At 41.0% G+C, this 117622-nt stretch overlaps 5 protein-coding genes across 13 annotated transcripts; 4 read left to right on the forward strand and 1 right to left on the reverse strand.

Moving 5' to 3' along the window:
* Window positions 1–5722: 5722 nt before the first annotated feature.
* Window positions 5723–21907, forward strand: SEC62 (SEC62 homolog, preprotein translocation factor). Its single transcript, XM_030227220.2, has 8 exons — window positions 5723–5832; window positions 13295–13403; window positions 13781–13886; window positions 14884–15094; window positions 16738–16830; window positions 18852–18912; window positions 19212–19331; window positions 19942–21907. Exons 1-8 carry the CDS (start codon window positions 5797–5799, stop codon window positions 20406–20408), a joined length of 1203 nt encoding a protein of 400 aa, XP_030083080.1. The 5' UTR covers window positions 5723–5796; the 3' UTR covers window positions 20409–21907.
* Window positions 21908–29650: 7743 nt separating this feature from the next.
* GPR160 (G protein-coupled receptor 160) lies at window positions 29651–36536 on the forward strand. The gene is made up of 3 exons (XM_018912753.3): window positions 29651–29915; window positions 30006–30141; window positions 31130–36536. The coding sequence occupies exon 3, from the start codon at window positions 31184–31186 to the stop codon at window positions 32198–32200; it is 1017 nt and encodes a 338-aa protein (XP_018768298.1). The 5' UTR covers window positions 29651–29915; window positions 30006–30141; window positions 31130–31183; the 3' UTR covers window positions 32201–36536.
* Window positions 33050–62183, reverse strand: PHC3 (polyhomeotic homolog 3). 7 transcript variants are annotated; one of them, XM_030226996.2, is made up of 15 exons: window positions 62088–62183; window positions 59145–59292; window positions 58249–58407; window positions 56786–56863; window positions 55121–55246; window positions 54565–54663; window positions 53221–53455; window positions 50999–51873; window positions 49443–49593; window positions 48874–49127; window positions 48002–48158; window positions 46593–46707; window positions 45720–45870; window positions 45404–45635; window positions 33050–41494 (listed from the first exon to the last, which is right to left on the reverse strand). In XM_030226996.2, exons 2-15 carry the CDS (start codon window positions 59268–59270, stop codon window positions 41340–41342), a joined length of 2913 nt encoding a protein of 970 aa, XP_030082856.2. In that variant the 5' UTR covers window positions 59271–59292; window positions 62088–62183; the 3' UTR covers window positions 33050–41339. The 7 variants fall into 7 exon arrangements, with proteins under 7 accessions (XP_030082856.2, XP_030082855.2, XP_050834162.1 ...); XM_030226995.2 differs by having other exon boundaries at window positions 55121–55279; XM_050978204.1 differs by lacking the exon at window positions 33050–41494 and adding an exon at window positions 42388–45195 and having other exon boundaries at window positions 55121–55279.
* A 2959-nt stretch (window positions 62184–65142) lies between these two features.
* On the forward strand, window positions 65143–91968 carry PRKCI (protein kinase C iota). Of its 2 annotated transcripts, XM_018912754.3 has the most exons (19): window positions 65206–65310; window positions 66328–66413; window positions 72419–72540; window positions 76954–77043; window positions 78418–78468; window positions 79679–79764; window positions 80783–80923; window positions 81751–81805; window positions 82354–82412; window positions 82898–83074; window positions 83801–83898; window positions 84662–84748; window positions 85346–85481; window positions 85946–86033; window positions 86978–87103; window positions 87207–87286; window positions 88237–88326; window positions 88635–88750; window positions 89468–91968. In XM_018912754.3, exons 3-19 carry the CDS (start codon window positions 72426–72428, stop codon window positions 89553–89555), a joined length of 1683 nt encoding a protein of 560 aa, XP_018768299.1. In that variant the 5' UTR covers window positions 65206–65310; window positions 66328–66413; window positions 72419–72425; the 3' UTR covers window positions 89556–91968. The 2 variants fall into 2 exon arrangements, with proteins under 2 accessions (XP_009087262.1, XP_018768299.1); XM_009089014.4 differs by lacking the exon at window positions 66328–66413 and having other exon boundaries at window positions 65143–65310.
* A 3761-nt stretch (window positions 91969–95729) lies between these two features.
* On the forward strand, window positions 95730–114840 carry SKIL (SKI like proto-oncogene). Of its 2 annotated transcripts, none has more exons than XM_050978059.1 (7): window positions 95730–95877; window positions 96803–98729; window positions 103446–103543; window positions 104922–105163; window positions 105373–105614; window positions 106623–106847; window positions 109631–114840. In XM_050978059.1, the coding sequence occupies exons 2-7, from the start codon at window positions 97623–97625 to the stop codon at window positions 109790–109792; spliced, it is 2076 nt and encodes a 691-aa protein (XP_050834016.1). In that variant the 5' UTR covers window positions 95730–95877; window positions 96803–97622; the 3' UTR covers window positions 109793–114840. The 2 variants fall into 2 exon arrangements, with proteins under 2 accessions (XP_050834016.1, XP_050834017.1); XM_050978060.1 differs by lacking the exon at window positions 95730–95877 and adding an exon at window positions 96044–96071.
* The last annotated feature ends 2782 nt before the right edge of the window (window positions 114841–117622 follow it).

Raw genomic sequence — 117622 nt, forward strand, 5'->3', positions numbered from 1 at the left:
GTATCATAAATACCAGATTTAGGAAAGTCCTGAAGAGGAAGAAATGGCTTGTCTTTCCTACAACAACCTGGGTTTCTGGCCTCATGTAGGTTGCAGATGATGATGATGATGTGGAATACGAACTCACATGGACCTAAATAGATAATTCTCTGATCAATTTCCCAGGTGAAGAATCTCTAAAAAATTCTATAATATTACAAAAGTCATGCAGAATTCTCACCAGGTCCAAGTCAGGCAGTCACTTTAATCCAGCACACAAACAAAAGAACAGGCACATAGGTTCACAAAGTGATGGTATTTCAAACTGACCCATACCCATGCGAGCAGCTAATTTATAAAACTTTATATTCCAAGACTTTATACAATTGTGATTCTGCCACAGAACAGTTTTCAGAATGTTAAATTATCCTTTGAGTGTGAAACAGAAAAAATAACCCACTCTGGTTCTTAAAATCAACTCTAGTTTTTAAACTCTCTAGAAATTTCTTGTATTTTCAACTTTCCAATTACTCTCTTACAACGTTGATTGGTTGTGCAGTGTTTTGAGTCACCTTCAACATCAGAAATTTTACAAGAAATCATCCAAAACTAGACACAGCTCTTGTTTTGTACCTTGCCATGGTAATCTTCTACCTAAGCCCTTTATTATTCACTGGAAAATAACAAGTCTACTTTATGAGGCTGAGTGTTCATAGAATTACAGAATGGTTTGAGTTGAAAGGGACCTTAAAGATCATCCAGTTCCAAACCCCTGTGTTCATCAGGGTTCAGCTGCCTCTGATGGTTGGTTTTGATTAGCTCTTCATGCTATAATAAATAGCTGTAGCTTTATTGCTATGGCAATTTCAGTACAATAATATATGCTATATTGAGAGAAAAGCTCACCTCTCCTTTCTCATTTGTTTAGGCTTTGGGGGGTTATTGCAGTTGCCAGGCTCCCTTCTTTCTTTGGGAAGGCTTTGTTCCTCCTATCACCTGTACTGAGGCCACAAGAACTACTCTGTTGAATTGGCCCTTATGTTGTCCTTTCCTTTGTCCATTCCCAAGTTTACCCAAGTCTGTTTTTTTCCAGACAGACATTAGTTCTGCTACTATCCCCAGACTCTTCTGGAACCACTAATTTCCCTGTGGGTAAGGATGCAAATGTTTAATTCAGCCCAGAGTAAAGAAGAACCTCTTGTCTATGTTGTATGGAGAATCATGCAGTATTTTTCCCAATAGCACATCAAAGGCAAGAATAGACATTTTGATTTATCAAAATTTAAAACCACATATAGCATCTGTGTGTGTGAATTACTGACATACAGATCAACCAACCAAAAAGGCAAAACAGAAAAAGCACCACTGTCCATGGCAAAAAAGAAAGTACCAAACCAACCTGGTTCTTTGCTGCAGCCTTGGCTCATCAGCCAATCTTTGCTGATTATCTTTCTGTTCCAAGGTTCAGACAGCTTTGCTGGAGGAGCACTGGGCAGCTGGGATTTGTGGGTCTCCAGCAGTCCCTGAACACTCTGAAGTGGAAGATAGTGTGTAAATCACTCCCTGGCTTCTAGTTCAACCTGTTAAATGGAGGGATGTAAACTCAAGACTTGCATCCTTACATAAAAAAATATTTTAAACTCAAACATTTGTAGTCATAACAACAAATTTATGATTTTATAAAACAATAACAGGTAGGTTTTTTTAAGGCTATACCTTAAATATTGTAATTCTTATCCTCTCCTCCTGCCACTGGCAAAAACAGAGATATAAGCAAAACCTCAGCTGGTTCTTCCAGAAGATGTATTGATGTATTTTTCATTTATGTGTCCATGTGCATCCTCACTGACTCCAGCATGGTCTTTAGAAAGAGCTGATGTGCCAGCCCATATCAGGAAAGACATATCCAGTTACTCACCAGTTACTGTTTAGAAGAAATTATATTCTTACAGTGAACAAAGCTGATATTAGAAATAGGTGCAAATTACAGAAGAACCAGAGAAATCAGTTTTTAGTTCAATTAAAATTTCTGTCAGATATATGTACCTAATAATTCTGGGTTGTTTAGAAAGGAAAATGAACTTGCAAGAGCAGAAGTATTTAGGAACTTTCTTAGTGAAGGATAATTATGGAGATTTGTCTAATAAAACCTTTGTTGTTCTGCTAAATTAAAACTAAGTGGCTAACTAAATATTTATAAGTTTTTGAGATGGAAGTGACTCAGGATATGTCTACATTGGAATATGTTTCTGAGTTATGACTCATGTATTTGTGGGTGGATTTTATCTGAACCTTTCTTGACAGTATATGATGCTGTGCAGCACAAGGCCCATATTCTTTATATCCTGAGCCCATTCAGTATTGAAGCTGACTGGATGAAAGAGGGAGGTGCACTTTGAGGAAATGGCTCCTAACATTGCTGGGGAATTTCCTTCCTTCCTTCCTTCCTTCCTTCCTTCCTTCCTTCCTTCCTTCCTTCCTTCCTTCCTTCCTTCCTTCCTTCCTTCCTTCCTTCCTTCCTTCCTTCCTTCCTTCCTTCCTTCCTTCCTTCCTTCCTTCCTTCCTTCCTTCCTTCCTTCCTTCCTTCCTTCCTTTCCTTCCTTCCTTCCTTCCTTCCTTCCTTCCTTCCTCCCTTCCTTCCTCCCTCCCTCCCTCCCTCCCTCCCTCCCTCCCTCCCTCCCTCCCTTCCCTCCCTTCCCTCCCTTCCCTTTCCTTCCAATGTGCATTCTCCACTCCCTCCCCCAAATCGTTAAGGGTTATCTGTGTGTCCAGAGGAGAAGCTCCTTGCAAGTTTGTTTGTTCAGAACTGACACTTGCTTTGACTTTGAATGTCTCTCCAGTCTGTTTTGCAGAAGGCCCTGTAATTAGTGACATGCTTACCAGGAATTCCATTGCCAGCTCACGGCCTTGTCTTTCTGGTGCAGCTGTAGCTGTGATTACCCCACATAATTTTCTAGATCCAGGATGATTGAACCAAAGCAATCAAACATAGCACAAAGGCCAAAAAATTGACAGAAGTGAATATAAGGGTATAAGAAAATATGTACCACAAAGATTAAAACACCACCTAACTCAGTGTCCTGCCCCAGGGGCCAAGAGAAGATACCTAAATGAGAGCAGAGGAACAAAGCAATAATGAATTCAGAATAATTCCTGTGTTTCCAGGGTTCTGTCTCTCAGACAAACAGAGGTGATGTCTATATTTAATGGTAGCTCATTAACTATTTTTGTTCCATCAATGTATCCAGCTGGTTTTTGAGCCAAGCTTCCAGCATCCATACTGCTGTATTAGATCACACAGCTGGGGTAAAGAAGAGGGAAAAAAAGTTAATGAAATGCTGTTGGTTTGGCTTCAGTTGAAAGAGGAAACCACTCCACTTGTATGCAACATCCTTCTCAACAGTACTTCTGAATCTACAATCATCACAATGGCAGTTGGCCCTTTATGGGCTGTGTCTTCACTGCCTAGTTCTGCAATGCTTCTTTTTGCAGCCTGCCCCACAGCTGACGGACACACTAACCTTAAACACAAGCTGTATGAACCTTCACTTCCACTCCATGGCTTTCTTGGAATTCAGCCACTTGCTTCTCTCCTGCTCTGCCACTCTGATGACTGAGAATAAACTTGTTCTATGTGGGACTCAGTCATGATCTGCTCTGTACTCCAGAGTGGTAAGAATTCACCATCCACAGCCTTACACATTCCCTTGTCCATTTTCCGTCCCTCAGTCCTTTCTTAGAGATCTGCTTGAAGTGATGGGTTTGTTCCCTGTGCTGCTCCATGCCCAGCTCTCCTGGGAAGAGCTCCTGCAATTTAGTGTTTTACAAAGATGAATTAAAATTTCTATAGGGAAAAAAAAAAAAAAAAAAAAAAAAAGAGACATTAACCAGATATCCAAGGTGCTTTTCTGGCAGCAAATATCTTGATGTACTGCAGGTAACATACAATGCCAGAAAAAAACCTGCAAAATGAAGAGCTGAGCATTAAAGGTGTGTATCAGCAATAGATTCAAAGAGACAGAGGGCATAGAGGAGTAAGATCTAAGCCTTAAAAGAGCCCAAGAGTAGAAGTATGAGGGATGATGACCCATCAGGTGATTGCACCCTTCAGGAGGAGGCCAGAGTGCATCTGCCACAGAGCAGGGAGAGTTTCACAGCTGAGGCTCTGCATGTGCCTGTGCAGGGAGAGCAGAGGGCTCAGAGCTGCACCATGCCAAAGCCTTTACTGCAGCCATTGTGTATTATTAGCATCTGTAAGTTACAGATGGCTGAAACTACTTCTGCAAGAAAGCCTCCATGTCAGATGTGCTTTTATATTACTGTAAGTCAAGCACATGAAATCACTGTTAAAATTATTGCCAACTTAAAGCATGTATTTTTTAATAAATGCAGTCTGCCTGCTTTTTATGAGGCATTGTTTTATTGTAACCATAAAAACTTCAATTCCCTCTACCTAGAAGTTCATCTTTTGAATTACACTTTTCTAGTTCACTTACTCTGCAGTCAGTCAGCTTAATTTGTAACTTGTATAGATTTTCTGCCCAGCAACAGCAAAAGGAAAACATTCAACAGAAAAAGATGTCATACCAGAAAGAGCACAAAACCTGGCACTGAAACTGAGGGGGAAATATGCTGCTGGAAGCTTTTTTAGGTTCTTAGTTGCCCAGTTTTCAATCTGAGAGTTCCAAATCATAGGAACAGAAAGGGGCAACAAGATTTGAGGGGACTGGACAAGACAATGCAGCACTGCACATACTTTTCCATCTCAAAGTGCCAGGGTGTGGTTTGGAAACACAGAGATTGAATAAATGATTATACACTTTGCTAACTCCAGTGACCTCATAGCACAAGTATGTGGGACAACCTCTGGCAAAAGGCCCCTCTGCTTTATATAGGTTGCTTTCTGAATCTAATTCTGTAAGTATATGGGGTCTGTGTAATGACTGTGTTTAAATAAGTTTCAGTTAACAAAGGTGCTGTATTGAGCATCTTTAAAGACTTACATCCTATTCTAGTGTATCAAAACTTAGACTTTTACAGCCAGAGCTGGAGCAAGGTCAGGAGCTGAGGGGGGAGAGGGGCTGAGGGGCTCTCAGTGGTGCCCTGTGACAAGACAAGGAGCAATGGCCATGAAGTAAAACACAAGATGTTCCACCTCAACATGAGAATTAATTTCTTAACATTGAGGGTGGCAAAGCATTCGAACAGGCTGTCCGGGCAGTTTGTGGAGTCTCCCTTTGTAGAGACTTTCCTGCGTCACCTGCTCAGGGTGACCGTGCCTTGGCAGGGGAGTTGGTCTGGATGATCTCCAGAGACCCTTTCGGCTCTAACAGTCCTGTGATTCTGTGAAGGGAGGGCGCTGAGGGGGGGTCGGTGAAGGCCTGAGGAACCGAGGCCAGGTGGTGAGGGGCTGAGGGGCTGTGGTGGGCTGAGGGAGGTGGTGGGGGCTCAGGCGGGATTAGGGCTTGGCAAGGCGCTGAGGCGGCATGAAGAGAATGAGGGACCGAGGCGGGATGGAGGGTGCTGAGGGACTGAGTCGGGGCGCTGAGGCGTGATGAGGCGCTGAGGGACCGGGGTGGAACAAGGCTTTGAGGGGACAGAGGGAAACCAAGCGGTCGCTGAGGGACCGAAGCGGGTCGCTGAGGAGCTGAGGGACGGAGAAGGCACTGCGAGAGACCGAGGCGGGTCGCCGAGGGGCGGTGATGGGCGGAGACGCTGCGGGCGCGCCCCCTTCCCGCCCCACCGCTCGCTCCCGCCGCCTCTCGCGAGGCCACCGCCCCCCCCGCGCGCGTCACCGGCAGAGCGGACGGGGACAACATGGCGGAGCGGCGGAGGCACAGGAAGCGCGTCCAGGTACCCGAGACTCCCCCTCCTCTCTATCTCTCCCTCCCCACCCGGTGGCTCCCCCTCTCCGTGCTTAGAGCGGCTTCCCCCGCGGCCTTCCCGCCCGACGCTGTTGCGAGGTGGCGGCTGCGGGCGGCCCGCGGTGAGTGCGCCCCAGTCTCGGGGCACCGGGAGCCCCTCAGGCCGGACCCGGACCCCAGGCTGGCAGGTTCTCCTCAGAATTTTCTAGCAAATTGGTAAACACTGTGAAAACAGAATGGTGGAGCTCAAGTAGGAGCGTTTCGGAGCTGAGGGGCAGCCAGCGGGGCCCCCCGGCACATCAGAGGCGCCCCTGCTTCATCCCCATGGGCTCTGCGCCCTCAGAAGTTCTTCGTCCCTCCATGACCAATAAATGACATTAGGAACTGTTCCCCATTTTTAATCGCCGTGTTATACTCAGGATCTCCCCGGTTATCGGTGTCGAACAATAGCTTAGTGCGGGTAACACCAAAACACCCGGGAGCTGCACCTTCACCCAGCGTGTCCGGCCCAGGGATCGTAAGCAGGAGACGTGGGACAGATGGTAAAAGCATCTTAAAAGCAAACGTGCCCCAAGCAGGAAATGATGCGGGAAGAAAAGGAAATTTGTGTCTGGAAAACATAAACAAACAGGCACGCCTATAAATAGACCTAATCAGCTTTGAGATCGTGTTAAAATGTAGTGATAATTGTGTGGTGGCACTGAGAGACAAACTGAGGGCTGCTTTGGTGTTTTCACTTACCTGGGAGCCTGGTATGTCGGGGTGTAATTTTTACATGGAGTTTTACAGAGTTTTTAGGGCATGTTTTGGGCGTACTTACAGTATCGGTGACCATAACACTCGTTACTGTTATGTGTTATCAACACTCGGCCTAAATAGTGTTTGTTTGGGTTTATTGCTCTGCTGTAAGAGCAGATAATATTCACAGGAGAGATCACAGAGCCATTCAACAATGTATGCTTCATATATCACCCTTCTGCTTGGCTGCCCTCTCTCCTTTCTCAGCCTTCCCTTTCCCAGCCCACTTTCCCTTCCCCCAGGAAGATGGAGATCTGCCTGTACCTGTAAAGGTTCCTTTTTTCCCTTTAATTCCAATTAGCGAGGCAGGGGGAGAAATGCAAGGAGTCATTAATCAAAATCTTGTTAAACGAGCCCTATCCATCACAGCATTCAATGAAATATTGCAAAACATCACAGAATTATTCTCCTTTTAAGATTTTTATAGGTTGTCCCTTTCCAATGACAAAGCACCCATCAAACCAAATTTAAACGTAATTTAATGTTTGTATAACACCCAAGGCTGTGGTCTTGCAGGCAGTTAAGCACACTTAATTTACAGCCTGTTAGTAGTAAAAGTATTTACCAGATTGTTAGTAATTAAATCGATGGGTTTAGTAATTAAATCGTCTGGGTTTTAAAACTTAAGGTCATGGCCTAAATTTCCAATATAATTATGCAAATAAATGTGTATCATCATAGGTTCCTAGTGTAGGTCAACAACAATGGGAAGACAAGACAGTGGACAAAGAATACCTGGTGAATGCTCAAGGGGTGTTCTTAATTGGTCACTGAATAAAACAACTCATATTTTTCTTGGTAGTGGGTTTTAGATTTTATTTTTCTTGAGCATTTTGAACTTTACTGTCATATTTTCAGTATGATTATCACGTTTTTCCTGCTCATGCTGCAACTGTCTTCTTTTAAAATCAAGTGTGGGATTTTTAGTCGTAGGTGCTTCAAGTGTTGTAGCAGTGTGTACTTAATTTAAGGTGATGTTGCTCCCCTAAAGAGATTATATATTGTACTGCACACAAGTCTGACATCAGAATACCCTGTATTTCTTGACAGGAGAGACGTTCTTGGGAAAAGTTGGTGTTTTTAGCTGTGGATGAGACTGATGTAATGGAGTTCAATAAGAAAAACCATGGGCACAGAACCTGGGTTTGGAATGAATTTTTGTAGGATTTTATGCCTGCCATCAAGATTAGAATCATGGTAGTTATGTCAGATAGCTAGACATGAAAAAAGGTTCAAGAATAGTTCAAAGTTCTGTCAAGCCTGCTCCACGTTTCCCATCGGAAGCAGTCACAGGAAGGATGTGTTTTATGGAATGCACTTTCATCAAAAGACACATTGCCCAATGTGTGTTGCATAGCTTAGACTCTTCCTCTGAAAGTTACAAAAGTTGCAAAAATTTTAACTTCAGAAGTTTGAGCAAAGATATTGCAGAGGTAAAATTCTCCAAGTGTCGTTCCTGATGGCAGTTAACTGTAATCAACAGGGAGATTAATTCAGACATGCAGTAATGAAGGGAGGCTGGTCTGTAGGTTGCAGATTGCTTACCCAGTGGCTCCCACATGATTCAAATGTCTGAAATCAAGAATGCTTGCTGTGTATAAAGGACTTACTGACAGAAAAACAACATATGTTGTCTAATGGCTAGTTTAATCTTTTTATTTTAGACAAAATACATCTCAAAAGATGGGAGATGCCTTTGAATGCCTGCTACTCCAGCAACCTGATCAAAGCTACTTCATGTCTTGGAACTATATTTTTTTTTCCATATGTGTCCTGAAATATTCACTTAACCACAAAACTTTCAGTGTTGTTTCCTTTGGGCCGGGTAACACGTGGCACTGTGCTGGCAGCTCTGCAGTTTGACTGTTAAATAGGCATTAAGTTTTCATTACCTTGGCTGCATTCCACATGCACAGTTTTAGTCTGCCCGTGTCAGGTTTTGGGCTGATCTTTGCCTTGGGATTAACAGCGCTTGGCGTCGCACCTTGTTGCTATGTCCTGCACTCCAGAAATGTTAATGCATGTAAATACTGCTCCTGAAAAGAGAGAAAACAGCTCCTGGGCAGTTTGGGGTCAATATCTCACTGCAAATTGATGGCTGAGGTGGCATCGGTGCCATTAATGACAGGTACTTTCCTTGTTGACTTTTTTCCTTTGATTCAAGTTCTGAGATTCTCCTGATGAAGGACATCTACTAATCATTAACTCTTGCAGCCTATAGCTGGGTCCTGTTATGATTTGGGTTCTGCTGGAAGGAAAATGCACAGCTGCAGAGCTACACTGCTGCTCCTGTGCTGCAGTTTTGTGTGAATGACTCTGAAAAGGATCTGCAGAAAGGACAATGCAATAGTTTTCCAGTAATGCATATTTTACTCCTGCTTGGTCATTTGGCTTTATTTTCTTCATAAATTCTAGAAAAGATGAATGGGATGATAACAAAGGAGAATGGTTAAATATGTCTTTGAAATCTGAGTGGTATCAGGTGATAGAGGAGGAAGAAACAAAGATCAAGGGGGCAAAAAAAAGTTGAAAAATGGGAATGAAAAGTAGCAACCTGAGTTGTCATTAAAACAAGAATCAGTCTCTTGGAAATCTTGAGTTACATTTTTGGAGGTGGGAAGGGAAGAAGTCAGAACAGCTGGCCTGGGGTTGGAAGGGGACTGAAGCTGGTGTGTTTTGGCTTCAAAATACTGTACATTGCTCCTTGGATCTGTTTTAGAACTCTGTATGTTTACAGAGTTCTGTATGGTTTTGCTCAAAAAAATTAGCAGTGGTTAAAAAGAAAGAGGGAAGAAAACAGATACTTCTGTTTTCATAGGATATGGACTGCAAAACATCTGCTAATCTTTTTCTGTAAAGAAAAGTTAATGTTTTGTGGCCAGCACATGGCCATGGTAATCCAGAATAACTGGTTTCTCCACATGGCTCTGCCACAGTTTCTTTTAAGAGACCTGGGGCAGTCCTTGTACTGGTCATCAGTGCAGGAGTCAGACAAGTTTGTGTTTGTTAGTCACTGAAGAAAACTGGGATGTCCTAAGAACAAGCCCTAACACCGGGGTGTATTTGTTTCCCCCTCCGCATTCCAGTCCTGCCAAATTCTGTGCTTTTAATTTGTCTATGGCACGTTGGTTTATTTTAGGCAAAGTACAAATATCTCAGCAGCACCCAGTACCCTGCCACAGAGCATCCACTCTGAGATCGTGACAGTCAACAGGGAAGGGAAAAAGATAGTCCTGCAGTTCAGCCCAAGCTGTGATGTGCTCAGCACTTTCAGAGAAGAGTAGTAGGCTGATGCATTTGTAGAGTCTTTATAATGAGGTGTGTGGAATGGAACCTGGCCTGACGCAGTGTCATTTTTGATATAGCCTCTCAGCTTGAAAAACAGGCACCACATGATAAATGTGCTTAAATTTCTTCTTTTCCTTATCTGAAAACTGTATCAACTATTAGGCTTCAGAAGTCTGCTCTGAGGGATGGTGTTCTGAAAATCTAAGAGCAAAAAAATCAACTAGATATTGTTTCATTGAAATAAAAGAATTTTGATGACCCTTTTGAAAGAGAGGAACATAAATCCCTGTAATGCATTTGGCTGCACATGGAATAACTTGTCTTGCTAGTGACACTCATCATTTACCCCCTTCTGATTTTCCAGAAACCCTGTTTATGTTACCGGGTTGTGGAAGGAAATTGCCCTGTCTTGGGTCATACCCGTCTTCTTGCAACTGTGATGCAAAGAGGGAATAAAATGAGTGCAGTTTTCAAACCAGGAATGTGCTCTGCCCTTTTGTCATCCACTGAGTGTTCCAGGAGTAGGAAAACCTGAATAAGTCATGCTTGGGTAGAGCTGAGGGGGTGAATTCAATGGCTCAGTTCAGATGTTATTTTGATGTGTTCAGGCCTCTCTGGTACTGCAGTCCCAGCTGGGGGTTGAATTAACTGGGAACTGCATCCATGCATTGAAGTCCAGCAGGGACTGTGCTGTTCTTTGATTTGGGAGATAATGGTAAGTTTGATTAGGACTTTCCCTTCACTTCAGTGAGTCTGGAAGGTCCCTGGGTTTGATTGTCCTTCTATGAATTCATATAGGGCAGAATTGTGATTGAGAATTATTCTTAAAAATTTAAAATGCCTTTACATTTCTAGCAAGTCACTAGGCTGAGCACTGCTTTTTCTGTCAGTCGGTGGAGTTCTGTCTAGACAAGTGAGAAATTTGGTTTGTTTTTATTTTTAATGGCCAGAGTTTGTAAGTCACCGGGGATTGTAAATCTTACATGCTGTCTAGTGACAACATGGGCTACTTTTAAAAATGAACACAAAATTTGGTTGAACTTTTAGAAGTTGTGCCTAGGGTAATGAACTTACCATTGCTTTGATTCATTTCATTTATTGATGGAATATATTATTTTCTGTCAGTCATTTATTTTCATATTTTAATGGAAGCCTGGCTCTACAAACAAAGGGATGAAAATAGGATGAAAAATGGGGATTAAATTGCAGGGAACACTTTCTCAGAATGAGCTCAGTTAAACTGTGGCAGTCTCTCTCACTGGGAAGCTTTTTTTGTTTGGGGTGTTATGAAACTATCCCTCACAAAGCAATAGAGAGAAAGGAGCAATAAAAAAAAATCTCCTGGTGCCAGCCCATGCCTGTGTAGTGCATCACATGACCCAGCAGGATTATAAATATTTTAGGAAGAAGGAGAAAATCCACCTTAGCAAAAGAATTAACACTGATGAGAATATCTGCAGTTTCTCTGTCTTACAGTCTGTGCTGTGAAGAACATTTGCCCTGTGAATTGTTCCAAATTTCATTTGCTGACAGGAATTACTAGAAAAGCAGCGTTTCACACAGTGTTGCTGCCTGCAGTCCTCAGTCTCCTGGTGCTTTATCCCACTGGCAATAATGGGACACAGTCAGTTGTTTTATTTCAGTGCATTGGAGCCCCTTTTGTTGCTGTTCAATTACTGTGGTACCAAGTTTGGTGGCTTGGTTTGATTTACAGTTACTGGTATAGCTGTACCATGTAAGAGGACCTGAAACCACAGAACATATATTATGTGCATACATGGCACTGTCAGGGAATAGTTTTCTTTAAATTAAAAATTAGGAAAATGGACAACATGCAGCAGGAGGTAATGTCCATTTGAGGACTGTTAGGATAATCTGGCCTAATTTGGGCACATTTTTGAAACCACCTGGTGAGTGAGCATATTTCTTCATCATATGGAGGATTTTTTAAAAAGTCTCAGAACTAAGGGCTGTGGAGTCTTTTGGTCATTTGGATACCTTCTGTCTGTATTATTCTCTTCAAAATTCTCCTCAGACAGGAAAAGCAACAGTCTCCTCTAGAAGGATACTCATTAACCAGTTGGTTTTGAAAGTTAGCAGTTGAAAATTAACAACTCTTACCATCTGAAGCTTTTATTCGGGTGTAAACACAGCTATTTCACCTTGCATTTCCATTTAACGTGCTGCTTGCGATATTATGATTTTACATCTTAAAAGCAGTAATAGAGGCTATATATGTTTATTGGCCTTTAGGAATATTAGGTCTTTAAATAGACTCTGAAACTTTTATTCCTGTAAATGATGAATCTGATTTGTGGTTGATACAATCTGTTTCTTCAGGCAACACAAGAGGAACGGGTACAGAAAAGGCACTGCAGTGTGGAAAGCTGCCCTATGTTTCTGTGCTACTGATCCACAAGTAGCAGGATGGGTTGGAGAATTAAACCTTATGGATTAAAAGAATTTACAGAAAAGTATTTTGAGGAAGTTAGTATAAGTCAGTTTAATATCCCAACCTATGGGTTTTTTCACGTATGTTTTTGTGAAGCAGGAACATTAGAAAGTTCTTCCATTCCCTGCTTGCAAATATTAGATCTTAATTTTATGTAAGGGAAAATGCCCATCTCCATCCTTCTGCCTTATACATCTCAAAGTTCTGTTACCTCTCTGCAAGGTGCTAAAAGCACAGAATTTGTGAATGTGTGCAGACTAAGAGTTCTCTTCTCATAAAACATTGGGTTTGACGTTTAAATTTCATCCTGCTGTGCTTTCCCTGATGTAGAACATCATCCTGATGTTCTACTGTGCAGATTGGAAGAAATCTCCTCAAGGGTACTCTAAAGTCTCATGTTTTAGTCAAAGTGGGCAAAGAAATTTTCTAGCCAAATCTTTCAGCTTCTTTTCAACATGGTTTTCTCCTTCTGACATGAAATCTGAGCTGCTCTGTCAGAGTGCCTACATTGCTGTCATTTCATACACACTCATTCCTCACTCTGCTTTTTCTTTGTTCTCAGCTTCACAACTGTTTCCATCCCAGCTGTGTACCTTAAGCAGCTTCCCATGTGCTGCTTTCCTCTTAGGCCTTCCTTTAGTTTGCTCTTTCTACAGATCTGCTGAAGGAGTTTGTCCTCCTTACCTTCAGTTCATCTAACTTGAGATTTGCTGCTTTTTTGCTTCCTGTAGACAGAAAGTTCTCAGGAAAAATGACTTGACCTATTTTCACATCCTTTATATTTTATTTGTTTAATGTGCCATTAAATAATGAAGACAAGACTTTGCAATATCTGATTTTTTTTAAGCCCAAATGGGTGATTTTCTTATGTGTTTAAAACTGTATTAATAACTTTTGACTTTTCCCACTGTAGGAAGTTGGTGAGCCATTCAAGGAGGAGAAGGCTGTTGCTAAATACATGCGCTTCAACTGTCCAACAAAATCCACCAACATGATGGGCCACCGAGTTGATTATTTTATTGGTAGGGTTGCTTTTAACCAGAGAATTCAGACTTCTTCTAACATTGCACTTGGAGGGTGGGAGAGGCTGTTTTATTTTTATTAATAGTACTTTATCTAATAAGTACTGATCCTACAGTTTGGTTTTGAAAACTTATCTAGGTATTAGGAAACCATAAAATGAATCTCACTATCCTGGAGTAAATGCGTAAACTTTTCACTCTGTGCTTTAAAGGTGTGTGATGTCAAGAGGAATATATTTCAGAATAGTGTCTAGTCTTACTTGAAAGATTAAAAATATGTGGAACATCAGAACAGACTGTGGTTCAAGGAATGTAGACAAAATGTTAAAAATAATGTTAATTTGAATGCATTTTTAATTCATTTTTTTCCCCTCTAGCTTCGAAAGCCGTGGATTGCCTCCTGGATTCTAAATGGGCAAAGGCAAAGAAAGGAGAGGAGGCTCTCTTTACAACCCGAGAGTCTGTAGTTGATTACTGTAACAGGTATGACCCAGGCTACTTCTTCATTGTCATTAATGGTGGTAGATGTCAGAGTTATTTAGGAACCAATGTAACTTGGGCTTTGTGCATCCTAAAACTTCAGGATGTATGCAAAAATAATGATTGTAATGATTTATATTGCTGTGTTTGAGGGTGGAAATGGTTTCATGATTTTTGTTCCCAGAACTCTCCCAGGCTTTCACTGCACTGCTTGGGGCAGCAAGGTGAACCAGAGGAGTTTCCTGAATTTTGCCAATATTTGAAGTCAGTAGGGTCAGAGCTCTCAAATCTCTCTGTCCCCGCTGTCTAAAGAGCAGGGTTCCCTGCTGCTCTTCCTGTTGGGAATTCGGCTGTGCTCCTTTCAAGGATGTTTCTAGTTGGTGACCACCTTAAGAATACCAAATACTACATCCTGGTGCCCTGCTTGCCATGTATTTATGTCTTTATGTCTCCATACATAAATAGATAATATATGCACTTGCAATAAGGTCTGTTTGTCGCTGACAAGAAGGGAAGGCTTGGCATAGGTACCACAGTTTCAACAGAGCAGTTCTGTTCATTGTGCATCACTTACCAGAGATCTTGATGATCTGTATGTCCACTTATTTTTGCTATGAAATACACTGACGTGAACTTGAAAATAAATAGTGCAAGAATTGCATTAATGGGAAAGATAATTAAATGGATCTGGTGGGTTGCTGTATCCTACATCTTGTGTGTTCATCTAAATCTGCAAAATGCTGCTTCAGAAAAGAACAGTTTTTACCCAGTTTTGAACAGATGAACCAAAAAAAGCAAAGCAACAGGCAAGACATGGGATAAGTAGGTCTGGTATGTGTAGCTGTAAATAGAGCAGATGATTGTGACCTTGCCTTTCAGTCATGCTGGTCATGATTATGTTAGAGAGATAATCTAGAATGGTGTCTGATAACATAATTGAGTGTAAATGTTGTTCTCCCAGCTGCACTTAAATGAATCATTTAACTTATTTCATTTTAAGACTCCTGAAAAAACAGTTCTTTCATCGAGCGTTGAAAGTGATGAAAATGAAACCTGACAAGGATACCAAGAAAGAAAAGGAAAAAGGAAAGGCTGAGAGTGGGAAAGAAGAGGAGAAAAAGAGCAAGAAGGAAAGTGGCAAAGATGAAAAAACGAAGAAGGAGAAAGAAAAGGAAAAGAAGAAGGATGGTGAAAAAGATGAGTGTAAGAAGGTAAGTACTGTGTGCAAGAGAAGAGACAAACTTGTAACAAAAACATCAACAGATTGTTAACATTGCACTGGCTCAGAAGTTGATTATTCTAAAATATGCCATACTTTATTTTCCTGTTTTCGTCTCTAAATGATGCTTTTTTTTTTTTGGTTTTTTTTTTTTTTTTTTTTTTTTTGTTTTGTTTTGTTTTGTTTTGTTACCTTTCGAATTTGTCTTGTTTTGGTCTAGATCTAAAAAGAGGCTTCAGTTGGCCTTTGTGTACCTGGTCATCTTTTAATGTGGGCTGAGTTAATCAAAACCCGTTTCTCTCCAGTGGCAGCAGGCAGGGAGGCTGTGTACATCAGTTACCATAGAATGACACATGTGCATGTGACCAAACATCCAAACCAGTGCAGCTGCACCAGTGAAACAAAACAGTTTTGCAGTGTTTGGTAACTGGAATGTTTGGAATGTCACAATTGGTATGTGGGGCCTGTAACAGGCTGTGTAACAGCTTCCATGACTGCCTGCATCCTGCTTCCTTGCACTTGAGCTTCCAAGCTTAAACTGCAACTGTGGTGCAGGTTTTAATGTGGTTTGGGTTTGTTTTCACTCCTGGCTGGTTTTATTACTTATTTATTATTAGCAGAGCAGAATTTCTAAAATGTTGGAAAGCTGAGGAGAAACTTGATGAGTGAATAGGGTGTTTCTTCTACATTCAGTGCTCTGAGTCAGTGAGAGTTAGTAGGATAGTGGGCCAAAGTTATTCCCATTCATACATTCCTAAGTGAAATAATGGCACATCTACTGAGAATTACAGTCTGTCTACAAAGGTTTGGCTGTCCAGAGAAACCTAAATGGTGAATACAAGAATTATAAACAGGACAATCCTACTGCAGTCCCAGCCCAGTGTAAGATTACCCAACCCCTGAGGTACTGCAAAATGCTGAACATGAAAGTAACAAACTCCTCCATTCCACTGTCATCAGGGGAAGTACATTATTAAATTTATCATAATTTTTAAACTAATCATTTATTGAATAGATATTTAGAGGATTGTATAAGCCAGTGGGTAGGAACTTGAATGAAACACGTGACCAAAACCACAAAGTTAATTTCTCACAACGAAGTAAGCAAAGAGAAACAAACAGGAGAAAGAGAAGAGGAAGCACAAGATCCAAAAAGAGGGGAGGAGGACAAAGAATAAATGGGCAGAAACTGATTCTGCCAGGATATCCGTTTGGTAAATATGGCACTAAAATAGCAAATAATTCTAACAAAGTCAGTGATGGTGAAATGTTGTTCACTGTTCTTGATCCCTCTACAGACTTCCTGTTAATATCAGCCCAGCTTTGCTAGGCATTTGCTGCCACAGCGTAATCCTGAAGTCATGGTCTAGTCCTTAGACACTAAAAATGAGATTTCTCTTTACTTACAATTTTCCTTGATTTTTGAGGTACCCAGTTGATAATAAATAAGAACAGAAAGAAATAAAGTATCTTTACTTAAAAAAAAAACCAAAAAAGTGTGAACATGATCTTAAGTTTGTGAAAAGTTACCAGATTAAATATATTATAAAACAAATAATTTTTGTAATTTTTTTATATATAATGGTTTGTTATATATATATAAGATATAGATAAAATATTTATGTTTGTCCTCAGGATGACACCCCAGGAACACCCAAGAAAAAGGAAACTAAGAGGAAATTTAAACTGGAGCCACATGAAGATCAAGTTTTCTTGGATGGAAATGAGGTAAGATTTATGGTGCTTTTCAACTTTGGGTGTCACCATGCCGTTGTCAGACAATACTGTAATTTACTGGATTTCTACAAACTCCTTCTTGACATGTTGAAAGAAAAATTAATGGCAATGTGGTGGCTGATCTTGAAAGCAGATTTTCAGATACTTCGAGGAGGTTAAAGACAGGTAAACAGAGAGCAGTAACTTTAAAAAAATCCCAAAGAAAACTTCCTTACCAGTACCTGAGGTGTTGGTGGCCATGAGGTGATGTATTTGTCCTCAGGGTGGATTCAGGGGTGGTGGAGCTGACCCTGCCTGGGACAGGAGGGTGGGACAAAGACTCCTGAAGTCCCTCCAGCCCAGCTTATCCCACAGCCACTGCCATGCCAAAGTTGTTCTAAGCCAAACCAGTCTTCTAGGACACCATGCTCAGTCACAGGAGGGGAAATAAAAAATACCTGCCTGGCTTTGTGATCTGAGCAGACAGTGACCCTTTGGCATTCCTGAATGCTCATCCTGGCTTTACCACTGAAATTGTGGCCTTAAATACTTCTGTGTTCTGGAAGACAAAGAATTTAATTATTTACCAGCTCTGTAATGTACAGAGTCACATTTGTACTTCTCAGGTTTGGGATAAGTGGTAAGTTTTCTGTGCGGTGTTGATGCTGTGTGTGGCTGTACTGGAATCTCCCCCAGGATTCTTGTGTTCCTTTGGTTATAAAACATACATGGCAGCAAATTCTGTAAATAAATCACTGGTGCAGAAAATGTGTTTCCCCTTTGTGTCTTGATTTTACTTTCTCAGTTCTTCTACACTTGCTTTGTTCTGTTTCATCCCATCTCGTGTGGACTCACACCCAGCTCTGATCCTCCCTGTTGTCTTCACATGAGGTGCCCATTCCAAATGAGGCTGCTATACCACAGTATTTACTGTTTGTCCTAACATCAGTTACTTCTCTTTTTATTAATGAGCTGAAAGTTTTAAAAACTATAATTCACAAAAGCTGTTTTTTAAGTAGTAGCTAATTTAGAGCCAATTCTTGTGTATTTGCATTAGAGCTGGGTTTTTTCCTTTCCCTCATTATTTTGCACTTACAAACACTGGATATCACACACTTATTGCCAGTCACCATCTTCAGCTTGCTTGGGCTCCCAGAACAGCTCACTTGCAGCAGCTGCACCTGAATACAGTTAACTTTGGCACCCTGTGGGAAGCAGAATGTCAAATATTTATTGCACCACACAGACTCACTGCTGCCTCCCAGGTGCCTTTCTGGTAGTTGGTATTGACACATCTGCAATGAGGGTTGCTGGTTTCTAGTAACCAGCAGCTGCTTTTCATAGTTAGAAGCTCGGATTCAAACTCTTTAGTTTGCTAAGAAAAAAACCCACAGATTTTTATCGTTCTGAAAATCCTGCACTTTACCAAGAAGTTTTTCATTTATGGTTGAGCAGCTGAGATTCAAATGGATCCACAGTTCTCACACAAATATTTGGCTCTGAGAGTTGCAACTGTAGACATAGAGCTAAAAGTGCTGTGGGACAGAGGGTACAGGGCCGCTGATTTGAGCCCAGCACAGGGCCTGCAGTGAGCATTCCAGTTGCCTCCTTTGTTCCAGGTGTGCAGTCTCAGTGTTTTCTTTCCAAAGCTCACAGGACGTTTTGTTTCCACTTAGTGGTCTTGGGAAACTTGTTTTTTTTTTTTTTGGTTGCTTTTTTTTTTTTTTTTTTTCTTCATGCTGAACAACATTAATGAATAAAGAAAGATACAACCAAACTTTGATTCAGTGATGTTTCAGAATCTTTCATTTTCCCATCAGTTCTGCTGTCTGATTGTTTTCCTCAGGATTACATCACCTGTCAGTTACCCTTCCTAGGAATCACGACCCCTTGCCCTGCCTGGGTGCTGACCAGAAGCCCTTTTGCTCAGCACCAAGCATTGCAGCCTGGCAGTGAGTGTTTGGGTGAGGGAATACACGAGATGTTTATTAGAGAGCTTGTTCTGAGTGCAAACCATGTCATTTCTGTTGTAGGTCTACGTGTGGATCTATGACCCTGTTCACTTTAAAACTTTTGCCATGGGACTTGTACTTGGTAAGTCAGAGTACACACAAATTTATTTCTGTTGCCTTAAGCTAGCCCCGAGTTGTCCAGTGGGCAAATGTGGGTTATGTAAAAATATGACATATGTTATGAGTGATACATTTTGGACCCTAGAACTTGTGTAGAAAAAGACAAATCAGCTAATTTTATTTTTTGAAATCTAAAACAGTATAGATGTTAACTGAATCTAATGCACTACTTTGAATGAGCAGTAAGCCTGGAACCTCTGTACATGTACCAGGAAAAACTCACGATGCTTCTCGTGCTTCTGTTCTGCCCTCTCTGCTCAGTGATTGCCGTTATAGCCGCGACCCTGTTCCCGCTCTGGCCAGCCGAGATGCGTGTCGGTGTTTATTACCTCAGTGTGGGCGCCGGCTGCTTTGTCGCCAGTATTCTGCTCCTGGCCGTCGGTGAGTGTGGGCAGGCGGGGTCTGAGAGGCCGGAGGCACAGCCCAGCTCTTCCCCGGGCTCGGGCTGGGCGGTGCCGCTTCCCTGGGCGCTGTTCGGCCGCGGGCGGGCGGGTCCTGTGTGCGCTTCCCAGCGGCCAGCGGGTGTCACGGTTGTGCCACGGAAAGAGAGAGAGCTCAGGCTCTTGTCACCTGTCGGTGTTCCCTGTGTAGTGCAGGTTCGTTTACTTGTGCAGAAAATGTGTTTCCCCTTTGTGTCTTAGTTTTACTTTCTCAGTTCTTCTACACTTGCTTTGTTCTGTTTCACACTTTTTTGTGTCTGAACAAAAAAGTGCAGAACAAACCCAGAACTGCACACAGAAACTTATTAAGAGGCGAGAATGGTGTCCACCAGGATTTTAAAGCTTTCTGTGGCAGAGAGGTTAAAAGTTAAATGAGAGATAAGACCCATGGTTAGTGGGGTGGAGGAGACATGGCAAGAACAAACTACTTCCCCCCAGCATCCCCCAGTCCCTGGCTGGGGGTGGGCATTAGCAGTGAACATCTCTTACAGCATGGTTGTACACTCTGTGTGTCTGTGACAAAATCCAAACTTTCCCTTGTTTTCACACAGCTCGCTGCATCCTTTTCCTTATCATCTGGCTCATCACTGGAGGAAGGCATCACTTCTGGTTCCTGCCAAACCTTACAGCAGATGTGGGATTCATTGACTCCTTCAGGCCCCTGTACACACACGAATACAAAGGACCAAAAGCAGACTTAAAGAAAGAGGAAAAAGCAGAATCCAAAAAGCAGCAAAAATACGACAGCGAGGAGAAATCAGACAGTGAGAAGAAGGAAGAGGAGGATGGAAAGACAGAAGGCACAAGGAACTCGGGAACAGACGGCTCAGGAGGAGAGCGACATTCAGACACTGACAGTGACAGGCGCGAAGATGACAGGTCCCAGCACAGTAGTGGCAATGGAAACGACTTTGAAATGATCACAAAAGAGGAACTGGAACAGCAAACAGATGAAGGGGATTGTGAGGAGGAAGAGGAGGAAGATACCGAAAGTGGGCCTTCACATGGAAAATCATAACTCACTGTGGTTTGGGACTAAGTATGTGCAAATGGTTGGATTTTCTTTGTTGGCTGATCACCAAAACATAGACCATACAGTAGCATCTTTGTTTGCTGAAATATCTGTGTTACCAAACAGTTTTATATCTAGTTCCTTCATTTTTTTTAACCATTAACTTGATTACTCGGTACTATGTTAATCATTAATATCCATTTACGGAAGTTTTATCAATTTGACAGGTTTTTTATTGATTGATAGGTTGCCCAGATTGTCCTCAAACATACTGAAAAACATCATTTTCTGGTACTTGCATAACTGGTCAATTAGTTTAGCTTCTCAAACTTGCTTTTGTAAACCAGGTAAAAGTTGAATGACCAAATCTCAGATTATTCCTAGTTATCCTCATCTGATAGTTAGGTAAAGCCCTTCTTAGCCCATAGCCTTCTTGATATTTTTCTTGATTTTGTTTTCAAAAGATTGTGAGAACTTTCCTGAGAAAACTAGTTTTAGCAGAAGTATTTTGCTGACAGTAGAGGAGCTGGTAGTGCTGAATTTGGCTGCAGTGTTCTCTGTTTCTCCAGCCTGTGTGCCAGCAACTGAGGAAATCCAAACTGGTTTTGTGCATCCAGAGAGAGATGTCATCTCCAGCAGGTGAAGGAAGCAGCATGGTTTGGAAATGATGGCTGTTTTCTTTCTCCTGCTCCATCATAATTTAAAAACAAATGTATTCTGTACATAATTTACAAATAAAGCAAACCATTTACTTTAACTGCTACTTATTATTTAGAGATTTGATCCAGCATTCAGTTTGTATTATTGAAGCCATGTTGTGGTGTATCTATCAGAGAAATGCAAGTCGAGAGGACCTCACGGAGTTTTTGTGTATGATTGGTAGCTGTTCCACAGAAGCTTTAGTTTTGTGCCAACATTCCATGTATTTGAGTAAATTGATCTTTATTAAATGAAAGCAAACACCAGAGCTGTATGGATGCCTTAATGTTAAACCTCTCTGTACTCTGGAACTGGAGTAGTTTTAAGCAGAAGAGGCAGGAGAGTGTTGGTCTGCTCGCAGAGCTGCTGTGAAATGACCATTAATATTGTTTGTAAATCCCTCGGAGGAGCCGCTGCTGTGTCTCCCTTCCCGCTGCCCCTGGGCAGGATGGACTGGAGGTCTTGGCTGACTGAGCATGGAAGAAGTTACAACTCAGCCTCTTTCCTCTCAAGGACTTTATAGATTTGATTGTCTTCCCAGCCACTCAGAGAAGATGAGGGTAAGAGAATTTTTTTTTCCTATCCTAAATTGCTTCCCATCCTTCCAGCGTCGGCATTTTGGATGAAGATACCAATTTTTCAGATTGTGCAAATATATACATCATCATGGTTGCGTTGATAAACAATTCATGGATATGGTGTATTTGCTTCTTAAATCCTGAATAGTTACTCCATAAGGAAACAGATAAATTGGATCACTTTTTTATTAATATAGCAAAAAAATTAAAGGACCCATTAACTAAACAGATTGACTCCTGGCCACTTGTGTGTTATCACTGATTAAAGAGCTAACAAAGTCCTGTTGTACCTAAGTGGGGTGTGCACAATGTGATGGGGAGAGGAAAGCCTGTACTGGGGCATCACAGGGCAGCCAAGCCCTCAGCAGGATTTTAAGAAGTTAATGCAGTGGTTTTCAGTTATTTCAAGTACATTTCCTCCTCCAAGTGAAATAATAGGGCCATGCTGAGCAAATCAAGTGGAAACGGTCAAATAAGAACTCTAATGTTGCCATTTGCTCCCTGTTCATGGGGTGTGTGCCATGTGCCAGCACTGCCCACCTGGAGAAAGGTGTCTGGGTCTCAGAATTAACCATCAGACGCTTGTGCCGTCACCTTGACAGAGTTCCAGGCTCCTGCAGCCTAGAAATTGAATTGGCCTTAACTCCTCACTTGATCTGCTGTGAACAGCTCTGATCTCTGAGGTGGTAAGAAAGATCTGCTCAGTGGTTAAGGAAAGAACTTCATGACTCATTACTGTACTTGTTTTCCTAGAAATATCCCCCAAGTACTTCTGAAGCATTTTGGAATAACAATGAAAGACTATTATGACAGAACAACATGCCAGTAATAGTAAAATTATGAGTGGACTCAAGGTATCATGACAAACACTTCCAGTCCAAAGAGGAAATCACAAAAGAACTTGGCCATCTTTAGATTTTTGTATCAGGCATTTCAAAGTTTTTCTTAATAATTTTGATTTTTAACTTTGAGAGTCTATGGTGACCTCATGAGAACGAATTAACATATATTTAGTGAAAAATTACTCAAATAACTACACTACTAAAATGTTCTTCCTGCAATAAATTTTATAGTGGTCTTACTGATATTTCTCCCAGTGTAATTTTCTGGGTTTTTTTCTTTGCAAGAGGATATGATTACTCCTATATAGTCTTTTAAACTAAATAATTACTGGTAAAACCCAAATGAGTATTAATGCAGATCAGTATTTAGTAGAGATGTTACACTCAAGTGTGCTCTGCTCTGGTACAGATACAGCAACCTCAGCTCACCTGCTGGGTTCTGGTGCTTAAACAGCAGATCTTTCTCTAGCAATTAAGAAACAAGCAAAAATTACTATTTGATGAACTTGCTTATTTTTCTATCAGTGGAAAAGTTACAGTAGTGGGGAGATGATAAACAATTCTCAAACAGTAAAGTTTGTTCATAGCAGCAGATCAGGGGAAGCATTTCTGTTCCCCTACTGTGGATCATGCAGCAGATTTTTCTGGTGTTTTATATAAAAAATAGATAGAGAGATAGATAGATAGATAGATAGATAGATAGATAGATAGATAGATAGATAGATAGATAGATAGATAGATAGATAGATAGATAGATAGATAGATAGATAGATAGAGTTCATTTAGGCCTTCTTCTGTTTGGAATAACACTGGCTGAAGCTTTCTGAGAATCATACTGCAGGAAGAAGGGCAGATAAAGAGAACTGGAGAATGTCTCAGTTCCTCAGTTTGCTCTCATTACACTCTCCCAGGACTCAGGAGAGGTGGCAGAAGCATCTGCCCCATGTAAACGCTAAATGAAGACAATGTAAAATGAACTGGAGAAATGGAAAACACCTGCCAGGCTTAGCTTTTATGTTCCTTCCTGCAATCCCTAGCAGTTCTCACTGTGGCACTGAGTCCTCAAGGCCTTGCCAGGGCTCTCTGCAGCTCCTCTGAGGATATAATTCTCTACTAACAGGGTAACAGGAACAGCAAAGCAATGTTGCAGCCTCACAGCTGGCATAAAAAGCCCTGGGCAACAGGAAAACATCCTCTTCCAGCTGCAGGTGATTGACTGGTAGAAGTTGGAAGCCCTGCCAGAATCCCTCCTGGACCTGTTGGCAGAATCAGTTCAAGTCAGCTCAGTTTAAAGAACAATCCCACTTCCTCTCCTGTGCCTCCCTCAGGCAGCTGCTGAGCTGGCCACCTCCTTGCCAAAATTTCTATATCCCACTCCAAACACAAGCAATTTGCAAAATAAAATACACCTGGAAAAAATAGAGCTGTGGAAAAAGTGTCACTATGTTCATACCTGTTTCCCTCCCTGGAGAGACAATGGTGAGGACAAAGACGCCTTTTAGGTTCTGGGACACCTCAGTGAGCTCTTGGTCCTGATAGGCCAGACTGTAGATGACACAGCCCAGGTGTTTGAAACAGGGACCAATCCTTCCCCTCCCTCACATCCCCAAAATTTGCCTTATCCTGACTTAGCTCAAATCTTCCAACAGGGAAGTTCTAGATGTATGATTTTCTTGAGTTCTAGAAAGGTTGTGTTTGCCTTATATTCGAGTCTAGAATCTTCAAGGAGTTGTACTGGGATAAATTCAGAGTAGATCCACAAATCTGAGCCACCACAAAACCAGAGCAGGAGACAGATTCTGGAGATAATTTCCTAATTTCCTGCTCACACTCAGTGCTCAGGACCTGCATGTCCTCCCTCTGCTCCCTCTACCCTTTCCCAGCTATTCCTTTCCCAGCTGCAGTGGGAAGGGAGGGCTGTATCCCTTACTCCCTGGCTGACATTTCATCCAGCTACTTCTGAAACATTTTTAAAACCAAACCTTGAATCGTGCATGTTTGAACACCATTCTTTGTTACACTCTCTGTATAAGTCGTATCAAAGATTTCCCAAGATCCAAAGCAGATGAGATGCAACTTTGCAGTGGTTTTCATGCAAGGCTTAGCACAGACAATAGTGCTGGACTCACCTTTTAGCTCTTGTTAGGAATTACAGTCTGTCCTGGGAAAGAGTCTCCACCTACTCACCAGCACTGCTGTGATAGATGTGTTGACTTTTAAATACAGCAGAAACAGATCAATCCTCTTGGAGACCTTTAGTGAAGGAGTTGGTGACATTTAACTCTGCAGCCAGGCTGACCCCCAGCCCACTCCAGGGCGTTCCTCAGGCTGCTGAGGTATTTTGTCTAATGAGAAGGACTCACTGATTTGATTCTCAACCTTTCTGATCAACCCCTCCCTATAGAATCAGAACCAGAGGAGATTTTTAGCTGTTTAATTACTTTCAGGACAAGGTGATGTTTGCAAAACACTCAGATGCTGGTTTCTAACAAACTTCTACAAGTCCAAGGTACTTAATTATTGAGCATCGTTTATTACTGACTCTGACCAAATCCTCCCCAGGGAGAGAGAGCAGGGTGGTGTGAGGTGGTCCAAGGCACTGTGCCCTTCTCACTCAGAGCCCTTCTCACACAAGGGAAAGGGGAAACAATCCTGTCAGTGTAAGTGAACTGAGACTGAAGCAGCTGCTGAATGTTTTCAATACACTTCCTGGTAATGGCTGGTACAATTTCATTAGGGCTTCTCATTTTATTTAATAAAGCATTGGATTATTTTATTTGTAATTCAGCAACAGGTGCGGGAAAACAAAAGGCACATTTCCTGATAGTGTCCACAAAGAGTCCATTACTGCCTGGCTGACACAGAGACATTTGCTTTGCCATGGTTTTTTTTGGGTTTTTTTGGGGTTTGTTTTTTTTTTTGTTTGTTTGTTTTTTGTTTTTGTGGGTTTTTTTTGTATGGGAAAATAATGATCACAGAAAAAAAAATGTTTTGTAATAAAAGACTTCTGAGAGATGAATTACTTTAGAGTTAGCAACAGCACTGTGCAAACGGTTTCAGTGCAAGTTGAAGTAAGGAGGGAACAGTCCTGGGTAAACACTGATCCTGCTTTAGATAAAGATCAAAGATTTTCTGCAGGTGGTAACAACCATTAATCCTCATCATGTACAACAGGCAAACACAGAAAAGGCTCAGCTTGTGATCCCTGGAAGTCCCCTGGAGCCTGGATCTAGTGAGGGATGGAAGTGCTTAGGAGGGAGAAACTGACAGTTTATCTTTGCTAATCAATAAAAACACAGAGCAGAGCCCCAGGTGACTCTCACTGGCCTTCACAGTAAATTCTTATTTTCTCTTTCTCATCTGTGAGCGTTCAAGCAGTAATTAGGCTGTTTGTAGGGAGTCAGAAGATGGAGTTTTGAATTCTTCACACTAAAGGTGAGATTGAAATTACATCTCCCCTCCTTTTAGCTGCTTTTTAAATGAAAGTGCCACAACAGAATTTGCTTTAAATTGAAGTCTACCAAGAAGTACTACTAATATACTAAAAGGTTACAAAAGATTTTTAGCTCTGCTTTGGTGTTTGTGAGCAACACTAAGAGAGTTTGATCACACCCTGCAATCCACATTTGCTTCAGTCTTAATTTTAGTTTTGTGTTACAGTGACCAGTAAACCACAAATTGGGTTTTTTAAATTACTGGTCCATGCAATGGAGTTTTTGGGGCCTTGCTTTTACCATCTTTTTTCCAGTTCCTTGAAAAAACATTTGTGTCAAAGACAAAAACCCACCAACACTGCAGTGACATCGTGAGCAGCAGGAAAGGTGACACTTGTGCAGTGACAGCACACAGCAGGGACACAAACCAAGGAAACACCACTCCTGAAAATCCAGCAGGGCTGACACCAGCTCTGCACAGCATTTTCTGGATTTTCTCTGAATAAGCAGAATTAGAATTCTATTTTTAAAAATACTTCAAATTAAAATTACTATGGAAATGTGTTTCTTGTTCCTCAACAAGATCTTCCTAAGAACAAACTTGTTACTTTTAAAATGAGCACTTCAAGTGATCCAATGAAGATCCACTACATACTGTCTGTTCTTTTAAAAGGTTCTTGAAAAATAAAACATCTTGCAAATGGGACATCAGTAAAGCATTTTTTCTTTAAAAGTAAAGTTTGTTAAAAATAAAGTTGGTAAAATAGTTTACTGGTTACATATTCTATTAGTTAAATATTCTATTAAAATTATAAAATCTTCATAAACTCTGTCTCTGAGCCCCATAGCCACTGGCCATTGCAAAACTCGGCTTGCTAATCCAGTGCTGACAAGGCACAAACCCTACCAGGGCATTAAACAGGCTCAGCTGGGCTACACCCAGTTAAAGGCACAGCCAGGGAAAAGGGGAGCATGCAGGCAAGGCTGGCAGGCTGGCACTCACCCCACAGACAAATGTGCTCCAGAGAGCATTCCATAGGGACATCCCAGTGGTCCACTGCCCCTGGCTGTGGGGCCATCCTCCTGGGATGGGAGTGAGAATGTTCATCATCATCATCTCTGCAGGAGTTCACAGGGTGCAGCTTTCCCCACACGTGACACCAAAATGCATAAAGATGCATTTATCTCCCTGTCTTTGCCCACAGGGCTTGAGGTGTCCAAGATGCCAACATAAATTGCTTGAAATGCACAGAGGTGAGGTTTAAATTTACTCCTCTGCTCAACACAATAAAGGGACTGGTGGCAATGAACTTCTAAAGCCCAGCACATCTCAAACAGGAAGAGCAGGGGGAATGTAAAGACTGAGCTCTAACTGCACAGGAAGCACAGCCCACACCTCCTTGTAAAGGAGTTGTATTCATTACTTGCACCTGCCCCTGTCTGAAGGAAACCTCCTGGCCTGATTCAGGCAGCAGCAACATGCAGGGACTCTGCTGGTCCCTACTGCTCTTCCTCAGACACTTCAGAGGCTGCAGTGACCCATGGGGCTGCAGTGCTGAGCTCCAGCCCAGCAGGGAGGACAGGACAGAGCCCAACATCTGCTCAGTGAGGACAGTTTGTTCAGTCACTGCTTCTATCTGAAAGTTATTGTTAGATTTGAAATTAGATATTATCTCTTTTCTTGTTCCCTTCCCCTAAGGAAAGGACCAGCAGGAAACAGGAAAGTTCCTTTCCATTGAGTTGAACAAAAGAACCCAAAATATGAGCAACCAGCAGCAGGAAACTGCCCTGAAGAAAGAAGACTCTATGCAAATATCTTAGACAACACGGAACCACAGCATGAGCTTTTAACACGCAAACACCTTTCAGAAGAGATTCTCTGTATTATTTCATGTACCCCTCTCCTCAAGGAGGAACTTTCTGTCTTGTTTTACACACAGCTGCCTCCATGCAAATATAATTTCTTAAAGCTTTCTATTGCTGCTCATAGAGATAAATGCAGCCTCTTTAACCAAGCAGGATGGGCTCAAGACATTACTTAGCACATGGTTCTTGTCACGTACCTGCATGTTTTCCTGTGAAGGAAGAGGCAGCCCTTATCCAGCACGGAGTGAGCAGCTCCTGACTTAGCAGGGACCTGCCAGCACCAAGCCCTGTATTTGATTTCCAGGATATCCCATCTCGTACCATCATTTCTCTGGGATGGAAGATGTGATACAGCACTCAGGAGCAGGAAACAAGACTCACAATCAGTGAGTTAAAAGCAAACTTTCTAACAAGCACAAGGTGATGGAGGGAAAAAGGGAAGCTAAGAAGTAGACAACAGAAAAAGGGGATGAAATGTGGGCAGAACTGTGCTCTGTGGGCCCCACTGAGGAACTCCCCCAGAAGGTTCACTGAGCACAGAGCTGACACAATCTTGAGGTCACACACTCATTAGAATTTTTATCAGCAAAAAAATTTCTAAACTGTCCCTGTCCCCTCCTGGCTCCTTCTTCCCCACACCCAGGCATCTCCTCACACAGGCCTGTGCAGCAGTTTCTGCAGTCAGAAAGAGAGACATGAACAGAAACAAACCCAGACATCCAAACAGTTCATTTGCTCCCGCTGGGAAAATCACTTTCATTGCTTTGCCCTGGGTTAGAACTAAGAAGAAAACAACTATGAAAGCATCAGTATTCAGATACTTGTGGGTGGACTGGGTGCTCAGAAGTTGCAATATCTCTGTCAGGTGTAAACATTTTCTTATTGTACTCCAATTTGTGCAACAGTCCTAATAAACACTGTGTGGATAAATAACTATGGTCAGCATGAATGCTGCTGAAGATTACTTTAAGCCATCAGGTTTTACAGAGTACTGATCATCTTGTTTTTCCATAAAAAGCCCCAAACCTAACAAACTGCAGAACTTTTTTCCCCCTCAAGTTCTTTAAACCTTAAGATGAAACATGGAAGGGGAGAGGAGAAGGGCAAGAAAAAATATAGGGGGAAAAAAAATCACAGCTTACATCTGAATTTAATTCTAGAGAGTTAGTTGCTTTCAGAAGTCCTGCCAGCCACTTGATTCTTTTATACACACAGCTACATCAAACAATACCCACCATGTGGGCACAGGGCTTCCCAGAGGGAGCATCCTGTGTTCCCTGCCTTGCTGGGGTACCCAAGGGCTCCTGCTGAAGCATCTTCATGCCCCACCATCACCTTTTCTCCCCACACACATCGCATATTTAGAAGCCAAAATATTTATTTGCCACTTTTATAAGGATCTGGGCATCCCACTGTGCTGCTCTCAGCACTGGGGCACCATGAGGCTGCTTCACCTCCCATGGCTAGGGGATCAAACAACTCACAGAATCTGCTCCCCAGGGCAGTTATTTTGTGTTATATGTACTGTGTGTTATATGTGTTATTTATGTGTGCTAAATGCTATGTGTTACACGTGCTGTGTGTTATATGTGTTTATGTGTGCTATACGTTATGTGTCATATGTGTTATATGTTATGTGTCGTGTGTGTTATATGTTTTCTTAATAGCTGTTACACGTTATATATGCTCTGTTACGTGTGCTATATGTGTCATATATGCTATATGTTACCTGTGTTGTGCCCTGTTCCCCTCGATACGAGCTCGCACCGCCGCTCCCCGCCCGCCAGGTCCCGCCCGGTCCCGCCCGGTCCCCGCGCTGGGGCGGGCGGAGGTGGCGGCCCCGGCGGGCGGGAGCGCAGAGCGGCGGCCGCAGGTGGGTGCCGGGGCCGGGCGGGGACAGCCGGGGCGTCCCCTCGGAGCCCCCCGGGCCGCCTCCCTCCCTCCGGCTCTGGAGAGGAGCAGGAACCCGGCGGGAGGGCCGGGGGCAGCGGCGGAGCCCCGCCGAGAGCGATCGGGACGAGGAGCGGGAGGCACCGGCAGCCACGGGGTCCCCTGCGCGCAGGATGGGGGCTGTGCCCGCACGGCCCAGGACAGGTGATTCCGCCTTAAATTATTATTATTATTATTAGTAGTAGTAGTAGTATTAATTATTATCTTACTGAACGGGACTCTGTTTGCATGCAGGCTCCCTTCTCTCTGCGTGCCCGAGTGCAGCATCCAGCACATGAAGATAAAACACCGGAATTAGGCCGAACTGTAAAGACAGATCAGGTTCCAGGGGATGCACTTGTGCAGATGAAGAGTGAAGCGGCCAGCCCAGGTAGGCTTGTAAACAAACTCCATGGATGCTTCTCAGGTCGTGCTGCCAAGGACTTGTAGTTGCTCTAACTGCTCTCAGGACACACGAACTCAAACGTTCACTAACACAAGGTGTCTGCTTAAATGGAAACGATTCACTGTTAACACAGAGCCTAAGAGTCAGTTCCTTTTTACAGCTGCCTTGGCTCCTCAACTCTTCTTTGCTTTCACTGGGATCACAGACACCACCCTGCTCCTTTAAGGAAGGAGATAAGAAATCAGATAATTCTGTCCATGCTGTCTTCCTGACATACACAGAGCCACCCTATGTTCATTTTCCTTAGAATTAATATTTGGAAAAGAGTTATCATAAAGAAACTTGTGCAAGTCTGAAGGGAAAACCAGCTGTTCTGAGGTCTCTGTCATTGTAGTACTTTGAGATGAACAAAAAAGTCCAATTCACTACTGAAGCCCTTGTGCTTTGGACTGCCTCCGTGTTCCAGGATTTTTCCACCAAAAAAGGAGGTGATGCTTGATGCTTTTTCTGCTTTCAAGATATTTCTGCAGTCTTGATTTCCTACAGATTCTATGGGCATAATGAACTGTGAGGCTGTGCTGCAGCATCTCCAGCAGAGTCTTGTACGATTTCTGTCCTGTAATTTTTTCAGAATATGCAGGAGTTCTGAAACCTCCATCCCTCTGGCCGGCTGGACAGAAAGACCTCTCCATGCCTTTTAAAGGAAAGGAACATAGTCAGCCTTTTTTCCTAAACCTTTCCTTGGGTCATTAGCTAGAAAAGTAAATTATGTTGACCTTTTAACTCTCAAGAATCTAATTCAAAGAAACAAAATTTAGGCAGTTGTTGATAATTTAATGCTGAGTTAGTGAAGCTCTTTACTCTTCATTAAGGGGCCTGAAAAATTCAGACAAACTGGGTAGTTGCTATGATGGAACTAATTGGTAGAGCTACACAGAAATAAATTTCTAGAATTTTTTTTTTTCCTTTTCAGAGATGAAGCACTGTGCCCTGTGACATTTATTTTTGCTGTTTTCACCTCTGGAAGATGGCTGCCAGACCCTGTGAAAATGGTTCTGGTCAGTACCACTGCACCCACACCAGCCAACGTCTTGAAATCAGCTACATGCTGGTCCTGATTATGCTTGGAAAAGTCTTCCTTGATTTCTTCATGTTGCAAATGAGGGCAAGACCTGCGAAAGTCAGTTTTATGGGATACTTCTGCGTTTCAGTGGCACTTCTCGATTTCACACTGCTGCTGAGCATGTGTTTCATTTTCTGTTTTGAGGACTTTGCGCTCTGGGGCGTGCGATTCACGGAGTACCACATCTGCCTCTTCACCCAGATCGCCTCTCTGACCTACGGCATTGTGCCTTTCCCAGTGTACCTGGTGGCTGCTCTGGATTATTACACCACTGTCTCCCAAACATCCCAGTTCCCTACAAGAGGTCGGAAGTTACTTTATGCATTTGCCGTTGTGGTTATATGGATTTCTGGGTTTTTTTGCACTCTCCAAGTTCCTGCTGTCTCTGAAGAGCTGCAGATGCAGAACAGTGTTTCCCCTTCCCAGTGCCCTCTCTCTGGCAGCCAGCAGAGCTCCTCGGTGTCGTGGGCCATGGTGCTGCTGCTGGGCACAGCGCTCCTGGCTCGCTGGAAGGAGGTGACAACCATGCTGCTGTCTGCCAGGCTCCTCTCCTTTTCCAGCCAGCCTGTGCTGATGTTCCCCTACGTGCCTAACAACAACGCTTGCTTTAAGTGGCAGCTCCTGAGCAGGCTCCTCCTGTGTTTCCTTGGCACTTGGGCACCGCTTGTTGTTCTCCAGGTGGTGGTTCTGCTCCTGGGTGTGCAGATCCCAGCCTATGTGGCGATGAACGTGCCCTGGCTGTGCTTTATCAACAGCTTTCTCCTGGCAGCAGCCTACTGGTGCCGGTGCCATGATGTGGAGCTGACAGAGGAGGGGTGGTGCACAGACCCCTTTGTCAGCTGGAAATTCTGCTTTATGCCGTTCAACAATGAAAGCACAAAGCCAGCTGATAAGCCAGGCACAGTAATTGTCATCTGTTAATGAGCTGCCGACTGAAAGGGCTGCAAAGAAGCAGAACTCTGATGTTGGGTGGCCAGGTCCTTACAAACACAAGGCAACATCTCCAGAGCTTCACTCCATAGAAACAAGTCCAGTGTCCAGCAGTACTTCAGTGAATATTGCACTGCAAGCACTGCCAGGCCAGGGAATTCAACTTAAAATTACATGTTTAAAAAAACATTGCTTATATAGGACAAGTTTTCAGTCATTTTTCTGACTAAAATTCTACACTTCCTATAAGGGGAATTATCTCAGGTTTTACAGTACAAAATGCAATAATGTCTGGAAGGCTGGAGTTACATACAGATACTCACCTAAGGTTCAAATGACTTTTTGAAGTGTATTTTGTTGTTAAAATGTGGATTTTTGTCAGCTTGATGGAAGGTAAGGGTTGCTGTCTGTTTAACAAGAAATAACTTGTTTTATTTAAAGTTACAACTCCTACAGGAATAGAAATTTTTATAGTACAAAACCAGTGCAAGATGTGCAACTTCCACAGCCACAGGAGAGGTGCTGCTTCATTGTTTCTTTCCTGCTGCTCCTCTAAGGTACAAGAACATATTAATAATTAAATAATTAAAACAACAAACATCAAGGTTAGCTGGTATACATAAATGCATGCCCAAGGTTAAAAAATGTTTCAAATTTAAAAATAGCTTATTTTGAAGCCAAAATTACTTTAAAATAGTTAAATATGAAGTGGGACTACTTCAGCAGGGAAGAATTAGTCAGGCTTCTAGCAAAAATACTCTCAATTTTCAAATTCTTAAGAGTTTTACCAGACTTGATTTGCTTTTGTATAAGATAAATAAATTATACACAACCAAAGCAGACAAATGAAATTAGCATTTATTTCTGAAGCACTAAACTCACAATACAATGTTGTATTGAAAGAGAAACTAAGTAAATGATGCTGTAGGTTGCTTACCTGTCCCCCAGACCCACAGGGAACAATGATTTCACACAAGAATACTCATTAAGAAAACTCTGAAGATAACAAAAGGTGCAATTACAAGCAAGTTTAAGCAGCATAGTATAAGGTGCTTTGTTTCAGCATTTGTAGGATGGATTCACCCATTAACAGATTGAAGAAATGTCACTTTTACAGATCATAAATGAGAGAATCTAAAATTCATTCACATGCTAGTTGGTAATAGGAAAGTGCTTCTTAAAAAATGATTCACAAAGTGAAGATCATACTTTTACATAGCTCATTGTGTGCTCTTCAACTGTAAAATTTAAATTTTGGATAATAATTTATTTAATTATATATCAATTATAGAGATAGATTTCATTGCAGAATTTAATACTACATGGGTTAGATTTTCTTATAAAAGAATATTCCAGTATTTCACTCCATAAGAATACACAATAACATCTTGATCATAAATTAATCTTTGATTTCTGAAACATACCAAATCTGCTTATTTTGATTTATTACTTCACCCCACATAGTGCTTCTTTCACCCACAATCTGTGGTAAATTTCTTTGAGGTTTCTGTGATGTAATCAAAAGGGGACAAGCATTTTTCAGCAGTAGAAAATGGTTTTGGGGGAAAACCTGGTTAAAAGGCCATCAAAAGGACAGTAAATGATTGAAAACTGAATTTTAAAACTAGTGCAATAAGAGGAGGCAATGCTTAGCAATATAGTTTGAAGTGTTTGGCACCACAAATTATTTCTTTTTTTATGCTGGAAAATGTACTCGGAGTAAATTCTATTTCCATTTTAAAAGTAGGAAAAGACATGCAATGTTAACTGGAAAAATAACCCTAAGCAATCTCTCCCTGCTCCCTCAAACTGTAATTGCTGTTAGTTAGTGCTGGAGATGCTATAGGATAAACCATGGCTAAACACAAGGGTTTGACACAGCATTTCTTCAGGTTTTATAGAAACTGGACACCCACTGAAATGGGGCTGAAAAAATATTTACAAAACCTAATTCCATTTAAAAATCAGCAAATACATCAACTATAGGAATGCACCAGGCATTTCAGAATCATGAAATAACTAATTCCTACAGACTCAGCAGGCAGGGGGAAATTCCTCTTTTAAAGTTCATCCAACACCAGATAAAGGAAAAGCTATTTTCAAGTTCATTTCAGGTGTGTTTTGCATGGTAAGTCTCACCCTTCTGAATCACTAACATGCACAGAACTGGAACTGCAACCAGTTGGGTGAGGCTGCTGACATGTTTTATTTATCAGTCTGGTTCAGCTTCCCAAGGCCTAATTAAAGTTTACACAACCCCATCTGCCCTAACGTGCCAGAATTCCTGTAGCTGCTGCAGTGCTCCTAAAGCCACTTGAAGTTTTTAACATTTTTTACATGGAACACACAACATGCAGCCAAAGCAAATATTAATGGATTGATGTTACTAACTGTATTACTTGTCAAATTTATTCTTTCTTGCTTTTTGTGGAAATGTGCCAAAGAGCATCAACTTTTAGGCTGTCACCTCCATTGAGGAGGCAACAGTGGCATGGCAGGTCTCCAGCAACATCCAACCATGGTGCCAGAGCCTGCCATGGGACTGTTTTAAATTAATGGGGTTATATATTAATGGCAACCCTCTCTGCAAGCCCAATTTTATCCTTGGCATTCATGGAGGGATTCACCAGCTGTGCAGTGATCTCCATCCTACTGCCTTCCTAGCAATTTGTCTTTTCCTCTGCATTTTTTTTTAACCTGGTGCTTCTGGGCAGTCCCAACACTGGTGCCTGGACCATCCCTCTCTAGAACAGGGTGACAGTTTCACTACCAGAGAGGACAGCTGTGCCAGGAAGGTGGAAATATCTTAAATTAAAGATAACCACTGCTACATCTCCTCTGTACATCACCTGTGCTGTGCCAGCAACTAATGGCTTTACACCATTCAAATACCTTACAGTATTGATATTAATGCTAACAGCAGCTAGAGTGTTAAACATTTATGGGAGACTTCTGTACTTTTTCCATTTAAAGAACCTCTTACAAACCAACACTGATTTTAATGAGATATTCTATGTGTTTTCAACTCCGAACAGAGTATTTGGCACTCAGTGATAAAACCCTTCATCTTTACACACATCTTTCCTGGTTAGTACTGACTTGTTTATTCTATAACACAAGGACTACTTGGAAAGGAAGTTGGGTGTGCAGAATCCCTCATTGTTCTTTCCAAAACTGAATTTGCAAAAAGCAAATTTGCTTTTGGATGGAAGCATCCTGGCTGGGTAGTGGAGGACACCACAAGCCTTCCACAGGGTGCCCAGGCTTCACTCACGAAGCAGATCTACCTCATGAATCAAAGACTTTTGTGCTTCAAGCCTAATCCCATAATCAGCACAGATACCCTGATTATTACCTAGCAACAACACCACAAGCCTGTCAACAACCCCATGTACCCAAGCAGTGCTTCATAAACACAATTAGAATGCTCCTTCAGTGTTATGTATTGCACTTAAACAGTGTTTATGATCAGAATTCTATGAATGCACAATTGTGCTCAAGTTACAATTACTTCTAGATGGAAAAAAATCTTTTAAAATCTTGTTTTTCTAGCTCTACAGAGTCATTTGAATAATTTAACAGGAATACCTGCTGGAAATGTAAAAAATTTTAACTTGAAATCTGTTCATTACACTGGCTCCCAGAACTGTGCGTCAGAAAAGTTAAATCCATGGCTACAAAAGCTGGACTATGAGCTTACTCCATACCTGCAATTACCAGCATATTCATATCTCTGAACTTTGCCTTTTCAATTCCACTTTGCTGTAAAGAGATTAGAAAATACTATGCAACTTTCAAGTGAATGAGCAGGTGTGTGCTTTAATGCAGGGGTTACACAAACCTACACAGCAGCTTAGGATGGGGCCTGGAGCACATGTGGAAGTAATGACCTTGAGAGACAGGGGATAAGGCAGGACCCAAAACTCCCCAGCCTCCAGAGCTGACATCCAAGAGAGCAAAATGCCCCTTTCAGAAGTGGGGAAGGAAATATCAGATTTCCCAAGAGATGAAGATGGTAAAAACAAACCAGGCTGATGCTCATGGATTAGGGTACTGTGTGCTCACTGCCTTGGTGCTCAGTCTATGTCCCGGACTCCATCAGCTCAGACCAGGGACAGCTTCCTGAAAAGCCCACACTGGGCTGGCACTGGAGCATCACTACTGTCTCTTTTTCAAATGTCACTATTTGCAAAGCCATCCAGGTATGTAACTACATAGAACCTTTCAGGTCTAAATAACCTCTCATGACTGAAGGCAAATTCTTTTAAAATTAATTTATTTTAGGCTCATCTTAAATGAACTAAGCATTAAATGAATTTAAAATTTCTTTCTTCTTACAGCATTTCCTGTCTGAAACTACAGCTCACTATGCAAGAGTGACTTGAAAATTAATTCACTATGAGCAATTAACACTTTACACTGAAATTATTCATTGATAGCTCTGCTCATACCTGTTCAACTCAGCATTGAATAGGAACAGGGTATTTAAAACAAAATACTCTAAAATATCAGCTTCTCTCCATCTCTAATAAACTAATTCAGGTGCATATTTAAAAACTACCCTACATTGATTGTTTTGCACAGTCATTATCTGCAGCCTAGAACAATCAACGAGGAAATACCTGGTTAATGATGACAAATATATTTCTAAGTATATGCTAACAGGATATCTCTATACAAAACTGGTGATAAAATAACCCTGCAAGCTTTTATACATGCTGAGTTTTAATATGAGCAGTCTCAGTCTAGAACAATCAGAACTACTCATGTCATAAATTATGGGGATGTCTAATTAATTGCAAAACCAGGACTCAACACAACTGTCACTGCATTCTCTGATCACTCAGAGCTGTAGATTTGTCACTGTGCAAGAAATCTGTCGAGCTCTTGAGGTGGAAGTTTCTGCATGGATATTGTGATGTTAGAATGACAATATCCATCTGAAACTGGCATTAGTTGTAGCTGCCATGCCAGGCAGTGACACACCACACCCAGCCCAGTCTCACAGTGAACTTCCATTCAGATTACACCTCAGTGGTTTTGTACCTGAATATTTCCTTCCACTTCAAGAAATAATGCAAAAACTATCGCAGATCTGCCCAAACAGTTGGTTTTACCCTTTAATCCTTTCCTCTTCCTGCCATATCTGCAGTTACAAATGAATTCAATCTGTTCTATCCAAAAGGCTGGATTGCTTTTTGGACAAAGCACAGGTGGAAGTCAGGGGGTAAATACCTGCTTTCACAGGAAAAAAATGGGGAAATGGATGCTTGCAGGACTTAAATCTTGTATTTGAAATGTCTCATTGACAAAAATCTAGCAAAGGCTTTACCCTCCATCAAGAACTTCATTTCTGGAAAAAAGATGATGGGTTAATGGGTAAAGAATGGATTTACAATGCAGCCTGTTTAAGACCCTCTTCAGACACTCCATGGTTAGCCAAAACAACTGGCACTTTAAGTCAGTGGAGGCAGCCAAGCTTCCTCAGGGGAGTGCCCTGCTCCTGCTGCAAAGCAGGGATGCTGATACAAGCCAGATGGATCAGGGAAGGCTGCACACCCCTTTTGATCATTCATGTGCAATTCTTTAAAACCCCAAACAAGCCCTGAAGCTGAGACAAGTTCTATTCTATTGGATGAAATCTTGACAGATACCTTCAGCCCAGTGCTCTGCAAAAGGGCCTTGCCCTGAACTAATGCTGCAGTTTGCATTAAGGAGTAGGTAGGATGGAGAGTGGTGGACAAAAAGGAAGGGAAAAAGCCATGGAATGTATCTCCCTTCTGACCTATTCCTACAGAAGCTGAAATACTGCAAACATTACTGTGAGGGGTAGCCTGCAACACCAGAAGTCTGAATATAAAAAGCAAAATCCCAGGAAATAAAGAGAATAAAAAAGATTTCTTGTAGAATATCCAGTGGGAACAAGTGTTAAAATACAATTCAAATCTTTAATACTTCTTCTTTTGCAAGAGGGTACAGGGTACTAACACGTGGGAAAGCCATGGGAAATGGTAGTATAAGCCTGGGAAAGCCTCACCTATCTGAACAGCAAGTGGACAGTACATAAAACAGTTCTGGAGGACTATTACTCTAAGTATTATATTGCTTTTTGGAGAAAATTCATAAGCTTCCCAAGCAGACTTCAGTTGCACTTGGAAATTTTCCAGCCTACTTTCACATACAAGTGTGATTTTTTTACAAAAAGTGATTTTATTGACACAGCTACACTGGCACACACTCCTGTACAAGTGCACTTCTATCAGTAGAGGATGGTATAGCTATGTCTGCTTTTAAGTTCCAGTTAATTGCCAAAATCACTGAAGGGGAAAAAAAACTTTCAATATGCATAAGGCCCACATTCTAAGCTGTTGCACTTATGAATATTTAAAGCATAACTTATTATCTGTGGCTCTCCCAAACCCACAGGGAATGTTACATACCAGATGTGCCTGACTGGGGTCTGCTCTGAGCTCCTGGCACCTGGCAGTGATTCTGGCTGAGCTGGACACAAACACTAGCTGGAGAAGCTCTCCTGAAAGCTGTCTAACAAAGCAAAATTAAAGCAGCCATGAAATTCTCATGCATGTAACACTGATTAACTACAGGTCTAAACAAGACCCCTAACTCCACATTTTCTAGTACACCTTAAGCCATTATCAAACCACATTTATGTATCCCTACTTTTTACATTGCCTAAGAACAGTACAATCAGAAGACAGATTAAAAATTAGCCAGTGAGATTTCTGTAGAAAAATAATAAAACTTTAAGACAAAAGCCAAAGGATAAATATCTAAGATATCTTTAGTTTTCAGTTAGCTCATCAAAACAGAACATATCCTTTAGAACATATGTTACAGATATGCTACACTGTGTATCTTACAGAAATGCTACAAATGGGAACCCACTGTCTCCATCATTTGAATGTCTTTCAAATGAACATTAGCAAACATTGGAACTTCAACTAAGAAGTTTATTTTACAACAGTAACCAAAAATAGAAAAAAAAAATAATTAGAAAGTGCTTAGCAACTTCCCTCCAAAATAAACCCAGGCATCAATTCATCCTCTAAAGCTTTGGTGCCATTTGGGTAAGGGCTCTCACCACATACCAGCGCGCAACTGCAATGTGTTGTCCTAACTTGCAGCTTCAGTGGTTAATAAAAACATTAATAACATCTGCTATTAGCAAGCTCAAACAGTTGTAATTAAGAACAATGATTCTAATGTTGATCTCCAGAAGGCAATGGCAGAAAGACTGTTAGTGGAAACAAAGCAATAGTCTAATTAAAGGAAAATGAAGCACAGATTTTTCTGTAATTAAAATTTACTCTTTAAGGTCATGAGTTAAATAATATACATATTAATCTGTCTGTCACAAACCTGCCTTTTAGCCAGTGTATGTGCATTGACTCCTTTTGATCTAGGGCAGCAGTTCTCAAACTTTAGGTCAGTTCCTCTTCTCTTCAGGAATACTGTACAGCCCCCTGAATACCTCCCTACACAATCATATATTATGCATTAATTTGCATAAAATACAAAAAAATACATTATTTGCAGACACATACACATATTTAATTCAAATATACACAATGACTATCAGCACACGTACCCTTCTTTCCCTAAAAAAGAGCTTAAGGATCCAGGTCTGTATATAAGGGGAGTGGAGCTGCAAAAGGGAGGGAACAGAAGGACAAAATACATCCATGAACAACCGTGCACAGGTGGTGGGGAAGCAAAGGCCAAGAAGGTGCTGCTGCCTCAGAGCCCAGGCAGCTTCTAAGAGCATCAGTAACTGAGGAAATGTATTTGTTCCACAGAGTGTGAGAGAGGGAAGGTGGAGAGGGACACTAAAATCCCACCACCTGGGTCTGCAGCATCGAAGGCAAAATCTCCTGCCAGAGGGAGAAAGCAGGGCCCCTGGGTATTTCTCCCAAATTTGCCCTAAACCAGGACATTCTCCCAGAGTTGCCAGCGTTGGCATTCCTCCCGCTGACCTGCAGCTCCAGGCACCCTCGTGGCAGCAGCAGCTGCTCCTGAACAAGATCTGAGGGGGCCTCACTGCTCCTTCCTCAGAGTACTGCAAGGACAGCTCACACTGGCCACTGGACAAGGAAAAGGTGCTAGGAAGCTTCCAGTGAGGCAATGGGAATGCACTACAGGGAAAGACATGTTAGAAGAGGTATCAAGAAAAAGAACATCTGAATTATGTTATCCCTTCTCTACCCCCAGTCTCTAAAGCAACTTGTCTCAATATGAGCTGGTCCTGGCTGCAGTTTTCAGCCCCTCATACCCAGGCATTTGGGAACCTGAACCCTGAGAGCTCACACTCTTCCTCAGGGTCCACTCTGAACCCCCATTTGAGAACTGCTGGTCTAGCTTAACTAGCAGCATGTGAAACTACAAATCTAACACTTAATGCCCCCATAGTGCATAGCAGCATTCAAAGAGTAAAGTAACATGTGCTTCAGTTACCTCTGGCAGGAGTGTCAGTAGCCTGATCATGAGGATTCTGATGAGACATCTACATGGTTTATAGTATTTTACAGACTTCAAGAAAATACTATAGTGGCAGAGATGAGGGTAAGCCTACATGAGGAAAACCAGCTGCCAACCTACCCCTTACAAACAATTTGCTCAAGACTAAAACAAACTCAGAGAGCACAACTAAATGCATAGCATTTTACTGGTACTAGTGCTTCCACAGGGCCTGTGGACACTTCTGTTAGTTCAGTCCAAACACTGCTGTATGTGGAAAAATCTTTCAGAATACAGCAACACAATTTAAATGGTGTCTAGACTGGGGTGGGGACTGGGGTGTTAATCATAACTCGTAAGATGGAAGTACATGTTGGGGAATATCTAACCTATCACAGCATATTTCACTTCATGTTTTTCCATGAAAAATTTCAACTCAAAGCATTACTCAGGCTTTACTATAAACTTATTAGTTGTTGAAAACTACAGAGGACTCCTGGTGTAATCAAAGGAACATTTTAAAGTCTTTATGTGGGGAGAGTCCCACCTACTTAACAAAACATCACAGTAACACTCATGCCACAGTGAAGATGTTGGCATATTACTGTTGGTTCTGTCTCTGAGAAACTGTTGTTTAAACCTTCACGTTCACCTCCTAGGATTCTTTCAAGGAATTGATACGTGCACAGATTTTCAATGCAGGTCCAAGCTTAATATTCATTGCACTCATAAGGTGATCCTCCTTCAACAAAAGGAGAGCTTGTCCATCAATTTCTTGTGCTCTAAATTCATCTGCAATATCTTGACAACCTAAAGGCAATAAAAAATATGATTACTGGTTTAGAAATGTCCATTCTTAGATTCAATGTCCACACCAGATTTTGTCCACACCAGCGCTTTTCAGCAACACATTTTCCAGTGCTCATCCCTTTAGCTTGTTGAACCTAAATTACATGCAAGAGTTCAGTATTATGATGGGAATTCTGAAATAATATGAAAATAATTTTTACAGCCTCTAATTACACTGTATTTACTGGAGAATTACTCATTGGGAATTTCAAGTCCCAGCAAAGACAGAATTTTCATTTCATTAAGAGGAACAACCTCTCATCACTGGAAGAGATTGGGAAAACAGCACTGAAATAGCAATCAGGAACATAATTCAAGTGGGTTCTTTCCAGCAATAAAAAGATACTATTATCTAATTCTATAAATAATAACTATATTATACTGCTCTGTGCAGTGAGAACATCCAAATAGCTACAATTTCCAAAAGGAGTTAATTCCATCTGTGTGTTACACCGCTGAGCTAAGGAAAAAAAGTTTTGATGTATGGGATTTGGCACAACCATCTCGTGAAGATATTTATCATTAGTTATCAGAGTGAATATTCTACACACAGCAGTAACTCACTTCACAAGTGCAACTTTAAACTGGATCTTTTTTCCTGAGTTAAACTCCTTTTCTCAACATGAAGTACCAGTCTCAGGTTACTGAAGATCACAGCATTAAAAAAAAGACTCTACATAGGTTGGACTGTCCCAAGTAACTGAGGGCCCCTTTCCACTGAAAAACACTGTGGAAATAAAGGGTCCTCCAAAGATGTTCTGGATTTGTGCTGAGCAGGATCAGCCAGTTATGCCTGGCTCTATGGTAGTTCTGTTAGATGGATAAACGTCTTCTAACAACGTCCAAGAGAGCACTCATTGTCAGTTGTTTATTTGAAACTTCTTTCCCCCAGCCATGTTTTTAATGGAGTTTTTTTAATACATTTGTGTTCTCAACCCAGCAGTCTCTCCATCTCTCTCAGAGCCTTTCAGACACACTTGAATTTGGGCTCCACCTTCCATTCCTGATGTCAATTATTCCTCAAGTAAGGTTATTTTTGGCATTTTTACATTTTCCCTTTTTAAAAGTACACTATTATAGAGATATGAAATTACTGTGGAGAACTTTTCTATCTAGATGACAGCAACTAATTGCTCTTGTGTGTTCAGATTTAAATTCCATAAAGAAGAGATAGCCTAATTTCCTGATGGATTTACAAATCTGTACAAGGCAAATGGAAAGGAAATGAGGAAGGAAGTATCAACATCCAAAAATGAATTAATTTGGATTATTACTGTGTAAAGGTTGTAACATTCAAGATTGGAGAAAGTAGCTTTTCACAAAGAATAAAGCACATTTTTTTTCTTAATGATTTGTTAAACAGACCTCATGCAACAATCAGCTCTGGCATCATCATAAAGGTTTTCTAATTGAAGTGCTGACAACAGATAAAACATCTGTAAGTCAAGTATTGAGTACTTCTGGCAAAGGTATCATGGCACATCTGATTTGAGACCTGAATATTGTGATTGTCAGACCACACCATTTACAAAGAGTCTGAGAGATCATGAGAAGTTCTTACATTTAGGAACAAAACTGGTCCTACTGAAAGAGGAAACTGGATGTTGTTGTTGCCAGCTTTTTTCCTTTAAGCAATTTCCGTGCAACTTCTTAAATACTTTTTATCAAAGTAATTTTTGGAAAAGTAGAGCATGGAAGTTGAAGGTATTGCAGTTCCCACATCCAAGCACATCTGGGTATATTCTTAAGGACTTTTGCAATTGCTTGTTGTGCAATAACTTGGCCAAAAGAAAAGGGTGGAGAGCAGGTGAAAGGTCATTTATCTTGCAGCTGAAGACAGAAAGGAAAACAATTCTGCTCAGCTTAAGTTGTTCTGTCTCTTCACCCAGAAGAAGAAGCTAAACAGTGCAAGTGTCCGGGACACTGACTTCCCCAAAAGGCTCCAGAGGAACTCAGGAAAAGCCTGACAATGACACAAGTTCATTTCAGCTACAGACTGTGCAGAAAGCTGTAAATGAAAACAGATGTTCCTAATGTTTATGGAAAAGTGACAAATCACCATCTCCTACAGCATGGCAGATGGTCTGCACAGACTGCACCAAGTAGATATATAATATAAAATGCCATAATGGAAATCATCTGTATTATTTCCTGCATTAATCAGTCTTGGAAGTATATGATAAAATATTTTTTCAAGACAGTCACTTAAGAATATACTGAAAAGAATAAACCCCAAAATTACCCAAAAACCCAAATGCAGCAATGTAGCAACAAAAATTCTGGCAGGTTGTGAATATAACTTTAAATATCTATTGAACTTCTTTTTTAAAAAAGTATTTGAGACACTAGGCCTTCATATGGAGAGGAACGAGTAATTATAATAAACTTTCATTACATACAAATAAAATATAAGTTTGTTTAAAATCAAAGATCACCTTGTTTATAGAATACAAAAAACTAAACCAGATCCAGCAGCTGGTGAAATATTGTAAAAGTAATGGTTTCAAAACAGAAACCACATTTTAAGAATAAAATTTTTGGTTTCATACTTGCAAGTGAATTGTGTTTATGTGGCACTTCAGTTATTCTAGCACAGGAACTACCATTTATTGAGAGCCTAGGATTAGTTATTGAATTACCTAGAGTCTTGAATCCATAAAAACAGTAACTGAAAACAGCAGTGACAGAGCTACACTCCATAACACAGCTCAAGTAAAGAAACAGGAATGACCACATCCCAAACCTAAGGAGCTTTGCTTGTTTCTACATCCATCACTGCAGGTTCCCAGAAGCAGTGTTACTGAATTGCAATCAACTATCAGAAGGAAAGTACTTCAAGGATGACTTTGGTCAATTTTAAACATCTCTTTCACAATTGCCTGATCTACTACAAAAGACTGTCATAATGCATGTGTATATGACTTAGCAGTGAAGATATATTCCTTACATATTAATAGTCTAATGGGATTCACAAAAAATAGTAGAGCATTCCAGAAAAAGTAGAAAACTAGAAACAAACCTAGCCTGGGTTTAAATGGGTAAGCAACAAAAATTCTGGTATGACTGCTACTGTGGAGATCTGCCTTGTTATCTGTAGGGGTTACAGGATCTGATCAGATAAAATGGCATCCTTGGGAAAAGGTGGGGAGTGAAGCTTTAAAGGTTATGATAGTTAGGAAATGATAAACGTCACATAACGTGAAGATAACATAAAGGTAACGGTGAATATTGATCTAAAGGAAAGGTTTGTGAACAAGGAAAAAACCATATTATTTTTTCTGAGAACAAACTGAACTAGCAGTATGCTGAGTTTCTAGGCAGAAGACCTCTGAGCAAAGCTGCAAAACAAATTTTAACTTTATAGCAGAAATTTGCTTATTCTTTTTTAATGACTTGTATCATGACGGGTGTTTCAAACTTTTCAGTTGCATCAAGGGAAGGAACACTGCTCTTGCTTTTTCTACTGAATAAGCAGCAAGGAAGGAAGAAAGAGAAGAAGGAAGTGAGAAAGGAAGAGAAGAAAGCAGTGTAACAGGGAGGAAGCATGTCTGATCTCTCTACTGACCTCTTGAGAGAAGTCAGACTGAAGGAACAGCTCTAATCTCCATCAGCTGGGATGCAACAGCAGAAGTGGGACTAGTTCTATCAACATGGGATTTGTGCTGAAGGAACAAGCAAGAGGAAACAAATCACATTCCAGTCTCTATCACCAGCTAACACTGCTGCTGTTACCACACCACATCATGTTCCAGTCTCTATCACCAGCTAATACTGCTGCTGTTACCACACCACCTCCTCATCACTGCGATGCTATAAAGCAAGGAACTTCATTGTTAAAACCAACAGAACAAGTTATTGCCCCTTCCATACCAGGCAGAGAATGTATAAAGGCCCAAACTTCATCGACAGTCCATACTGAGGGGTCAGTTTGCACCACTGGTAAGAGGTCGATGCTCTCTGGCATTTTCCTTATCCTCAGCTCCCGAAGCTCCCGTTCCCTCTCCCTCTCACTCTGCCTCCGCAGGCGCGTGGTCATGGCCGTTGGAACAGCGTCTTCATGAGGAGCCAGATCTTCTTCTGCAGATGGATAAGTAATTGGAAGCTGGAAAACGTAGTAACTCCAGTATTAGGCTTTATTTGCAATTCCCAAAGCAGTGCCATAGTTTTAATCAAATATTCCACAGACCTGTCTAAGAAAATGATCTCGCGATGCCCCCTCAGGGCCGCTCGGCCGACGCCCGCGTCGCCCAAGACTTTGGCTATCTGACTTCCGATTCCAACGACTGGTCTTGTCTGATGGAAACAGCCCAAATTTCTTAGTGCAACTAAGGCTGTGCCTAAAGAAGTAAGATATATTCAATAATGCACTAGTAGTTTTTTGGACTGAATTCAATCAAATAACCATAAAATCACAGTGTTGTAAAGATGCTGCTTAATTACAACAACAGCTGTCACAGAAATACAAGAGAAAGGTATCTCAAAGGCCATTTCATCAAAACCCTCATCTTGTTATGGGATCAAGTACATCCAGAAGATCCCTGGAAGATGTCTGTCCTCCCCATTCCTAGAAATACCTTTGCATTTTATTGCAAAGTACAGTTCTGCTCTGAAATGTCCACTAAAAACCTAAAATCACATAGTATTTTTGGGTTCCATTTTCTCTACCTAGCTGATGCCCAGTCAAAGGAGGATAGAGGCAAAAATCCCATGTTAAGATTAAAGGACTAAATCTCTTTAAGGTTATTTTGCTGGTGGTGTCCCAAGAAGTACCAAATCAAACATATATATATTCCCACTATCTAAATGGGAACATAGCAGACATAAGAGAAAGGGGTAATGTCCAGACACACTGATGCCAAAAAAGAGCTGAGTGATGACTAGAAATGGGAAACTATTCCCCATTTCTAAAGCTTATAGTATTAAACATCAACTTTCCAGTTGTTATAATTAAGATTTTGCATTCAGATGTTGACTGTGAATTCTTGCCCTCTTAACCAGGAGAGATTATTCCATTAGCCAGATAATGATAAACAATAACTACACAAATTTATAAATTTACCTTTTGGCACAGGACGTGGAGCAGAATCTTTTTGACCGCAGAAACTTATTGGGATATCCCATTTTTCCACAAAATTCACACTTTAGAAGATCATTTTCAATTTCATCCAGTCCCTCTAAAGAAGGAATGAGGAATAAAGTCAGTTTCAATGACACAAAATTATGTTCATATCTCTCACCTCAAGCAGGCAAAAGATCTTCAAATATTTAATACATTCAATTAAATACTTTGATTAACAGATAATTATGCAAAGCTAAGCAAGTCATAGATTACATTCTGTCTAGAAAAGATCTTGAGCGAACCAAACCTTAATGAACCTTCAATTAAGTTATTCAATGAACTTAATCAGTTTTTTGTTGAATTTCAAACCACCCATGAGCAGGTCTGCCTTCAAACATAGCAAGCAATTAAAAAAAGAAGGGTAACATTCCTCATGAATTGCTTCATAAAGAGCTCATTATGAGAATCAGGCCTTCCACAGTATAAATGCAAACTCTCTGTAACAGCATAATGAATTAACCTTTTAAAGTACTTTCTTTGAAGAAGCAGCTGCTAACAACCAAAGGGACTTGTGAAAGCAAAGAAAACATTGAATCTTGTATATATGTAACATTCAATCTATGAAAAAGATAATCTGCATGCAACAAAGAAAAGGATTATTGCATCTGCAAATTTACAGTTTATTGTTACAGAGTATTTTTCTCTTATTGATGAGATGACATGGCCCTTTTCTTACTCTACAAAAAGCACTAGTGCAGCAAAGGGCTGGAAATACTGAGAAGGGTATTTGAAGGGTGTTTCTATCACACACACAATCATACCCTGATTTACCATCAGAAAATCTCCTCTGTTCACGTGATATGTACGTGGATGTGTCTCGATGTTGGATGTTACCTACCAGCTTATCCAATGAGTAGTCACAAATTCCCTACATAAACTTAACACCAGCTGTCAGGAACAATAACTAAACCCAAAACTATGAGTGTTTGGATAATTCCACAAAATAGAGAAGCTGTCTGAAATCTGAGACTCAGCATAGTGTTCATACTGAAAAGAAAATTGAATTAACAACTAATGAAACAAATTATGGATAAAACGACTGCTGCAAAGAGTTTTGATATGGAAGAAGGAATAGAAATCTTTTAAGAGAATGAAAGAAAGACTTGCATTGAGATTAAATTTTAGCAGATCACCAAAAATAGCTCTGGTGCTATAAGGATTTAAGTTGTGGGAAAGAAAACCCAGGGGTGGCTAAAAAATTCTGAACTTTCAAATCTTAGATGAATTTATACAAAAATGTGTGTTCACAGAATAACTTGGCTTTTCTGGGCCAGGCCACAGTTTGATTCTCATTTCATAGCACACAGAACTGGAGGGAGGAAATGGGCATTTAAACAAAAACTACCAACCTTCTGCAATCATATCCTCTATCTCTGTGTCTGATGAGTTGTCTGCATGTTTTGTGTTCTGCAAATCTGATTCAACACACACCACACTCATGATCTGACCCTCCACCAGCAATCTCTTCTCTGCAGGCTGTTCCACCAGCAAAGATGAACGACTGACCTAGTGCAATAAAAGCAAAGCAACAGTGAGTAATTAACATTATTCACAAGAGTGAATTATTAAAAACAATATTTGTTTTCAATCTTCTCGGTAGAAGATGATCAGTTTCTACCTCATATCAATAAAGTGTAATTATGTCGTGACAAAGCTCATTTCTCAAACAAATTAACTCACTCCTGCTCTGCAGTTAGCAATTATATTTAACAAAGGGAGAAACACATTATATCTACAGAAATGAAGGAATGGGAAAATGAGACACACATTAAATTAGAAAGACAGGCTTTAAATTGTCAGTTTGTGATTTAAAATTTTCAACAGTACTTCTTACCAGACACCGCACTAATTACACCTAGCCCAGTTACGAGCTTGCCAGTGCTTGAAACAACAAATTGTAGCATTTTAAAATTTCAACAGACTCAGCTCTGAGGTTCAAATTAAGGTATCACTTAAATAGAGGGATCTAGGAGGCATAAAAATGTAAAAAAGTTATTCCAAATGGTAGCCTAAATCCACTCTCTGTGGCTATATCTCCAGATATAGCCTATTACCCAAGTCACCAATCAGTGAAGAAAAGGTCAAAACCAACATCTGAAACATAATTCCTGATCTAAATATCAACTAGCCACAAATAACATCATTCTTACAAAGAATGATGTTATTTGAGAGTTAATTTCAAAGATTAGTAGTACAAAATTCCTAGCAAATTTAGACTTACAGGGAATGGCTCTAACCCCTCCTGAATCACAAAGCCTTCGATGACATGGGTCAGGATCTGGGGTTTAACAATAGCCTGTGGAGGTTTGTTTTCTAGGCTGGGAATGCTATTGGGCATGGATGTGCTGTTGCTCCTTGTTGTTGCTGCTGGAAGCAAAAGAGGGGGTGGTGGAATAGAGGCATGGGAAGGATCAGATGGAGATTTAATTACTGAGGCACTGACTGATGATGTCACTGAAGGCAGTCCCCCATGTTCTGCAAAAAATAACAAAATATGTTATGTTTTATCACTTATGCCCAACCATTGGCTCAGAATCAGGAAGTAAGGGGTGATGAATCCCCAAGACCCATCTCTGCACCCATCAACCCCTAACACAGGCTCTTCCCTAGGCTTTATAAATTCCACTTTTAAAACAAGATGGTTTATCTCAACAGACTATTCCACAAACACACCCTCCTCATGCAAACATTTTCCTTTACTCAGTACCTGCTAGCTACAAACATAATTGGCCATTAATTACTCACACAAATCACAAAACCAAGCTATCTTAGTTTGGCATTTGTCCTCACCTGACATAGGATCTTCTGAATTAAGAGCCTCTCCATTGCCCAAGGTTATGGCTGGTGGGGACAAGGTGGGTGGTGTAGGTGTTCTTGCCATGTGGACACAATCTGAGTCCTCGGGCATCTCCTCTTCACACACATTCTCCACTTGGTAAATCTGCATCCAACAAACTATTGCTTTAGAGAGATTTCCATTCTATCTTAACACCTTAAAAGAGTTGCATAAATACAGTTTTAAAAATAAAATACCAAGTCAAATATGTTAATCTTCTAATAAAATACTACTTCCCAAAATGCATACCAAACAATGAACTCTGAGGACATCACAATATCTATGACAGTAAAACTAAAGTATTTTGTTACAAACAGCAATACATAAAGAAGCACAGTTCTCCAATCAAACAGAGCAGAGAACTTGACTGTTTCAATATCTTATGTGTAGAGTTTGTTGTTCTTTTTATTTACACATAGATTTGATGTTATTTAAATACAACTGCAAAATGCAAGTTTAATGACAAGTCTGCAAACTGTTCTATCTTATACAGCAGTGTAATCAAGCTGAGTATTTCAGAAGAGTACACCAAGACTATCAAGCATTAGTGGTTATAAGAGGTTTTAAGGTCTTTCCCTCAAAAGTATTGAAATAAATTTACATAAATTCCTGACAGCAGATTAAAATGTAAAACACCACCCTGTCAAAAGCAAACCTGGCTCCTACTCTTTTGTCCAATTTCTCCATTAAATACCAGAGATGAGATTATTACCCTTAAAATAAATTGAAAAATAAATTGAAAATGAACAGCACACCTCCTTCCTTAACCTGTTGATAGCCTCAAAAAAGCCTACAAGAGCTGCTGATTCTTTTGCTCATCTTAATCTCATTAGCATTTTACCACTAAAGCCCAGCAACACCATCTTAAATGTCAGGCTTACTTGCACAATATTTTATTTTCCTGTACATCATTTTATTCTAGTGATTGAAGGCAAAACCTTCAATTACAAACTGCAGACATCTGAGAAAAACACTGGACCAAATTAAATGGCTGTGATGGGAATTGCCAAAACAGCATCAAAATTCCCCTATTATTTTATGAATAGGATATTTTTAATGTTAGTACAAAGTAAATAATCCAGAAACCTATCATCTTAACCCAATATGCACCTTCCACAAAGTATAGATTGTTCACCTAATCAAAATCTATTTGTATTGAGGTAAAAGTTTACAGTCCTCATGCCACATTTACCAAATCACTTTACGTAAGCATTGTCATATAGTTTACTCACTTTTTTAAACTTCAAATACATTGTAATTTCATTAAGAAACAAGATTTTAGATCTTAAAATGTACATTTTCATGATTCCTGATTGATATTCTTGACTGATGATCCATTACAAAAAAGCCCCAAACCAAAACATGAAACAGAAGGAATACGTCTATTGCTTAAAACTCACTTCTGTAATCAATAGGTTTCTTGTCCCCTGTCCAGCACCTGATTTAGGTCGCTTTGAAGTCAATGGGCCGGACTCAGGGAAAGAATAAAGGATGCAATATTATCACTCACCACTGGAGTTTCAATCGGAACTGAAGGCTGCACCTGCAGATTTACTGCGACGGTCTGTGGTGGTGGAAGAGTTTGAAATGGCAGCTGGACCAATGCCTCTGCAGCAGGAAGTTCCTCCTCAGAAACCAAAGTGTTTTGAACCAAAACCTGGCCCTGGGACAGAATTTCAGGCTGCACCTGTAAAGACTGCACAGACTGCAGGGGCAGGGGTTGAATCTGGGTTGAGGATGCAGAGAGCTGAGGCGGAGCTGCCAGAGGGATGGGAGCGGATTGCAGGGCTGGGTACTGCTGGTGTGGCGTGGAGGACACGAGCTGCTGGCCCGGGGAAACCAAGCTGGGCGGCTCCACGGCCCCGATGTGCACGGCAGGCGAGGGCGGGAGGGGAAGGTGCTGCGGGAGGCTGAGCGGCTGCGATGGCCGCACGGGGTTGGCAGCAGCCGCCTGCGGAGCGGCCGGCTCGGGCTGCAGAGCCGCCGGCACCAGGGAACTGGCCTGGGACTGGATAAGGGCTTGAGGGTGAATAATTATGGTGGGTGACTGACTTGGGGAGTGGGATGGCGGAGGGGACACCACCACTGATTGCTGAGCTGACTGGGACGGGGTAGGAGAGAGCGTGAGAGGCGGAGGATGGATGTGGATAGGGGAGCAGTGGGACTGGACACTGCTGGGGGCCGGAGGCAGCGCATGGCTGGGGAGGGGCAGACAGTGCTGGGATGGAGGCGGCTCCTGGCCCGGAGGAGTCTGAAGTGCAATCGGCTGGACTTGCTGCTGCTGCTGCAGGATCAGCTGATGATGGGAAATCTTTGGAGGTGGTGAATGAAGTGGGATCTGCTGATGTTTTACTAGAGAATGAGGTTGCAATGGAGAATATGAAGCTGTGAGGGAAGGGGAAAAAAGAAGTATTTATTAAAATTAGTATTTATTTCTTCGAGTTCAGAAAATATTGTAAAATACCTCAAAATTCTCACTTTAAATATCAGTACAATATTTTTAAGACTTTCAATATTTGTTTAAAAGTATCTTCTTTGACAGCACACAGAACACAAAACAATTTATTAGGGTAGTATATCAATTTCCAAAGCAAAATGAACAAATGAATATGGCCATGCTTTTTATGTATAGAAAGATACTTTCTATAAAGAAGTATCTGAATTTTACACAACTTTAAATGGATGTAACCTTTGCTTTGAAACAGACTGGAAGAGAAATTTTAAGCACAATAGGATTTGCTGATAACAGTTAAGTTAAACCTCAGATAATACTATTCTAAGAGACTAAATAAAATTCCAAGAGTTTAGTATAAATTTAAACCATTGAAAGCATTTGCCTGAACTTGAACACAGCAACTGAGAGGCACAAACCTAAAAATAGTGCAGCTTCCAGAGAAATCATCACCTTTAAGTGAAACAGTGACTCACCAGCCATTTCTTACAGCACACACACATTTTCTTCCACATGCAAACCTCTTCTTGCTTTGTTTTGCCCACTTGAGAAACAACTCATTTATGTAGGTTTTTTGATTTGTTCTGCTATTAAGTGTGGGGTTTTTTCTCACCAGTGTAAGTTCTGAGAGCATTAGAGCTCAATACCTCCAGAATGTCTGCCTCCAAGTCCCACTCTTTTTCTAAAGGCTGTCATTAAGCCAAGCTACATTCCACAGAATTCAGACCAATTGTCTAGACTACCATCACTTTTTCACTGCTGCATGCAGTATAGTGCCTCCCTAACCAAGTACAGGTTATTTTGATTTATCTTGATACAAAATACTGAAATTTTAGCATTGTTACCTATGGGTTTATAAAAATACTTGGTATAAGAACATTCTCATGACACAGACAACACAGAAAAAAGAAACAGACCACTAATAAAAGGGATTTAGATGGGACCAAGAGGCTTCAGGAGGTTTCAGCCCACATTTTGCTGCCCAGAGATGGGATGGCATGTTCTGACAATGAACATACAGAGAGAGACCAGGAATGAGAATCATGTTTGTGCTGTGACTCAACAGGGTATTGCAGTTGCTGTATTGTGCTTGTACTGTGATTTAAGAACATTCCTGCTTCTGCTTAATCAAAGTCCTGTGCAACATCCAATACCAACAAATAAGTGAATTTGCTAATAAAATTTGAACTCTGTTCATGTGGAATATGTATAATAACATGGTCAGAGAACACTGAACTCTGACAGAACTATAGTTTCCCACAGCTCCACATTGATCCCACCTGGTGTAATTAAGTGGTGGATGCTGGACGTCCGTGTGACCGGCGTGCTGCGGCTCTCTGGAGCGGGGCTCTCTCCTTTCCTATTGCTTTCTGAGGGATCTGGCTGGCTGCCCTTGGAGCTGCTGGCAGCCTTACTGGGGCACAGCGACTGAGTTTGACTGCTGCTCTTTGGTGGGCCATTCTGTGAACTTGACAACACACCCAGCTTCTGACTGCGCAACGTCAAGTTCTGAACCTGGGAAACGAGCAAAACATGAAAAGACCCAAACTCTATAAATAGCTATGATAAATATCAGGCAAAAACAGAAAAAAAAAATTACATTTTGTAATGCTTCTCATCCCATGTGATCACAAGAAGTTAAAAATCTGCATATCAAAGTATCTTTAAAGCCATAAAATTTAAAGGATAGGGACCTTTATTACTTTAGTGATAAATACTGAAGTCTTTTTTCCCTTATTGGATTTTTAAAAGAAATGGAAATCATTAATTACTTTGAATTAAAACTTTCATTTTTCTCTTTTATTGTGCCTTCAAAGTAAATGACACAAGGCATCTTAAGCAAAGGTAATTTTATTTCTACAGACACTGCAGAAGTGCAGTGGTTTGTGAGTGAGCTTCCAGACACCACCATAAACCAGAGCCTTGGTGGTCAGTGGGACCAGAGTCTTTTCTGCTATCTGTATGCTAACAAAACTGAGACCTTTGTTTCTATATTAACCTCCAAATCAAATTCTATATTAACCTCCCTTCTCATATGAAACAAAAGGTTTGCTTTCTAAAATGCACATCAGTCAGGGATCGTTTTCACTGAAGGCTGTTACCACACCCAGATTCTGCACATAATCACCCCAGATCTCCAATCCTAATGTGCTGAGCTAAAATTTCATTTTCGAGGGTAATGCCAGCCCTTGTACCACTAATTTACATCATTTTTTACATGAAAAAGAGGACTAATTATTATCAGCATTCCCCATTTTGATTACATAATACCTTCTGCACTCAACAGCTAGTACCTGTGTAATGAACATCCAGTTTACGTTTCACTTCTCACTGCTCTGTGTGTCACCACATGGCACATTCAAACCCTAGACAACCATGCTTGCTTCCTCACTGGCATGCAGGAGGCATTTACTGCCATCCTGCCCCAGTGAGGACAAATCCTTCAGCACACGTTCACAGGTAAGGTCACTCAGCTGGAGTTTGACAGAGCTACCCGAGCAGCTCATCTGTTCTCTGGTCTGGGGTGAAAATAAAGCAAGAAAAACTAAAGCACAACATTTCCTTACTTTTTAGTTTTGTCCCACTCAACAGGGCAGACCTTTAATAAGTTTAGACAAACTCACCTGAGTAGCTGCAGACTGACAGGAAGATGAGGAGGATGAGGAGACAACAGGAATGTCAGACTGGACAGCAGCCACAGTGGTCGCAGGAGTAAAAATAAGCTGTTAAGCAAGAAAAAAATACACAGTAACAGACTGAAATTTTAAAAATCTGTGAAAGAAATGCTGTATCTTAAAGAGATAAACACTTCCCCATACTGATGTACAGCTTCTAAGATTTACTTTTTTACTTTTAGATTAACTTATTTAAAGAACTATTTGTCATGGTAATTTTAGTAAACCAAGAAAAATAACAGAAAATAGAAACAAAGAAAACAAAAGAGACCAAATATAATAATATATTTGTTCTGCATGTTGAGAAAAATCTTTGAGGTAGATAAACACAGCTGTGTTCATACAAGCACATAAGAGGACTTTCCCTTTAATACTACAAATTAGTGGGGGGAAAAAAAGACAAAAGAGCAGCCCAATATCTACTATACTTAAGAAAGAGAGCTTAGACCTTCCAGTAGGGACAGACCAAAGGCAAGCTGTGCAAGAACTGTTAATCAAAACTTACCATCTGAGCTCGTAGATACATTTGAGCCTGGCTGGCACTCAGGGTAGGAGAGGTGCTGCCCAGCAACATCGTCTGCTGGGTGATGCTGCTGCTGGTGGTGTTGGAGGTCTGAGAACGGCTTATTATCTGTGCAGGTGTAGGAGAGGTGGAGAGGTTAATCTAAGGAAACAAAAATATTGCTTCTGTCATGGAAATTCCATCACCCTAGAGTCTAAAGCCAGAAAACCCTTGACAAAAATGGCAGGGGCAGTTGGAGTCTCTGAACTGTGAAGACATCAAAAATATATTGAGCTAATCATCACAAAATTGGATTCTGGCAAAACTGTATGTTTTTATTCTTAAACTGCAAGCAACCACTTTGAAGTAACTAATAATAAGCAGTTACGAGTATAAACAATGATAGGAAGTCCAAAAATATGTCTCATAGAAATACACATTTACTGAATATGTAGAATGAGATTTCAATATTTTAAGAAAAACACCTGAACTTTAATATTTAAGATCTTTAAATGTTTATATTAAGTGCCTGGACTGGTATCTTCTATTATGCAACCTGATCAGGACACTTCTTTGTGCCACCACTTATGGACTTTCAATCCTCATTTCACATATGCACACTGAAAAATGACTGAAGACTAAAACCTTCTCCAATTTCATATTAAATGCTCAAGAACCACTCATTAGCATCTTCTTAAAAAAAGAAGCTGTTGTGTCTTTGTTTTTTCTTTTTTTCTCTAACCAGTCTAACAGAGTTAAGTGCCCAGCTCTTTTTTATCACTTACTTAAAAGATTTCCTTGAAAAACCCCAGCCCAATTATTTTGTTAGTTTAACATCAGACATCTTAATAGAATTTACCTCCGAAATTTAATGAATAAATGGTTTTACTTTTAACAACTGTAAGCCAAGCCAAGCTATGAGAGCTTAAAAAAACACACAGTTAAATCACTGAAGCTATGCACTGGAGTCATGAACAGCTTGAGGGTGTGATTAATAAGCAGGATGTCTGCAGGACTAACAAATCCTGCTTCAGACAGCTGTAAAACTGTACAGAAGATACTGTGCATGTCTGACAATGCAACTTAAAGAAATACAGCATGACCTGAACACAGAGCTGCTCACAACTGAAACCTGAGCACATGCCTAGAATATGGGAAGTGAAACTGCAAAAAAGATGAATGATAAAAGATGATAATCAATAAAAGAATGAATACTATAAACACTTAATCATTGTCATAAATATATGTGAGCATTGACTTGGATTCTTTAGATTTAGTGCTATTTAATCCCTGATACATAGTTATGATTTTTACCTACAGTAGTGCCCTGGATAAAGACACTAATGTAGAAAATCCAGTAAGAAATCATGTAAGAGATGAGAGCTCAGGGAGTGATTTCTGCAGGAGTTTGAACAGCCACTGATACTTGTGGAGTGAGCAGCTGCCCCTCAGAGCACAAAGAGGGGTCTGGGACTTGGGAAGCCAACACTGGCCTCCAACAATCACACCCAGCACTTACTACAGAGTCATCATTATGCTCACTGTGACTGTAGTATTAATTTTAACAATACAAACTGAAATGCTATTAATATTTTCTGGCTTTCCCTGTAGCCATATAACAACCAAGCAGGGTTGGGAATGGAGGGAGGGCTTGGTGCAGTTACGTACCGAGGTCTGCGACATGCTTGACTGCTGAGTGACACTCCCAGTGGGGGAAGTACATTGCCTCCCACCTGACAGGCTTGCCTAAATAGCAAGAATATGTGTCAAATAATGAAATCAGAAAGTGCTTAAGTGATGTTCATTTTATTGCATAAACCATCAGAAACAGCCCTCTCTACCTTTACCTTTCTCTGAGTTAACAGAAAGATGCTTTACTCAGTGGAAATAGAGTGCACTCTGCACTATGGAATGCTACCTGCAAGGTGCTAAGTTCCTGGAAGTCCTACCAAATTTCAGACATATAATTCTTTCAGATCAAGACCTGAAGAAAAATTATCAGAGGTAAAGTCTGCCAAACTGCTAATGATGGAGCTAAGTGATCACCACCTATGGTTCTCAGAACTTAAAATGCAGTATCATAAAAAACTGTCATTATTAAAAGTCACGTCATAATTTTATTGTGATCAGTGTCTTCTAAAAATATATAAATGCAGTACAGAACAGCCTCATATTCTGGAATGGAATCTTATGTATGCACATCAAGCGTCTGCCACAGGATGCTATCCCAGCCCTTCAGATGAGTAACAGGGACAGTGATTTAAGTTTCTGTAAGAACAGAACCAAAACTTCTCAGCCTCTCCTGATCTGATTTTCTTGGCTCTGTCTCAGTAACTGTATATCCACATGGAAATCCATCACAACAAAAAAAGACAAATCAACACATTACCACAATCGAATGAAAAAGGTATAGAAGAAAAAGCCAGGAGCAAAAATGAGTCAATCCAGCTCTGACACCAAACAGCCATATCCCTGAGGTCCATAACTCCATTTACCATTTCCCTGTGTAAAATCATTAACAACCAACTCTCTCTGCAAGATCATATTCTCAATCCAAGGTAAACTGAAGTCAAAGGAAATTTTGCCACTGCTTTAATTCAAAATGGGTCTCCTCCAGTGATCACTGATGTTAAAAGCAATGTTTCAGATATGTAATTTACCTCCTACATTTTCACACTCAAGGTTAAAATTTAATTTTTCCATTACTTATAATGCAGCCAGATGTGAGGCAAAACACACTAAGATGCCAGATGTTCATTATTTTTTATTTCACTAAGATACAATGCCATTCATTGCTTCCCCCACCAACTTTTAGAGAAAATCATGGGATGAAAATTGAAGTAGTCTATTTTTAATATTTATTTTATTACTGCTTGATGATTTACATGATGCATTATAATGTATGCAATAAAGCATGGAATGGTTGCCTACTGGAGCATCTATACCACTGGACAAACTCCTCCAAACAGTTTGGAGGATGATACAATTTAAAATAACAACATCATTAAAATATAAGAGTGAATTATCATGAGGCATTAAGCTCAGGCACTTAAGCTGTTATAACGTTTGACAATGACTGTAGCCCTGCTCTAAACAATTCAGGATTCTTTTTCAGCAATCTTCACTCTCACCTGTGGAACAGTTGCCAGACTCTGAAATTGGGTACTGCTTAAGTGCTGCTGCTGCAGAGCAGCAGTCTGCAGCATTAGATGCTGCTGCTGGGCTGCATACATCTGCTGGAGGTACTGAGCAGCTGAGCTAGGAGGACGATGCAAGGCCTGCTGAATAACCTGTGATGAATCAGTAGGTAATTAATTACAATTACAAAGCACTCACCATGCTGACATGATATTTAAGTTTATCCTTACAAGGAAATAAAGCCAAATAATTTTTTTCACACCAATTATGTCATACTGAACTTGCTCCCTCACTGTTCTTGACCAAGTCACAGAGTACTGTCAACATCAACATATTCACATTCTCAAGGACAGCCTGACAATACAGCATCATCCCCAACACATCATCCCAGCCTCTCAGCTGCTTGTCAACACATCCTACATCATGTTCTGCTTTTTGAGAGATCAGAGTAGTGTGTGAGAAACCCAATTATCAAACACAACAGAATGGACAGAGTTCAAGGAGACCTAATTTAAAGAACAGCAAGAGGCGGGCTGGATCCCAAGCAGGACTGGATCCCAAGCAGGACTTACCCACACAAATACCTTGGATCCCTCTAATTCAAGTTGGTCAAACAAAAAGCTTTATTTTGCAAAGGTTTACGTTAGTAATCTGCACCCTCAGCAAATGGTGAACCGACCGAACTTTCTATCATATTCCTTATTTGGGAGACAGGCCTACCCTGAACTATCCCTAAGTGGTCTGAGACCCTCCAGTAAACATCTCCTGAAAACCAGCAAGCCAGCTATGGAGAAGGACAACAGCAATAAAGAATGACAAGTTAATCCTGTGAGGTGCCTGTGCTCAGAGCTCTGTGCAGGACAGGAAGGAAGCCCCCAGGGCCCAGTACCTGGACAGCATGTCTGTCAGAGCCGCTGTAAACGGAGATCTGCGGCAGCGGCGTGCGGGAAGTGGAGGTGGTGGTGACGGTCGTGGTGGGTGCAGAACATGTCGTTGTGTTGGGTTCATTCTCCATAGCTGTGCAGCGTTTGTCCAGCCTGCCAGGAGTGACACAAAAGTGGTTCACAAGCAAGGCCAGAACGTGCTGATTTTAATGCAAAAAATGTTTTGCTGAGAAAGAAAAACGGACTACTTTCAAAAGGTAAGTTTCACAGAATCACAAAATGGTTTGGGTTGGAGGGAACTTAAAGACCATCTCGTTCCACCCCCTGCCATGGCAGGGTCACCTTTCAATACACCAGGTTGCTTCAAGCCCCATCCAACCTGGCCTTGAAGACTTGCAGAGATGGGGCAGCCACAACATCTACGGAAAACCCCCACAGGGCCTCACCAACCCTATAGTAAAGAATTTCTTCTTAATAACTAATCTTAGTTTGAAAAATTTGCTATTACTTGATGCAATCTCGAGAGATGTAGTTTTAATCTTCTAAGATCCATCAAAAGTAGCAATAAAGAACCAATTTAGGAATACATCCAAGATTTCCAGCCAGCTGCACAGGACCAGTAGCACCTCCCTCACCCCCACAGCCCAGAAATGAATATGCTGGCTGACCCTCGACACTGAGCAAAGTCTGCTCTCGGCAAAAATCTCCAGTGAAATGCTCTGTTTGGGGAGAGAGGGAAAGGATACAGAAAAAAAACCTTTTAACAGCAATACCTCACACAATACAGCAAGAACCAAGGAAGAAACTACCTATTTAAACACCTCAAATGATCCTCTCAGTCTTATGCAGTTTCCCTCTGTTGCAGAGCACAAAATGTCATCTTTATAACTGAAATGAATCACAAACCTCAATATATGTTATGGGGGTGTTTACTGCAGTTTCTTTTTCAGTCTTTGTATTACGATTAACAGGAAATCACATAGTAGCTGTTTATTGCTTTCCAAAGGATGCCAAAAAAAGGGAAACTTGAGAAGATGTTTCCTTCTTACCATAAAGAGGGGCTCAGAGAAATAATCAGAGAAAGCTGCAACATACTAGAAAAAAAGCAGCTTTGCCAAGTTCTTAACAAACCGCCCATTGGACACTGCATCAAATGGGAATATAATCAGGAGTTTCAACTCATACAGCTGGAAGCAGAACAGGGCACTGCCAGGCTGCCACCCTCACCTCCCAAAACACAACTGCTCTGCAAGCAGAGGGCTGCATGATGCTGCAGTTCCTAGAGACCTGCAACAACTGAACTGCAACACACATGTGGTCACCTAAAGACCTCTTGCCTACCCTTGTACTAGACACTTGCATGGACTTTGCCATGAAAAAAAAATTGTGGCAATCAAAGATGCTTTAAACACAAAGATCCCTGATATTAGAACTGAAGAAAAAAACACGATTTATTGTTAAAAATGCAGGTCTGTTGTGCATTACTGATGCCACTTGTGCACCTACATTAGGGCACAAGTTAACACACTTGGGTTCCCACTCCAACTGCAATAAACCCAGCATCATTTCTAAAACCACTTTACATTAATTTCACATAATGAAAAGTATCTTAAAAAAAAAATCCTGTCTCCTTCAGCGGACATTAAAAGTGCCTCAAAATACTTACACCTACACCTTGTCTAGCTAGCTTCTGCAGAGTTATAGAACCAGTTAAATTAGCTTAAAACAACATTAGGTGTCTAATTTCCTTCATTCTCAGCCACATTTTTGGTGTCTTATAAGTGAGATGTATAACATGTCCCACTTAGTAACTATTACATCACAAGTTTACTCCATGAGAGCTGTTAATCCTTCCACTCAAAATTATTTCAAAAATAGTATTGTCATTGCTCAGGTTGTTCTCACAAAGGATGTACAATGAAAAAAGAATGTATGGTAAGTAGCTCTAAAGTTTTGCTCAGCATCTCTGTCTCTCCTCTGACACCTCACTTCATGCAGGCATCAGATGCTGACTTGTAAGAAAATTAATTTTATTTAATGATGAAGACCTTGCAATGATGCTCCCTGAGCAACGTTAACTCAAAACATCCTCCATAACACAAAGTAAGTTTAAAAAAAAAAATTACTTGAAATAACCACTACACATTTAAGTGAGCCCAAAATACAAAGCACAACAGAAAACTATTGAAAAGATGTATTTATTCAAGCAGTAACAGTACAAGACACCACATAACTTCAAGTTACATCGTGCATAAGGTACATATTCTAAAGTTTTGTTTCTTTATATTCTTGTGGGTCAAAGCAACCACCTGAAGTTAAAAAAAAAACAAAAAACCTGCTGTTCTATACCAATTAGCAAACTACCCTCACAGTGGACACACGAATGTCATTACTCATGTTTTGGAAAGTTTTGGTAAATGCCATGGTAATAACAAACCCTGCTGACAACCCACATCCACAACCACATGGTTTATTCTTCTTTTTTTTTTTTTTTTTTTTTCAATTCACAACCTCTCCCTGCAACTCCAAGAGAACAAACCACAAAAAACCCAAATTAAATAAAAATTTCCACCAAGCCTAACCCCTACAGGTATTCCGGTATTTGACAGAGAGCTCCGAAATAATAATAAAATAATTATAATAACGAAGGTATGCTCTGAGGAAATACACCCCTGGGCATGCGGAGCACCGGCCCCGCGCCGAGGAGCCCCAGTGCCCCCTGGCCGGCCGCACCCCACCCAGGCCGGCCTGACCCACCCTCAGCCCCCGCCTCGCCCAGCCCGGCCCCGCCACCGCCCCCTCAGGAGACCAAATGCAGGCGGGCGGGAGGGGCCAGCCCGGCCCGGCGCCGGGGCGCGGTCAGGGCGCAGGTTCCCCGCCCCCGCGGCCCGGCCGCGGCCCCGCGGCTGCCGCTGCCCGCGCTCCGCGCGCCCCGCCGGGACACTCGCCTGGGACGCGCCGCTCAAGGCGCTGCCGCTGCCGCCATTTTCTCGCCTCCCTCACGGGGGAGGTGCCGCGCGCGCGCGGGGCGCGGCCGCCGCCGCGCACGTGACGGGATCCGCCGCCATGATGGCGGCGACCGCGAGGGGCCGGACTGAGGGAGACCCGCGGCGAGGCCAGGGAATTGAAATGTGCGATGTTTTCAGCCCAAATAACCTATCGACTTCCCTGTGTAACAAAGCACGGAACCTCTTTCAAGTGCCTCCTACACTTAGCAGCTGTTGCTCTGACACTGTTAGCAGGCATCCATCCTAATCGCGGTGTGAGCATCTCTTTCCTTTCTGAGACTTTGCTTGCTTCCTTCCATCCTTCCTGCCACTCTCTAACTCAAGGCATGTGTGAGTATGAGTTAATTACCTCTGGTCTCTCTTACATCATGCCTTGTTGTTTTAGCACCTGATACATGCACACCTGCAAGTCTACTGTAAGTACAGAAAACCTGTATTTGGATGACTGGGAGGTGCCTTCAGGCTAAATGCTCTGTGGCTGCCATGCCTGAGAGAATTGAAGAAGTGTCTGATCAATGCACTCAGGCACGCGGTGTGGCTCTTGGAGAGGTTCTGTGGAGGGCTAGAAGTTGGACTTGATGATCCTGATATTTCTTAAGCTATCACCACAGAAGCCAGGCTGAGGGATCGCCATGGAAGTGTTAGGGATGTGGGGGCTGCATTGCAGAATCCCAGAATGGACTTTAGGAATTTGATTTGGAATGGAAGTCCATTTGATGGAGACTACACCAAGAGATGGTGTAGTCCCTGGAGGTGTTCAGGGAACAACTGGATATGACATTCAGGGCTCTGTTCTGGTTGACAAGGTGGGGATTAATCAAAAGTTGGAACTCAGTGATCTTGGAGGTCTTTTGCAGCCTAAATGATTCTTTGGTTCTACAAAGGTGAGGGTGGGGAGGGAAATTGCCAGATAGCTACCATCAAGTTGGGGTAGCTAAGTTCTTTGCAAAGAAAAGAGACTCAGCAAATGTCTAACAAAACTCAAATACCTGCCAAGGCATTTGAGATGAGCTTAAACTATTGAGAGGTGAAACACTTGCACTGAGCACAGGTGAGATGCCCGTGACAAGCAGTGACAACTCCACAGGTCTGATGAGGATGCCTTCTTTCTATAAAGTATATTTCAGCAGGAGAAAATGGGAATTTTCATAGGTTAAAAATAAAGGTGTAGGGAAAATGATGACCCATTTTGAAGTACTCTTGGAAATCCTCTAGGATTGCTTGCAGTGATAAGGTGGCTTATGATTTGCAGCTTTTAATAAAATACCTTTTGTTAACCATCCTGCTTTACCCCTAGTTGAAACACATCCTTCATGTTACTTTCTTTAAAAAATCTCAGCCAATTGATAAAAGGGAATTAAAGTTTTGCCTGAAATTAACACATTGCTTTGCAGGCACTGCACATTGCAGGAGTCTCCAGAATTCCCATGGAAAACATTTTCGTCAACAGTCTTTGTAAGGAAAGCATTGCCATTGCCTCTGAACAGCTCCTCTTGCCCCTCAGCTCTGTGCTGGCTGCTAAAGGGCAGTGTGCTGCTTTTGCCATGGATTTGTGTTGGAATCCTGAATTTTCTGTCACCTCCCAAATTGGGTTGGCAGTGACCACAATAGTGGAGGAGTCATGGTGTGAACAGACTGCCAAGGTGCATAGTTAGATCTGTCTGGTGCTGTTTTTCCTAATGCTGGGATGGGTTCAGTTTTATGTAACAGCTCAGATGCAGAGCCTGGTCTATGGGTGGTCAGCACCTGCTTCCTAAGAACGACCACTAGGGGCATCACTGGTTCTTTCGGCCTTAGAGCAAGGGCAGTTGGAGAACGGTTGGGATTGGAAGGGCCCCAGATGCCATCCGCTTCCCTACCGTAGGCAGGGGCACCTTCCACTCCCCAAGCCCTGTCTAACCTGGTGAGTCTGGGTGCTTCCACGGATGGGGTAGCCAAAGCTTCTCAGGGTAATGTGTGTCAGGGCCTCATCATCATCACAGGAAAGAATTTCTTCCTAATATCTAATCCCACCATTCTCTTTTTAAATTTAAAGCCATTCTTTCTTGTTCTGTCACTCCATGTCCATGTTCAAGTCCCTCGCCGGCTCTCTTGGAGACAACTTTAGGCACTGGAGGGGGCTCTACGGTTTCCCTGGAGCCTTGCTCTCTGGGCTGAACAACCTCTCAGCCTGTCTCCAGAGCAGAGAAGCTCCGATTCTTGGACCTTCTCCTTTGCCTCCTCTGGACTCGCTCCAGCAGCAACACAATCTTCTTCTGTGGATGGACCAGACCGCAGAGCAGGACCACAGCACTGCAAGTGCTCAGTATGAGGTGGAGAATCCCCTGCTGCCCACGCTGCTGGGGATCAGCCCCATCGGTACTTGGGTAGAACAAGTTTTCCTCCTTCGCTGCTTATCACGGCAGCCACCCGCGGCTCAGGCACCCCACAGCCCGCATCCCGCTCCTCTCCCGCCGCGCCGGCGCCACGGCCGCCCAGCCGCCCGTAGCCCCGCCATGCTTCGCGCTGGGCCGTACCAACTGTGGGTGAGAGAGTGACACAAACCGCGGCGTCGCCTTGATTCCGGATGCGGCGGCGGGAGCGGAGGGACCTGCGTGCGCTCTCGCACCCGCCTGACCGGGAGCGGCCGCTGCGGCGGCTCCGCTACGGGGCTGCCGGTTACCTAGGAGCCGCCGCCGTCGCTGTCCCCCCTCCGTTGCGGCGTGGAGCATCCCGCTCCACAGGTGTGGAGTCCCGTAGGAGAGAGCCCATGTAGAACGCAGGGGGATACGCACGGGACTGACACCCGCATCCCCGGGCGTCGGAGCTGCCGCCCGGCCGCTCTCGGGGCGGTTGCTCCGCCCCGCCGGGAGAAATCCTGCGCTGCCCTCTCGCACCGCCTCGCATCGCTCCGCTCTCCCTCTCGCCACCGCTTCTGCGCGGTCTCCTCCCGCCCCCTCGCGTGGTGCCGCCCGGCGCGGGCGGGGCGCGCTGGAGGCGCGGGGGTCGCGCAGCCGCCGCCCCGGCCCGCTCCGACCCTGCGGCTCCCCCGGCCCGCCTGCGGGGCGATGCCGACACAGCGAGACGGTGGCGCCGGGAGCACCATGTCGGCTCCGGGCGGCCTCGGGGGCAGCCTCGGCGGGGACAGCGCCCACCAGGTCCGGGTGAAAGCCTACTACAAGGGGTGAGTGCGGGCGCCGAGCCCCCGGGGACGGCCGGGCGGAGAGCAACGTCCGAAGCGGCGCCGCGGGTGTTCGGGGTACCCGGCACGGGCTCCCGGGAATACTCCTGGCTCAAGCCCTGGGTATGCCCTGACTTGTAGGGGAGGAGGGAAAGAGCGGAGGAAAAACAGTCCACGAACAACCGGCCGTGTTGAAATGGCTGTCAAGTGCAGGACTGGTGTCAGGGTTCTGGGGGAAGTGGGATCCTCCCTTCTCCTGGGGTGGCCGTCCGGTAAGCAAGGATGTGCCTGAGCAGCCTCTGCCCTGCTCACCCTGCTTCCCTTCACCCTCAGGCCTTGGCTGCCAGTAATAAGTACATATCCCTTCATAACACACACCAGAATGTTTGGGATCCAGCTTTAGTCCTGGTCTTTCTATGTTAGGTGATGTTCAGGACTAAAGGAAGAGGATGTTTGTATGAAAATTTGCCTCATGGGTTTTTAGGCTTTTTGCCAGGGACCGAGCGATTTCCAGGGGAGTCTGTGAATGGTAACTCAGATGCATCTACTGTCAATTATACTTCTACTCTTAAAAAAAACCCCAAAATACTAGGTGTCTGCAGAAATGGAAATCTGAATTTTCTGGGCCTAATTCAGTGGCTCTCCAGCAATAACACACAGAGAGCAAAAGAAACGTTCTGGCTTGGATTCACAGCCAGCTATTAAATAGTAACAGTTACAGGACTTCATAAGTTTCAGTGCAAGGGTTGGCAGTAGTTCATTGGGCCATTAAGTTTGAGGGGAGTGATCTAAGCAGAAAACAATGTGGGTTGCATTTTTGGATTTAGTGTGAACACGATGCTCTTGATAGCTTCCTTCCAGTTATATGTGTTAAGGACAAGAAGAGGTGTGTTACATTTTCAGTATTTACTCTCTGCTATCTCTAGCTGTGTAAGTTTAAGGAGAGGTATAGAAACTATGCTGAGTGTTTGGTATTTGCTGCTGGTATTTGGTATTTGGTTTCTGGTTTGTGTCTTCTAGGGCTTTTCTTGACTGAGGTCTGTAGAAGTTACTCTAGAGACTGGCACCGTCTGTGGCTTTAAAGGACATGTGAGACACTTGTCAAAGTATGTGAAATTCTGAGCTCTTTGTTTCACAGTCTCTTTAATGCACTTTTTCTTAAGGAAGCAAAGATGCTCCTGGCTATCAGCTGGTAGAGGTGTTCATTTGGTCAGACAGTGAACTAAAACAGGAACTGGGTGAAAACCCTTTATTTTTCTTCTGCTGGGTCAGGTTTAATCTTGATCATTTCCACAAGCAATCACATGGATTCTTGCTTTAGCACAGGGAGGAAGCAGCCCAGTGGGAGTGAGGAAGAAAATCTGCTACATTGGGCAGGAATGCTGGCTCATGACACTGGTAATAATTTCACAGGCACTGGAATGTTTCTTTTGAGTCATGTCCATTGACTTTTTATCTGTTAATGCAGTTTAATAATGGCATTGAGTCATAGAGGGTGTTGGTTAACCATTGTGAATACCAACAAACTAACAAGCTGAATGCCTTAGTCATGATTTATTTTGAGATGTAGGCAAATTATTCTCTCCACTTTCTTTCAACAGAAAGTCTCAAGCCACTTCTCAGGCTTGTACTATCAAGTGGATATCAAAGCCAAACATTTAACTTGCACTTACCCTGAAATAACTCGGAGACTGAGACCTGAATGCTGATACCAAAGGCAGCTTTTTCCCTGCTCTGCAAATAAACTGTCTCAGAGCTGGATCGAGGAATTAATGGGAAACAGTGTTAAACAGGAAGCGTTAATCTCTCCTAATTTCCTTTTAATGGAAGCATTTAAGTGGGTTGTAGAAGTTATTGGGAAAGTCTGGCTGTGAAGGTCTTTTCATCTTCCAAAAAGAGTTTCTGGTTAAAAATAAAAAGAAACAAAAAGAACCACCAAGCCTACCCAACCCAACCACTTAGAAGCACAGATTTGTTCTTGAAACGTTTGGGAATCTGATAGTCGGGATACTTGCCTGTGGCAAAGAGCCGAGCCTGAATCCCCAAAACTCGGCTGGGTCTGGCCAGGAGCCCAATTGCTTTTCTCAGCCAAGACAAAGACTTCAGACAGGACCCTTTGAAGAGTCTTTGTTTCATTGAACCTTGCAGTGGTAATTCTTTATCCTAAATTAACGAAATATGTTAAAACAGGATGGGAAATTTTCCTAAAAATGAACACAGATCATGAGAATTAAGGGGATGGGGAATTCCCAGAGACTTGGGAATTAGGACATTAAGTGAGCTTTTCCAGGTATTTCCTTCTCTCAGTTAAACTGTGCTTATCTTCCACATAGGATTGGTTGTTTAAAATTCCTAAAATAGTGTTACATATTTTAGAGAGTTACTGTGATCTGTGCAGTGTGTAACAGAGATTCCTGAGGGGGTTTTTAGGAATTCACTTTGTTTCTCCAAAGGTGGATTTTTGTTGATATAATAACAAAGTATAGCAGCTCCGAGTGTATGGCACTAATCAGCATCTGTAATTACAACCATTTCAGCTCTCTGATGATATTCAAAGTTTGCCTTTTGTCTTACCTCATTTGCTAGAGATGCTTTTAGTCAGGTCAGTACAAGAAGTTGACACATCATTCATACATATGTTTTAGGAGTAGGGAACAGGTAGAAATAATTCACTGCTCGTGCTCAAGGAATCCTGTAGAATTTATGCTGATTTAAAAAACCAAGCAGTTATGATAACCATTTTTCTGTCATGATTAGATCTGCTAGCATGTATTCTTTCAGTGCCTGACATACATTTTATGCTGGTTCTAGCTGTGTAGGCTGTGTAATGTAGGTTAGATTTTTAATAAAAAGGGGTAGATACCAATGCTTTGCTCACCTTTAGTTTGATTTGGGTCAGATGAAGAACACACCTGACAGTCTTCTCATGTTACATGGTAAACCTGCTTCTTTTCTTAATTTTAATTACTGAATTACTTTTGTTATAAAGTGGAAAAAGTGTGAGGAGAAAATACATTTTAATTGTAAAACCTCCATGAAGATTTCCAGGGTATTAATTTCTTACGGATTCTTGAATTCTTGCATAATTTCTTTTTATTTTTCTTGGGCACTTTTTTTGATCAGTTCTTCAGTACAGCATCTTCTGTTGTCTGTTGACAATCAAGTTCTTTGTAGGAGAGAATTCATTTTAAGAAAATTTTGAATTACGCCTGTGAATACATTTTCCCCTCTTGCTGTTTCAATATTTATTTAGCTTTCTGACAATATATTTTTTCCAGAAAAGCAGACTTGAACAGGGGAAAGCAATACTTAAAATGGTTGTGAATGGCAGTGGCTGCACCTCACGGTACAGAAATTACCCTGACACTGCAGATTTCTCCAGGAGTCCTGTGGGGTTTCATTGTGGGGAGCTCTAATTAGACCTTTTCAATAGCCTTAATGACTGGCCCAGGTGTGTGATGCATGTGTGGATATGTAGGTAACATGTATAATGTGTCTGTACATTTCCCCATACATAATATGGGATATATGAGGCTGCAGGTGGAAGAGTCTAAAGCAGTAGTGTCTGTTCTTACAGGGTTCTTCTCTCAGGGGAGTTTAAGATCAGAATGAAAAATGAGGTACAGATATTGAATTGTGTTTAATTGTTGCCACTGGTTTTGGGGTTTTTGTTGGTTCTGGTTTTGGAATTTTTTTTTTTTTTTTTTTTTTTTTTTGTTAAAGAATGTTACAGCTCTTGGATGATTTGTAAAAGAAAGTGAGGAAAGCTGTTTGATCTCAGGAAAGGTGGACAATATGGTCTTCTATATGTATTTAAAATATATTCTCTATTGTGTTTAGGTTTAATATTTGCCTTTTCTCAGTCTTCCTAAGATTTCTGTTTTACTGATTCTGATATTTGCAGGATATTGACTCAGACAGGCCTTCTAGTAGGATGAATAAACGATCTTTATTAATATTTATGAAAGATAGAAGTGTTAGCATATTCAGTGAAAGTAATTCAGGACAAGTTCTGTCTTGTATATTTCCATGTTTCCTACTCACAGGTCCCTGATTAAGAACAACTACAATAGTGCTAAAACAAATTGTAAAAAGTCTGCTGTTTCCATAGTAAGAGTTAATTGGCACCTCCAGATGTGGTGGTGCAAAAGGTGTGCTTGAATCAGATTTTCTTCTAATTCCCTACGTGTGCCAGGAGGGGACAAACAAAGATATTCATTTCACCTTGGGACAGCTTTGTGACAAACATGCTTATTCCAAGCAGTGTATGACCTTACCTTCATCACAAGGAAAGACCTATTATCAAGAACATTTTCCCCACATCTCAGTAAAAGAAAACATTTTGTATCTTTAATGCAAGTCAGCAGGCTAGGGTTCATATTCACTTTCCTTTGTCCCTTCATTTGGGCAACTAACTTAAATTTAAAATGCAAAATTTTTTCTCAGTACAGTTTAGCTTTCACTTGGCTTGAGTGAATGCAGCTTTTTCCTAACAAAGGCATCGTCAGTGCTGTGGTGGGGGCAAGAAGTGTGGAGACACAGAGGTATGACTGCAGAACCATTGTGGAAGTGAGACCTGTGTCAGCAGAAGTGTCAGGGTCATCAGGGGAGTTCAAATGACAAAATAAAGTAGTAGGGAGACCTGTAACCTTTCAGTTCCTCTGTTATGTAGATATTGCTTGTGGAACCTTGTTTATACTTGACATCATCTTTCTCTTTTAGTATTGCTGTTGGCTAGAGTTCTCCGAAAGACTGATTGCTGTCTGCTATAGCAGAAGAGATATTCCAAATTATTTGGTAACTGATACATATCCTGCTAGAGATATTAGAGTAGTAATTTAAAGAACATGCTTAAATTCTGAAATAATTAAACTCTTCTTTTTTTCTGAAGGAAAACTGGTGTGCTACTTAAAGGTATCAACAAGGAGTAAGAGTTTTGGGTTTTTTTTTCATTTGGTACTGGCTTTTACTTTAGAGATATGAAGAGATTCCAAGGCTGTTCAGTACATCTTAACATTGTGATTTTTCTTTTTTGCTGCAGTACAGATAAGTCTATTTTAAGTGAGCTTGAATCATCACATTTGAAAATGTGCTGAACAGATTTTCCTAATATATATATATAATTTAATCTTCACTTTTTGCTGAAGCATCAGTGATTAATCTCTAAGAGTGTTGTCTGTAACTTTCTGCTTTTCTGGCAGCAGTAATCATTTAACAAACTCTACTGGCTAGTTCAATCCCAGAAAGCCCTGCAATGTAAATATATAAAAATATAAATACTTTGGCTTCTCAGCAGTCTTCAGAACTATTTTTTTTTGTTTAAGAACATATACCACAGTGAATATATCTGTGCTAAAATATGAATCAAGGAAGGGATGGTAAACTTAGTGGAGCTGCTAACTAAGCAGTGCCTGATTTCCTTCCCAGAAAAACAGGAAATACAGGTTAAGGCTTTGCAGGCTAATCCAGGCTTGCTGTGTGGTGGCTGCTGTGTGTCTGTGACAGTGTCATACTGTCAGATCCACCTTGTTGTCATTGGGCTCCCAGCTGGTGTTTTGGTAAAAGATGCAAAGGGAGACCTTTGGGTCTGAGAGAAGAGTGTGCTGGGTTGAATGGATGTGACTGGTGCTTTCAAATAAAGCCTCATTTGCTGTAAGTGACTGTGTCTAAATACCAGGGTCCAGTTGTTGTTTGTTTTGCATTTTGTCTCACGTGGAAAGAACAGGAGCGATTCCTCTCCCAAATCACGTAGCAGCTTTTTGACTGCTTTATTCAGATTATTGAAGAGATGTTGTGTTTATCCTGGGCACACATCTGCTGTATTTCCTGGAGTCTGTCCCCTAAGTAAACCTAACCCAACTGATGATGCTCATAAATCCAGAAGCTGGCTCTCTGTTCTTCCAGAGTGCTTAGAAATTGCCAGTTGATTTTATTCCTGCTGCTGCTCTCAGAGAAGCCTCAGGCAAGCAGTTTGGTTTTTGTGTGCTCTCTGCCCCTCCTGAACACTGTTCCGGTTCCATAACCACAGCATTTTATGTTAAGTCACCTTCTTGATCTCAATCTGCCCATGCACATGATGATTTAGAGATATTTAACTTGCTGCATACGTACACTTCAGTCTGGTAGGAACCTTGATGGGATTTCTGACCAGGTAAAAACTCTGTTGTTTCAATTATTCTTTTAGCTCCCCCAAGCAGTCCTGGGCACTAGCATCCACCAGAGCAAATCCAGCTGGGAGAGGTTTTCATGGGAAGATTAATCTGGTCACTCTAACATGGAGCTTTTATGCTATGTTTGAGGAGTGTGTTGTAAACAGCCTTCCTCCTTCCTCTAAATGTGTTTCCCAACTCCTTTGGTTAAGAGTCTGAGCCCTGTCACCTGTGCCCCTTTAAGGCCCAGCCAATACAGTGGGCCAGCATTTTTTGCTAACATATTAAAACCAGGTTAACTCACTTTTAATTATCACAGAAATACCCATTCTGCATAACAGTAAAGCAGTACATTTCAATTCTAAGTATATGGCTCTCTGTCAGCCTTCCCTTTCATTGTGTGAAGCACCACTCTTTTTTTAAAGGCACTTTGAATATTTGCACCTGCCCCCAAATCTGCTAGGAAATCTGTTTAGTATTTGTCATTAATTTTTCCTAACATCTACACAATCAAAATTTAGTTGGAGTAGATGTATGTGTTTTTACATTTTGATACTAATAACTAAATAAGTGTTAAAGAGGAAGTAAAACCAGAAATATGTTTTGAACATTATTCAAACAGTTGCAGCATTTAATTCTTGAGTTTCCACAGGTGAAAGAGATCTAATTTCTCAATGTGTTCTTAATGTCTGCTGCAACTCACTTCGTAGTTACTTATGGGCATAAAATCTGAGTTTTTCTGAACCAGATACCTGGAGGATTAAATGTCAAGTAATACAAATCTCTTGAGCCTGACTTTGCTATAAGAAGGGAACTAAGTGCTTTATTTTACTTTAGCATTTTGGATGGAGCTGCATCAGGGGTGAGGTTAATATATTAGTGGTGTATGGAAGGTGTTAGAGATGATGATCAGTGTTATGTTTTGTGGAGTAGTTTCTGAAGCTGATTTTTCTCTTTCCCAGGGACATTATGATAACTTATTTTGAGCCTTCCATCTCCTTCGAGGGACTGTGCAGTGAAGTTCGAGACATGTGCTCCTTTGACAACGAGCAGCTTTTCACCATGAAGTGGATTGATGAGGAAGGTAAATCAGTGCTCATCAATACGTTGCTCACCTTCCCAGCTTTTCTGTCCTTTTCATCTTTTCCTTTCCCTCTGCCGTCGTAAGATAAGTTTATAAATCTTAAAATCTCACTCCGAAAATAAGTTATCCAATGCCTTCTTAAGTAGAGCTTAATGAAGAGCTATTTGTTTCACACTGCTTAGTGTGTAGCTTGCTTTCTGTCTTTATAAACCAAACTAGACCTCAATGACTATGAAAATTTTAATTCAATGTTAGGATTTCTTATGAAAGCATCAGAAAGTACTCATTTATAATGATGAAGATTCCCTTTATATCTTATATTTTTTAAAAAGTTAAACAGACATTAAGTTATACAAATTGCAGTCTTTATCTAAAATATTAATATAATTTAATGTATAGTTGAGTTGTATGTGTAACCAAAAACATATCTCAAGTGTAATTATCAGCTGTTACTTTAGCAACCTAAAGTCTATTAACTTATGGCTAATAATAAAACTTCTTCCAAATACTAATGATGTGTGGTTAACTTTGCATCAAAGTGCAGTAACAACCCTGACTGAGAACTCATCTTTAGGCTCACATAATCCATCTTAAAGTTTACCTTGGATGAAAAAAGTCCAGAGTCTGTTCTCCCTGTTAGCAGATATCATCCACTGAGCTGTCTGTGTACAGTAGTAATTTTTTTTGAAGGTTATTTGTAGGTTCTGTTTTCTCAGTGGAATTAGTTCATCCCACACATAGGTTTTGAGCTACAGCTATAAGGAAGAGCCCTCTGAATTATGAGATTGCTGTGGAGTTATTTTAGCTGATGCAGTACATAAAAGGCTGCAGTATGCAGTGATTTGTTGGCTGTGGTTGGTGTTTGCATGCAGCCATCAGCATAAATGGTGCTTATGGAACTGTTTCCTCCCATTTCAAATTGGGCTACTGCCAGTTTATTCAGCCTAAAGCTAAACATGGAGCAAAGTTGATTTTTGGAAGTGCCATATAGGCAGGTGTGTTGAAAATTATGTGGTCTTGGGAGTCTGAGCAGGTGGGGTTTTTTCTTCTCCTCATCATTCCAAAGTTATTTATACCAGGCAGATGCAGTACAGTAAAATGAACGGTGATTATGACTGAACTGTACAGCAGAGCTACTGGGAGTTGAACATTTACTTTATTATATTCTGGCTGTGTTTTTTTATCATCAGGAAGATAATGGAGTGGAGGAGTCTGCAGTGTCAGTCATAGGAGGAAATATATATATATTTTAATAAACATTTCATACTGATTTAGTAATTTACTTGAAGCCACAGTTTGTTCTGTCTCAATTTCGACTCTTTAATAGAGATAGGTTTACTTAAAAAAGGAAGGTTTGCCTGAATTATTTTCATGTGTTGGATTTGATTTTCACAAGCAATCCGTGTTTGCTTTAATCATTAACTTACAGTTTAATGTCAGTGGAGAAAAAGTTAATCTACCAATGAGGAGTGTGTTTAAAGCAAATCCTCATGTCTTTATTGTGAATAATTCCTGCATGTATAATACATGGCTTCTTGCCAGGCTCCCAGCCTCTTCTCTCAGCACCACTCTGTAGTGTTTTCTGTTGATATTCTTTCTAGAAACCTGTTTTGCTTTACTGGAAAATGCCTCTATCACATCCTCTCCACCAACCTGGGGTTCACTGTTTAACAGCAGCATGAGGAAATGTGTGTGCTGTGGGCTGGTACTTGTTACACTGTTACTCATGGTTTTTATAGTCTGAGAGAAGATAAGGGGTCTGGGACATCACTACTTCCTGACTAACTGGATTTCCCTGGACACTAAGGTTTTGATTTGTCATATAGGAAATGCCTTTGCAAGATGAGGGCTTCATGTGTAGCTACTCTGATTTAATAGAGGTCATGGCACACGATATAATTTAATTGAGTGGGGTAATTTCCAAAATCTTCAGATAGAATTGGAAAATAGACTGAACTTGATTTGATTTTAGACAAATTTCTATTTTTTCCGTATATGGTCAGTTCAGCTTTACTCTGCCTTCTGAAACATCCTGTGGGTTGGACACTGGCCTTGTGTGTGCCTTCAGTCTGTTGTTTCTCGCTATATTACTCAAAAGTAAATATTTTCCTATGTATCCCAGCTGTCTTTAGCTGCAAAATTTGTACTACTCAAGCCTGTTGAGAGAGATGTCTGTAAACCTTCTGTTCTGAGTTTGCTTATTCTTGAGACCCTCTTTTGCTTCTACCAAAAGGAAACACAGAACTGTTTGCACAGGTGTCAGAAACAAATGAAGAAAAACTGGTTTGTTGATTCTCATAGTGAGTCTGAGTAAATACAATTGTTCCTTCTCCTCTCACCCTGCTCTGCACAGTGTAAGTTTGTGCTGTGGGTGGGCACTGTGGTGTCCAGCTGTAGGGGAAAGTGGTTTGGTGGAAAATTACTGGTGGCTTCAAAGACTCATCTGGAGGATTTTGATATGCAGGAAACAATAAAGACAGAACTCTGAAAACGGACCATTTACATTTATTATTTATATTTTTTGCAGTAGCATAGAATGCATAGAACCACAGAATGGTTTGGGTTGGGAGGACCTTAAAGATCATCTCATTCTACCCCCTGCCATGAGCAGGGACACCTTCCACAATCCCAGGTTGCCCAGAGCCCCATCCTGTCTGGCCTTGGACACTTCAGAGATGGGAGGCCAGAGCTTCTGTGGGCACCCTGTGCCAGGGCCTCACCACCCTCACAGGGAAGAATTTGTTCCCAATATCTGATCTAAACCCACTCTCTGTCAGTATGAAGCCGTTCCCCCTGTCCTGTCGCTCCATCCCTTGTAGACAGTCTCTTTCTCTTCACATTCCTTGTTGGCTCCTTCAGGTCCTGGAAGGCCACAATTAGGTCACCCCAAAGCTGCTCCAGGCTGAACAGTCCCAGCTGTCCCAGCCTTTCCTCATAGCTGAGTCCTCCATCCCTGTAATCAACTCCGTGACCTCCTCTGGGCTGGCTCCAACAGGTCCATGTCCTTCCTGTTCTGGGGGAAGATACATTGGAACGAATGCATTGTAATACATTAGAAACAAAACAAATTCTCTGGAAAAACTTCTGTGGGGTGAGTTGAAATACCTCCTGCTGCTGGGTGTGTGGTGTGTGGTTGCACTGAAAATCTTTAGCAGTGGCTGTATTAATTTAGATGCCTTGCAGTATAAAACACAAAGAGAATAGTTAATGGTCTGTTGCTTGTGAACTTTCTGACTGTGGTATTGACTGAGGACTCAAAGCAGTGAAACTTCCAGACTGGATCCAGTTTAGCTGGGATGGAAATGATTCTGCCTTCCTCAAGTTTGGTTACCCATAACCAAACCAGTTTGCCACTTAAAGACATGGAAAGTAGTATTTCTGTTAAAAATTGGGAATATGGAAAGGCAGACTTGCTGTATGGGATTTGGGCTAAAAATAAATTTCTGCTCATGCTGGAGGACAAGCAGAGATAAATCCCTTGTTCTTGCACAGAACGTCTTGTGTAGATGAAGGGCGGGGGGAAAAGTTGAGCTAATAACTAGAGGTATTTTCTTTCTTTGGGGCAGTGATGATTGAGACTCAACATTGTTTTAAAAATGTTTCAGTTACAGTATTATTTTGAAAAAGGCTAATTCTTTTATGGGGCTAATTTTTTAATAATGTTACTAATCTGCATCTGGCACCAAAGAAAACAGAAAAGCTTGAGAAACTTAATCATCAAGGATTTGGTATGTAATTTAGTCTGCACCATCACAAATGGTCAACAAAACTGCAGTTGTTTTATCAAAAAAAGTAAGAAACAAAACCAGCCAACTCCCACCTTTCTTTTGCCTTGGTGTCCTTTCTTTAAGGAATTATATTTCAAATAGTTGTGTGAGTGTGAAAGTCGTAGTTACAAATCAGAAAAACAGGGTGTTGCACTTAGATTATGTTATTTGTCAAAAGTTTCTATTGAGTTTTGATGAGAGACTTGAGCTCTAACTGCTTTTGCAGCTCCTGGTGCAAGTCTTGGCAGTGCTGAAGCAGTCGTGGAAGTAGAATTGACTCAGTTTTAATTAAATAATCCATGAAATAAAAGGTAATCTTAGAAGGCTTTTAGGTGCTGGAATACAGCCTGCACCTCCTGTACTGAAATAATGTGTAACCATGCTTGTAGCAATGATGTTTTGTTGTTAAGATCTGCTTGCCTCTTGGGAATATCCCATATTTTTTTTTCCCTGAAAAAACTCAATATGACTCTATTTTCATATGTACTCTTTGAACAGTGTTAAGAATAAATACTACCACATTTGAGAATATTGGATTTTTTCTCCAGTAATTATCCTGGAACCAACTGTGATCTACTGTGAACTGGGAGCTACTGAGTGGTATGGAACTGACTGGGTTGAGTTTTGTGCTATTTTCTTTCCACAGGAGACCCATGTACCGTTTCCTCTCAGCTGGAGTTGGAAGAGGCCTTTCGGTTGTATGAACTAAACAAGGATTCAGAGCTTCTGATCCATGGTAGCTGAAATTTACTGAAATTTCCTGCTGCTCATGTTTGTACCTGTGAATGAGTGGAATTCTTACCTTCCATTCCTGTGCGTTTCACACCCTTCTCCCCTCAGGCCTGTGGCCATCCTGTCAAGGGATGCTGATAACCATTCACTCCATTCACTGTGCTTTTAGCTCTTCTTTTTTAAATCAAGGGAGGAAAAAAATATTTTTCTGTTAGTTTATTCATGAAATCCAGCCTCTGTTTCTTCATTAATTCAGCCCAAGTCCCTTCAGACACTTGCTGGCAGCTAATGGTAGAAGCGATAAAGTACAATTTATTTATTTTTTAGATTTATACATTATCCTGAAGTTGATTATGAATAAGTGCTTTAGAGAGCATCTCTATTAGAGAAAAAAGTTAATGAGCTCCATTTGTGATGGCAAATTAATGAAAAGTTTCACTTTTCTAAAATTAAGTACTTCAGTTTTAAACTTAATAGTATCATGCCCGTGTTTAATGTGTAGTTGCTCAGTTTTTATTATTCAGGGTTATATGCCTATTTTGGCAGCTTCTCCAGAATATTTTTCTAGCTATTTGTAATTTTTTATCAGTAGAAGGTCAATTTTGGTTTAATCAGAGATTAGAGCAGAAAAGTCATCATTATGAAGTGTTGGTGGGTTACACTAGAGTCTCAACAGGCTCCTTCTCTTAAAAAGATGCAAAATATCTAGCTTATCATCAGCCCATTTGAAAGGAAAAGACAGCTTTCCAGCTTCCCACAGAGTTTTAAAAAGTGGAAGAATACAATCCATTTGTAGATAGATTTCACTGCTTCTGTGCAGATCAAATTTTTCATCTGCCCTTTCTCCACTAATTTTTGTATTTGATAAGCTTCTGATTAAACTGACACCAGGGCTGTCTGTCCACATTTATACTTCTCTCTGATTACTGACGCCAAATGAATTGTAAAAGATGGGTAGTATTACTGAAGCTAAATAAATTGTGAAAAGAAACCCAAAACAAACATACATAGTCAGCATCCTCTGTAACAGTTAGGACACTGTCATATAAGACATTTTTAGTATTTAGAAATCTTGACTAACTGGGAAGATTGGCCTCATGAAAAACCAAAATCATTACTTTTTCTAGTTACTATCTTTAAGAAACAGTTTCATTTATTCTGCTTTTTGAGTGTATTTCTCATGTATGTCACTCCTATGCTGAGTAAAAGGGGTTTGTGGTGGTTTGCAGCTCACCTGTTTTTAAAGAAGGTTTTGTTGAAGTGTAGTCAGTGCTGTTCTCTAGATGGTTGAATGCCTTTCAGGAGTGTTGTATTTAACCCAAAGGTTTATTTTCTGTCTGAAATGAAAGCTAATCAGAAGTTAATGTCTTTCTTGCAGTGTTTCCTTGTGTCCCAGAGCGGCCTGGCATGCCTTGTCCAGGAGAAGATAGTAAGTAGACATTTCAACTAAGAAATACAGAAGATCAGTTCAGATTTCCTATCTTAGCAGATTTTGATGTTGGCATTCTGCACGTATAAATAATGTAAATTTGTAAAAATCAAATATTTAAAAGGAATAGGAAATCTTGCTAAACTTAATGTTTTTCACTTCTGAATCATTGTTAATAAGCATTTCACATTCCTGTTAACTACCCATGTCACTCTGCTTTCCTTGCTTTTGCCTTTTCATTCATGACAGTTTTTTATCCTTTTCCTGCCTTTTGGGGATTTGCCAGATTGCTGGCTGACAATTGTGAGCAGAGGCTTGTAACCAATGATAATGTCTTATGTCACTATTTACAGATCTGTGGTTAATTCATTTGAAATTGATGTTTAGGTGCTATCAGGAGAATTCTCCAAAAACCTCTGGTGTGTTAACTGTTCTAGACATCAAAGAGGTTATTTCCCTCTAGCCTTAAAGTTTTGTAAAAAAAGATGTGTCTGTTACGCACACAAGCATCTGTCAGCATGGTGTCCAAATCTCTGACCAATCCAATCAACATGTGCTTGTTTAAAAGTTAACTTGGGGAGAATGGGCAATGGTTATCTGAAAAATGAGGTTGCAGACTAAATCAGAAGGAGATTTATAGCTCAGTGTAGTTTTTCATATCTCAGTTTTCAGTTTTGGTTTCTGACATGCCTCAAGTAATGAAAAATAAAGTAATAGCTAAAAAAAAGAAAAAAATTAATAGTGGCAGCTGTGGATTTAAAACACTGGAGGATTTGTCAAGCAATCTTATAAATCAGGACATGCTCCCAATTCACCTCCCTTCCTCCTTTCCCTTCCCCACAGCTTCTCCCCAAGTTGAGCTGAGGTATGTGTATACTTTGCACACAAGTGCAAGTCCAATTGCACTTGGACAAAAGTCCAATTGTTTGGACAATTTACCTTCTCTTGACTCACTCTTCCTTTTAACTTCAGAAAAATCAGAATTCATTTTGAGTTGATCAGGATATTCTACTTCAAATGTTCTTCAAATCTTAAAAAAAAAAAAAAAAAAGGAAAAAGGAAAAAGATACTTGCAGCATTCCTCTGTTTCTGTAAGGAGCAGGAGGGAAACTTTATTCTGTGAGTTACTCTGCACAAAAACCTCCAGGAGAAGATGATGTAGCTCTGTGTTTGTATTTGTCTGGATATAATCCTGTGTTTTTCCTCTTAGAGTCCATTTATCGCCGAGGCGCCCGCCGGTGGCGAAAGCTCTATTGTGCAAATGGTCACACTTTCCAAGCCAAACGATTTAACAGGGTGAGACTCTTGTTGGGTACTTAAAGCCATGATACAGGGATGTCTTATTTTTGTAATGATGATGCCACTGCCTTGAAAAGTTATCAGGTAGTTTTATTTTCATTTTTGTTGTTTGTCTATACACATCTGGTAATCCTGTATCTTCAGGAAACTTAAGCAATATAAAATCATCAGGAACTTGAAATAGAAAAAAACCGAAATGAATTGCTTGCAATTTACTTTACATACACTCTGAAAGCATAATGGCAAAGCTCCTGTGTTCCCTTAAAATCTTCCCAGAGGGCAAACTGGAATGTATTAGATGGCTAAAAGTAGATACTCAGTTTTTCAACTTCTGGGAGTAAAATGGTCTGAACTTGCTTATAATGCACAGACTTTTCTTTCATGACTTTTAAAGGAGAAAGCTGAGATGTTTCTCCAGGCAGCATGTTTCTGGTGCCATGTAATCAACTGAAAATAACAAACCATTCAGAATGTTTTTAGGAAGCAAGGGTCAAATATAATTAGCTAAGGACGAAGAAGACTGCTGTGTTTAAAAACATCAACAGCAAAAACCAACCCCAAAATATTTGAGTAAGTCAGGTCCCTTGACAGCTTCAATAATCTTTCTTTCTTCTCTAAGCTTAGTGTATTGTGTGCTTAATGCTTGAGATCGTCTCCACTAAACTTCATCTTGAGCATCCTCATGTCTAACTTCAGCTTTTTTGTTGTTTTTTGACCACATCTGGGTTAAAGGCTGTCAAGGCACCACAGTTAAATCAGTTAAATCCACTCTTGCCTCCATAGGCACCCTGTTTTCATGGATCTTTGGAGTTTTGTGAATGTCCTTCAGCGAGTGGTAACCTTCCCATTCACATTCTGGTTGTTTAAGGTGTTGAAGCTTCTGCTCTCCTGCCTTCCTCTGTAAGGACTCACCTACAGAGAAAAGAGGAGATGAGCTTGGTTAATGCATGTCTGGCTGGATAGTTTTATTCTTCAGTTTTGCTCTTTATTGAGTTTGGTTGGGTTCTGGTTGCAGAGAGCTCACTGTGCCATCTGCACTGACCGGATATGGGGCCTGGGGCGCCAGGGCTACAAGTGCATCAACTGCAAACTCCTCGTCCACAAGAAGTGTCACAAACTTGTCAACATTGAATGTGGCCGACACACACTACAGCCAGTAAGTAAAACTGACCTGATAAATTGTCTCAAAAAAGAAGCAACCAACCAATCAAACAAATAACACCCTCCTTCCCCCCATTTGGTTTTCAAACTGCAGTCTGCAGTTTGAAATAATCACAGTAGTTGAAACATAATTTTTATGGTTACCATGGCTTTTGCAAGAAAGTTTGGGGTTCACTGAGCAAAATTGCAACTTCTAGCAAGACAGGAGCCTAATCTGCACATCTGACATTATTCCCCTGGTCACATTTATCCCATCCTTCACAGGGACATTCCATAGCATGTATATATGTACGCACTATTTTACGTCTTCAAAATGGATAGGTGGAGTAAATTCTTTAAATATATGATAGATTATTGGATTATTTCCCATTTACAACAAAAGAATAGGAAGAGCAGAAATTTTGACTTTTCTCTCAAGAAATTAAATCATCTTCAATTCTTAAGTTCTGAGAAAAATTGAGATTATTACTACTCCTGGTTTAATAAAGCAGACAGCTTTAAGTCTGTATTTTGGGAATTCTTTTGACTAATATATATACTGCTGAAGGACTTGAGTTTTTCTATCTCACTTCTCATGTGCTGTGTTTCTTTCTTTTTTGTCACTTCTGCAGCTTCTGGAAACATATGACTTCTAGAAAAGAGGGAAAATAAAGAGTGTGGTTGTTTATTTCATTGTCTATGTTTTAGTAGCTATGTTGACTAATCAAGTTAAAAAGTAGCTAGATTATATTCCTCAGGGCTCCTTAATTTCATTTATTGATTCTAAAATAATGTGTCTGACACTTGGACAGTTTGTTACAAAAATTCTGGTTTTGTTTGCAGGAACCAATAATGCCTATGGATCCATCATCAGTGCATTCAGATAATGTAGAAACAGGTAAGATCAGTAATGTTTTTCTTTAAATTACTATAAGTTGCTGAAAAGTAAACTTAGAAGTAAAATTATTTTAAAAACCCTTCTTTACTTTTTAATAGAGTAAGAAAAATAAGGCAGTTTCTTAATGCTAAGGGGGATATAAATATAAAAATTCCAATTTTCCAAACTGGAAAGTTTTCTGTAATTTTTCCACATCTTACCAGTTTCAGAAATCTGACTAAACAAAAAAGAATTTATGCTGTCAGTTACATTTAGTAAGCTGAGTACTTCAAATGCTGTGATCAAGCAAGAAAACCCAGAACCAAACCCTCAACAGCATTAGCAGAGCTTCTGCTGGAGTGGTAGCCAAGCATGTTTATTCTTGTGGCAGTCAGTGTGGTGGTCCTAATGCCAACCTATCTGTTTTGAATACTTGCAATAGAAGCATTTAAACTATGTTTCTCTGACTGATAGAAGCATTTAACTGTTTCTCTGACTGTGGAAATTCTAAGGCAGAAGAAAATCCTGTTGTGTTGCATCACTCTAATAAATTTTTCCTGCACCTCCAGTGATACCATACAATCCCTCAAGTCATGAGAGCCTGGACCATGTTGGTGAAGAAAAAGAGGTAAAATATCTTATCCAAGCTAACTCTGTACATAGAATCACAGAGTATCTGAAGTTGGAAGGAACCCATGAGGATCTTCAGAGATCTTAAAAGCCTGTGTGTCTCAATTTCAAGATTTTAGTAGTTTAATTTGCCACAAACTGAAAATTAGCATAGAGAGCACATTTGGGTTGCTCCTGAGATGTGTGCATGTGTGGCTTACATGCTGCTTTATTTTGAAATAAAATAAGGTTGATTTGAGATGTGCTTTGATTGAGAAAGTGTTCTAAATTCTCCCAGTTTGGTTTGTTTCTTATCTGCCAAGACTCCTTGGCCTCCTTTGTTTCCCAGCACATTCCTTTCCCGGACAGTACAGTCTTAAGATAACAAGTCTTAATTGAATTACTTGTTTATTTTAATTTTGAAATGTTGTTTGAAATGCTGACTTTTGCAGTTGCTGACACTGGCAAGGCTGCTTCCTCATTTCAATGCATCTTTATCCACAGGCAATGAGCATTAGGGAAAGTGGCAAAGCTTCCTCCAGTCTGGGCCTGCAGGATTTTGATTTGCTCCGGGTCATTGGAAGGGGCAGCTATGCCAAAGTGCTGCTGGTTCGGCTGAAGAAAACTGATCGCATTTATGCCATGAAGGTGGTGAAGAAAGAGCTTGTCAACGATGATGAGGTGGGCAAGGTGTTCTCAGTCAATTGGGCAACTCTTCCATACAGCTCCAGTGTCCCCCAGGAGGTGGGAGCCAGGTCTGGGCTGCAGCACTCAGTGAGAATTCTACATGTGGCTTCTTGTACTGCTCTATAGGAGGTTCACAAGGCAGGTAGCCAGGTGGAGTCTGATTTTCATATGTTCAAGTCTGGGTTTTTGTCACAAAGAAATCTCACCATGCTGATTTAATTGCTTATTAAATCAGACCCCCATCTTAGCAATTTTTGCACAGTGATTAGTGAAAACATGTCAGAAAGCGCACTGTTAAACTGCTAAAAACTTCTTGTTACTGAGGATTTCCCTTAGGTTTCTTTAGGCTACTCTGAAAATACTGAGTGACTGTGGCTTGCTGTCCAAGAGCTTCTGCATTTATTTCTCAGTCTACCATTGATTCCTTCTGCATTTCTTGGTACTACTTTACATTTCCCTGCACCAGTTTATCTTTTATAGATCAGTGTGTTTTCATTCCCAAGATGCTTACACAGTGAGGCTAAGAGTAGAGGACATCCAGGAAATAAAAAGTATGCTATCAGCTATTGCTTCACATTTCAGCACTATAGAATATTTCATTTCTTGCAAGTAAAACAAGGACAGCAAAGCCCTTGAATGTCTTTCTGCTAATTGTCATTAATACTTGACCTAAGAAGTGCAACAATTCTTTTCTGAATGTCACTTTTCTTCAAAAAATAGGATATTGATTGGGTTCAGACAGAGAAACACGTCTTCGAACAGGCCTCAAATCATCCCTTTCTGGTCGGACTGCACTCTTGCTTCCAGACAGAAAGCAGGTAAAGGTCATAAATTAATAATAAAATAGTCTTAGTAAAAAGGTTTCATCCTATCAGGCACCTCAAAGGCCTAAATTTACAGCATAAAGTGTTAGGTAGCAAAGTCAATGTTTTGTAAATCTTTGTAGTATTTTGTGACCCAAGTGCCATGTGCATCTGAGGTTTTCAGATGGGGAAAATGTAACGTACTGGTAGATGTGCTGGGAAGGATTCTAGAGAGGAAGAGAAATGCATCTAGTAAGAAATAAGGGATTCAGAATATGTGATAGAGGAAAATGTAAAATTGAATGAAAAAAAGGCTTGAGGAGATGAAAATCAAAAGTATGAAAACCAAGGAATAATTGTCTCAAACTTGCCTGGATTCTTTGAAGACAAATCTGTGAGCAAGACTCAGAAAATAGACTGTGAGTTTTCAAAAAGAAAACCAAGTAATAGAGATGAAAATTATTATTTTTCTATTCTGTACAGTAATAGAAACTGTGGCTCCATACAGTCACATGTGTAGTAATGACAAGCAGTACCTGTATGGGATGAGGAAAATGGGAACATTACATTCCTTTAGCAATGAAGAAATTATCTAGAGAAATATTGTATACTTGATTTTTAATTTTGAGAATTTATTCAAAGGAGAGGAAAATGGTAAAACCAGCTGTGGTGCCAGAGATGGGTGGAGTGGAATGGGCATTGTTCTATAGCAGACCTGTAACATCTCACACCTTTTAGCTGTGCACACAATCATTGGTAACAATCCTGTGTGTTCCAGGTTATTCTTTGTTATAGAGTATGTCAATGGAGGAGATCTGATGTTCCATATGCAGAGGCAGAGGAAGCTGCCAGAGGAACATGCCAGGTGTGTCTCATTCCAGATTTCTTGCATCAAAACAGTGGTTTTCTGACACAGTGCAGCAGTGGAGAGATTATAAGGGATGAGCCAGCAAATCCTCTCCAGATGTTAAGGATTTAAGAAATGTGAAACTGCATCCTCCTTTTGCTGCTGCAAGCCACCATGTTTTTGTTTCAAGAAGGAACTGTAATAGGAAGCATTTAGATGCTGTTTGTATTGGCATTGTTCTGTATGACTTCAGTCTGCTATTTTTTTTCTAGAAGAACAGTTTTGTGGTATTTTTTTTTTCATATCTAATGATACCAATGTGTTTCTTGTACAACAACCACTACCAGCTGTCCAGGCAAATGCTGAGTTCTTGGTGCATATGCTTAATCTCAGATGGTGAGATAAAAGAGATGATTGCAGGAGACATTACTATTAACTAAAGACAACTTTTGAAGTGCATAGAAACATTTGTATGCACATATAAACAATTTGCCACTTCTCTGTGTAAAAAGAATAGAATACTTGAGATTATGTATAGAAAATATCATACAACCAAGACCGTGTTATTGTGCTTTTGGGTTTTGATTACTTAATCAGTACTTCTTTCTACACTAGGTTTTATTCTGCTGAAATCAGTCTAGCACTGAACTACTTACATGAGCGAGGGATAATCTACAGGGATTTAAAACTGGATAATGTGCTCCTAGATTCTGAAGGGCATATTAAACTCACAGATTATGGCATGTGTAAGGTAAGATGTAGTTTCTTGCTAACCAGAAAAATAAACAATTAAGAAATTTTTCTAAATTAAAAGATGCAGAGCCTTTAAAAGTGAAATTTCAAGATCTCTCTTTGTACATAGTGCACACAGGCTTTATATTCATTTCACTTCCACATGTGGAGAAAAGTCAAATGCCAGAGTGTACAGACTACACTTACATAAAGCACCTGGATCAACTCGTCTGGGAGGGGTTGGCTGAAATAGTCAGGATAAGGTGATTTCAAAAGAGGTTGAAATTATCAGTCACTTGTTCCTCTTTGGATTCTGTGGCACTGCCCATTTCCCCTGGGAAAATTTTTGTCATTACAGAGACACTGGAGCAGGCTTTGACTTAGCCATTGTTATTTAAGACTTAATTCAAAGTGATGCTCTTAGCAGAGAGTGGGGCATCTTCAGTTAACTGTAAAGTATTTTCTCCCCATCTTTTCCTAAAGGAGGGTCTGAGGCCTGGTGACACAACCAGCACGTTCTGTGGGACTCCAAACTATATTGCACCTGAAATTCTCCGGGGAGAGGATTACGGTAAATGGAATTTCTTGTTGCTACTTTCTAACTTTCACCTTATCTCTTCTTATTTGAGTTGTTTAAGCAGTAGAAAGTAAAAATCTCCACTGGACACATGATCAGTCTTGATTCCACATCCTGTCTGAAAAAGTAAATAAAACCTGCAAAGGAAGAGCAGAAAACACCACACAAAGCAAATGAGAGATTCTGCACTGCACGTTTTAAATTCTTTTGAACAGTCTTGAAGAATAGCTTGAGTCTTCCAAATTTATTATTGTTTATAACTATTTTAGATTCTACTAATGATATACTTACAGGCTGGAATTGTGTTTGGTTTTGGAGCTTTACATTTGGCAGCAATGATAGATGAGATACAAATTCATTGCAAAAAGGCCTAGATAGTAGATGTCCCTTTATGTATTTTTTTAATTTACCATCTTACTTCAATCAAATATTTCTTTCATGCTGGCTTCAGATACTCCTGCTTATCACAAGCTTTCTAGGCCAGCCAGACTGTATCAGCCCCAGCCTGGCTACTGGGATTTCCTTTAGCAGTGAATAGTAGGGCAGATATGCTTTACTCCATGAATGACTGACTTGCTGCTATTAAGACTTGCACAATCCTTCCTTGGCTTATCTCCCACCCTGGATAATGCACTGTTGGTTAGTAATGATCAGGCTTAAATATTATCGAAACCTTGGTTAAGGGCTTAACACCAACCTTCAACCTCTTTGCATTTCCTCTACACAGCATCTCCTCCTGTTGTGTACATAATGATCCACATGTCTGCTATAGTCCTTATCTCCTTTATTCAGCTAATTGGAAAAACTGGCACTACTTACATTTTTGAACTTCTCACTTTTTGAACATTTTTGTTCTTCTCTGACTGTTTCAGGCCCCAGAGGTGTTAGTATTTTTGTTATGCAATGTCTCCAGGGGTGTTTTCTCTCTTGAATTCCAGGCTTCAGCGTGGACTGGTGGGCCCTTGGTGTGCTGATGTTTGAGATGATGGCAGGCCGGTCGCCGTTTGACATCGTCGGGAGTTCTGACAACCCTGATCAGAACACAGAGGATTATCTCTTCCAAGGTAAGTACCATGAGTGGTCCTACACTTCAGTGCTTTGCTTCTACTTAGCCATTAAACTAACTTCAGAGATGCAAAGGCTGATATGAGCCTTGTTTTCTTGCAGTAATTTTGGAAAAACAGATCCGAATTCCCCGATCCCTCTCTGTGAAAGCAGCAGGTGTTCTGAAGAGTTTCCTTAACAAGGTAAGAGCTGATGTACTTTATCTGCCATTTACAGAAACAGGGTAGAAAAGGGGAGAGCCTAAAGCAGAATTTCAGTGGGGCTGGGGGCCCTATTCTAGATACTTCTCATAAAATCTGAAGCTCCTGGTTCTCAGGCTGGGATTATGAGTAAATTCCAAATTTAAAGGCATAGAAATGCTCCAAGTGATTTCTTTAACTTGGAGAATTGAACAAATTTACCAGATTTAGTTTGGTTCTGAGAGAAGCAGCGTAGCAAATCATTTGGACAGCTTCTGATGACTTCCTGAAGAGAGATGCAGAGGCAGGAAGTGCTCACTTCTTGCTGGGGGCTCTCTGAGAGCCAGAAGGTGCACGTGTGGTAGTGGATGATGAGTCCAAGCACTTGCTGGCTTTTAGTGAGTGTTATGTGAGTGGGAAGAAAGAGATACAGGAGAAACCAGTTTTGGATAAATTATTCTAAGGAAGTCACACCATTCACTGCACACTGTTAGAGCTCCCTGGTAGTGTGTGAATGCTTGGACCTGGAGATGGAATTGTCTTGTTAAAATAAACTTCTTTCCACAATATTTACCAGGAGCTGTAGTTACTGCCCCAGTGTGATTTTCTGCCGTAATCTGTTCAGGGAAAAGCAAGGGAAGGTGGGGGGAAAGATTGAAATTCGTTAGTAATTCTAACCAAGCCTGCTCTAAAACCCATGGAATGTTTAACAGGCCTGAATGAAAATTAGGATCAGAATAGTCATTTATATAAAATTTAGTTAAAGGCTTCCATATATTCCTCCCTGTTTCAAAGGGTAAATTGGAGCTGTTTCCAAAATAAATAATGCTAATTTAGTTCTTCAGCGTTCCTTGTAACTCTGGTATTTCATTTCTCATGGGATTTGTAACATTGGCATTTTATTCATGTGTAGGCTGTGGCATTCATTTAGAAATATTTTCTTCCGTGCACAGGATCCAAAGGAACGCTTGGGCTGCCATCCTCAGACAGGGTTTGCAGATATCCAGGGCCATCCCTTCTTCCGCAACGTTGACTGGGATCTGGTATGTGAATGCCCCTGCCCTGGCTGAGGATCTTTGCATACACTGACAAAGTTGTTTTGAGATTGCCCATGTTGTTTTGAGCCTAAGAGAGGACCTTAAGCTCAAAAACATTAAGCTCTTCATTGATACTGTACCAAAATTATAACACACAATCTTTTTTCCCTTTTACACACAGTAAATGCAGTAGATTATTAGAATGATTGTAGAAAGTATAAAAAATAAACTTAATAGTAATTTCCAGCCTTGTTTAAAAATAATTCAATAGGTTTTAACTCATTCTCAGTGTAACTAAGTGCATTTATTCTTAGATGGAGCAAAAGCAAGTGGTGCCTCCATTTAAACCAAATATATCTGGAGAATTTGGTCTGGATAACTTTGATTCCCAATTCACCAATGAACCTGTGCAGCTCACTCCAGATGATGAGTAAGTAATGTAGAATTTAAGAAGTTCAGAGAAGAGAAGAAGCTTTTTTTAAACTTGTTTGGGTGTGATATATTGTTAGTAGTCAGGTGAGATTATCCTGGCTGAAAAGCCTTTATAAAATCCATGATAATGTGCTTGATTTTGGTAGTGTATTTGTGGTTCCTTACTCTTGAGAGGCCCTGATTTGGGATGAGGAAGGAAGGACCTTTCTAGTTTGATTGAACTGCTCCTGTTCAGATTTTAGGAATTTTTATAGGGTTTTATATAACATTCACATAGTATGTAAACATAAACAGTATATATTAAATGTTACCTATGCAATCCAACTTCCTTCCTCATCCCTTTCTAAATGCAGACTGTACAAATTATGTTTAGAAAAGTTGCTGATGCAGCTGCAGTATCAATCACAACCTAATGTTTTCAGATCCTTACAAAACTGACTGTTTAGGGCAAGTTTAGAAACTGCAAACCTTGCAGGCTGCTTTGTGAGTTAGTGAGTGAAGCCCAGTCACTGCTTTTGAGGGGTTTTGTGTTTTGGTACCATTATTGGGGTTAAAAGAACCCAGTGACAACTGTAAAGGTAGAAGGGGACACAAGAGGGAAAGGAAATTTTCTCAACTGGAGTCTACTGAACAGTTTAAATTTTAAGTCAAACTGTCAGTTAACATTATCTTTCTAATTTTGCTCAACTAATGACTATTTTTTTAATCCTAATAGTGATATTGTGAAGAAGATTGACCAGTCTGAATTTGAAGGCTTTGAATACATAAATCCTCTGTTGATGTCAGCTGAGGAATGTGTCTGAATTCTCCATTTCTGAACTGTGCCAATTGTTACTCCATTTTTTCTGCATGGATAAACATCTCTCCATTTGGATGCACTTGCATAAAATGAGTAACTCAACATCCTGCCCTTGCCACCACCTAGTGTGAATTTTCTTTTTGTATTGAACGTTGTCCAGGACAGCTTGTTATGCTGAACCTTCAGCTGCCAGATTTAAAATATTAGAACTTTCTAACATTTTTGCCAAATTTGAATTTTAATACAGGAGTTGGTCTCTGGGGCTCCTGACTGAACAAAGGGTCTGACTGTATAGTTTGCCAGTACAGTGTTCTGAGCAGGGAAAGGTTTTCAGTGCTTAATGAAAACAAATTGCATCAGGTGATGTAAGAAATTATCCTTCAAGGATTTCAGATTTTTCAGCCAGATGAGTTAGAACTTATCACTTCTGTAGTTCCAAATCTCTTCTCTCTGAACATCTGATTTTCCTGTTCTAGACATAGAAATTAGAGCTTTATTTGTGCCCTTCAGACTGAAATGACAGCAAGGAGAGCAGATATTTACACTGAATAGGTCAAGACTGGCTGCTTTCATGGGGAATATTGATCCTACCCTGAAGGAGACAATTAACTCCATATCAGAATTGGTGGACTTTGCTCCAGCACTCTAGGAATTGGACACTGATACAGAGAGTGCCTTCCTAGCCTGGCCCTTTCAGCAAGGGTTGGACATGGCATCAAGTGTCAGTTTAATGAAAGAATTCAGTTTGAGAAGTTAAAATCAGTACAGAATAATTCAGCAGTAATAGGCAGCTAATACTGAACCTCATCCTATTTATTGCTTTTATACTTGCTGTCTTAACTGCATCAGAAGTGCACACGGTACAGCCACAGCCTGGAAAAGGGCATTGGTTCCTTTTTTGTCTTACTGCCACACTGCTGAGAATGACTTCCACTTTGACAGTGGAAAAAGCATATCTAGAATAAAATAGGTGCTGTCCACAATGACTCCCTTAACTTCTGTCCTTAGAGTGGTGATCTGTACTCACAATCAAACCTGAAATGTTGGTAGCAGGCTCAAGGAAAGCAATTGAAAGAATGGTTGGAACTAGGACTAAGAAGTGTGTTTCTTACATTTCATGTTAGTAAGCAGTGTAATATACAGCACAGATAATTCTTATTTTTAATGCTAAAGCAATAGTTATGAATGTGTTGGGCTGAAGAAATGCCAAATGTACCACTTTTTTTTAATTATTATTATTTTGGGGAAAAGGGATTAAGAGACACTGAGGAAAGGAATCTGTGTTATGTAAGAGCTGTAAGAGAAGATAAGCATCACTGAAAGCAGATCTGAGAATCTGTAAGCACAAGTTGGCAAACATTACCTGAAGCTTTTAGTAGACTTTTGCTTGGCCAGTGTCTTTCTCTGAAAATCCTTGTATGGCAACACTAATTTCATAGCACAAGTTTTCTGGTGTATGTCTGTTCACTTCCATGTCAGCTGCAAGCAGAGAGATTGCACAAATCCACACTGGTGTCATAGTATGAGATTTAGTTAATCTTTTTCTTTGCAATGTGAATAGGAAACTCTTTAGTATTGGACTGAGTTTCCAAAACTGAGAAGTGATTTGAGGGGCTTCAGTTTCAGGGAAGCATTGAACTTCCCCACTGTTAAAAATCACGTTTCCTTAAATTCAAGTTATATCTTTTCAAATGTAAAATACCAGAGTGAACCTTCCTTTAAAGAGCAGCTAATTGGGGTCAAGTGAACTTCTCTACATGCAGTTTGGAAATGGTGGTTGTTTAGCCTCTGACTCCTGTACCCACATGATCAGTTTGGACATCAGAGCATAACTGATATTAAACCTGGGAATCATTTAAGGCAAACAAGAAAAGCCTTGTCTCTACAGTGGCATAATTTCCTACAAGGTATTAAGGCTTTATATAAGGAAGGACATTTCTGCCATTCATCACAGAAGAGTAAAGCAAAAGTTAACTTTTTTTATAATGTCACAGAAAAAATACTTTTTCTATTTACATATCTAACCATTAAGAATGTTGCAAAGTGACAAATATCTTAAATTACAGTAAATCCATTTTTACACTTTAATTTTCTCCAAAGTGCCATGATATTAACTGTTATTTTTTATTCTTAAGCATACAGCAACTGTCATAAATATTCAGAAGGGACATTGGGTGTAAACAGTCCAGTGCAGTAGGTTTTGTTTTTTGGAGAACATGTCTGCATCAGAAGCATGATGTATTTACATGGAGTAAGCTCTTTTTTGTACATGAGTTGGATTCCTATGGGTGCTCTGCTAGTTCCTATTGTCACTACTTTTTTCCTGTTTCATGTGGATTATGGTCTTGAACGTTGTTGTGTAATCATTCCTTTTATTTGTGCACACTTTTTACTTTAAATAAACATTTATATTAGAACTCTGTGTGTTAAAATATCAGAGAAATACTGTGAAATGCTGGTCTTTCCTTGGGATCATCAGGTGGCCCTTTTAAACTATCCATATCCCATGGGAGCCTTGTTCTAATCTTTTAATTTCTTGTAGAAAATTGCACTGGGATAGGCCACAGCGACCCAAGAAATGCCTTTCTCACCCTGCATTTACCAAACGTGTCTGAGAATGCAGGTTCTGCTCCAGCATCATTCCCCAGCCTCATGCTCATCTTGTCCTTTGGAAAAAGCCATCTTTGTAGGTTTTGGCTTTCCTTCCAACACCAGTGATGAGACAAAAGCAGTGAGGCATCAGTCCTCTGCACAGAGACAGAAATCTTAATGGAAAATACAAAATCTACTTTAGCCTGCTCATCCAAGGGCTCTTTCAGCTGGAACTCGAATAACGTCATCTCAGCTGCCAGAGCTGGGATTTGGAGTTCAGAGCAACACTCTCGTCTGCTGCACTTACTTCTGCATGATTTATTTCTTTGTTTCAACTCCTCCCCTGCATTCTCGGATTTCTGACACAGAGGGTGACGGCACTTAGCTCACACCCTGCCACAGATGCAGTGGTTTAATTTCTGTATTTCAACATCTTTTAAAAGAGATTTTGTCTTGCCTGTTAGCACGGCTGTGCGTCGGCAGTCCTGGCGAGTGCTGCAGATGGCTGCATATCTTACATGCTTAACCTCCCCCCACGCACGCTCCCTGTTTCTGTTCAGTTGGGTACCCAGCTGCTCTTGCCTCAGTCTGAGCAATTGTTTATGCTGAGGCACTCTATGGAGGAAGCTAATAGCTTGGATTATCTATACATACACTTGGTGAGTGCTAAGCAAGCATCCTCACTTCAGCATGGATGGTGTAAGGTGTTGAAGCAACAGAGGCATCTGCAATTGCCCACAGAATAATGATGTTTTCCTGAGAAGAAAGAAGTTTGGCATTGGAGCTCCTTTGAGAAAAAACAGATTTTACCATATCTTGCATTTTTCTACAGAAACATCCCCTGTGGTTTATTTTATTTTTTTTTTCTGCTTATAATAAAGGGATCTGGACTGAATACTTGAAAGGTGGACTCTTACCATTTAATCACCAATAAATCAAGGCAGAGCAGTATTTACATCCCAGGTCTGTGCAGCTTTTGTGGGAGGTAGCTTTTTCAGGCATAAATGGAACCAGGAATCTCTTGTGTCCACATTGGACTTCTAAGGATGAGTAAAGTGTCTGGGCTTATACTCCTCTTACACCAGAGGAATAATTCAAGTCCTTCAGGAGCTGAAGTGTTTTGTGCACTGTCCCCACGGTGATTTGTCCTGCAGGATGTGGTGTCTGCCAAAATCTATCAACTTGTGTGCTTAAAACACAACCTGTAATAGGATATCTATTTTACAAGAGTGAGACCTCCTATGACAGTTTAGTGAAGAGCTGGACTATTACAACTTACTATTAAATATGACTTCCAAAGTGATTTTTTTTTTCTTTAAAAAGCACAATATAATCTCATCAGAGAAGAAAATGCACATCTTTGTTCACAGTTAAATTGAGCTCTCCAGGACATAGTTTATAGTTAAATTGTGTATCTTCAGGGACTGTGTATCAGCGAAGTTTGTGAGCTTCCCCAGAGCCTCAGCACTTCCTGAAAATTCAGACACTTTATTAATCAAAGCAAGATTCCTCCTGTGCTATTAGTGCATTTTATTGCTACTTGCAAAGGTCTGTAACTCAGGTTTTAGTTGTGCAGTGTCTTCAGAACTGCTTTTCACAGTCCACAGTAGAAGTAGGCAGAGCTAACACCTTTTTTTAGACAATTCTCTACCTACAAACTTTGTCTTCCATCGCCTGATTATTGTAGCTCTATAGCAACACTATCATTACAGTACAATAGTTACCAAGATCTGTAACCTGAAATGGAACATTTCTGCAGCAGAACCTGAAAAAAAAAAAAATCAACAAATTAGACAATGCCACTGAATCCTAAGCTTCCATGACATCAGGAGGTCTAATAAAAGATGGAATATCTGCCTACATATGTTGCCTTCCTCGCAGACATTGATCAGTCCAGCTCCAATGTTAGACATTACATTCTCTTCAGTAAATTTGAAAGGGATTATGACATAGTGCATTTCACTGATTGGTATTTGAAGAGACTATTTTTTTTTTTAAATCAGGTCATAAAGTCCAAGAGGGTGTAGCAGACAGGAATGTCTATAATGCTAAGACAATTCCCTCATAGGTTCATATCTTTTAGAATCAGCTCTAAAAGCTGGTGGATTCAGAAATCTTATTTAATTCTGCCATATTGTTGTGGCTTTTAAGCAGCCCTTATATCTGCTAAATAAATAAGCAGTGGGTGATAGCATTCTTTGCAAAAATGTTTCATTTTCTATAAAACCCTGATGGTTTGGGTTGGAAGAGGCCTTAAAGATCACTCAGATCCAAAGAAATTGAGGATATTGTTGCAGATACCGCAACTGATGTGGCGAGTTAAGAGGTGACTCGCAAGGGCCTCTCCATCAGCGAGCCAGCCTGGAGGAAACCTGAGCATGTCAAAGGTGCGAAGTCAAGGATTACAAAGCACCAAACGCCTCTCTCAGCAGATGAGCAGCGAGGCAGGTTCTGTGGCTGTGCCATAATCCTCCTGGGACGGCTTTAGGGATCTCGGCGGCCGCGGGCGGCGCTGGCCGGTGCTAAGCGGTGCCTGGTGGTTGTACAACTGCCCCATTTTCATGTGCTGTGCTTTTGTACTCGCATCAAAATATGTAACTGTGTGGGATGAAAGGAAACGGCAAATTGGATTGCGCCGTAATCCCAGTTGAAGCGCTGTCTTCACAAAGATGTAAACTGAAAAGCTTTGGGCTTCTTGCAGGCAGAAGAAACTTGTAATACATGAACGAGTTGTACAGCGACTAAGCTGTCCCTGAAGAGCATCTTCCCCGCCTCTCCGCGGTTTGATAATTTTTCTTCCCAAAACATCCCCTGCTCTTCAGCATCTCCTGCGAGCCCGTGGCTGGAGGGAGCGACACTCCTTCGGGGACAGGCACCGTCGCACTGTCCCGCCTTCCCCGCGTCTCCCTGTCCCCAGCAGTGGGGTGCCAGAGCACAGCCCACCCTCGTGGGGTCCCTCGCTGGGGGACAGTCTCCGTGAGACCCTTGCCGAGGGACGCTCTTTGGGGGACAGTCACTCAAGGGCTCTCACTGAGGGACCTTCTTTGAGGGACAGTCAGTAAGGGACCCTCTTTGCAGAAGCCTCGCTGCGGGACAGTCACAGAGGGACAGTCACGGACAGCCCCTGGCTGGCGGCCTCTGCCCGCTGCCGCCGTCGCGCCTCAGGCGAGCGACACGCCCGACAACTCCCCGACAGCGGCTGGCCCTCCTCCAGCCCGGCTTTTCCCCTTCTGCCATGGCCGCTCTACCCCCTCCCCAACTGCCGCTCCGTCCCCGTCCCTCAGCCGGCCCCTCTCGGCCGCCGACGGGGGAACGGCGACAGGGCGGCGCGGAGCAGGCTCTGACCGGGCGGGCTGAGGGGAAGCCGGGCAGAAACAACACTTTTCCATGTATATTCACTTTTTAATGTATATTACATACATATATTCTTTTTAATTTTTAATTTATCTTCCTGCGCTTTCCCCGCGGGCGGCAGGGGGGGGGGGAGGCCGGGCCGGGTTTCCCGGCGCTGAGGCGGCGGCGGCGGCGGCGGGCGGGGGAGGGGCGGGCGGGCGCTCCCGCCGCTGCCCCAGACAGTGGGCGGGGCCGGCGCGCGCCGCCGGCGGGTTCGTGCCCGCGCGCCGCCGCCGCCGCCGCCGTCGCCGTCTCGGTCTCCGCAGTGAGGTCACGGGTGGGCGGCGCGAGCGCGGCGCCTGTTCCGCTCCCCGCGGCCGCCGGAGCCCCCGCGGCGCCGGGTGAGCAGCCGGGGAACTTACTGCGAACGGCGGGGAGCGGGGCGGCGGAGCCGTGGGGGAAGGGCGGGAGCGCCCGCCGGGGGATGGGAGGGAGCGGCGGCTGCGGAGAGGCGGCGCGGGGGCGGAGGGGAGAGGGGGAGCGGGGTACCGGGGATGGGAGGGGGGCAGGGACACGGGGGCGGCGGAGCAGCACGGTACGGCTGGGGACAGCGGGGAGCCGGGCAGGGCGAAGGGGCGAGCCCGGCGGCGGGAGGGGGAAGGGCTGAGCCGTGCCCGGAGCGGTGCCGGCGGGGCCGGGGTGAGTCACGGCGCGGGAGGGAGCGGCGGCATGCGGCGTCCCGGGAGGGGCTGCGGGGCGAGGGGTCGGTGCCCGGGATGGGGGGGGTCGGTGCCCGGCCCGCGGCTCGCCGGAGCGCCCGTCCTTTCAGACGTGCACGCCGGGAGAGCCGCTCCGGACCGCCCCCTCCCCCGCCGGTGTCGCCCGTCGGTCGGGGGCTTGTCCCGGTGTTCTGCGAGTTACTGGGGAACGCACCCGGCCTCTGGCAGGGAATCCCCGATGGTTTGGTTTGCAGGGCGTCTTTAAAGCTCATCTTCTTCCGACCTCCCTCGCCATGGGAAGGGACGCCTTCCACTATCCCAAGGTGCTCCAAGCCCTGTCCAACCTGGCCTTGGACACTTCCAGGGATGGGGCAGCCACAGCTTCTCTGGGCAACCTGTGCCAGTACCTCACTGCTATCACAGAGAATAATTTCTTCCTTGTATCAAATCAAAACCTTCCCTCTCTGTTTAAAGCCATTCCCTCTTGTCCTTTGACTCCTGTCACACTTTTGCCCTTGTCAAAAGTCCCTCTCCGGCTCTGTTGAAGCCCCTTTAGGTACAGAGCAGACTCTGAGATTGCTTGTGATGGCCTCTCTCTCTTTCACAGGTTATCAGGAAGGACAGGCAGAACTCTGTGCTAGCACACGGCATGCATTCAGCCCATGGCCTGGATCTCACCTCTGTTACTAATAACTTGGGCTGGGAAAATTCTGACACACACCAGTGACATCTGGGCAAAAGGTGACTCTCCAGGGACGTTTAGTTTTTGCCGTCGCTCTGGATCAGCCTTTAATTTCAGGATTTATTTGTGAACTGCCATAGTAGCTGTCACGGTGTTGGTGGTGAAATCATGAAGCTGGCAGCACAATAAAGCAAGCCCTTAAGATTGTGTTTGATCTCTGGGAGCTGAAAGTGCTGAATAAAATTTTCACACAACTTAAACTACGTTTTGGATCAGTTTCGTTAAGATTGACATTCTTCTAACTGAGCCCATTTTTCTATTTTAATATTTAAATAGAGACTTATTTGAAAAGACAGTATATTTTTTAAAGAAAAAAACGATTGAGGATGAACATGCATCAGTGCATCGTTTTTTACTAAATTACTGGACAAGACTACTGTGTAAAGTAGTGGCTAGGCTATGAAGAAAACCTTTTGTATACATATTGCATTGGGGTTTTTATATTATAAAATTGAACAAATAACTAAGAAAATAGTGTAACCTCTCCATTAGTAATTTTATGGTATTACATCCAAAATGGGTTACAGTTTTTACTGTTGGATGCTGAAGAAGTAATGTTTAAAAGAAAGAAGTGTGCAGCTTGGTGTACCTGAGGTAATCCAAGATCACATGAAACTATTTTTTATATGAAAAAGCAAGAAAATGCACATTCAGGACTGGCTTAATTAAAGCTCAGTGTTTAGCAATGGAAAGCCCACAGATAAACTTCCCTCTAGGTCTGGTTTCAGACCAAAAAAGGAGCAGGATCCAAGAGGATGGGAGTCCTCCACTGAAAAAAGCAATGACAGAAATGCATGTAAATAACAAAGTGCAGGTAGTAATAAATAAATTGCCAACAATAAAGAAGGAAAACCTGGATGACTATGATGAAACTCCGGTGGAGGCTGATGGGGAAACCAGCAAGCCAAACAGTGCTTCGCTATCTGAGCCTCTGAGTTTAAATCCAGGTTTGAAACACACGTTGGCACAATTCCACCTAAGCAGCCAGAGTTCGCTGGGTGGACCTGCAGCTTTTTCAGCTCGGTATTCCCAGGAAAGTATGTCACCCACTGTCTTCCTGCCTCTCCCATCACCACAAATCCTCTCTGGTCCACTGCTCATCCCTCCAGACAGCTCCACGGAACTCACACAGACCCTGCTGGAGGGGGAATCCATCTCTTGTTTTAAAGTCGGAGGAGAAAAAAGACTTTGCCTGCCTCAAGTGTTGAATTCAGTTCTGCGAGACTTCTCCTTGCAGCAGATCAACACGGTGTGTGATGAGCTCTATATCTACTGCTCAAGGTGCACTTCTGACCAGCTTCACATTCTGAAGGTTTTGGGAATTCTTCCGTTCAACGCTCCGTCCTGTGGGCTCATCACGCTGACGGACGCTCAGAGACTATGCAATGCTTTACTGCGCCCTCGCACTTTTCCCCAAAGTGGCAGTTTCCTCCCTGGTAAGAACACCTTGGCCCAGCTGAAAGAGACTGGCAGTGCCTTCGAAGTGGAGCATGAATGTCTGGGCAAGTGCCAGGGGTTGTTTGCACCTCAGTTCTACCTTGCCCCGGATGACCCATGTATCCAGTGCTTGGAATGCTACGGGATGTTCTCACCCCAGACCTTCGTGATGCATTCACACAGATCCCCAGACAAGAGGACCTGCCACTGGGGGTTTGAGTCGGCCAAGTGGCACTGCTATCTGCACATTAACCAAAAATACCTAGGCACATCAGAGGAGAGAGAGCTGAAGCATCTCTTGGAGGAAATGAAGGAGAAATTCAGCGAGAAAAATCAGAAAAGAACTCGGTCCAAAGTAAGTTCACCTGGTGTAAAACTCACAGATCTCTTTCTGCTCACACGTAAATACTTGTTTTAGAAGCGCATTACTTGGCTTTTCTAAGTGGGAATACTTGTCACATCAAGCCTAAGTTAAATTTGAGAGAGCTTCACCATGGAAATAACATTTCTCGTTAAGAGGGGTGGTAATTTCTTTCCTCTTTGGGCTGCGAGTAACCATTTGAGCTGGCTTGGCTTTGTTGGTTCTTGTTCTGTCCTAAGGTATACAGACTCTGGAAAATTCAGGCTATTGTGAAAATTTTTGTTCTCCTATTTGACCTTTGAGTAGGTTTTATGCAGTGTGTGCTGCAGCAGCTGGGCAAAGCAGAAAGGAGCTTGAAAATCAAGTATTACAAATGAATTCTTCATTTGTTATTTGTACTCCAGCGTGCACACGTGGGCTGGATGGCAACCTGGCTTGCTGGCCACTCATCTCATGGCTTGTGTGCAGGGTATTGGTGCTTTGCTAAATGGCTGTTCAGAATCCCAAAGTCTGCTTGTTCAGCAAGAGCTTTCTGTTTAAACCACTTGTGCAGTGAAATATGCCAAAAAGAGGGGGTTTTAAGCAGCCCAAGTAATGAGCTGTGGGCCGGTATCTTGACAATAGTTAATAATAGACATCTTATTTTTTCCTAAAATACTGCTGTAAGTCTGTGCTGTGGTTCCAAAATACAGAGCTTATTTGTCCCTTGGTGAGCTTCTACTTTAAATAATAGGACAAGCAGCAGAGAAACGTTAATATCATAGTTGTTCCCATTCATGGAAAACACAATTTTGGGGTATAAACTTTAATAGGCTTTTAATGGTTTCTGCCCCATGACAGTTTCTTTTCAGTGTATTCAGTGTTTCTATGTCTGTTTGATGGCTGCTGGTTTGATGATAAATCCATGTTGCCTGTTGGATGTTTTGTGGTGGATTTCAAAATAGCAGCAAGAGCAGCACAGATGGTTGAGCCCTAAAAGGGGTGCTATGAGCTGACACCTTTCAGCACAAATATCTGAAAAGTTGGTGTTGCAGGAAGGCTGACTGTAGTAACAGGTATTGTTACAGTGGTGCCAGTCTGCAGGAAGAGATTTTACCAGCAGATTCCCATGGAAGTCTGCAGTATGGCATGCTTCCACACTGAATTATTTGAAGATGCAGTCTCCTAGCAAAGAGACTTTGCTTTTCAACTGATAAAGACATGTCAGTCTTTATTCTTGCAAGGCCAGTGTAAGAAAGGAACTACAGCATGGTGGATGCATCAGTGGAAATATTCTTCCATGTTCACACCTATAAATGCTGCTTTTCTTCCCACAGCAGCAGATTTCAGACAATGAGATCTTTCAGTTTCATCTGCAAAGATGAAAACCCCCCAGCTGAAATGAGCAGTGGCAGTAATTTGGACTGGACTGGTGCAAATGAAATTGTAAAACTTTCTCCAGTCTTGTGTTGCAGACCTGTGTTCTTTCTTACAAAGCAATGTGTGAAAACAGAGTCAGAAGCTGTGAAAACCTGAGCAAAGTACAGTGGTGAGGGAGGTTTTGGGGTTTTTTTCATCCTGTGGATATTATCTGGGAAGTAGAAAAGAGTAAAAAAGCTTAAGAGAGCAGTGCTGAAGTACAGTTTCCCTTTTCTTGTCCTGGGGGAGCTTAGGCTGCTTCAGAGAATCACAGAATGGTTTAGTTTACAAGGGAGCTTAAAGATCATCTAATTTGACCCCCCTGGCCAGGACAGGGACACCTTCCACTAGACCACATTGCTCACAGCTCCATCCAGCCTGAACTTGAAAAGCTCCAGGGGTGGAGCAGCCACAACTTCTTTTTCTCATTTCAGGTATCAGGTACAACACGTAGACATTCCCTTTCCTTGCACTCCTAGGGGAATTTATTGCAGGATGTTCTGATTGCTGTTCTGTCTCCTCCTCACCACCTTTGCTGAGTCAGTCCTCAGAAGTGCTGACACATCCTTTGTGCTTGTCTTGGAGGACCCAGGAAGAACAGTTGCCCTTGGCTAGGTCTTTCCCCGTCTAGGAATAATGAATCAATTAAATCCCATAGTCTTTGGAGCATCCTGGATTCCATCCTTTGCCTTTCTCCTTAGCATTTCACTCTGAATTTATTCACCTCACAGTGCAAATACACTTTTGTTTCAATATTTTAAGAGCAAAGTACTCTTGAGATTAATTCCTTTCTGTTCTTTGTGCTAACAAGAAAGCTGTAAGCTGTGTTGATTGTCACAATTTTCTGTGGAGTTCTAGGCTGCAGTGCAACATCCACCTGCTCTTCATGGAACAGCTGTCACCGAGTCTCTGCTGATTCCTGCACTGACAGATCCTTGTTCCCTTTGACTTTGCGACAGTTTCTCATCATCTCTGCACTAAAACTTTGCCTTGCTTCTTAGGCTGATTCCTTGAGCTGGTCACAGTGAGGGGGGCTTATAAATCCAATCTCTGCTAAAACTACTGGCTTAATGATTACACTGAAACCAGTACTTACTTATATATTTTTTTTCCTTAAAGAACAGCTTTGTCCAACTAACCTTTAAGAAAAATAAGTAATTTTTCATGTAACCCTTTTTAAAAGTTAGAATAGAAGTAATTCAACTTACTTTATTTATAGAATTATTTAAGAGCACCTAGAATAAACAATTTATTTGGTAATTTTATATATATATATATATATATATATATATATATATGAATGGTGAGGGAAGAATCCTGTTAGAAGAAGACTTCATTTATTTATGGTAACATTTCATTTTCTTTCCTAAGTAAAAATTTGATTGCATGCTGTAAAATTCATTTGCAAGATTCACACTAACGGGTAGATGGTAAATTCAGTTTCCATTTGAAATAGGTAAAAAAAAAAAGAAAGCAAAAATCTGACCTAGTGATTTGAAAACAGAGATGAACTGATAATTTCATGTGTAAATATATAAGCATGTTAAAATATGAGTCCTGAAATATGGACAAATGTGATCTGAAGCTAAAATCAGATCACTTCATACTAGCTGCAGTATAAGTAGATTATATGTGATTATTTAAATTATTAGAATGATCTGAGTAAGTAGAAAAAACTTGGCAAGTGTCAGGATGAGGCTGTTTTTCGAGAGATTATTCAAATCTTTTTTTATTTAAAGCCTTTTTATGACTTTACAACTCCAGAGCTTCTCTTCCTTGTGTCCTCCCTCCCTTTCTGTCTGTGTTAGAAATGATTTGAGGAGCTGTGGGAGTGGAGTTGAATTTCAGTTTCATTGTGAGAGCTGAGTTTCCTGGGGTGGGAGTTCTGGTCAGGATGGGACAGGTGGGGTTTGGTCCCTGCCAGGGTTGGGGGTGTTGGATTGTGCAGACCATGGCTCAGCTCACATCAGTGTCACTGCCAGGGATGAAGTTCTCTAAAGGTCTAGTCCAGTGTGTGAAAATACAAACTTTTCTGATTATACAGAACATAAGAAGTTGTGAATATACTAGAACACTACATAAAGGTTTCAATACAGGATTATTTAACTTTTTTAGCTTTATGGGCTGTTTTTAAATTGAGCAGCTTCTGGAAGGTACTGGGTCTGGCTGGAATGGTGTTGACTTTTTAGCAGCCCCTGTGGTGCTGGGCTTTGGATTTGTGGCTAAAAGTGTGGCTAACATGCCAATGTTCTGGCTACTAAAACCTAGGATAGAAGGAGAAGAAAGAGGGTTTGGCATCCAAGGTGGAGGTTTTTTGAGGGTGGCTGGGCAGTTGTCTGAGGAGGGAATGAGCCATGCCCTTTCCTTCACTTGTGTTTTTCTCTTTCCTTCACCTCTTAAACCAGCTTTATCTTCATCCAAGAGCTTTCTTGCCCTTTTCCCTTCCATGTCCTGGGGATAGTGCTGAGGGAGCAGCTCTGTGGCTGCCTGGCAGCTGCCTGGGGTCAGCCAACCACACCCTACCCAAAACCCCATGTCCCAAGGCTGCTCTAATACAGTAAAATTATCAATCATTTTGTTAGCTCTGAGAATATTGTAAATATATTATGGTGAGACACCTTCCACTTGAAATTAAGAGCAACTTTGCAGGGGAGCACCAGTATCACCAAGAATTTCTAGTAAAGAGTAGTTCCAAAAACATTTCTTGAGATGCACAGAACAAGAATTTCTTTCCAAGTGCAAAATACACAGAAGTTTTTAAGTTTATATATTCTGATGCACCTGAGTAAATTTTGTTTGCTACTGCAAAGGGAATGGCATTTTCATGCTACTGGGAGCAGCTTTGCCGACTTGTGTAATAAAAATTTGTGATGACTGAAGAAAGTTCTGTCCCTGGAACACCAGCACACTGTTCCATTTAATTTTGAAATAAAATATCTGGCAGTTGCTTACTTTGTATAGGCACATTACTACAAAAGGCTCCTACAACCTTTAGGGAATCATAGTTTCTGCTTTTCTCCCAGGCTTGTTCAGAAGAGTTGTGGAAAATCAGCAGAGCTTTTAGATAGGTCTGTAAATATGTTTTTCTTTAATTTCATTGCTTTTTTGCCCATAGTGGTAAATTGGAAATCAAAGAATTCTGTGGCTTGCATCACCCTGCACCTTTGCCAAAGACACCCCATTTCCCAGTGCCCCAGTTTCTCTGGTGTACCTGTATTAATGGTGTAAATACCATTTCTCCGAGGAGTGTTTATGCAAGTGTAAATAACATGTATCCATGTTTCAATTACCAGTTTATTTTAATTCCTTTAGGCCGAGCCACAGCAGAACCTGGAATTATCTCAGTGGTATCCCGTTATAAAGCAAGAAGCGGAAACTGATCCTCAACCACCTTCCTTTTTCCACCCCAGGTAACTGAGTTTCCTATGTAGAGCTACAAGTGTTCAAATCCTTTTGGCTATTTAGGGATAGTTCAAACTGGAAAAAAAATGTATTTGCAACGTGAACTGTTAAGAAAACTCTTCAGGTATCACACAGGAATAATTCAACCCAAAATTTTTGTGCATTTCTTAATGTAAATACTAATGAACTGCTTATGAGTGTTTTTTTGGTATAAGACTCAAACTTATACCAAAAGTGGTGTTCTTCAGCAGGCAATACAATTGAAATGTAATTAAAATTTCCCCTTTCTTAGTAGAAGTGACAGACGTAACCTGTATCTTTCATACTGCAATACAATGCATGCATGTGGAAAGCTGCACAGGGCCTATTTACCATGAGGACAACTTAATTTCCTTCCAGAAAAGACTTCCAAGAGGTGTTTGAAGGCTTTCTCCCACAGTGGAAAAAGGGCTGCAGCTGAATTGTCTGTGGGCTGGTTTCCTGGTTTTAGAAACCAAGTGCATTTCATTGACTCCTTACCCAATTTATCACCTGCAGCAGTGAGGGAAATGGCTTTTCTTGATACTCCTCTTGCCCTCACCCCTGTGGTTACACAGGTCCTGAATTTGGGTCAGAGCAGACCCTTTTTGGTGCACACACATCACACTGGTTCCCACGCAGAGAAGGGAGTGGAGAAACTTCTGTGATGGGCCCTCATGTTCTGTTTCTGCCAGTGCCTTTCTTCAGAACCAGGAGAAAGGGAAGTGTTGAAGACATCAGCTGGAACTCCAGTGACACTGGTGATCTTAGCACTGATATGAACACACCTGGGGCTCTCTTCCCTCTGTGCTAGGCTGAGTGGTTGGCTGAGGGTGGGACACAGGGATGCTCCCAGGAGTCCAGGAGCTATGAAAATCCAAATGGGCAGCTCAGTGTACTTGGGAAGGAAGGTCCAGCATTGGTCTCAGATGTGCCCCAGGACTGTCAGAACACAGCTTTGTTACTTCAGTGAGGTGCTCATTCCCACTTCACTGATCATCGCCCATCCTCATAATATGAGGATTATGAAAATGCTGGAGAGTCTGGATTCAGTGGCATTCTAATTTCACTCTTTGCATTTAAATGAAGCCTTCATATGAATTACTGTAATTTTTTTAAGATCAGCCATTTTGAAAAATCTACTTGTTTGACAGCCTCAAAACCTTATCTTGATAATCTACTCAGTAGAGATTAAGTGGGTCGTTAGGCTTTCCTTTTGCATAGGATAAATTTAAAAAGGACATGCTTATTTTTCATTGATGCTTTCACAGGTTGAACTCATGTTAAATTAAACTTACTGCTCTCAACCAGCCATCTTTTATTGTCTTACCTTTCACTATGAATTTTGCCCTTCTGCTGTTTTTTCAGTTACTACCTTTATATGTGTGACAAAGTGGTTGCCCCGAACGTGTCTCTTGCATCTCAATATAAGGATGTTGCAAAAACATCAGTAAAAGCTTCAGATGTTAATAAATCCTCACCTGTGCAGTCAGAGAAGAAGCTCAATAGTGGAAAGCACAAAAAAGCTGCCTCCTATCCAGAGCTTTCTCTTGAAGAACAGGAAAAAGTTGACTTGAAAACTGGGGTGGAGCAACCAAATAAACGTTTAGGTGAGTAATGAGAATTATATTGAAGGCTTTGATTTTTATACCACGGAATTTTGAAAAGCTTTACACTGAGCTAGAATTTTGTGATGTGATGTCATTTCAGGTTTCCAAAAATTCCCTCCACCTTTTTGTAATCTCAGTTTTCTTTGCATTTTTTTCACTCTGGAATTTGAACATTCTGTGATTATTGTTCTCTGTTTTCTCCTGTGTAGATCCTCCCGTGTCAACTCGTTCTGCGAGAGGTGCAAAGTCTGAGCGCGTTTCTTCCAAAGTCACCAGGGACTCTGGCCGTGCTGAGGGAGGTGCTGATGCACGAACCTTGTCCCCCACCCTCATGAAGGACATCAGCTGTGAGGATGACAAGGGAAGGATCATGGAAGAAGTCATGAAAACCTACATCAAGCAGCAGGAGAAGCTGAACACGATTTTGCGGAGGAAGCAGCAGCTGCAAATGGTACCGTGGCAGTCTGAGTGCATTTCCCTGGGCAGCAGGGAGCTGCTGTGGGATTGCCGGCTCCTCAGTCAGCATCCCAGATTGCATCATTTAGAAACACCAGAGCACACAGATCATCTTTCAGCTTAAATCCAGACACCGAATCTTCAATATCCCTTATGCTCATGAGTTTTGAGCCCTCTAATAAGTGGTGTCTCTTCAGTTTGCAGCTGCTGGGTCTAAGGAGCTCCTGCTTTTGCTGTACTCTCTAAAATTTCTCAGTTTTCAGGTTTTTAAAGATGCAGTTATCAGTATTCTAGGAATGGTCTTATCAATGCCCTGAATAAAAAAGAACACCACTTTCCTACTCCCATTTGCTAAGCCATGCTTTCAGGGATTTTATTTTTAGTCTTTTCTTTAATAGTGATTATTTTAGAAGCTGGGGTTCATTTATGACATTTCTGTTTTCTGAATTCAGTGAAATACTGTCTTTGCTTCTTACATCCATGGATCACAGCTAATATTTTAATTTATTTTATTTTAATTTAAATGTTAATCTCAGAATCTAGGAGCTCAGATAAGGCCCTAGAGCTGCTGCTTCAAAGTTGTTCTGCTCTTGGAGGTAAAGCTTGTAGATAAGTTTAAAAAAAATACGTGTTTAAAAATATCAAAATGTTAGTGGACAAATAAATCAAACACTTCATTTTGTTTTCTTTCATTTTGTTTTACCATCTTCAAATGAATCAGTGCTTCTGCTTCCTGAGGTTCACTGCTGGGAATGCAAATTTGTTTCTGAAAGCTCCATGTACTTGGAAGTAAAAGTAATTTCTTAAAAATTAGAATGCATGTTACAGAATTCCATGCTGTCATTGATAAGTAGATAAATACCATTATCAGGCTGTTGTTATTGGTAGTTACAAATGGTCTTTTTGGCCTCAGTGGTTCCAGAAACACTTTTAAATTGAGTTTTTTTTTTTACTTTTCTGGTGTTAGAAGGAAGGAGTATGTGATCTTGATCTTTCTTTACAGGAAGTGGAAATGTTAAGCAACTCTAAAGCTATGAAGGAACTGACTGAAGAGCAGCAGAATTTACAAAAAGAACTCGAATGTTTGCAAGCAGAGCATGCACAAAGAATGGAAGAGTTTTATTTTGAGCAGAGAGACTTGGAGAAGAAACTGGACCAAGTGATGAAGCAAAAATGTAGCTGTGACTCCAATTTGGAAAAAGATAAAGAAGCTGAATATGCAGCACAGGTGAGAAGGGAAGGTTTGTTTCAAACAGAACATGTTTAGTGTATCAGGAAATTGTGAAGGTGTTGTTCAGCCACCTTAAGGTTTTTTTTTCCTGTGTATTCTGACACCACAGACAGATACCAAAATAGGTCAGTGACAGCAATATTTATTTTCCTGTTCCTTCATTGAAACTGAGGCAGAATGTAACTTACAGAAACATACGATATTATTGATGAAATATTGAACTTAAACATGAGGTCTGTTGCATCCTCATTTAAAATAAATTCTGTTTTTAATGTATATGGGCTTGCCCGTGATACAGACCTAAACATTATTATTATTTTATGTAAAAAAAAAAATTTCCAAACCTCTGAACCTTCTTTTTGTCAGATTAGCAGCATACCTGGCTGCTCCTCTTATTTCTTGGTGGTAGAACCTTCTGCACTGTCTGATGAGCCAGAAGGGGCTCTACCAAAACATTTGGCCAAGACTTTTCTTGGAAATGAAAATCGTATTGGTGTCTCTCATTCCAGCCTCTTGGATTCATACGTCAAAACCTATGGAGTTGTTTTTTCTTCTCACTTTCCTTTTAGCTTTTACTATTGCTTCTTTATGTAGGAGGCTAGGCTATTCCAATGGGAAAAAATACAGTTAATGATAAAGGGAACCTTGGAATGCCCCTTTTAAAAATCAGCTGTAGTTATGATTAATTTTTTTTTATTTTGCACCATATCACAGAAAACTAATCTTAACAGGCTCAGTTTTAAAGTGAACAAAATCTAAAACTTGAGCTCAGTAAAGCTCTGTGGTCCTTTTTCACAACTGTGTATATTTCCTGTTCAGACTGAGTCAAACTGAGAAACAGGCACTACTTGAGAGACAGGTTTTGGTATTTTTGGTGAATAGGGCAGAGACTCACATCATAAATCCTTCTCATGAATTTAATTTCATGACATCCCACTCCACTGATTCCTGGCCTTTGCTGCCAGAAATAATCCTCTCTGACTAAGGCCTGATTTACTAAACATCTGGTACAAGCCCTGTTAGTGCAAGTAACAACGTGTTCTAATTTATGGAGATCATCATGTTCAGCATGGTTTATAGGGCTTGTGCAGCTTACTCCCTTTGGAGGATGAAAACTGTGGATTGTTCCCCAAGGAGATTGGTTGTGTGTTGCTTTTGAAGTTAGACTTTGAAAACTATATACATTCCTTGTGTAAAAGTTTACTCTGTTATTACCTCTGTGGTGGATCTATTCACAACGTATAATTTGAACGTTTTTTTCCCATTTATCACATCTTGCAGTAGATTCTCGTTCCAAGAAGCACCAGAGTTAAACAGAAGTCTTGGGAACAGAGAACTTTCCCAAGCTGTGTATACAGCATTTTAAAAAAGCCTTAATCTGGTGTGTTCTTGAACCAGTTGCCCAGGCTGTCTTTTCTGTCTGAGAACTGTGGAGTGAGAGGAATCCTTGTGCATTAAACAGAAATAAGAATTTGGTATTTGCAGCTTGCTTAAAAGTCTCTTCTCCTTTCTAGACCTGCCTGAATATGCACTGTCTTGTCCCCTTTTTTGACTTTATTGAAATACTTGCTTCACCCTGTCAGTCAGAGTAAGCCAGAATAACCAGTCCTGGAGCCTTTCCTTAGAGCAGGAAGTCAAAGCCAGGCGTGTTGCAGCATGCAGGCAGTGGGCACTGTTGCACTGCAGCACTTCACTGCAGCACTTGTGCAGTCAGCACTTGCATTAACAGCCTGCTGTTGGCCAGGAATTGCTGAAGTATTTCTGATTGAAGTGGGCATGGAGTGTGGTGTTTCTCTAAAACCAGCACAACTATCCCTTCCCCCAGTACATCCTGTAGCACTTGGTGAACACCAGTGTGTTCCTGCTCTTTCCTTCAGATGAGTTGTCTTCCTAATTCTCAGTGAGAGGAATGCTTAGTGATGATGTACATCAGGGTTTTTTAAGATGGAATTAAATTGTAATAAATTATAAATAAATTGGATGGTCTTTTAGTAAGAAATAACCCCATAGATCAATGGGAGAGAATATAGCTGCTTTTCAGTCTCGTCCCTGTTTTAACTGCTGGCAGTATGCTATAAGCAATAAGGAACTTTCCCACACTTGAAAAGATGTTTCCAGATGTCACTGTAAATAATTTTGGTGAGATTCTAGCAAGTTTGAACCTTGCTGTTCAAACAAGAAGAAAAGAATACTTAATTTCTGTGTTTAAACACAAAATGTATCACAAAAACATTTGTGTGGACTCAGGTTTATATTTGAACACATATACACACAGATGGTTATGTTCAAGATTTTCTGAATATTTAATTTATACTAAGGAATATCAGAAAACTGTGTTGGTGATTTTGTTTCTTCCAGAAATACATTCAGGCTTTGAAATAAGGGAGTAATATTTTTGTCAGGTAAGGGAAATGGACCTGGGAAATGAAAAAATGCAGTTTGTTCTGGGATTTGTCACACATCCAATGCAAACATCATCACAGTTTTTCCCAACAGATTCTGTGTGTTCTGTGTGACAGTTCATATAGCTACAACTTATATGCATTTAAAAATTAGATTTTCTCATTTTTTAAATTATAGTATGATGTTTATGCAACTTTGCACATGGGCATTGTTTGCTAATGGTGTAGCAGGTAAGTGCACAATTCTTGATAACTGAATTGTGCACTTACTTATAATTCTGTTATATTTCTGGACTGAAATCCTTGGATGCATAGAGTGGCCATCTGTGACCCTTTGATATTTGCTAAAATTTGCTCTGTGTCTCTTGTGTTTCTCAGCTGGCAGAGTTGAGGCAGAGGTTGGATCATGCAGAGGCAGATAGACAGGAGCTCCAGGATGAACTGAGACAGGAACGAGAGGCCCGGGAAAAGTTGGAGATGATGATAAAGGAATTGAAGCTACAGATCCTGAAATCTTCAAAGAATGGGAAAGGAAAATAGAAGTTGCAAGAGGAAGCATGACTGTGTCCTTCAAACAGGGTGTTTTGGTTTTAATGATTGTGAACAATTTTTGTGTGCTGAGAAAAAGTGTTCTCTCTGGATCTCTATTTCCCAGACAGGTCCAGATGAAGATATACATAGATATAAATAAATAGGGATAGACATTTTTAGATTTTCCTAGCCAATGAAAATCTGCATTGATTTTTACTGGTGTTTTTCTCAAACCATGAAAAATATGAAACTCTTGATTTAGAGTGACCAGTTTCTGTCTGTTTCTAATGCAGTCTTAAGGACTCTACACCTTTTAACATTGTCTGTTAAAACATATGTGGGTATCTTTATTTTGCTATCAATTGCACATCCAGTTATAAAAGAACATTAAAAATATCCTCAATTCTTCAAGGTCTTAAATAGTTTGGGTTTCAGTGAGAATTAAATATTCTTGAACTGAGGAGAGCAAAGGCAGCTTTTTGTCTGTAAGGCAGAGCTCAAAATTGCCTCAACTGATTGATGATTGAGTATCAAAAGTGTTTTACCAGCATGAGTTTTTCCCATAATTTCATTGTGTGAAGTCAGCTGATCTTTTCAGTATTGTCTGTTTAACAACTCATTATCAATCTGAGGAGTGTTAGAGCCAGCACTTGCTTGCTCTGCTGGAAAACATTAGGGGTTGGTTTTTTGTTTTGGTTTGGTTTTGTGAATTTAAAAAAAAAATGCAATTACAGTGGAATCTTGGGAAGTTAAAAATTCACAAGTTTTCTTCTGTTTTTTTCTGTCTAGTACATATGAAAGAAACATTAATAAAAGGCTTAAAGGTGGGGCTTTTCCTTTTAGAAACTGAGAAAGCTTGACTTAACTGTTTTTCAGATATTAATGCTTTCACAAAAAAGAATATTTATTAAGGAATATGTATTAATTTCTTCAGTACCCTAAGCCTCCACACTTTGAGCTTCTTGCCAGCTTGTGGATTTTTCTTTCATCACATAGAACGGGCCTTAACTGACATTGTGATCATAGCTTAAAATATAAAATTCTGAGGTATGGCACTTTGAAAAATCATTTTGATAGTCTCTGTATTTGAATGGCATGGTAGGGTTACCATGAATTAAGAAAATACAGCATGTTTGTTAAGCTATAACATTGGGAAATGTGTAATTGTACAGAATTACTGTTTTATGTATATATATATAATGTCTGAGTACTTCTGAAGTCTGGTTCCTAGTGGGTTAAATGCATGGCTAAAGTTGGATGAAGAAAAACTTTTTTGCACTTCTCTCCAAAAACTTGGATACAGCTGGCAGATGTCAGCTGATCATGTCAGTGATAGGAATATTTTAGTAATTCTGGTGTTTCATGACATAATTTTAACTTGTGCTTTTAGTTTCTGGTTTTGAGGTACTTGAGTTTAATATTCTCTTAATAATTCAGTTAATTTTGGATGAAACCACTAGTAAAAGCCTACACTGATTTTTTTTTTCCCTCAACTAGTAAAACTGAAAACTCCTTTTTTGTTTCTCTGTTAGTGATATAACAAGACTGAATATCACAGAGAAAGATAAAATTGCACATATCTTTAAATTGAATGAGAAATGAGGTGGGAAATTAAATGTCACAGAGTATTAGGATGATTTTTTTAAATAATTGTACAATTTTGTTTATGAGCTCTGTGTCATATTTACACTGACAAGTAAAGCAAGTTAGATGAAAAAAATTTTTTTTTTTGTCAGTGTCAAGAATCATAGAATGGTTTGGGTTGGAAGGGATCTTAAAGATCATCTAGTTCCACTCCCTGCTGGAAAAGAATCCCAGCATTATATTTTTCTCTTCTTTGGCTCCCATCTCCAAATTTTTCCTTTGGAAAGAAAACCAACAAAAAAGGAAAAAGAAAAAATGAACTAAAAAGGAAAAGGCCTGTCTTTGCAGCTTGGTTTGGAGGGAGAGGAGCTGACTTAGTGGTTCTGGTTGTGTGTGCACCGCTTGCTTTAAAAACACCACCAGTGTTTTATTGTCTGGCCACCAGACCCGTGGGCACAGGGAGAGCAGGCAGGAGCATTGCCAGAGGTGTGGTGGCTGGGGAGAAGAGCTTGAGGCTGTCCAGTGGGATTGGCAGATCCTGTATTGGATGAGCTGGGAATTGGGGAAGTTCCACCTGGGTGCTGCTGAAGGATGGAGAGAGTCCCTCTGTGCTGCTTCTCGGGGTTGTGGGGCAGGCTCAGGATTGGGTGTGGGTAAAGCCACAGCTTGTTCTCACAGCTGCAGTTGGTGATGCACCACAGTATTTATAGCTGAGCTGTTGGATGTCTATAACCCTGCTGGGATTATTCTATTAGTAGGATAGTGAATATTCCATTTCCATTCAGGTTTTGTCTGTGTTCTTGTCCTGCTCAGATGTTCCCCTTGGCCAGTGGTTGTTCAGCAGTGGCCATGGAGGGCTGGTGCAGCCCAGGTTCCTGTGCCTCAGCCAGCACTTGGGTCACTGCTGGAGGCTCTGGAAATGCTGTGGCCATCCTTTGCACCAATAAAAAGGGGGCCATCCTTGGTACCAACATTTTCACTGTTGCAAGAACTCTGGCAGCTGTAGGAAGTTTCACCAATTCCAATTGCAGATAAGGCCCTCCTAGTTATTTTTGAACATCTGGCTGGTAAAGCCAATGGAACATTTATTAAAATGACCTTAAAAATAGCTTTGTAAATATTCCATTTAGGTAATCTGAAGTTAGAATGCATTTTAAATTATTGTAATCCTCTTAAAATTCTTAAATACTACTTTCAGGCTCTTGGCGTAACATAAACAATTTTCATATGTGTAGACTTAATTTTATACTGATTTTAAGTAATAATGCATACATAAATGTGCCATAGACCTTTGTGTGCTCACAGTCTGTGAAAGATAGTTTTCTAGTAAATTGTAAATAATGCTCTTAAGTTTTAGAAAAAATATATGTTGACCTTTTTTTTGCTACCTTATCCTAATTCTGTTGAATGGTTCATTTTACAGCCTGACATAGGAACTTGGAATGCACACTTGAGGGCCCTCACTTAAGTGCACACTTAATGGTAGAGACTAAATCAGTCATTAGGTCTTTGCTTTTAGTCACAGCATGCTCATTTTATGTATGATTTGGTTTGCCTTCAGTCATTGCTTGCTGATCTTTTCAGGCAAGAAGTAATTTTCCCAGGTAGTTGTGACATGAAGCCTGTAGAACAAAGCCCTGAAATTGTCTATAATTTGAAAGTTGCTTTCTTAAACACCTACACCAAGATGGAAGTTGCCTAGTGCACCTTTTGTAATAAGTAGGATTGGGAGTGGATACCTAATTTGCTCCTATACTTTTATAAAAGAGAAATTTAACATGCTTTGTATACTTTAATCAATAAAATATGAGAGCTTAGAGCGTAAAACTCTTGTAATTTTGGCAGTCTGGAAACACCTCACTCACAGTGTAACCAGGTGTCCCTCAATGAAAGAGATTTTTATCTAAATCTCCAAACTTAGTTAAGTCTGTGTTTTAGTTTTTTGTAAAGCATATCATTCAGTTGGAGTATTTAGATGAATGTAGTTATGTTTCACATTCTTAAACTAATTTTATTCTATATTTAATATATTGATAGCTTAGCTGTAAAACCATCTGTACATAGTAAAGGCATAATGCAATTAGTGATGTAGGAAAAGTTGGGTGGGAGCATAAAGCTACTGGTGGCCTGAAAAGAAATAAGTCTTGGCCTGTATTTTAGAAGTCACAATGTTTTATTCATACATTCTTGTTTTGTACTGGGGGAGGGGATAGCTAGAATGTGTTATGAAATTTTTGGAAACCTTTCCTAGCATTAGTTGGGAAGTTGGCCTCGAAATGCTGTTGTGGTCAGCTTCCTAGAATTCACTTGTTTGTAGAGTATATATTTTGATTGTCAGTAAAGATAACAACTTTGTATTTTTTCTGCACTTAATTCGTGTAATTAATCCACACAACAGAGTTTTCTATAACATGGTGAAGTCTACAAAAGACGTAATTTCTCCTACCTATTAATCTGTGCTTGCAATATTTTGGTAATTTTATTTAAGCCATTGATAGTAAGCAGCAGAAAGCTGCAAATTTCAATTTTCTTTTTGCTCATTACATTTGTAGTGTGAGTGTTCATTGGTTTTCTTTACAGAAAGCTTGTAGAATTTTCTATTTGCTGCATATATCTATTTAAAAAATGCAGTCATTTTTTAGCTTTTGTGAAAGCAGTTATTGCTTACAAATTGCACGATGATTTTATAGTGTGTCTCCATTACTTAGCAAATTGGTTTTTTCAGGGTTAGTGGTTCAGTTGGAAAATGCTTGAAAAATGAGTTTTAAGCACTTCATCAAGCACAGCAAACACGGTATAAAATTTTGCTATTTGAAAATTAATTAAGTGTAACGATATCAATTGAATTTTTTTTTCTTCTAAGAGATACCTCACTTAAAGGAAAGCACAGCTGTACTGTATTTAAACGAATTCTAGGAAATAATAAAAAGTTGGTCTGAAATAATTTGTTGCCATCACGTTGCTTTCTGTGATTGACAGAACGTTTTTTTGTGTTTTCATCCTTACTCTCTAAAGTATTTATTGCTGTTGACATGCCAGTATAATTCTCTCAAATGACAGAAAGTAGCTGCAAAACAGCTGAGTCCATGTTAGCTCAAGGCAACAGGTTGAGTGACAATTCTGAAACCATAGAAAAGCCTGTGAAAAATGATCAGTGCATTCAACAATTTTTAATACTTTGCCAATGATGTACAGTCTTATTGTCAGCGTTGCTGTGGTTGCATCACATGACACACAAAACTGTCCTCTACCTCACGTGAGATTTAACAAATATTTTATATGGTTTTAGTAGACAAGATGCATCTATCTGGTCACTTAGTTTACAAATTTTGAATTATATTTATTGAAACATGACATACTGTGCTCTTAGCTTATACCTCAATTGTATTTTGTGCTGTTATCCATTTCCATGCCTTGTAAATACCTGTATAGATCGTGGACTCAAAAACAAATAAAGAACTGTAATGTCAGAACACTTGTCTCTGCCATATTTTTGAACACTGACTTCTCAACTTGGCTCTTTGAAGGTGTTTAACTCAATGCTTTTCCAAGGACTGAGCCTTCCTTGCCTTGATAACAGTAAATTAAAATCTGATTACACCAAGACTTGTTAGAGCTCCCACAGCCTGCAGCACGTCCCTAGTTCTCTAAAAGGTATTTTAAGTAAAATCTACAAGATCAAAGCCATCCCTCCCTGTGGGTCCACTTTCTAAAGCTCTTAAGATTTTGTAAAAGTATTGGCACCAAGCTTTCTATGTATCTTGGCATAAATTTGGTGTTTATACCTGAAAATAGAACTCCTTGCATACTTGGCAAGTTCTCTGGTGCCCAGCTTTGTTGCTGCTTGACTGCTCAAGCAATGTGTGAGTTGTTCACAACTCTCTTCCATAGCTCAATAATAGATGAGATTAAAAACACACATTGCCAGATCAAATGCTGAGATTATCCTAAGTTAAAATCAGAAATGAAAATTTGACTCTATTTGCTGAAAAAATAGTTGCTGCTGATGGTAAGTGACTCTCAGGAGTTCTTAGTTTTTGTAAACCATGTAATTAGATTACCTTAACTTTTGCTATAGTTAATATTTTGGAGATTTTCTGGGTGACTTTATTCATACTGAGAAGATTTTCTTGATGCATAAGAAAGCACATTCACACACCTTTTAGTATTTTTTCTTACCTCAAATCAGTGCATAAATACTTTGTCCTTGTATTAATGAACTGCTCTCCCATATAGGAAATCCTGATTATGTTTCACATAATTGCAAATCTGTATTTTACAGATACAGAGAGAAAGGAGCAGTATGAACCAGGATAAAGATGAAAATTGCAATGATGAGCCTTCAGTATAGAACAAAATTAGGAACTTGTGTATTTCTGCATCCCATTTGCTTTTGTATACTGCTGTATTTCCAAACAGGGAAGAAACAAAGAGGCTGAAAATGTAAAGAAAAAGTTCAAGGTGAGTCATTTGGATGACAAAGCCCTGGGTGTTGATAGCTTGGGTAGCTGTGACTAATTGCAACGCCTGTCTTTTGTCAGAGAGAACAATGCGGATCAAGGAAAAGCTCTGGGAGTGAAGGGTAAAAAGATTGATTTTTAAGGAGCTCACACTGTTGCTGGAATAAATGCCTGTGTAACACTTGCTTCTAAAATGCAGCTTTTGAGACTATTGCCCAAAGTGTATCAGCTTATTTGGCATACAGCTGGCAAGTCGTTCTTGTTCCTTCTTTTATTGATCTTGTAAATCATTGTCCACTTGCCTCGTACGAGCTTATGTTCACTTAACTGTTGGTGCTGTGATTTATAACAGTGACAAAATGGTAAATGTCTCCTGTCTCTATTGTCATTAATGAAGTAATTCACACTGTGCCCTGTGGGCACCAGCTCCAGTTCTGTTGAACAGTGCTGGTTACCAAAATGTCAAATTTACTCCTTGCTCCTGCACACTCCTTGATAAATACATTTGTGAAGGAAAACATGGAGTTAAGAAGCTTTTGTGGTTAAGGAAACCAAAAATGTAGGAGACTGAATTATAGAAGGATGTATATGCCAATGAATACCTTGCAGCATTTTAAAAATACTTTATTGTGCATTAGGATGTGCCTGCACTATCACTGTATAAAATTATTCCAAACCTCAGCTTTGGGGTGAAATCTTTAATCTCCTTTTGAATTCAGGACGTGACACGTGGTCTGTCCAATGCAATTGCTCAGTCCAAGAAGTGGAACAACACCACTTTCACGAAGAGATTACAAGTTTATCTCCTGAACAATAAATAAAAAGGAATATTTTTTAGGTGAAGATTAAATTCATCTAGAATTGAACCCTAGACAACATAAATTTGTGTTGGGATATCAGTAACAGCACACTCCACCTGAGGTGGGTGCAGTAGAAGGATAAGCCATGCAGGAAGGTGGAATCACACCAGGAAATTTCATGGAAGGCCAGCTGGCAGCTTGGCTTCACAGAAATACCATAAACCAGGTATAGAAAAAACACAGGGAGAAACCAACAATGTAAAACAAATGTGAAAACAGCTATTACATTTATATTTATTTGAAAAGCTTCTCTTGAAAAAGAACTTTTAACTATACTGGTATGCTCCAGTGTTCAGATGAAGCTTTGACAGAAAACTGTGACCTCATGTCCTTGAATTTTTCATCTAAGGAGCAGGTGACAAATGACAGTTAGGATGCTCTTGTTCGTGTTTTGCTTCTTAGTTATTAAAGAACGGCAAAAAAAACACCCTTGGATGAGGAGCAGGATATATTTAATTCCTAGCACTTTAAACTCGGAGTGGCTTTTCCCGGATTTTTTTCTCACTGACAGCTCTAGGAGTGAATGAAATTCATTGTTGTGTCACTTTCTTGTCCGTTCCCTGCCCGTGCACCACAGGCAGCTCTCCACTAGTGGTCTCTCCAGGCATGCAGCATCCGCCTGGTTCCAACCTTCCCTTCCCAAAACCAGCAGCGTTGGAGGAGGACACAGCCATGAAATATCCTCAGGGATGTGCTGGCACGCGAGAACATGCATATGTGCTGTGAAAATGTCCTGCCTGCCTATTTCTCCTGGTGCAGAACGGGAAGATGGGAAGTTTCTCCACCTCTGGCATTTTGAAGTGGGCTGCTCCTGTTTTATCAAATGTACTAAAATTCATATAGGAAATTGACTCGGACTAAAAGTCCGAGTTAAAAGCTCCTCATTTTAATTTAAGGATTCAAAAGTGGGACTGTGGTGCTGTTAAACACATATT

Source organism: Serinus canaria, chromosome 9 (genome assembly GCF_022539315.1).
Source record: "Serinus canaria isolate serCan28SL12 chromosome 9, serCan2020, whole genome shotgun sequence".
NCBI lineage: Eukaryota > Metazoa > Chordata > Aves > Passeriformes > Fringillidae > Serinus > Serinus canaria.

Excerpts from the sequence above, each read along its gene's own strand:
- PHC3 (XM_030226995.2), bottom strand. The coding sequence starts at position 59,270 with ATGGAGAATGAACCCAACACAACGACATGTTCTGCACCCACCACGACC. Across the intron at positions 49,594-50,998 it reads TTCCGATTGAAACTCCAGTG|ATTTACCAAGTGGAGAATGT; the intron begins GTGAGTGATAAT and ends TGTTGGATGCAG. Across the intron at positions 45,636-45,719 it reads GAGATCATTTTCTTAGACAG|CTTCCAATTACTTATCCATC; the intron begins GTCTGTGGAATA and ends TACGTTTTCCAG.
- SKIL (XM_050978059.1), top strand. The coding sequence starts at position 97,623 with ATGGAAAGCCCACAGATAAACTTCCCTCTAGGTCTGGTTTCAGACCAA. Across the intron at positions 98,730-103,445 it reads AGAAAAGAACTCGGTCCAAA|GCCGAGCCACAGCAGAACCT; the intron begins GTAAGTTCACCT and ends TAATTCCTTTAG. Across the intron at positions 105,615-106,622 it reads GGAAGCAGCAGCTGCAAATG|GAAGTGGAAATGTTAAGCAA; the intron begins GTACCGTGGCAG and ends CTTTCTTTACAG.
- SEC62 (XM_030227220.2), top strand. The coding sequence starts at position 5,797 with ATGGCGGAGCGGCGGAGGCACAGGAAGCGCGTCCAG. Across the intron at positions 5,833-13,294 it reads GGCACAGGAAGCGCGTCCAG|GAAGTTGGTGAGCCATTCAA; the intron begins GTACCCGAGACT and ends TTCCCACTGTAG. Across the intron at positions 13,887-14,883 it reads GTAGTTGATTACTGTAACAG|ACTCCTGAAAAAACAGTTCT; the intron begins GTATGACCCAGG and ends TTTCATTTTAAG.
- PRKCI (XM_009089014.4), top strand. The coding sequence starts at position 65,195 with ATGCCGACACAGCGAGACGGTGGCGCCGGGAGCACCATGTCGGCTCCG. Across the intron at positions 84,749-85,345 it reads CTGCCAGAGGAACATGCCAG|GTTTTATTCTGCTGAAATCA; the intron begins GTGTGTCTCATT and ends TTTCTACACTAG. Across the intron at positions 85,482-85,945 it reads CAGATTATGGCATGTGTAAG|GAGGGTCTGAGGCCTGGTGA; the intron begins GTAAGATGTAGT and ends CTTTTCCTAAAG.
- GPR160 (XM_018912753.3), top strand. The coding sequence starts at position 31,184 with ATGGCTGCCAGACCCTGTGAAAATGGTTCTGGTCAGTACCACTGCACC.